Here is a 144,179-nt window from a genome sequence, read left to right as displayed (position 1 = left end):
GATGAGGGAGGGAGAGAGTGAGTGAGTGAGTCAGTCAGTCAGGTTTTATTTATTTTATTTATTTAATATATATATATATATATATATATATATATATATATATATATATATAGGAGAGCATTGTGCACATGTGAGGTTTGCATATAATAAAGTAAGTTTAAATAGACTTGGAAACCAATCATCGTCATCTGTAAATAGTGCTATCTTCTAATTATTCCATTTGCGATGTCTTCTAACAATGCTAAAACACATATGGTAGTTGAAACAGTTTGGCCATTCCGTGCACCATTAAATTTTTACAGAATGGTTAAGCAAAATGACACCTTGAAGAACGGGCCTGAGGTACCTCGAAAGCTTGCATGTTGTGCTCTTTTTAGTTAGCCAATCAAAGGTGTCATTTTGCTTAACCTCTCACTACATCCATAATACATAACACAGTTCAACACCCTAATACTACAGAATGGTTGCAATCAAGTGAATTATATTTTTAAATGATGTGCAGTTAATTTTGGTGTTTTTGATAAACCTCGCATCATGAATGTGAAGCTAAAAATGAAAGGGAAACGACATAGAAACAGTAGAACTGCTTTGATGCTGGGTGCCACCCATTAGCATAACCAAGCAGAAACTTGAGTACGCTTGGTGTAAGGCTGCCATGAAAATGTGCATGGCTTTACGGCAAGTTTAGTTTTTATACATCTTGAAGTGAGTATTTAAACAGGTGTGTGCAACAATTTTTTTTGTGTATGCACTGTATATACATGAGGCCCCAGGTCTAGATCTTAGCTTTGAGACCCTCCTTCCATGGCTGCTCCATAATACCTATACGATCTGCCTAATCCTTTGCCTGCGCAGTTTTAACAACTACCCTGCTTCACATGGCTCACCTTGGGTCAGTACAACTCGATCTGCCACACTTTCCACAAGTCCAGAGCAGTAAATAAATAAAAAAAAAAACTTCTAACGCAAGAGAGCACTGGCACTTTCAAACTGTCACAACATCCATCCATCCATTTTCTTCCGCTTATCTGAGGTCGGGTCGCGGGGGCAGCAGCTTGAGCAGAGATGCCCAGACTTCCCTCTCTCCGGCCACTTCTTCTAGCTCTTCCGGGAGAATCCCAAGGCGATCCCAAGCCAGCCAGGAGACATAGTCCCTCCAGCGTGTCCTGGGTCTTCCCCGGGGCCTCCTCCCGGTTGGACGTGCCCGGAACACCTCACCAGGGAGGCGTCCAGGAGGCATCCTAATCAGATGCCCGAGCCACCTCATCTGACTCCTCTCGATGCGGAGGAGTAGCGGCTCTACTCTGAGCCCCTCCCAGATGACTGAGCTTCTCAACTTATCTTTAAGGGAGAGCCCAGACACCCTGCGGAGGAAACTCATTTCAGCCGCTTGTATTCGCGATCTCGTTCTTTCGGTCACTACCCATAGCTCATGACCATAGGTGAGGGTAGGAACATAGATCGACTGGTAAATTGAGAGCTTTGCCTTACGGCTCAGCTCCTTTTTCACCACGACAGACCGATGCAGAGCCCGCATCACTGCGGACGCCGCACCGATCCGCCTGTCGATCTCACGCTCCATTCTTCCCTCACTCGTGAACAAGACCCCGAGATACTTGAACTCCTCCACTTGAGGCAGGATCTTGCTCCCAACCCTGAGAGGGCACTCCACCCTTTTCCGGCTGAGGACCATGGTCTCGGATTTGGAGGTGGTGATTCCCATCCCAGCTGCGAACCGATCCAGAGAGTGCTGAAGATCACGGCCTGATGAAGCAAACAGGACAAAATCATCTGCAAAAAGCAGTGACCCAATCCTAAGTCCACCAAAACGAACCCTCTCAACGCCCTGGCTGCGCCTAGAAATTCTGTCCATAAAAGTTATGAACAGAATCGGTGACAAAGGGCAGCCCTGGCGGAGTCCAACTCTCACTGAAAACGGGTTCGACTTACTACCGGCAATGCGGACCAAGCTCTGACACCGGTTGTACAGGGACCGAACAGCCTTTATCAGGGGGTCTGGTACCCCATACTCCTGGAGCACCCCCCACAGGATTCCCCGAGGGACACAGTCGAACGCCTTTTCCAAGTCCACAAAACACATGTAGACTGGTTGGGCGAACTCCCATGCACCCTCCAGGACTCTGCTAAGGGTGTAGAGCTGGTCCACTGTTCCGCGACCAGGACGAAAACCACACTGTTCCTCCTGAATCCGAGGTTCGACTATCCGACGGATCCTCCTGTCCAGGACCCCCGAATAGACTTTTCCAGGGAGGCTGAGGAGTGTGATACCTCTGTAGTTGGAACACACCCTCCGGTCCCCTTTCTTAAAGAGGGGGACCACCACCCCAGTCTGCCAATCCAGAGGCACTGTCCCTGATGTCCATGCGATGTTGCAGAGACGTGTCAACCAAGACAGCCCTACAACATCCAGAGCCTTGAGGAACTCCGGGCGTATCTCATTCACCCCCGGGGCCCTGCCACCAACGAGTTTTTTGACCACCTCGGTGACCTCAGTCCCAGAGATGGGGGAGCCCACCTCTGAGTCCCCAGGCTCTGCTTCCTCATTGGAAGGCATGTTAGTGGGATTGAGGAGGTCTTCGAAGTACTCCCCCCACCGACCCACAACATCCTGAGTCGAGGTCAGCAGCGCACCATCCCCACCATATACAGTGTTGACACTGCACTGCTTCCCCCTCCTGAGACGCCGGACGGTGGACCAGAATCTCCTCGAAGCCATCCGGAAGTTGTTCTCCATGGCCTCCCCAAACTCCTCCCATGCCCGAGTTTTTGCCTCCGCAACCACCGAAGCCACATTCCGCTTGGCCTGCCGGTACCTATTAGCTGCCTCCAGAGTCCCACAGGACAAATGGGACCGGTAGGACTCCTTCTTCAGCTTGACAGCATCCCTCACCGCCGGTGTCCTCCAACGGGTTCGGGGATTGCCGCCACGACAGGCACCGACCACCTTACGGCTACAGCTCCAGTCAGCTGCCTCAACATTAGAGGCACGGAACATGGCCCATTCGGACTCAATGTCCCCCACCTCCCTCGGGATGTGGTCGAAGTTCTGCCGGAGGTGGGAGTTGAAGCTACTTCTGACAGGGGGCTCTGCCAGACGTTCCCAGCAGACCCTCACAACACGTTTTGAGCCTACCAGGCCTGACCGGCATCCTCCCCCACCATCGAAGCCAACACACCACCAGGTGGTGATCAGTTGACAGCTCCGCCCCTTTCTTCACCCGAGTGTCCAAGACATGTGGCCGCAAGTCCGACGACACGACTACTAAGTCGATCATCGAACTGAGGCCTAGGGTGTCCTGGTGCCAAGTGCACATATGAACACCCTTATGCTTGAACATGGTGTTCGTTATGGACAGTCCGTGACGAGCACAGAAGTCCAATAACAAAACACCACTCGGGTTCAGATCGGGGGGGCCATTCCTCCCAATCACACCCGTCCAGGTCTCACTGTCATTGCCCACGTGAGCATTGAAGTCCCCCAGCAGTACGAGGGAGTCCCCAGAAGGTATGCCCTCTAGCACCCCCTCCAGGGACTCCAAAAAGGGTGGGTACTCCGAACTGCTGTTCGGTGCATACGCACAAACAACAGTTAGGACCTGTCCCCCCACCCGAAGGCGGACGGAGGCTACCCTCTCGTCCACCGGGGTAAACCCCAATGTACAGTCTCCAAGTCGGGGGGCAATAAGTATGCCCACACCTGCTCGGAGCCTCTCACCGGGGGCAACTCCAGAGTGGTAGAGAGTCCAGCCCCTCTCAAGGAGATTGGTTCCAGAGTCTAAGCTTTGCGTCGAGGTGAGCCCGACTATATCTAACCGGAACCTCTCAACCTCGTGCACTAGCTCAGGTTCCTTCCCCTTCAGAGAGGTGACATTCCACGTCCCAAGAGTCAGCTTCTGTAGCCGAGGATCGGACCGCCATGGTCCCTGCCTTCGGCCACCACCCAACTCACACTGCATCCGACCTCCTTGGCCCCTCCCATAGGTGGTAAGCCCATGGGAAGGGGGACCCACGTTGCCTCTTCGGGCTGTGCCCGGCCGAGCCCCATGGGTGCAAGCCCGGCCACCACGCGCTCTCCATCGAGCCCTACCTCCAGGCCTGGCTCCAGAGGGGGGGCCCCGGTGACCCGCGTCCGGGCGAGGGAAAACGCAGTCCAAATTTTTTGTTCATCATAGAAGGTCTTTTTGAACCGCACTTTGTCTCATCCCTCACCTAGGACCAGTTTGCCATGGGTGACCCTACCAGGGGCATAAAGCCCCGGACAACAGAGCTCCTAGGATCATTGGGACACGCAAACCCCTCCACCACGATAAGGTGGCGGTTCGAGGAGGGGGACTGACTGTCAGAACAGTCCTTCCCTAATGGTGTAACTGACATCTTAAACTGATATTACATTAATCGCATCAACTTTTAGTGTTAGCTATTATGAAATCTTGCATGGATGCTCATATTACCATTTTAATGTATTTGTAATCTATTAATCTTGAAATGGGTATGTGAATGCAGTGACTGCATTTCACTGGATTTTTAGAAGATGGAAATCGGTATTGCAGTGCTCATGGCACTCTTATAATGTAAAGCTGTTCATTCTTAATTATGCTGTAGTTATGTCACTATTAGTTAATAGTGACATATCCATATTACTAACCGAGAATGCTAAACCGGATGATGGACGCAGGCACATCCGGCCATGGGCCGTAGCTGCAAAAAGACGTACTGCGCAGGCGCAAAAAGAGTCCGCGAGAGGCGGATGAGGAGCCGCGAGAGGGGGACAAAAGAGGCCGCGAGAGGCGGATGAGGGGCCGCGAGAGACGGACAAGACCACAGAAAAAAGACAAAAAAGGAGAAATGACGCACAATGAGCACCGAAAAAAGGAAAAGGCACATAAAAAAGTAGTCAAATGCAGGCAAAGCACGAAACACATTGCACACGAAACTAGACCCAAAAAAAAAAAAAAAAAAAGAGGCTCGCGCACAACAGCAAGGCAACCCCCCCCCCCCCCCCCCCCCCCTACAGGCACCGGACGGGACACACACCAAGAGGGGGATTCAACAAGCCCATGGAACAAAAAAAAAAAGAACACAAAACCACCCCACAGACCCTACAAGCAAGGGACGGGACACACACAAAGAGGGGGATTCAACAAGACACAGGAACACAAAAAGAAAGAAGACGCTCGCGCAACAACAATCCTCACCCCCCCCCACACACACACACACATCCATAAGAAGTGACACCCAAAGCCACATATTCTAAAGTGAACGTCATACACGGTCACGGGTACAAAACGAAAAGGAAAGGATAACAGGAACAAACACACGAACACGAAAGAAACAACAAAATAGACGGCTATGCAGCATAGGTGGATCTCATTACAATAAGGCACTATTAACCGTTCAACCGCAGAAAAGGCTCCATATTAACAGTGAGTGCAATACTCCTTATTACTTATCCATATTTCGAAAAGAATAAATGTCTCGACTCCAAAAACGCAAAGCTCAACTAAAGCTTCTAACTAACGATGTACCTAAAAGTAAAAACTTTATGAACTGCATTAGATCCTAAAATAGTTCATTTGCACTGCATCGCATTGGAAAATTACAACCTGAAACAAATCAACAACGCAAATATGCACAAATCTACATCCTAGATCCACATGACGCAAGCTAGCAATCAAAGTGCTGCATCGCAACAGTCACGGATTCAAAACGAAACACCTCCCGTCTCAGACATACGTTAACGGCAAGGACAGCTACAACAGGCTTCTCACACAGCACAGACAAATCGATTACAGCTCCAAAACAACACGTCCCAAATACTACACATGCAACAACGCGCCTCTCAAACGGCACAAGCAAAACATACACAAGGAAAATTCATTCGGATTAATGAATGTCATTTGCAATTATTGTGATTCAGTTCACTTCCCTGAAGAAACAACTGGCAATACAAGTAATACATTTACACGTTGTTGTCAAAAGGGTCAAATTAGACTGCCTTCTTTACATTCATATACTGAATATCTACAAAAGCTTCTAACTAACGATGTACCTGAAAGTGAAATCTTTATCAACTGCATTAGATCCTACAAATCGGTATCCACTATGAACATTAACGGTGGCACTGCACGTGACATCCGTCTTGAAAAAATGTAAATTATTGATGAATGTACAATGGCATTAAGTCACTTACTCAACACCATTCATAAACTTCTACAAACGTTTATGAATAATAATATTCGATTTGGATGAAAGGTACTTTTATGAGGAGGAGATTTTAGACAGTGCTTAGCTATTCTTCCAGATGCCATGCACTCAGCTATTGTTCAGTGCACCTTAAAATACGCAGACAATTGGCATTGCTTTCAAAAGATACAGTTAGTAAAAAAGATACGATGTCCAGAACCAAATCATAACAATTACTTATTACAACTGAGAGATGGTACACTCACCAATACAGATGGACTTCAGCCACATATTATTACAATTCCTCAAGCCTTTATCTGCGACAACTTAGTTACAGAGAGATTTGGAACAGCAATCTCATTAGACCAAATGCCCCTTTTAACACAACACACTATATTAGGTCAACAAAAAATATTAATGTGCAAAACATAAATACCCAAGTCATTCCATTACTTCCTGGAGAGACACAACTCTTTCTAAGCTCTGACAAACTTGACTCTGATCACAACAATAACCATCTTCATTGACCTTACAAGTTCTGAGCTGGAATTACCTTTTACACTTAAACGACGTGTACAAAGAAATTTTAAAATAAACCTTTACACTGTGCCACACACTTTATTGTTTGCTTTCTATTTGCATCATCTACACCGTCACACTATTCTATATCTCATTCATACATCACGCTCTTCGTCATTCCCAACACCAGGGGTTGGCGAGCGAAGCGAGCAGGGGGCGGAGCCCCCTAGTTTGTATATATACGTTGATGGTTAGTGAATGCACAATCACACACTGGTTCCATACATATAGAACTGACAAGCAAAAATAATATCAAGTTAACAAAATGGAAATACTTTAACTCCTTTAGGGTGGATGTTGACTTTTGTCGATGGGAGGGGTTAAGGGCAATAATCAGTTGTAAACGGCGACAAAACTCATTGTTACTTTAAAGCTATTCCCTCTTTGCTTGGAGGAATGTTAGACTCATTTACTCGGCATCTAATCCCTTTGTGTGCGTGAGTTATGAAATGTATACAAAGGCAAGATGGCATCGACATCTCCTGAAGGAGCGTAGCAAGTGCAGAAAACAAAATACTCTGCAGACGATGTTTTGCACATTATCGCCGAGTCAGACTGAGTTTGTTGAGAGTGATGAGGAGATCAAGCAAGAGAGTGAGGAACTGGCATCAGCTAATCATGCCTCAGCTGATTCCACAATAGCTAATTGGCTGCCAGTTGAGCACATTTGCACAGCCGGTGCACTTACGGCAAGGTTCGCTTGTGAGGAATACCCAGACATCGATCTGTGGAAGCCAACCTAGCTACCGGACTACACAAGATGGCATGGCTTGCTGTTGGACATCACAGATTACCAGCCACTGTACTACTTCAGGCGGTTCTTTCCTGAGGCTGCATTTCAGCTACTGTCAGATGAGACAAACGGGTATGCTGAGTAATTTTTTGAATCGCAGAGTGCGCTTGCATTGCATTCTCGTTTTTCAACATGGAAACCCACAACAAAAGATGACATAAAGGGCTTTGTGGCATTACGAAATAGTGATGGAACAGGACTGGCGATTATAACTTCAGGGAGCATTGGTCCATACATGCTTTGTCCCCAGGTGGCTTTGGACAGGTTATGCCGTGTGATAGGTACGTTCTCCTGCAAAGTTTTATTCATTTCTTTGATAACTGGAAACAAATCCCAAGGGGTGAGCCAGGGTATAACCCCATGTGTAAAATTCAGCCCGTTCTTGACATTGTGGAACCAACATATAAACAATTTTTTCAGCCTGACTGTGATTGGTCTGTGGATGAATCTATGATAAAATACAAGGGACACCTTTTTTTCTGCCAATATATGCCAGACAAGCCCACAAAGTATGGTATAAAGGATTTTGTACTGGCAGAAGCAAACCCTGGTTTCTGCCTGAAAATAGTAACATTTACAGGAAAGTACTTCTGTAGAGAGAACTGTCCCTTGACAAGTTTGGGTTGTGCTGGAGCTACTTCAGGGATATGAACATTTGGGTCATGTATACATGGCCAATTTCTATACATCACCTGAATTGTTCATGGAGCTACAGAGCAGGGGAATTGGAGTGTGTGCTACAGTGAAGATGAACACAGTTGAAGCCAGACAGGATGAAAATGAAGAGTGGTGACAGTCCTGTTTTCATGCGGGTGGAAAACTTGGTGTCAGTGGCATGGCACAATGTCTAATGGGTGACTTGTCTCTCTCTACAGTACACACCAACAATACATGTGAGAAACTTAATTTGTCAAAAGGGAAACCCAGTTGCACTGGAGGAGTATAATTGTAAAATGGCTGGAGTTGATCAACTAGATCAGATGCTGGGGTCGTATGCTTACGGCCATAAGTCCAATAAGTGGTACCACACCGTGTGCCATCGCATGCGTGAGATTGCACTCACAAATGGGTATATAATGTTTAAGCAGGCAAACAGTGACAACATCATCATTGCAGCAGATTTCTGCAAGAAGGTGGCCAGTTTGCTGGCAGGATATGTTGCAGTGCCTTTTGCAAAACGAGGGAGGCCATCACAAAGAGCAGTGCCAGACAGGCTGACTGAGCTCCACTTTCCTGCAACATACGAGGACAAAAAGTACAACTAGGGAATCCATTCCCAGACAGGTTTATCCATTCCTGGGAATTCGGGAATTCTGCATTTCATTCCTGGGAATCCCGGGCTCCCGGGTATGACACAGTGCACGAGAATCTCACATGTGAACGGTTTTAGAATGACCGACACTTATTTTTAATAAAAATACTGAAATATGTTGACACAAATAAAAGACTAACCTTATCTACAAACAGTTCATGCTGTCATATAAGTACATGTATCTTTAGTTGCTGTAATGAAAGCGTAGAAAGCACAACGTGTCCAGCGTACGGTTGTCCAGGCAAGAGCGCACCTTCATGCAGAAGTACGCCAGCCACTGAGAAAGCACACTCTGCCTCCACTGAAGTAGGCGGCACAATCATCAGATACTGATACACTTGTTCTAAACAACGCCCGCGTTTGCCGTTGCTCTGAAACACGGACATTTCAGCTTTTACTGATGCATCCAGTTTCTTGTCATCATTCTGTGATGGCAGTTTTCTTGGCACAGATAATGCGGATGCAACAGACTGACGCATTGCAATTTCAAGTTGCTTTTCAAAGCTGTTGTCTGATGAAGTGCAAGCTGCAGCAATGGCGCCACCTTAATTATTTTCAACTATAACTCTTATTTCTTGATCGATTTTTACACTTTTACATTCTATATATGCGAGCTTGGCTGTTGCTGTTTTCCCGGGAATTACAGCATTTTCCGGGAATGGATTCCCTAAGTACAAACCTGACTGTTGTATGCAGCAACAGACAATGGAAAAGGAGGCATCAGTGCAACACATATTATAAGCAGTGTAATGTGGCAATTCATGCAATTGGCTGCTTTGAGCATTAACATACTTTGCAGGACTTTGCTTTGTAACATGTATGTGAAATCACATAGTATGCAGGCTCTTACAACATGCAAGAAACTAACATTTGTCAAAAATAAATATTTTTTTGTTGATTTGATGTATGAAAAATATTCAGCCCTGGGAGAAAAGAAACTAAAAAAAATCAGCTCTAAAAGAGTTAATTAAAATATCAAATGTTCCTGTAATGCTTACTAATGTTTATGTTAAGCTATTATGTATACTTATAGTCATGTGAAAAAGAAAGTACACTCTTGTGCAGTTCCCCAAAATTATGTATTAGAACATAATAAAAAACATTTGGTCCTTAACAAATTCCAAAAATATCCATATTGCTAACGGAGAATGGTAAACCGGATATGGACGCAGGGACCTGCCCGTGGACGCAGGAGACATAGTGTGCAGGCGCCACACAAAGCCCCCCTCCCCAGAGTGAAACGGGAGAGATTACGAACGTGCGCAGGCACCACACAAAGCCCCCCCACCCCAGAGCGAAACGGGAGAGACTACGAACCGTCTGACATGCCGCAAGCAGGATAAAGCGAGGTCAGAAATAAAAGACAGAGTAGGAAACAAAGTAAAACGTCATAAAGAGGTTAAAGAACGGGGCCAAACACATGGAGAGCAGGTTACAGATGATGAAAACTGGAATGCAACAGCTTCAAAAAAACCTAGGCACGAAACACATACACAGCGAGATACAGAATATAAAAGCAGAAAAAACGACAGTTAAACGTCCACACCACACAGCGGAGGCAGACCCGGAAGGTGCAGGCACCTACATCGCGCGTCGGAAGGCGCGGGAAAGTACGAAAGGCAAAGGCGCCTACACAGCATGGTAAAACCTGACATAATACGGAAGGCGCAGGCGTTGCCGCCATATTGTGAGTGGGACTACTGCGTAGTGAAGGTGCAGGCGTCACCGCCATATTGTGCATGGCACTACTGCGGAGTGAAGTTAGGAATAATGTGCTGCTTGGGATCGTACAAAACGCAGAACGCGACCCACCGTCTGAAACTGCGGAGGCAAAGCAGGCACGGGTTCAAACCGAACGAGCTCGACTGATGGATATACGCCTATAACGCACATCTCAAACCGCAGAAGCAGGGCAAGCACGGGTTCAAAACAACGCAAGCTCCTACAACGCACATCTGAAACTACGGCTGCCCAGCGGGCACGGGTTCACAACGCCGGGGGTAGGCGAGCGAAGCGAGCAGGGAGCGAAGCCCCCTTGTTTAAATCTAACCTCAGGTATAAAATAACACACAACAGATTCCACCATGTCATTATTTATTTAACAAAAATGAAGTCAAAATGAAGACGTCATGTGCATAAAACTAAGTATACCCTTTGATTCAATAGCTTGTAGAGCCACCTTTAGCAGCAGTAACTTGAAGTAATGATTTTCTTTGTCTTTATCAGTCTGTCATGTTGTTGTGGAGGAATTTTGAGCCTACCTTCTTTACAGTGTTGCTTCAGTTCATTTTAATCGGTTTGAGGTCTAGACAATTGCAACACCCTTGATTCTTTTCTTTTTCAGCCATTCTGTTGTAGATTTGCTGGTGTGCTTGTGATCATTGTCCTGTTTCATGACCCAATTTCAGCCAAGCTTTAGCTGTTTTACAGATGGCCTTACCTTTGACTATAGAATACTTCGTTATGAAGAGGAGTTCATGGTCGACTCAATGACTTCAAGGTGCCCAGGTCCTGTAGCTGCAAAAAAAGCCCAAATCATCATTCCTCCACCACCATGTTTGACAATTGGTATGAGGTATTTGTGCTGATATGCTGTGATTTTGTTTTCGACAAACTTGGTGCTGTGCATTATGGCCAAACATCAGTTGCCAACCTTCCCAGGAGAGGACATCCCAGTGAATTCACCCCAAGGAAAGACCATCTGAGATGTAGCTCTTAGGATTTTTGAAGTTTCTCTGAGCATTGCACGGTTTGACCTTGGGATGAATTTGCTGGAAGTCAACTCCTGGGAAGATTGAGAACCGTCTTAAATGTTTTTCACTTGTAAATAATCTTTCTCACTGCAAAATGATGGACTTCAGATTGTTTGGAAATGGCCTTATAACCCTTCCCAGATTGATGGGCCACAACAATTGCTTCTGTGAGATCATTCCTGATCTCTTTTGCTCCATGGCATTGTTAATACAGACCTGAATACTCCAGACCAGCAAAATGTTACGACTTCTGCTTTTACAGAGGTGGTCACACTTTCTAATGATCATTTACTCAAGATCATTTGATTAGCAGCACCTGACCGCTACTTACCCTCTTGAATCCTATGGAAACAGTAAGGGTGTACTTAATTTTTCACACACTGCTTCTGTATTTTGGTTTAGGTTTTTATTAAATAATGACACGGTAATATGTCATGTGTTGTTGTTCATCTGAGGTTGTATTTACCTTATTTTAAGACCTGCTAAGGACCATATACTTTTTTTATTATGTTCTGATATGTAAAACCTTAGAATTGAAAGAAGGTGAAATTTTCTTTTTCACATGACTATATATCTATAAATTTACGCAGATAAATTATACTTTGTACTGTTTTTAGCTAGCTCATACTACATGCACTGATGCAAACACAAATTTCAAATCATCCATCCATCCATTTTCCAACCCGCTGAATCCGAACACAGGGTCACGGGGGTCTGCTGGAGCCAATCCCAGCCAACACAGGTCACAAGCCAGGAACCAATCCCGGGTAGGGTGCCAACCCACCGCAGGACACACACAAACACACCCACACACCAAGCACACACTAGGGCCAATTTAAAATCTACAATCCACCTAACCTGCATGTCTTTGGACTGTGGGAGGAAACCGGAGCGCCCGGAGGAAACCAACGCACACACGGGGAGAACATGCAAACTCCACAGAGGGAGGACCCGGGAAGCGAACCCAGGTCCCCAGGTCTCCCAACTGCGAGGCAGCAGCGCTACCCACTGTGCCACCGTGCCGCCCAAATTTCAAATCACCACATGTTAAACAACCAGTCATAATATAGACACTAAGGGTGTGTTACAGAAGCAGCTTTACAAATTTTTGGAAGTGAAATTTTGGAAGTGACATCAGCCTTTATTTTCTTGGTGTTTGCTAATTCATGTGGCACTGATATAATCACATTTGGATTTTGATTTTGTTAAATTTGAATTAAGTGACATTAATAGTTACATGGGCAGCATCCCCAATCTTAAAATGTTTTTAGGCATTGGGTATATTTGAAACTGCGTCTGAATTTTCCCGAGCATTCCTCATCATGCCACTATGAAAAATATGACTCCTAAATAATTTATGTGGGGAAAAACCAGTCAGTTGTAACCCTAAGAATAAAAAATATTTCCTGTTGGCGTTCATTGGTTTTTTTTTGTTTTTTTTTTTTTTTAAACCACAGAAGACATTTTAGGCCAGGTTTATACTTCACGCGACACATGCTGCAAGCGTTTTACTGTTTATACTTATGCACATACTTAAATCTGGAGGAATCCACCACGTGGCAGTGCGAGATATCATCACGGTGAGAAAAGGTTTGGTTTTGCTGTGTTGTGAATTGCCTGGAACACCCATTAAATTCTGATGACATCTTACCGCAGTATTTCTGAAAATGATGTTTAATAATTAAGTTCATCAATCCAGGGATGTTTCCATTCTAGCAAGCATTGGGCACGAGGCAGAAACAATCCCTGGACAGGCATCAGCTCATCGCAAGGTGAATACAAGCACTCACATACATTAGCGTCATTTTAGTGTCACCAAATGTGCATATCTTTGGAAGGAAACCGGAGCACACTGTGGAAACCCAGCATGAAAACATGCAAACTCCAGGCAGAGAATATCAGCGACGTGACTCCTTGTGAGACAGCAGTGCTACCGTTCTGCCACCGTGTCACCCCCATGTGTGTAATTATTAACAGTGTTCAGTATTTCAAAGAAATTAATGATTTATCTGTAAAATGTAACATACATACTTTATTGCATTTCATCATGAAAATGATATCAAGTATAAATCTTAGGATTCTAAATGTGCAGAGAGTTGGAATATCATATATTTAATGTGTTCTGTGTGGCGATCAATTGCTGTTTGCCGCTGCTGTCAGGTCAAGAGGAAGCCCCAGAAAAAAAAGATGGCACAGAAGGCGGTATGTGAGACTTTTAAAATGTATCATTTCATTACGATCAGGAATATGCGACGCTTGAATATAAAAGCACCACGAATGAATTTGTATGTTGGCATTTTGCTTCACCACATCGAACCATTCATCAAACATCGAAGCGTGCACATCGATCTCATAGGATCTGCAAAGCGGCTTTCTGTCACATGTAGATAGTACCCAGAGACTCTGACATCGCATTCCAACTTTTAGTACACTGCGCAACCTCCCCCAACCCCCGACTTTTTGCTGGTACTGCAACTTGCGCACACGTCAGGTTGATTTCTGAGGACCTGATCAGAGGACGTGTCAAATGAATGCTGGGAATGCATGGCAGCCATGATGCGGGCGTGTACACATTCTGAGCGTGAAGTATAAACGAGCCCTAAAAGCTTTTCAAAATCAGTGAAGGCATTGAGAATTTTATTTATTTCAGTTAGAAGTCGAGACAAGCACCTCAACAGCAGGGACAATAAAGGTTTTGTTCTACACCTCTATATTTTGTTGCTACACAAGTTGAAGTAGTACTGTAGAACCAAATAGTCATGGTTTTCTTTTTTAAGGAAATGACTGAATGAGATACTGGGCCAACTTGAATAATACTTAACTAAAAGGCCTGATGGGCTGAATGATTAGATCTCAGTTGTAAAGTACATTTTTTGACAACTTGCTCTTCTGCTTGTTATCAGTAATTTGTTGTTTTCATATTAGAATTCCTGTTGTTTCATAGGCCCACGTTTCTATTGTTTCTTTCTAAGAGGTTTTGTATATCATTGTCTTTCTACAGAAATGACAGTGGTAGCAGTAGTAAGTAGAATGCAATTTAATGGTCTTGTGTATGGCTGAACTACATGCCCTCTCCAGACCAATGAGTCCATTAGACAATTACAGGAATCATTCTAACAATTGTGGTTCCTGATAATAACTTCCAGTAAAAATTCAAGTACCATTTTAGTTCACTTAAGACATGTTCCCGGGGATTCCACATAGCAATTAGAGAGGGGGAAAAAAGCTGCTGAGTTTGAGCTCCACTTCCTTTAGGGACATTGTAGTATTTAACATTTTTAGAATCTTTTCTGTCTTTTATCACTCTTTGTCATAACTTGGACTTTTGCCTTTTGCTTTTATATACCATATCCAAATGATACCTTACACATGAAGTAGCAAAACTATTTTAAGTTATATATTAGATTGCAGACAATGAGGTGTATGGACCACTGAACTCTAAACTGTGAGATTGCTAGTTCAGCTCTTGTCTTTGACTCACTATGTGCCCCTGAAGTACTCACTTAACCTGTCTGTGCACCACCTCAATACCTCTAAACATAATGGTATCAGATTTGCTTAGTCCTCTTCCAGGTCACTGAGGTAAAGTCTATCCCAGCAGCACTGGGTACAAGACAGGAAACCATTCTGCACCAGGTGCCAATCACTGAACCCACTCATTCACGTAACTATACTTGCATAGGGAATAATTTGGAGGTACAGTACCAGTTAACCTAATCTGAATTTTTTTTTTTGTATGCAAGGGAAATTCAGAGAACAAGAGAAAAAGCAACACAGGTATGAGGAGCCTGTGCAAAAACCATGTAGACAATTTCTTAGTGTAGTAGTTGAACCATGCATACTGGATCAGTTAAGTGGTAATGTTAAACAGCACTTGTATGTGCAAGACTATACTGAGGGGCAGTTTTTGCCTTAAATCTTGTATTTCATCTATAGTGTTGTGCACATTGTCTTCTGTTTGTATTATTGGCTTCTCATTGATCATTTGGTAAGAATCTTATTGGACTTCTCACATATGGCAATACATTTTGAACTTAAAAATACGAATAGTCTTTATATACTACCGGGCAAAAGTTTTAGAACACCTCGGTTTGTTCAGTTTTTATGAAATGCATACATTTTAATGTTTCATTAAATCATTAAATTTAAATCTTTCACAGTTAACTACTTACCTTATCACCATTATAGGTCATTCAATGCATTTTGACTGATTAAACTTCAAGAAAAACAAAAAACAGGTGTTCTAAAACTTTTGACTGGTAGTGTACATATATTTAATTGCTATGTGCAGCATGCACTTTGCAGAAAAAACAGGTAGGTCAAGGAAGGAGGAGTATGAAAAATGATGATTTAATGATGCAAAATTTCTTGCTTTGAGAGGATAAAGACACTTGTTTAGGTTGGAGGATTTGAAATTAACTTTTATTTTGGAGAGGTGGATTGATATGATATGATCAGCATTACCAGAATTGGTCATCATTTATTTTACTGTACAGCCCCATTCACATGTCTCACCTTTACTTTTTTCATTAACATAGTATGCAGACTAGAGCAGTTACAGTATCTGCATTTTTATTTTTATAGTTTTTTTTTATCAATTATGTTCAGTTGTCAGCAAAGTACAATATAATAATTACATAGAAAAATGAACAATTGTCTATTTACTAAAAATAACCAATTAAGAAAAACTATATAACAAGTAATTCCATTCGTTCATCCATCCATCCGTTTTCTTAACTCTTAAAGTAAAAACAGAACCTCAACATGGCACTAGTCTTTTGCCCTTTGAATGTGAACTACTTTTGTCAAATATATTAATTTGTCAATTAAAATGATTCTGAAATATTTAAACTGCACCAATACTTAATTCCATAGTATTGGTCCTATTCATATCTGTTGCCCTTTCCTGTTTACTCAATTTTCCTCTCACTACAAATCTACATTAGCAATGAAAACTGTCATTTTCATAAAAAATTGTCCCATGGAATTCAGTACCCCTGTTGATTTACTGCAGGCACTTTACGTTAAGGTCTGATTGTTCTATATCTGTTTGTGCTCATAATTTCTTTTTGTTTTAATGCATGTTCAGTCAGTAAAGTGTACACCATGCCACTCCCTCTGCTGTTTGCTCTCTAGTCTGCATTCTTGGTTTACAGGCGCATGATGTGTTACTTTCGTTTTAGCTGGGTCTGGTGCCTATAAAAAGTTTTCTTTCCTTGGAAGTTTTCACATTTTAATATTGTAAAATATTGAATCACAGTGGATTAAATGTGTACTAGTTGTTTTACAAATGTACATTTAAAATTATTAGAATTATTCCAAGTCAAAAGTCTAACCAAACTCAAGAGTACTCTGGGCTGGGTGGTATATCGAGTTTTTAAAAAAAGACATATTTTCATACGAGATATAGGATGAGACTATGTTGCATTAAAATTATTCTTGTTCAGCTGCCAGTTCGTCTTTCTATTCTTCCCGTTTGTCTCTCACACAACTTCACCCTGCCCCACCTCTTTCCTTCTCTGAACACAACTAATCACTCCCCCACTGCTTCACTTGGTAAGTCCTGCAGGCAGTGACAGAATAGAGATGGATAAAGACACAAAGGAAGCTATGGAAGAAGAGCTTGTTGGTAAAACGAAAAACAATGACTCAGTTATTTGGAGATGTTTCAGGTTCAAAGTGTCAGATGAGCAGCAGAATAATGTATTCTGTACAGAATGCAGAAAACAAGTTCCAACAAAAGCTACTAATCTTTTCCACCATTTACAACAGTGCCATAAAGTGCAGTACGAAGAGAATGTGAAAATGCATGCTGCAGCCCATACTGTGAAGCCTTCCCAGCCTCCTGCCCCAAAGCAAACCACGTTACAAAACTCATATACCCATGCTTTGCCTTATGAGAGAAAAAGTGAGAAGTGGGGCAACATTACTAAAGCAGCGGCTTATCGTATAGCTGATTCCAGCCCCCCCCCCCTTTTTGTCCCAGGGCTCAATATAAAAAAAAAAAAAAAAAAAAAAAACTTGGGGTTCTAAAAAGCAGACAAAGCAATAGTTTCTCACATAACTCAACATAAAACATTTGTTGCTGCATGCAGTGTGCTGTCGCTGTGTGTCAGAGATCTGGCAGCGGCTGGGCACATGAGCTGGGATTGATCAGCTGGGATTGATCAGCTGATGCCAGTACCTCACTTTCGTTTTATATCTCCATCAAGTTCACTTGCACCAAATAATAGTCCAACAAGTCAGAGTCCAATTCAAAATAGTACAATATACACAAAATGTCATCCACTAAGTATTTTGCTTTGCACATTCACTCTCTTGCCCGATGTCGATGCCATTCTAGACGTTGTTTACTCTATGCTACTCACAAACTTGCAGGGATTCGATGTGAAGTCAATGAGTCTAACAGTCCTCCAAGCAAAGAGGGTCTACCTATAACGTAATGGTGAGTTTTGTTGACATTAGTAGCTTTTTTTTCCCGCCCTCTGCCCACCCTAAAAGAGTTAAGTAAAAAGTTTTATATAACTACTTACAGAGCTGAATATGCCTATTGACCACAAGAGAATCTATTTGAAATGTTTATAAAATTATACAGCTACCACTAAATTTATGCAACAAAGTTTCAATTTCATATCAGCCTTATTGGAGTGTGTTTGTGTGTGTGTTAGACTAAGGATTGTGACACTGAATGAGAGCCCTAGCTGAGAAGAGACAGGAAAGGGAAGGGGAGCGTGTGCTGTGTACATTGCGTGGACGCACCCATCACACGTCGCGCAACAAGTGATGCCTCTGCACCACGCAACTCCATGTGGAGCTGCATGAAGGTTTTTACGGCGGCTGGAGTGCCAATTCTGCCACCAACCCCCAAGTTTTCCTTACAAGTTGGAGGGCTGCTTGCAGGGCTAGATGCAGGTTAAAGTCATACCCAGGACGAAGCAATTGCGGTTAAGGGTCTTGCTCAAGTACCCAACCTCCAGCAAATCCTTACCACCAGAGCCACCACTCCACTTAAGAAGAGATTGAAAAGATCTAAAAAATATACATCTGTTTCACTCATTTGCTTGTGATTTTACCAAAATGGTTTAACTAAAACAATTTGTAGGCTACACATTACAGATAGATAGATAGATAGATAGATAGATAGATAGATAGATACTTTATTAATCCCAATGGGAAATACACAACATAATTTACAAACATAGTTAAATCTTATACATCCCTACTAAACACAGATGGGTGATAATTTGCCTTTGAGTGATCTGCCTCTTTGCATAAAAATGAAAGTGATTTTAAAAGTTTTTATTTTGTGTGTATCAGGACATGGTATGGATGATGCCCACATCACCTGGGCCATTTCTCTGATTAAGAAAGTTGTCACTTGTTTTGTTTTGCCAGTTGTTACATGTTTTGTTATTTGCACAAAGTCATAGATGTTTGTACAGGACTACACACAGGAGGAAGCACTTTGGTAAAGAAAGAACTCTATACTTAAGTGGAAACCCACTTTTCAAAGAGCAAGTCGGCCTTTTGTTATGTTTGCTCTGTATCTTTTCAGTTTACATTTTCTTAATTGCACAGCTGTGAGTTTTTTGTTATGCAGGAAAAGAACATTAATTTTTTATACTAGGAACATTAATATATCAGAGTTAAAGATGCTAAGATTTGCTTTGGGTGTGACAAGGATGGACAGGATTAGAATTGAGTACATTAGAAGGTCGGCTCAGGTTGGACGGTTGGGAGACAGACAGAGAGGCGAGATTACGTTGGTTTGGACATGTGCAGAGGAGAGATACTGGGTATATTGGGAAAAGGATGTTAAAGCTAGAGCTGCCGGAAAAGAGGAAGGTCTAAGAGAAGGTGTATGGATATGGTGAGAGAGGACATGCAGGTGATGGGTGTGACAGAATAAGATGTAAAGGACAGGAAGATATGGAACAAGATGATCCACTGTAGCAACACCTAGCAACCAAAAGAAGAAGAAGATTATTTAATATATGCTGATAGTATATTTTTTGAGCCATTTCTCATGTACATCTACAGGTATATGTTAGCAGAAGTGCCTGTGTGACATTTTCAGACATTGGCTTTGACTCAGAACTGTCTTTTTGCTATTACTTTATGGGAAGAAAAAATATCGAGATACAGTGGGTACGGAAAGTATTCAGACCCCCTTCAATTTTTCACTCTGTCATATTGCAGCCATTTGCTAAAATCATTTAAATTAATTTTTTCCCTCATTGATGTACACACAGCACCCCATATTGACAGACAAAAAAAAGAATTTTTGAAATTGTTGCAGATTTATTAAAAAAGAAAAACTGAAATATCACATGGCCCTAAGTATTCAGACCCTTTGCTCAGTATTTAGTAGAAGCACCCTTTTGAGCTAATACAGCCATGAGTCTTCTTGGGAAAGATGCAACAAGTTTTTCACACCTGGATTTGGGGATCCTCTGCCATTCCTCCTTGCAGATCCTCTCCAGTTCTGTCAGGTTGGATGGTAAACGTTGGTGGACAGCCATTTTTAGGTCTCTCCAGAGATGCTCAATTGGGTTTAAGTCAGGGCTCTGGCTGGGCCATTCAAGAACAGTCACAGAGTTGTTGTGAAGCCACTCCTTCGTTATTTTAGCTGTGTGCTTAGGGTCATTGTCTTGTTTGAAGGTAAACCTTTCGGCCCAGTCTGAGGTCCTTAGCACTCTGGAGAAGGTTTTTGTCCAGGATATCCCTGTACTTGGCCGCATTCATCTTTCCCTCGATTGCAACCAGTCGTCCTGTCCCTGCAGCTGAAAAACACCCCCACAGCATGATGCTGCCACCGCCATGCTTCACTATGGGGACTGTATTGGACAAGTGATGAGCAGTGCCTGGTTGTCTCCACACACCCCGCTTAGAATTAAGGCCAAAAAGTTCTATCTTGGTCTCATCAGACCAGAGAATCTTATTTCTCACCATCTCAGAGTCCTTCAGATGTATTTTAGCAAACTCCATGCGGGCTGTCATGTGTCTTGCACTGAGGAGAGGCTTCCGACAGGCCACTCTGCCATAAAGCCCTGACTGGTGGAGGGCTGCAGTGATGGTTGACTTTCTACAACTTTCTCCCATCTCCTGACTGCATCTCTGGAGCTCAGCCAAAGTGATCTTTGGGTTCTTTTTTACCTCTCTCACCAAGGCTCTTCTCCCCCGGTAGCTCAGCTTGGCCAGACGGCCAGCTCTAGGAAGGGTTCTGGTCGTCCCAAACGTCTTCCATTTAAGGATTATGGAGGCCACTGTGCTCTTGGGAACCTTAAGTGCAGCAGAAATTTTTTTGTAACCTTGGCCAGTTCTGTGCCTTGCCACAATTCTGTCTCTGAGCTCTTCAGGCAGTTCCTTTGACCTCATGATTCTCATTTGCTCTGACATGCATTGTGAGCTGTAAGGTCTTATACAGACAGGTGTGTGGCTTTCCTAATCAAGTCCAATCAGTATAATCAAACATAGCTGGACTCAAATGAAGGTGATCTCAAGGATGATCAGAAGAAATGGAAAGCACCTGAGTTAAATATATGAGTGTCACAGCAAAGGGTCTGAATACTTAGGACCATGTGATATTTCAGTTTTTCTTTTTTAATAAATCTGCAACAATTTCAAAAATTCCTTTTTTTTGTCTGTCAATATGGGGTGCTGTGTGTACATTAATGAGGGAAAAAATTAATTTAAATGATTTTAGCAAATGGCTGCAATATGACAAAGAGTGAAAAATTGAAGGGGATCTGAATACTTTCCTTACCCACTGTATATATCATATGTCACCATTCAGCTAAAAAATATCAAGATATGATTTTTGGTCCATATCGCCTAGCCCCAGTGGGAAGAAATATCAAAATATATTAGTTTTTTTATGAGTATACAATAGGATGAATATAATATAAATGTATTCATGTTTCAAAAGAAAGGAGATTAAAAAGGCATATGAAGGTGGCAATTTAGAGAAGAGATGTATGATTTTAAAAGTTACTCTGTTCAGGGAAAGTCAATCTGACAATTTCTAAATTAAAGACCTGGTATAATTCCTAGGTGTTTTTCAGGTTTGTATATGTAAAATAACTGAGTTAAGCAAACAAAACGTCTGATGACAGATTAAAGCTGATGAACATTTGATTGATTTTGTTGAAGTTTGTTTTGTTAAGATGTGTATATTATTAGTTTATCATTATTGTTAAACTATTACAATTGTTGAACTATTGGTATTCTTAAACGATAAAGAAGTTCAGGCCACTACTCCCTAGTAAAAACAAGTTCTTGCCTGATGAGTCCTTTTAAAATGGTACTTTATTGATCTTCAGTGCTTCAGGAACAATGTTCTATAAACACAAGTATAAAACTTTTTTTTTTTTTTTTCTTAAATGGTCCGCCTCATGTTTGGAAAGAAGCTAAAGCAAAATGACAGTAAAACATATCAATAGTCCAGTAAGGTAGTTTTAATGTTTCGGGAATACTTTGCTGGATTAGTTTTTAAGTGAATTGGTGTTGTTAAATGAACTACCAATTCACCATATCATTTTTTTGCAGGTAGATCTTTGCAGTTTGGAGGCCCTTTAGATACATCTATAGTTGTTTTCATAATTGTAACTGTAGGAAGGTTTGTACCTTCTGACAATAGAGTGCACTCAGGAGTATGTGGGTTAATTGGTCCTGTAAATTAAATGGCATCTAATTTGTTCTTGGCTCAATATATTAGAAGATGGATAATAAAGTTACCTATCAATTTAATGGGAAATGAAGCCAGATTAATAGCTGAAAAGCCAGCATAATATTGTGTGAGTGTGTATCTGCTTAAGGAGGACACAGCCCCCCACAGTTGTTAGAAACAACTTTTCTTTTTTTTTTTTTTATTTAAACTTTGTCTCCCAACATATTTTTTTAGCCTGTAAGCAACTTTTACCTATTTTTCCTCAAAGTATTTTGAGTTAGAGGATTCAGCACTGATGGTGTTAGACTCTAAGGCAGGGCTATTCAATTACAAATTCAGTTGGATTAGATTTTCAAACCAAGAAATTTTGCTGGGCCAGACATTTTCAGTGGCCAGTAAGCAGCAGGTAATGACACATTTTAAATCAGCACAAATTAATGTATTTAAAAACAAGTCATGTTTATTCATGGTTTCCCTTTTAAACTTGGTCACATCTGACACAGGCTCGTCAAAAAATGTATTAAAATATATTAAAAAAACAAAAACTATAACTGAAGAGAATATGAGGTAGTAGTAATACTTTATTTTTTATTTCAAAAGTGGAAAAAAAAAAAACATTTTGCTCACATCTGACCCAGGAACATCTCAAAGTGTATAAAAATCAAACAAATTGCACAGTATTATTAATAACATTTGTTTCCCTTTTGAAATATGAGATCCTCCCCAATTTAAAGGGGTGGTCATAACAGGCAAGGGGTTCTTTTTTTTTTTTCATAGAACTTTAAACTAATTCATTTGCACGGTTTTAATCACTCGTATGACAGAGGGTAAATTTGAGTTCCACAACAATACCTGAGTAAATGTTTAAAAGCAAGGCTGCAATGTATGGTGTGAAAGCGGATTAGTATATTGTCTTCGTACAGAGTTCTTGGGTGTCAAGTAATGAATCATTAATTATAATTACTATTATTATTTTTACTAAATCATTCCCCATGTTTCTCTCGTCGAAGAATTTATTGGTAACAACATATAGCGTGCACGCCAAAACGATTGAAGTAACAACTAGTGAAGTGGCATTTTTCTATACCATTTTAACAAAGTTTACTGTCTGCCGTCAATCACAGAGTAGCCAAGTAAAGCGACAGTAATAGACCTACAACCTAATAACTCAGACTTCATCAATCGCTGTGTTTGGCAAAACAATGGCAGGCGACAGGCCAGCATTTTGTATGATGTATGCATAAAAACAAAAGAGAAATGGCATGCAAAGATATGCAAACACAAGGAGATCGGTGACAATTACACCTTAGTGTGTCTGCACAAAATCAAAAGGGATAACTGAATTCCACAGGGCACAGAGGAATTTCACATGTTTTGCATGCCAAACTTTTGTTTTGATGACTGGTTGCATCATATTCAGCCCTTTGTTCATTATTCAGGTGTAAGCGTAACCAGCATCATTAAAATTCACGGCCGTCCCTTCAGCAGCACCGTGTACTTGGAAATATTTGCCCGTGCATGTCTCCACCTCTGTCATTTTCACTGCGACTTCCTAGCACCCAGCATATTAACCAGCCTTTATGCGGCTCAGGGATATGCAAAGGGAGCTTTTACCAACACATGTCAACGACACATATGCTCAACAATAAAAAAAAAAATTGGCCTTTTGCATCTGTTATAATATAGTAGTTTAAAGGTTCAATGATTTCAATCGGCACTGCCAAACTAAGTAGAAATAATAATCGGCAAACCTGTTTTTAGTCGCATTTTGTTTGCCAGCGGTTTCGACATTAATGGCTGTGTTTTGTTATTTTGTGGGGACAGCAAATTTACAATGTTATACAAGCTGTACACTGACTACATTGTATGAAAGTGTCATATCTTCAGTGTTGTCTCATGAAAAGATATAATAAAATATTTACAAAAATGTTAGGGGTGTACTCACTTTTGTGAGATACTGTACATTGTTTACTGTTGCATTTAAATTTCAAATTAGTACATGAGTAACATTATATTAACACTGCACCCATTACTGACATGTACTTAAAGGGGGGATAAAAAAAGGTATAATGTGGTATTACTACCATAGAGAATTTCCAGATGTACTGTATAACCCCTAAATGTACAGGGAAAATTTTTTTTTAATACATGACAGAGGTGGGCGAGTTGGGTTGTTGCAATTACGATTTTTTAAAATTGTATTCTTTTAATTTACCCTCCATTGCTATACTCTTACGCACTTCATACTGCATAAGTGATCAGGACTAACCAGCATGTAAGAGTGCAACAGTAAAGAAGAGATCAATTTAAATATTTTCAATTTACTGCAGACTACACTGCAAAGAGTGGAATGGCTGACTGCAATGTTTGAGGGTCAAACGTTTACAGAGAAGTCCACAACATCTTCAAACTTTGTAATTTCAAGATTCATAAAGGCAGTTATGCTTGCTAAAGAACTGGCCCCAAATACTGTGATTGATATGTCATTGTTCCAGTTAATTTATCACTTCAGATGTGGATCCCGCTGCCTGTCTTGTTGGCTGCATGTCAGCTCCTACAACCTTCTTTGTGCTGCCCCTCTCTAACCATGATCAACACACTCCCGTGCCAATTCGAGTCACCCACTGTCCACATGAGGTGCAGGTGCAACACTTAATGCTTTCCAATCTTTATGAACTGCAGATCCAAGTGGGTATCTGTACCGCTGCCAAGCCAAACAGTGGGATGTTGCAGAGGAGAATATTGTAAGTGCTTTACCACATATAGTAAGTGATGTCCCATAAGCGCTATTCAGTAAGTCGTGAGCTCCGTCTGTGGCTTGCTGCGGTTAGATTTTTTTTTTTAAGAAGGGCTGAGACATTTTGCTACCTGAGTCACATGAATTACATAATTTTTAGATGGCTATGGCGTTAGAGGCTTAATGCAAACTAAGTAATTTGAGGGTGTGGACACCAGGGGGCACACAGCTCCTTAAACACCCAACACAAAAGATACCAGGGCGCAAGTTTAGCACAATGCATGCTTATTTAGCTGTGGGAAAAACTTTGGTCTCCTTTCCCATCTATGCAGCACAGTGACTACAAAGATTTTTCTTCCTTTCTCTCGTCCACCTCTACTCCTCCTCTCACAAGTTTTATCCTCTACCTCCCGACTCAGGCTTTCTGAATGGAGTGAGTCAGCCCCTTTTATAGAGCACCTGGAACTGCTCCAGGTGTTGAACAATCTCCTTCCGGCTGCACTTCTGGATGTGATGGCTGCCCTGCAGAGGAGAGCACAGCTGTTCTCCATGCAGCCCCTGGCATAACCCAGCAGGGTTGAGCTTCCATGCTACAAACCCGTGGCACCGTAGTAAGCCAGGGGGTTGCCCTGTATAGTCCCTGGAGAAGTACTGCCCCTTTCAAGCTCCTTCCCCCGGGACTTCCCTTGCAAAGGCATCCCTGCCGGGTAAGAGTCCCGGTCCTCCGTTACAAGTGTTAAGTTTGCTTTAACTTGTCTGCTGCATGCACGTGTTGTCAGGTTGCACTTAATGGCCCTTGTGCTGTTTCATTATAACATGGCAACTTTGATTTGTTTCATGGGATATGGGAAAATATTGCCTACTACAAACACACACTATACTGTACACCTTTGGCAGTGTTTAGCCTGTGTAATCTACAGCTGGCATATCACTACATTTTTGAAATTTTAGTTGTATTGTAGTGACATGCACAGGGCTTTTGGTGGTCAGTGGCTCAAAAGGGGAGAAGGAGCACTTTACGAGTCTGGATTTCTTACGTTTTAGTCCTGGACACAAATTAGTGCTGACTTTATGTCTCTGTTTTTAATATCACCGGAAATTTGTATGCAACGCCAGAGGCATTATAATATTCACAGCCTTGTAAATATGTCATTGCTGCTTATGTCAGATCGTCAGAACAGATACTTCACCCTCTCTATTGAATATATACTTTATTGTCTTATTAACTATATTACACTTCTTATCAAGATGATGGAACAACTACCAAACTTAACAGTAAGAGTTCATGTGTCCACATCCTAGTACTGTACTTCGCTTTATTGATCTTCAGTACATGGACATTTTATTTTATGACGACTTATTTTTGACTGAAATGCAGAATAATTGTGTATGATGTTGATGAACACCATCAATATTTGATTCTATACAGTGTAAGAAGACGCTATATAGCGCCTGACCTGACACAGTTTGGACACGGGAGGCACATGTAAAATAAAAGAAATACTTTTTATTTTCTTCGTCTGTGGGCTATGCCTTCCTCATACCCACAGACACGACACAGTCCCAAATAAGGCACACCACTAATCCACCGCACTTTCTCTTCTTTGGCACCCCCACCACTCTTCCCCAACAACCTTGTCTTCCTCCACCCAACTCTGGCCTCTGAGTGGTGGTTGCTGGCTCCTTTTATAGTTCATCTGGAAGTGCTCCAGGTGCTTGATCACCGAGTTCCAACTGCACTTCCAGGTATGATGAATCTGCTGCCCACATGGGCTCAGGAGTCCCAAACACAGCACCCCCTGGTGGTACCTGCGGGACCCAACAGGGCTGCACCCAACTCCAATTCCCAGGGAGCCCTGTGGGAAACGGAGGCACTGCTCCACCTCAGGGGGGGTGGCCATCTAGCATCCAGGGGGAGGTATTGCACTGTCCAGGGCTGCTCCCCCTGAATATAGTGTGCAGGGGCGTCCCGGCTGGGCATTGGCGCCTGCCACAACAGTTATAACTAGAGATGTAACGATTCACTCTGTTCACATATCAATTTGATTCACTTTACTGGGTTCACAATTTAATATCTCATGATTTTTAAAGAAAATTGGAATGGAAAAAAGCAATGACACGTCTCGACCAAGCAGTCAACTAACACTCATTATTGCCCAAGCCTGCCTGGATAGACAAATTCAGATTATGTCCAAAGCACCAGATATGAGGGTAAAATCCAGCCTCTCTGACTTCTATATCCATGTTAGTGCATTATCAGAAGCAACAGTGATGTTACGATTTGCCCTTTAAAGCTCCCACTCCAAAACAGCCAATTTCAGCACCTAAGCATGTAGCATCCAGAGTCGGTTTCAAAAAGATGCAGAGTTTGTAACATAAATTTCCCAGTTGATGGTGATAGCATGGGCTGTGATCGTGATATAACTTTGGTTCACCCTAGAAGTCCAGCTGTCTGTAGTTATTGCAATGGTCTCTGTGTCTTTTCATGGATTCCTTCACACTCCTTTTAGCCTCATTGTACAGGGCTGGCAATACAGTGCCAATAAAGTGCAATATGACAGAAAGCTTTAGGGATGCCTTTGAAAGGGAAGACTCGGGAAGGAGCTTGAACGGGGTAGTACCTCCCCATAACTATTACTACAGAGCCATGGGCTCACAGTACTTTGGCTCTAGCTTGTTAATGAGAAGCTGAAATCCCTTGAAAAACACTAATGCACCTTGTTATTTCTTTGACCTTTGCACTCAACTATGACAGCAGTGCCGCAAATAAATGTGTCAGAGATGTTTGGCCTTTAGGCAATTGTTTCTTTCAAGGTATGATTTGTATTTGTCACTGTGATGCTGTTGTACGTGGTTTAGCATTTTTTGTAGTGTTTGCTGTAACCTATGGAAAACCTCTCTTGAAATGCTTGTAAATGGTCTTTGTCTTATCAACTCTTTTCTTGATGTTTTCTTTTTTAACAGTAAGTCCAAAATGCTGCCAGAGAGCAGGCTTAAACTGCGATTCATCCTCAGTTTCAACTTCGTCTGACTCCAGTTTTATTTAACTTATTCCATGCTTAGCTACACACTCTAAAACTAAGGCCAGGCCTTGTTAATGTATGGTGCTGACTGTGCCCTCTGTTGTTAAAAAAGAGCATTTGTTAGCACTTAGAGAAACAGATTCCACAGTATGTATGCACAATGTATTTCATAATTTTTTTTTTAATCTCATAATTTCGTGGCATGAAATATTGTTACATTCCTAGCTATCACCATTTTCTCTCACCACACTTGCCTTGCACTTTACAGAATTTTGAACTGCATCATTTCAAAATATTACAGAATTATGCTTTAGCAAATGTGTCCGGGTATAGTGGGTTTGGATGAGGGATGGATACTCTGAAGTGACATAGCCTTTTTTTTTTATATATATTTTTATTTTATTAATTTTCATTGTAATCATTTTGTAATCGGCCTTTTAAAATTTATTTTCTTTAAATACTGTATATAGTAGACACTGCACTAATGGGGATACTGGATAATCAATTGTATTTATGCATTTTTATAGACGTGCTGACTTATGGCTTCATATGGCAGTTTGTGTGTTTCAAAGTGTACAGGTCATTGCAGTTGAGGCTCTGTGGGTCTCTGAGGACCAACTAGCAGCAATTACAAACCTCGTTGGCATGAGCGTGATCGGGGGCCCTCTTGGTGAAACGGGATAACCTATCACTCAGCACTACTGATAACTTGGACAAACCAATGAATACAGCCTGTGACCCACTGATAGAAACCTGAATTGTGACCCAGAGTTTGAGAAACACTGTTTTAGGTGACCCACTACAACCAACTCACGAACCAGATAAGACAACTCACAATGCACCGATTGTTCAATACATTGATTGAGAAACACTGCCTATAAGAACCCGGTGTGCACCTACCAAGATGCAAAGATTAGTTTGTGCTTCTCCATACTGGTAGTTAATATATGTGTAATGGTGACCTGTACAATTCATGACATTCATACAGCCAAATAACCATGCTAGATGCACCCATAAATCTGTGCATGACTGTACTAGGATTTGGACAGTGTGTGTGTAGAAAATATACATATACATGTCTGTATGGTGCTGCACTTCCAATCTTTAAGGTGCTTTGAAAACCTATAGAGAAGTATTGAGTATCACATTTGGGTCAAAATAATCAAAATATTTTAAGTCTACAAGGGTTTTTTTCCCCCTGCTCGCTTTGCTCGCACACCCCCTATGTAAACTTTGTGTTAAATCTTGTAATGTTTAGCATTGCATTTATACAGTAGCATCAGTCTATTTTACATTGTGAATTGTCTGTTGACTACTATTGACTATATTCATCTTTTTATAATTGTGAAGTTCCTTTCAAGCAGCATCATAAATATGCTTACAGGGCAGTCAATGGAATGTAATCATCTAACAATGTTAATTTTCAGTTCATGCAGACAGCAAATGTCAGTTTCTTTATTAATATGCTGAATTCCATCTTTAGAAAAACTGATTAATTAACTTAGAATTCTGTAACACAAAGACGAATCATGAGTAATGATAATGAAAAGGCTAGGAATACATCTTAGAGAAAATGCTTCAGTACAATTTTAAGCTGATACATAAGAAGAGGTCATTTTTAAACTAAGCTTAAGTGAAGTCTTCAAATCTGGAAGTTTTTAATGCAATCTGTTCTGCTGTATCCAGAAGTCTGGTGGTAATACACTAATAAAACGTACCAATAATTCATTCAAATAATGTTCAAATAAACTCACTTTTATCTTTAAACTTTTAAGGTTTAAGGCACAAGTATATTAATTTCCTTTTGCGTTTTGTGCTTGGTACAATTCTTGTTTTGGTGGGTATGGGGTACTGAGTTAATTTTTTCTATATCTCCATCTCCAAAAGCCTGTACTATTTGAAGAGCTTAATATACCTTCTGTTCAAATAAAGACATTTTAAATCATATTTGAATGCAGAATTTAAGGTATTAAATTAGAAAATTAATATACTTAAAATGAATGTTTATTATTCACATTCCCAGCATTAAGCTTTTTAAGGAAAATCTAATTCATCTGTATTTATGATGATTTTCTAAATATGTAAAGGTTCCCTTAAATCAAGTTAGTAATTTCATTTTTGAATTAAAGCTTATATTCCAAAATGTGATTGTTGATATAAAAAACCTCTGGAATTGCAGGGTCAGATGAAATAAAACAATTAATGATTTTAAACATTTAAAGAGTTTTGGGATGTTTGTTAGTCCAAATATTGTGATACCCTTCACTGTAACATTAAGTGGCTTTTATATGTAGTACACATTGTTGCTAGTGCATGATACTATCAGAGGACACAACAAATACTCTGTATTAAATAAAGCATTTGGTATGTATCAAACATTGCAATATTTGTGTGTAATTATGTTAAGGTTTAGTTAGGTATATGAAAACAAATAGAGCAAATATTACCAGTGCATAAACTATTAGATATTTTTCTGCATCTTTTTTTTTTTTTTTTTTTTTTTTTAAGAAATCCCCACAAAGGCCCTTTAAACTGTCCCCTTGACAGTTTAAGGGATTGATCTCAGAAGATTTATTTCATATTTCTGTAGCAGTGCAGTATTGTGTAGTGTTTGCATTTCATATATATCTCAAAATAAAAATTACTTGGCTGTTAATAAGTTTTTAACATTTAATTAAAGGACTTATTATAGTCTGCTAAAAGTATACTTAAACACTAATCTTAGGGCTCGTTTATACTTCACGCTCAGAACGCATACACATCATGGCTGCCACGTGTTCCCAGCGTTCATTTGATGTATCCTCTGAGCAGGTCCTCAGAAATTAACGCGACGCATGCGTGAGTTTCAGTACCAGCAAAACGTGGGGGGGCGCAGTGTGATAAAAGTTGGAACATGACATCAGAGTCTCAGTTTACTATCTACATGTGACAGAAAGCCTCTCTGCGGATCCTACGGGATCGATGTGCACGCTTCGATGTTTGATGAATGGTTCAATGTGGTGAAGCAAAATGCCAACATACAAATGCATTCATGGTGCTTTTATATTCAAGCATCGCATATTCCCGATCGTAATGACACGATACATTTTAAAAGTCTCACATACCATCTTTTGTGCTGTCTTTTTTTCTGGGGTTTCCTCCTGACCTGACAGGTGCAGCAAACAGCAATAGATCACCACACAGAACACATTAAATGTATGATTTTCCAACTCTCTGCACATTTAGAATCCTTAGATTTATGCTTGATGTCACTTTCATGATGAAATGCATTAAAGTATGTATGTTACATTTTACAGATAAATCGTTAATTTCATTTAAATAATGAACACTGTTAATAATTACACACATGGGGGTGACACGGTGGCATAGCGGTAGTGCTGCTGTCTCACAGGGAGTCACACCGCTGGTATTCCCTGCCTGGAGTTTATATGTTTTCCTTGTGAGTTTTCACAGTGTGCTCCGGTTTCCTTCCAAAGATTGCAGATTTGGTAACACTAAAATGACGCTAGTGTATGTGAGTGCTTGTATTCACCTTGTGATGAACTGATGCCTCCTCCAGGGATTGTTTCAGCCTCGTGCCCAATGCATGCTGGAATGGACGCATCCCTGAATTGATGGATTTAATCATTAAATATCCCTCCTTTTCAGAGATATTGCAGTAAGGTGTCATTGGAATTTAATGGGTGTTCCAGGCAATTCACAATACAGCGAAGCTGAACCTGTTCTCACCATGAGAATATCTCGCACTGCCACATAGTGGATTCCTCCAGATTTACGTAAAGTACGCGCGCAAGTATAAACAGTAAAACATTTGCTTAGCAGGAGTGTCCGCTGCAGCATGCATCACATGAAGTATAAACCCGGCCTTATACACCACGAGAAGCTTTCAGGGTTTATTTATCTTTTGCAGACCTCATACTTTTCTGTCAGATATTTTTGTTTTGGTTATACTGACAACAGTGAATTCTACGGCAGCGGAAATTAGAAAGGTAACATACATCTTCAGAAGACATTATTTAAATTTCAGTTGCGCAGTGTATTGGTCAGCTTTGTTACCACAGTGCTAGTGTTTGTTTTTGCTCTGCGTTGTTGTGTTGATAAACAATATTCACATAAATAAACAGAAGTCTGAAAGTTATAAACCAGGCACAGGAATAAATTGTATGATTGCTTCAGTCGTATACAATTTTATAATGAAAGATAAAAGAAGATGTGCATGTTACAAGGCAGGATTTATTTTGCAGTCCATTGTGCTTATGTAATGTAATTTCATAGAGTTTTACAAAATTGTTGGTGATACTATTTTTACTGCTTTAATGCATTGTTTTTCTCATGGGTTTTAATTTGAATGAAAGTTGTTGATGAACACTTAGATATTTTTTTTTTGTGTTCTTTATTTCGCCTTAAACGATTTCTCGTATTAGGAATTTGTTAGTTTTCGCATACCCCTTGGGGTCAGAGCGCAGGGTCAGCCATTGTACAGCGCCCCTGGAGCAATTACAGGTTAAGGGTCTTGCTCAAGGGCCCAGCAGAGTAGGATCTCTTATGGCAGTGACGGGGATTCGAACCGGCAACCTTTGGGATACCAGCGCAGATCCTTAGCCTCAGAGCCACTAATGACAATTTTTTGATTTAATAATCATACACAGTTAGAAGTAGCCACCTTACAGCTCAAAACTTTCAACATTTGGTAAATATTCTATGCTATGCATATCAAACAATCTAATCATATTGGTTTATGTAAACTTAAACATCTTAAGTTTTATTTATCTACTTTGCTCTCCTAAATGTCAACCTGTTCTTCCACAATGTACATCTTTGTTTTATATTCAGCCACACAGAAACCAATACAAGGCAAAACCATACCAGGCCATTAAAAAGAGAGTTCAAAGTGAATTTTCTTATTTACAATACCAGTAAATATCATTTTTATTCCTATAAATAGTACATCCATTTTCAGACTTATTTTGGTAACAACTTTTACCACTTTGTTTTTAAGTGAAAAAGATTTATATACCAAGTAAAGCATTTTTTACAACTCTGTCAGTTATACTGCTACAGGGTTATGGTAGGGCTGGAGAATATTGTGACAGCTTTTTGCACAAGGTAAAACACATCTTGGTTCATCACAAGGTACAGTGCACTAAACAAAAGTTCAATATCCACTGGGGGTAAGTCTGGGGTACCTGGAGAACAATTCTGGAAGACAAGTAGAAGAATGTACAAACTCTAAAACAAACATAACTAGGCCAGGATTCTCACCCACTCCCTGGAACTGTGTGGCAGCTGTCTTTTGAATCAATCTTGAAATGGTTACTGTCCTGGGTGTAAATGGCTAATAGATCTAATCAATTAAAAGTTTTTACTAAAAATTAGCATTATCAGGAAACAGTTGATAGAGCTAACCAGTGATGACTAAGCAGAGTACACATTTTTGTCAAAGAAAATTGTATATTTGTCTAAGTCTTCAGTGCAGAATAAATTCCCTTATGCATACGTTGATATATCCATACATATTATGCTGTTTACTAAGAGTAGCAAATTAACAAGTGTTAGTTTAGCTAAAATGTTTCAGTTTTTACATGTGTATTTTTAGAGTGCTACTTGTATGTGTTCCTTTTCTTTCCTGAATTTTCTTCTTGTGACAATTTCAAGTATTTGAAACTCTTCCTGTTATCTCACCTGAAAAAATGCTTTTGATGAATACACCCAGGACTGCTAATAATGAGATGAAACTGCTGATGAAGCAAGGTCGTTGCAAGTTTAATTGGAAGGGTGCTTCAGGACCATTCAAATTGCTCTTTTTAAAGGTCAAAGGTTACTTGGGTCTGATTGTGATGGGCAGTTAAAATACAGGCATTAAAAAAACAGCTTTGTATAATCCTCTAAAGGTATAGAAGAACAGTAGCAACATTTAAATACAAATTTGTGTCTGAATTTCAGAGTGCAGGTACAAATTTTCATTTTTGGTTATGTTTATTTTTACCTTGGGTCTTGCAGCCTACTTCAGTTTGAACTTCATCAGGGTTGGAAATTAAAATTGTGTTAATTATAAGCAACCTTTCTATTGTCCAGAATTGCTTATTGCGTTGAATGCTTGTATGAAGCTCAAACCTGTCTTTGCATTAATGGAAGTAAAGCAGGAACCATGGCTGGTTGAAATGTCATGGATGTTTGAGACTCAGTTTTGTTTCTCAGGGATGGGATCTCTAAAATATTTAGTAGATAAGTTCATCCACATATCACCTGAAGTTTGGCTGTCAAAACAGAACCCTGAATAGGCAGTGGCCATTGTCTTCAAACCTTTGGGATCAAGAGTAAAGAGGAGGATATGAACTGTGACACAAAGTGATCAGTTGTTGCAAAACCAAAAAGGAAAACTATGAATTAGAGACCATTGGTCTTTCAAGTATTTCAAATTGGACATCATCAGCTTTTGAGTTATTACAGGCTTCCACATTGATAATAATGACCCACCTTCTTTATTGAGTTTATGTGAAGAATATATAGCAATAGCATCATATGAATTACGTAAATTTTTTTTTCACACTTTTAACATTTCTAGTCATTCCATTAACATATTAGGCAGTGAAGTTAATGGTATAAGATTGTCCTTGGTGTAGAAACAGAAGAGCCTTGTCCAAGACCAACTGACATGTTTTGTAAAGGAGCTGGCTATCCCTTTTAAGTGTACTGTGATTTTTTTTTTTTTCAGATAATAGAGTACATCCCTGAAACATTAAGACTTTGGCACAAGTTTTTTTCAGCTAAGCAAGGTTACTGCATATAATCTAGCCCAGTAGTGCAAGCAGCTGCATTAGAAAATTTTCAGAATTATTACAGATCAGACAACAATCCTTAAAAAGAAGAATAAAAAGGTGCAGAGCTTTTGAATTGTAAAAATCTTTCACAACATAGTAAAACCAGATGCTTGAGCCTGAGTCGAGACTAAAGCCACAGTGTGTGGCAATTGGAGACCAGCTTGTATGTGATAAAACCTCAAGAACGTGGAACCTAATTCAGGGTTGATTTTAGAAAGACAGAGTTTAGAGTGGTGTGTATAGTGTATGCTTTAATATTGTGCTGGATCTGCATTAATAATTATTAAAGAGGAATCTATTTTTTGATAGGTTTTGTCCACTTATTGTTTTTTACCATGAACCTAGAACATACCAACATTTTAAGGTGTCAAAAGTATGGGTTGTATTTGTCTTTTTTTTGTAGATTTAAAGGGAACTTAAATTACATTGAACAAAGTCTCTAATCTGCAAGTATTGTGGGGAAGAATGACCGTTTTGTGCTTTTCATACAGATTTGTTTTGTTTGGAAAAAAAGTTATATTGTATGTGTTTTTATATGGGAATGTGTGTATATACAGGCATATGAAAGAGTTTGGGAACCCCTCTTAATTCTTTTAATTTTTGTTTATCATTGGCTGAGCTTTCAAAGTAGCAACTTCCTTTTAATATTTTATGACATGCCTTATAGAAACAGTAGTATTTCAGCAGTGACATTAAGTTTATTGGATTAACAGAAAATATGCAATATGCATCATAACAGAATTAGACAGGTGCATAAATTTGGGCACCCCGACAGAGATGTTACATCAATACTTAGTTGAGCCTCCCTTTGCAAATATAACAGCCTCTAGACGCCTCCTATACAAAATCTGTCCAGTTCAGTTAAATTTGATGGCTGCCGAGCATGGACAGCCTGCTTCAAATCATCCCATAGATTTTCGATGATATTCAAGTCAGGGGACTGTGACGGCCATTCCAGAACATTGTACTTCTCCCGCTGCATGAATGCCTATGTACATTTCGAACTGTGCTTTGGGTCATTGTCTTGTTGGAATGTCCAACCCCTGCGTAACTTCAACTTTGTGGCTGATGCTTGAACATTATCCTGAACAATTTGGTGATATTGGGATGAATTCATCCAACCCTCGACTTTAACAAGGGCCCCAGTCCCTGAACTAGCCACACAGCCCCACAGCATGATGGAACCCCCAGCAAATTTGACAGTAGGTAGCAGGTGTTTTTCTTGGAATGCAGTGGTGTTCTTCCGCCATGCAAAGCGCTTTTTGTTATGACCAAATAACTCAATTTTTGTCTCATCAGTCCAAAGCACTTTGTTCCAAAATGAATCTGGCTTATCTAAATGAGCATTTGCATACATCAAGTGACTCTGTTTGTGGCGTGAGTGCAGAAAGGGCTTCTTTCTCATCACCCTGCCATACAGATGTTCTTTGTGCAAGTTGTGCTGAATTGTAGAACGATGTACAGATACACCATCTACATCAAGATGTTCTTGCAGGTCTTTGGAGGTGATCTGTGAGTTGTCTGTAACCATTCTCACAATCCTGCGCATATGCCGCTCCTGTATTTTTCTTGGCCTGCCAGACCTGGGTTTAACAGCAACTGTGCCTGTGGCCTTCCATTTTCAAATTACATTCCTTACAGTTGAAACTGACAGTTTAAACCTCTTGAGATAGCTTTTTGTAGCTTTCCCCTAAACCATGATACTGAACAATCTTTGTTTTCAGATCTTTTGAGAGTTGCTTTGAGGATCCCATGCTGTCACTGTTCAGAGGAGAGTTAAAGGGAAGCAAAACTTGCAATTGACCACCTTAAATACCTTTTCTCATGATTGGACACACCTGTCTGTGAAGTTCAAGGCTTAACAAGCTAATCCAACCAATTTGGTGTTGCAAGTAATCCGTATTGAGCAGTTACATGCATTCAAATCAGCAAAATTACAAGGGGACACAAATTTTTGCACAGCCAGTTTTTCACATTTGATTTAATTTCATACAACTAAATACTTCCGTACTCAGATGTTCCTAGGAAATGAAAGACATACCACTGTTGTCTTTTTTTGTTGAAAGTAGAGTAAATTATTATGCAGGCTGAGAGGGGTTTGCAAACTTTTTCATATGACTGTATATTTGTATATGCATATTCAGACATATACAGTATATACAAGTTTAATGTCTCACATACTGGCTACTTTAGACACTTCTATCCATGACTGTAGAATACCATTTGCCCCAAGAATAGTTTAAATTCTTCAGAGCATCAAGGAACTGGGAATGCACCTTGAAGATCTGTCTCTAAGTTTAGTTAATAGCACCTCTCAGTTTCTACAGATTTTTTGGAGACACAGTAATGGTCTGTATCTCATCTTTTTCTTGATCCCAAAATTGCTCTGTTATATAAGAACTGGTGCATGTGTAGCTATAGTGAAATGATGTGTTATCCTTCTGGGATTATCTATTTGATCTACATGATTAGATGCCCAGTTGATATTAGGAGGTCTCATGTGTGGAAAGGCACAATTACAGTAGAACTACCTGCCTGTACCATGGACGAAAGGCAGACTGTTTTTATCTGTTCATTATGAAGTACAAGTAAGCCCGCGATTCACTAGCAAATCGGAAATCCAAGAATGGCAATCAGTTTCTGTTCCGTCAGATATTTGGATGGATGACATATCACGGAGGGTGGGCGCGTCTGGAGAAATGTCATTTAATTGAATAAGCATATCCATACTAAAGCAGTTTCATTTTGTGGAGACGTGATTCTGTTGCCTTTGCTGACACCGACTGCTGGCAGAGTGGAGCACAGTAAGTTTAGTTTACAGGTTGTGGTGTTCGTGTGCCAGCCACTGAGTCGGGGAAGCCGCTGGGTTTGAGTCTGTGACCGTTATGTGATCTATATTATTGGCACAGTGGATTAGAGCAGGTGTAGTGAACAGGTTGTGTTGTTTGGGCTCCACCTATTGACTCTGGGAAGCTGCTGCGTTTGACTCTGGGGCGTGCGCCTCGGTGGGAAGCCGCTGCGTGATGAAATATCATGGAGGGTATATGCGGTGGTGTGGGCAGTCGCGTCCGGGTGGCTGTACAACCTGGCGTGCACGCTTTACCCCAAGTGTAGTTCACAGGTCGTAGGCATGGTAAAGTTTCCAATTAATTCAATAACCCTATTTGAAGTAAAGCAGTTTCTTTGTGTGGGCACCTTCGTTCATTGTTTGTACCCATGACTGTACAGGTTGTGTTGTTTGGGCGCCAACTACTGACTCTGGGAAGCTGCTGCGTTTTGGGAAGCCGCTGCGTTTGACTCTGGACTCTGGGGCGGGTGCCAAGGCCGCAGTGCGCATGCGTGCGTTTGACTCTGGACTCTGGGGCGGGCGCCAAGGCCGCAGTGCATAAATTAAGTGTGGTTTAGTAAGATAGATATGTTTTATTAAAATGTGTGGAAAGAACTGGTGAAGAATGTGATGAACTTAGGAGTGTGCAATATGTATTGTCTACGATAATATCTTAATTGTTGATTTAATGATGTGCAAGCTGAAATTCTTGAGCATGTCACTTAGCAAAATCAATCAAAAACGCACCTCTTTGTCGGTGGTATATTATTACGTCATCAGTGTGAGCCTCTCCCAGTGTTCATTGTTTTAACTGTAAGAGGAGGAATTGTACCGGCAGAGTTTGAGCACTCAGATGTTTTCTGTTTTAAAATTTCAGCCTGTTAATAATAAACATATGGAATCAATGTATGAAGTATTTTAAGATAGAGAAGCTTTTCCACCTTTTCCCACCCTCTCAAAAGTACACAGTTTTTAATATCTGGAAAACATTTGGGATTAAATCACTTAGAGATCTGTACATAGACAATGTCTTTGCATCCTACAAACAATTACACTCCAAATTTAACTTAACAACACATTTCTTTCACTACCTTCAAATTCGAAACTTTGTTAAACAGAACCTGCCAATTTTCCTCACCTCCCACCTACCTCTATGCTGGCAAAAATATTGCTCAGTCTCAAGGACTCGGACAGCATTTCTATAATATATAAAAATATTTTACTGTCCCTCCCTTTCAAAGATGCAAGAGAACAGTGGGAAAAGGATCTCTTACTCAATATTTCCAAAAAGTAGTGGAAAGTAGCAATGCACAGAATTCACTCGAGCTCCATATGCGCAAAGCATAGAATTCCATCCATCCATCCATTTTCCAACCCGCTGAATCCGAACACAGGGTCACGGGGGTCTGCCGGAGCCAATCCCAGCCAACACAGGGCACAAGGCAGGAACCAATCTTGGGCAGGGTGCCAACCCACCGCAGGACACACACAAACACACCAAGCACACACTAGGGCCAATTTAGAATCGCCAATCCACCTAACCTGCATGTCTTTGGACTGTGGGAGGAAACCCACGCAGACACGGGGAGAATATGCAAACTCCACGCAGGGACGACCTGGGAAGCGAACCCGGGTCTCCTAACTGCGAGGCAGCAGCGCTACCCACTGCACCACCGTGCTGCCCGCCAAGCATTGAATTATTCAACTTAAAATTATATCGAGCACATCTCTTCGTTTAAAATTGTCCAACATGTTTCCAGGGCAAGATCCAGCCTGCGAACGCTGCAATCAAGCTCCAGCCTCACTGGGTCACATGTTTTGGGCCTGCACCAAATTAACATCATTTTAGACCAAAATCTTTAAATGCCTTTCAGACAGCTTGGATGTCACAATCACTCCTAATCCACTAACAGCTGTGTTTGGTGTACTTCCAGATGGGCTTAAAGTGGAGAAGGACAAACAAACTGTGATTGCCTTTACTACACTATTGGCACGTAGATTTATCTTGCTCAATTGGAAGAATCCTAACTCACCTATTCGAAGTCAGTGGGTAACTGATGTTATATAGTATTTGAAACTAGAAAAAATCAAATTCACACTTAGAGGATGTGTACAAAACTTTTTCAAAACCTGGCAGGATCTAATCAGTAACATTTTAGAATAAGCATTTAAATTGGGGAAGCAGGTTCTCTCCTCTCTTTTACTCCATTTATCTTTATACATTTATTATTTTATCTATTCATTTGTCTTTACTAGCGGAAATTTTTACACTGCCAGCCTAGTTCTCTTTCTCAGGGGTGGGGGTTGATTTGTTTCGAACCTTTATTTATTTATTTTTTAAACTTGAGTTATGTGTATGGAATGTTATTTGATTTTAATAAATTCAATAAAATTAAAAATAAAATGCAATTTAAGTGAAATTGATCTAGTACAGCGCCCCGTAGGTGTCTGGCAAAACAAAAAAAAATGAGTTCAAAGAAATTATTAATCGGTTCTTATTTTATATAATGTTTAATGGACAGTTCATTATTGTGTTTTGAATGTTAAAATCTTCATATGGCTTATTTTATACCAATACAGTCTCTGTTCATCTTCTCATTGACAGTAGGATCAATGCCACTGTAAGACTTGCCAGCATGCAGGAAACAGTCTTCCTTTGGCCTTTACTACAACTTAGTCTTGTATGGCCACACCGTAATAATTCTAAACTCCCATGATCCATTTGCATATTTCCTAATGTCATAGCAGAATGTAATTTATGGTTAATACAAAATTGTTTTGTAAGTATTAAATTATAACTTGCTACATTTCTCATATTTACTGTTTAATATCTGTGTGAAAAATATGTTGATGTAGCAGATTTGTATATGTTGATAGTGTTTTCATAGCGGTCATCAGCTTGCTGTTTATACAGTGTTGAATTGTGGAATTTGAAAAGAAATATAAGGGGGCATCCTATTTTAAGTGTAGTTTGTTAGTTTTTCATGAATTGTCCTTAAATAGTCTAATTATGTTAAAATCATTTTTGGTTTTTTTGGAAGGTTGAGTTGCACAATGACAGTGCAGCCTAATGTATTGTGCCTGCTTAAAGTCAATCTACTGTTTATCTTGGCATGCTCTCTACATCCTTTTGTCATTGTATTAGTCATGTTGACAGATAGGGGTGTGTGGTATGACCAAACATTTATATCACAATGTAATTAAATTGACGATGGTTATGGTATATATCATGGTATAATCAATGTGCATGTACTTTTCAGACTGAATCCAGTTTAGGTACTTCTGTTGACCCAGCTTTATAGGTTAATAGTGGGTAGTTGTGATACTGTTATGTTTCTTTTCCTAAGGGCAATTTTAATCATCTAAAGTAATAATAATACATTTTATTTGTATAGCATCTTTCCCATACTCAAAGTGATTCAAAGAATTTCAGAATTAGAAACAGGGTTATAGCAGAAAAGATCAAATGCATAACATTAGATATGGGTACAAAATATCCGCATACACCACTAAATAAAGATAACTACAGGAACCATGAAGCTTTGAATTAGAATAACAGACAATAAACCACAATTCAGTAATCCCTCCTCCATCGCGGGGATTGCGTTCCAGAGCCACCCGCGAAATAAGAAAATCCGCGAAGTAGAAACCATATGTTTATATGGTTATTTTTACATTGTCATGCTTGGGTCACAGATTTGCGCAGAAACACAGGAGGTTGTAGAGAGACAGGAACGTTACTCAAACACTGCAAACAAACATTTGTCTCTTTTTCAAAAGTTTAAACTGTGCTCCATGACAAGACAGAGATGACAGTTCTGTGTCACAATTAAAAGAATGCAAACATATCTTCCTCTTCAAAGGAGTGCGTGTCAGGAGCACAGGCTGTCAGAGAGAGAGAGAAAAAACGGGCTGTTTGGCTGTTAAGTATGCGAAGCACCGTGGCACAAAGCTGTTGAAGGCGGCAGTTCACACCCCCTCCGTCAGGAGCAGAGAGAGAGAGAGAAACAAAGATCAATACGTGCCCTTCGAGCTTTTAAGTATGCGAAGCACTGTGCAGCATGTTCTTTCAGGAAGCAGCTGCACAAAAGATAGCAACGTGAACATAATCTTTCAGCATTTTTAGACGAGCGTCCGTATCGTCTAGGTGTGCGAACAGCCCCCCTGCTCAATCCCCCTACGTCAGGATCAGAGAAAGTCAGCGCAAGAGAAAGAGAAATGTAAGCTGGGTAGCTTCTCAGCCATCTGCCAATAGCGTCCCTTGTATGAAATCAACTGGGCAAACCAACTGAGGAAGCATGTACCACAAATTAAAAGACCCATTGTCCGCAGAAACCCGCGAAGCAGCGAAAAATCCGCGATATATATTTAAATATGCTTACATATAAAATCCGCAATGGAGTGAAGCCGCGAAAGGTGAAGCGCGATATAGCGAGGGATTACTGTACAATACAAATACAACACAACAACCCTAAACAAATAGAATTTGTGCTACAAATGAAAATCATTCCAAGGACCTGGAAATAGAGAGTAAACTGAAAGAAGAATCAGAATGACAGGGACAATTAAACACCTTCCAGAAAAAACTGTGTTTTAAGTTATTTTTTTAAAATGTGTCGGTTCTATCTTTAACTCTTTTAGGGCTAATTTTTTTTTTGTTTCTTTTCTCCCAGGGCTGAATATTTTTCCAAAAACTAACATTTTTTAAAAAAGAACACAAAGCAATTGTTTAACATATCAAATCAACAAAAAATATTTCCTTTTGACAAATGTTACTGTCTTGCATGTTGTATGAGCCTGCATACTCTATGATTTCACATACATATCACATACATTTTACACAGCAAAGTCTGATCTCGCTCAAAGCAGCCAATTTCAGTCATTGCCACATTGCACTCCTTACAATACGTGTTGCTTTGATGCCTATTTTTCAATTGTCTGTTGCTGCACTTTCTAACATATATTGTTAGTGTGTACTGTAGAGAGACAAGTCACCCATTTGCCATCATGCCATGCCACTGCCACCAAGTTTTCTGCCAGCATGAAAACCGTATTGTCACCTCTTTTCATCTTCTGAAACTTTATGAACTTTATGTATGGCATTATAGCCTGGCTCACCCCATGGAATTTGCTTCTGTTTATTACAGAAGTGAATAAAACTTTGCAGCAGCACGTACCTAAGCCACCAGGGGACAAAACACGTTTGGACCAATGCTCCCTGAAGTTATATCACCAATTCTGTCTCATCTCTATTTGTAATGCCACAGCGCGCTTCATCTCGTCTTTCGTTGTGGGTTTCCACTTTGAAAAACGAGAATGCGATGCAAACGCAGCCCGCGATTCAAAAAAAATCTCTGCCTACCTGTTTGTCTCGTCTGACAGTAGCTGAAAAGCAGCATCAGGAGAGAGCAGCCTGAAGTACAGCAGCTGGTGATCTGTCGTGTCCAACAGCAAGCCATGCCGTCTTGTAAACTCCGGTAGCCAGATCAGCTCTCAACGGATCAATGTCTGTGTATTTATCCCATGCGAACCTTGCCGTAGATGCATCGGCTGCGCGAAGGCACGCAACTGGCAGCAGATCCACTGGCGCGGCATCGGCTGGTGTCTGATCAGCTGATGCCTGCTTCTAACTCTCTTGCTCGATCTCCTGATCACTGCCAATAAAGTCCGATTCTGAAAAATCAAGAGTCCGACTCCGCGATAATGCGCATAATGCAAGTGTTTTCTTTTCTGCACTTGCTTCGCTGCCTTTTCACATGTCGGTGCCATCTTGCCCGTTTACATTTCGCAACTCACGCACACGCAATGTTTATTTGCCGAGTCAACGAGTCTAGCATTCCTCCAAGCACAGAGGGAATGCCTGTGACGTGACAGTGAGATTTGTCGCCATTAACAGCTGATTGTCGCCCTCTATCCAAAAGTCGACATCCGCCTTCAACCCCTCCTGTCGACAAAAGTCGACATCCGCCCTAAAAGAGTTAATGTGCAAAATAAAAAAAAATTAAGCAATAAATATATATTGCACATAAAATTAAAGACACTGAATCTTTGAGAATATGAACTGTATAGACTATACAGTAAAAAAATTACTTTGACAATAAAACAAATATTCACACAACTATTTTTTCCCATTCCTTTGCTTTCCCATTGAACATAAGCAAGCAGACCTAACCAGACTTTAATATTAATATTTAATATTAAAAACTCTTTAGAAACATGAGCAAAAATTTTATATAGACAAACCAAAGAAACCGTCCATCTCCATGGACTGAATACTCCCATAGTAGACGCTATGAGACCACATTGTTTACAAAAGTATCCACTTCTATACTGAAACGCCCCAAACTGTATATGATGTAGACCTTTGGGTGGATAATCCTTGAAGTGACTGTGTAGTGAAATATTCAAAGTTCTGTGAAAATCAGATTCCTTTATGTTTCAGGAACTTCCAAGGGTATTGGCACATGCAGGCCTCGGAGAGAGTGTTTGTAGCATATAGAAAAAGATAGAAATTTTTAAAAGAGCCTCTGCAAATTGCCTCTGTGTCATGCCAATGAATTGATTACAGTTGAAAGTAGCAGTCTTCAGAATTGGCAACAGATGTTTTGTCATTTAATAAACCCACTGCAAATGTTAAAGCTGCACTTTATTTAAAAAAAAAAAAAATCACCTCTGTATTCATTTCCATTTCCAAGAGGATTGATTATAAGTAGTTCACAGAAATTGGTGCTGCAGAAAGCACACCTCCTCAAGGAACAGATTAAATAATAAAGATTGATAAGAGGCTGTAAACACAATTATTTACAATCTGATTTTTATGGATCTCTGAACTTTTCACAACAACACCAACAACCACAGAATTTGTTGCAAAACTGAAGTGACCTTTCAATTATTTGTCTTTTGTGCATGTAATCAGCATTCAAACTGAACAAAACACAGTTAGATGCATGCAGGCAAGCAGCACCATTGAAAGCCACTCATCTGTGCTCACCATCTATCTATATATATAATTCACTAAGCCGACAGAACAAGCAATACAACCATGGGATACGCACGACATAGCCACGCCCACCAACGCTAAGACCATGGGATACAACGACAACTCAGAGCCACGCCCAGCAACTCTAAGAATTCACTAAGTCCATGGCAAGCAAGACGCACGCAAGACAGCCACGCCCGCCAACTCACAGAGCCCCTCCCACCAACAATTCACTAAGCAGCCGACCATGGCACACACACGACAGAGCCACGCCCGCCAACAATTCGAGCGAAAGCATTTGCCAAGAATGTTGTCATTAATCAGGAATGAAAGTCGGAGGTTCGAAGACGGTCACATACCGTCGTAGTTCCGACCATAAACGATGCAGACTGACGATCCGCTGGCGTCATTCCCATGACCCGCCGGGCAGCCAACCAGGTAACCAAAGTCTTTGTGTTCCGGGGGGAGTATGGTTGCAAAGCTGAAACTTAAAGGAATTGACGGAAGGGCACCACTAGGTGTGGAGCCTTTCGCTTAATTTGACTCAACACGGGAAACCTCACCCGGCCCGGACACGGGGAAGATTAACAGATTGATAGCTCTTTCTCGATTCTGTGGGTGGTGGTGCATGGCCGCTCTTAGTTGGTGGAGCGATTTGTCTGGTTAATTCCGAAAATGAACGAGAATCCCGCCTGCTAAATAGTTACGTGACCCAAGAGCGGTCGGCGTCCAACTTCTTAGAGGGACAAGTTGCTTTCAGCTACGTGAGATTGAGCATTAACAGGTCTGTGATGCCCTTGGATGTCCGGTACTGCACGTGCGCTACACTGAATGGATCAATGTGTGTTGTTGATTTGTGACAGAGATCGGGGCTTGCAATTGTTCCCCATGAACGAGAAATTCCCAGTAAGTGCAGGTCATATGCTCGCACTGTTTACGTCCCTGCCCTTTGTACACCCCCAACCCCCGCCCCCCCCACGCTACTACCATGGTCGGGTGACTTGGTGGATTATATATAGAAAAGCAGCTGGAACCGCAAAGAACAGTGAAAAGTCATCGTGGCTCAGAGATGCATGTGGACTGTAGCAGGGACAAAAGCGACTGAGGCAGTGTTTGGAAAATGAACAGTCAGCGTGACTCACAGGTGCATGTGGACTGTACACAGACGAAAGCGACTCAGGTGAGGAGTTGGGGGCGGGCACATGAGCAGGCAGTGTGTACTGAACGATGACTAAGAAATCAGCAGACTAGAATGGCGGGGGGGCCGTAGACGGATGGGGCGGAATGGGCGTCCTTCTCCTCTCCCCCAGTTCCGCCCTCCGCGCCCGAGCACTGTCCAGCCCCGTCCCTCGTCACTTATACTAAAATTCTAAAATGCAGAATTCATGACCTTAAGAATTAGTACTGAATTAGTATTGTTTCACAGGACTGGGAGATTGGGTTTACATATTAGTGTGGTCAATTTTTGTGTGTAGTTTACATATTCTTCACATGCCTTCATGTGAAGTCAAGCCAGTCATGTATGCATTAGGTTAATTAGTAACTCCAAATTAGCCCACTATAGGACTTGCATCTAATCTAGATTTGGTCTCTGCTGTGCACTCAGTACTATCATGTTCTGCTTTTGCTTCCCACAGTGATGAATGGGAATATGAGAGTTAAGAAAATAAATGAATGGAGAAACATGTCACTGTGCACTAGCCTTTGGCTGTTAAGCATCCTTGCATATCAGTTATTTTGCTTTGGCTTACTGCTTTTTGTTCTTTATTTCGCCTTGTACAATTTCTTGCATTAGGAATTTATTAGTTTTCGCATACCCCTTGGGGTCAAAGCACAGGGTCAGCCTTTGTACAACACGTCTTTAGCAATAGCAGGTTAAGGGCCTTGCTCAAGGGCCCAGCAGAGTAGGATCTCTTTTGGCAGTAACGGGGATATTCGAACTGGCAATCTTCCGGATCCCAGCACAATCCTTAGCCTTAGAGACAGCACTCCGCCCAAATTATGTACCACTGTGCCTCAAATAACAATAGATGACGAAGCAAGGAATACCACAAACGAAATACAACAAAAGACCACACAGTAGCAACAAATACATAAAATATACAGTAGATCATTGTGCTCACAGAGTTCCACTGTTGGGAAACTGATTGGCTGTGCCACAGAGCAGCACCATGGGACTGTCTTGTTTAATTGTTTGACACAGCCTCAGTAACAGCTAGAAGGTCTGTTTTGTTTCTAATTCATCTGTGCAGATACCTTATTCAAGAAATAATAAACATCTTGTAAATAATAGTAAATCTTCTGGTAGTTTATTATTTCACAGTGTGTCTGGTGGTTTCTGATGAGGGGGAAGGCTCCTTTAAGCCTTGTTTTGGGGTGGTAGCTGGACACACGGCTAATTTGCATGCATAATTAACCATCCAGTGCTGCATCATACAGGGGTCAGTATTATGTATCTGGTGGCAATGTACCCCTCAAATGAAAATGTTGCAAGTTTTTTTTTTTTGGGTTTTTTTTTTTTTTTTTGATGATGACCCCTTATACAACAATAGAATATCAGGTTGGGTTGAAACAACCACCAGTGGAAGAAAGGCATTTCCAGTGCATTTACAGACTGAGGAAATGTCAAATGTGATGCAGCAATGATCTTACAGACACATGCATGAAAGTTCTGTGCATAGCTGCTACAGTTCTGTGATGTCACACTGGCCTCACAAATTATCTTAGGACACTAGGAAAGAAAATGTTTGTCTAAGTCAAACATGGCAAATTCCCTGGAAAATAGTTGATGAACAACATCACTGGCAAATAACATCATCACTGTGGAAATGCTTTGCCAACTTTGCAAATAAATACTTTTCCTTCTGTGTTATTACTAAATAGAAATAAAATATTAGAAAAATCAATTTAACTCTGATCAAACTAAAAGAAAAACTATTTAAATAAGAGGAAAATTAAGTAAAAACTAAGTAAATTAGATACTGTATGTTTTGAGCTGCTGTTTAAAAATGGCAATAAAGTCTGATTCTCTATTTTTAGGAATGCTGTTCTATGATGGTGCATAAAAACATTTAACAGACTTTTAATGATTCATATTTATTATGGTGATGTTTTAAAATCTTGTTATGATAGCTTTGGTAAATGGCAATCCATGGTAAGTAGTAGACGATGGTAGAAGTTTGTGTAACATGTCCCACAACTACATAGTCATGATTGTTAAAAATTGTTTGAGTAAAAACACACCTTCACCAAACAGCAGTATTTTTACATTTCTGACAGCCTGTGACAGACCTGAATTATCTGGAAAGTTTGAAGAGCATATCCCAAAATGCATGGAGGGAACTAGTGAAGATGGCTATATTTGGATTATGCACTTTTAACTAATGTTGTATTTCGATACCCAAAAAATGGTATTTAAGTTAATCTTAAGTATAAGTTAAGTTACATATATCCTTTAAAAGAAAAAAGGAAAATATTTAAAATTTTCTAAAGGCTGCTTCTGAAATTGGGCTTCTGCAATAGCAGTCTGCTTATTAATTGCTCCTTTCCTCATAATGATACAACTACATTGTTTTCCTGTCTCCATCAGGTTACTGCTATTTAATATTAGCTTTGTATGTTTTGTGAATTTGTGATGTTCTTGGTTTCTGCTCAAATTTTTTCAGTTACAAAGCCATTTTAAATTTGTGCATTTTTTTCTTTTTCTTGAAGGGTCTACTGAATGTATTTACAGTCAAATGTTGCTCTGTCAGCTTTTAGAATCAACCCCAGGGCAGTAGTGAAATTAGGAACAGGAATTGAAATTTTGATATTTTGAAAGGGGAATGATGCTTGACTATGCCACAGAGCTGCCAAAACATTGTTAGACAAGCATTACAGTAATGCTGGTTGTAGAGGGAGTCTCCAAAATGCATGGAAACAGTGCCAGCTAAGATTTTGAAGAATGCTGCTGGTTTTGTCCTTGTATTATACTTGGTACAGTTCATTTTATCTGTCATGTTTACTTCAGGGATGTACTTTGGCACTATGTTTACATTATAAAATAAATGCATTTCATAGAAAAATTCAAAGTACACACTGCTCCTAAAACCCATCTACTAGAAATCTAGCTTTAAATTCCATGCTGCATAACTCACACAGAGCTTAGTCTTTGTGACAATATCAGTAATTGTGATTTTTTTTTTTCATTTTTGTTTTAATAAATTGGATTTCTCTATCTGGCACTTGTTTCTTTGTTTTTTTAATCGGTGGTCTATGGTAGACATAACCGTGTGAGTTTACAATGTACTTAAATAAAACATACATTTTCAGCTATTTTACACCCAGCAGTGCAGCTTATGTTGTTAGAGATGTTGTGAAGGTTTCACTTCTATCCCTTAGATTAATATTTTATAATTGCCTTTAATGTATGCAGTTCATCTGTAATTGTAGTAATTTATGTTCATACTGCTTATTCTTCACATATCCTAGGTTTTACTTACACAATGATCTTGTAAGCACAATGTAAAATGAAGAAAGGAGAAATGAATCCATTAAAGCACTCAATATCAAATCTTATTAGAATGGACATAATCAAATCAGAAGGATGTGGCCAATTGCAGTGGATGTAATTTCATTTATAAGTGTACTGGACTGGAAAAGCCTTTATCTGAAACCATGTCCTAGCATTACTTTAATTTTTTCTCTGCAAGTGATTGGTGAATTAACTGAAGAAACTTGGTCAACTTTATCATATTCTTATCAGTGAAACATTTTGAGACAATGTAAACAGAGGCCATTCTTTTTAGCAGATTGTTTTGTTGATGCAGCAACATTTTAGTAGTTTTCACGTTATACCAATTTATTATCTGCAAAACTAACTTTAAATATCATTAATTGTGCAGATTTGCTTCTAACTTTAAGCATTCTTGTTGAAGAATGAGATTGCTTTTTTAATTTTAGTTCTTTGAAATTCCTGATTTTTCATAGTTATAGAACAATATTGTCTGTTATATATCACTGTTTTTATTTTCAGTAAATGTATAAACAAGGCAGATTACTTGTGGTCCAGTTACAAAGATCATGGGTTTAACTGAATGATGTTTCTAATTCTGTTTACTCAGATTTTTTATGTTTTCTTTGCAGCTCTGATCGTCTCATAGATGACACAATAAGGTAAGACATGCATAATAGAAAACTATAGATCTCTTTGTACAGGAGTCCAATATTTTAAGTAATTTTACAAAGAAACTTATTCCGTACTAATATCTTAAAAATCTTAATAAAAAATGTCAATCCAGTCATTGTGTCAGCAAGCATATTTCTTCCAAAGCATAGACCAGTGGTTCTCAAACTTTTTATAGTGTGATCCCAAAAATGATGACGCCATTTTAAAAAACTCGTAATTTTCTACTGGTTCCCAGTATGAGTTTCTTCGATTCCATAATGCTGTCCATAAATCTTAAGAATATTCATAATCACATGTCAGTCTTGCACAGAAAATAGCATGAACCCTTTCTGATTACAATTTAAGTTTTTATACATTAACAATAGAATGAAAGGTCAGACTTGATAGTGAAAATGTAACCTTACCTTCTTTCTCTGCAGGATCTAAATAATGTCAGTTGAAAAGAACAAAAGTAAAGATAAGGGAATGTAGTTACAATAAATACAAATATAAAAAAACACTTCATTCATGAGTAACATCAAAGAAACATTATAATCCCCTTGTCACAGTTTATACAATATAAAATACTCAAAAAGATAATTTCACCGTGTTCAGAGTACCTGTCCCTTTTGAAATCTGAATAGGAAATTCAAATGATACACCTTATGAAAACGTTCAGGCACATGACCCCCTCTGCACTATCCATCACGTGTTTTATCATCAGTTTGATGTCACTTTGATGGCTTTGTCTTTTAGTAGTAGTTATGATAGTAGTATTGCTATATGTACTTTAAAGTACTTAAACATATAAAATGTACTTTATTGGCCTGAAATTGCTTTCACACTCGCAATGACTCGGAATGGGTGCCACTAAGAACTTTCACATGCTTTCACTGGCACTGCGTCATTTGGTGACACCAAGTTTGAGAACCACTGGCATAGTCTAACCTTGGGTTAGTTAAATGTTACATCATCTCATAGTGTGTTTTGTTCCTGCAGTATTGCCATGGCAACAAAAGAGAATATGACTTCCCAACGAGGAATGCTGAAGTCGATTCAAAGTCGTGTCAACACTCTTGCCAGTATCCTTTTGTACAAGGCCAGACTTGGCAGCAGTGGGTAGTTGAAACTGTTGTCTTGTATATATTCATTGCAATGTTAATGGTGAGTTGTATTGTAATTGAAAAATGATAAAAGTATATGGAATTGTCCATTTTTTGCTGCCTTTGCCAAACTGGTATAGCAAAAAATGCATAACATTTTATGAAGGTGCACCATGCATTGGACTTGATTTGAGAAAGAAAGAGGTGTTAATAACCCTTTTGCTTAAAGAGTAAACCTTCTGAATTTTAGTTTATTTGTGCACTAGTGTATCAAAACTTGGAGCACACTATTTGGTTTCCAGTTGAATACATTTGTTTGCATATGTTTTAAACTTTTATTATAGTAGCAGTGTCTCATTTAAACAGCAATCTTGTTTGTTGGTATTTTAAAACAAACCTTTTTCAAAATTTCAAGGTGAGCAGTGCAGCCACAGGCTGTATATTAAAAATACACTTTCCAGTAATGCTGGGTTTCATGAATATTTTGAATAGCCCTTGTTAAAAACAACTGTTCACTCTGCAATAAAAGTAATTCAGATTTGTTTTTCCACAGCTTAGCATCTCATGAAATGAATAGAGACTAACTAACCACTTCTGTGAAAAATTGGTATTAGACTGCCTTAAGAAGTCATTTATTGTTTTAGAAAAAATGTCATTTTCCTTATGACTATTTCAAGATCGGTTTCCTGCTATTAACAGTCTAATTCAGAGGATAAACTTGAGGAAGAGGAGAGATTCTTTAATCCTTGGAGGAGTCATTGGGATCTGTACCATTCTGCTGCTGCTGTATGCTTTCCATTGATGAACAGTTCACCTGTCAGTAGGGCTGGAAAAATAGGTTGTAAACTGGCAGTGCCCATGTTGCTGACATTTAACCTGTGGCCATTTGAAAACTTTTCCCGGTTTCAGAGCTCTGCTGCAGTTAGATGTTCTCAGTAGCACATTAAATTATATGTGAATTATTTCATATAAATTTAAGGAAACAGATTGTAGAGATGCTGAAATGTGTATGTGTGTGTGTGTGTGTGTGTGTGTATATATATATATATATATATATATATATATATATATATATATATATATATATATATATATATATATATATATATATGTGTGGGTGAGCTGTTCAGGTGGCATTTGTTTCATGCTTTAATTAAGCAAATCACAATAGTTAATTCTTACAGGAACATATAGAACTGCAGTTGGGATGACTTTTTTAGGCAGGATGTACAAAGAGTGAGGCTGGAATAACATTTCTCTTTTTAGTTGTCCTTTTTCCTTTTTTTATGACTCATCCTTGTTCTTTTGGATGTTCAGGATTTTCCTAATGCATATCTGTAAATAAATGTGAATTTAACTTTGGTGTCTATTGAAACGTTGAAGATCAGTTTAAAAACTTGCTTTCATTTAACAGAAAGTTGCATTTCCCTTCTGTGAAGTGTTTAGTTATACATCAGATTTGGGTGTATAGGTGAAAAACTCCAACGTATAAGTTGATGATCTAATTTTAAAAAATATGTTCCTTTATTAATTTGGTTCAATATATGTTACTAGTGCACCCAGACTACAGTTACCATGATTTATAACATAACTACATCCAAGTAAATATATATTTCATTTAGTTTTCAGCAGGGTTGCTGCAGGGTGACCTGAAATTATACAAAATGTGTGCTGCAGGACTGTATGTGCTGAAGTAAACCCTGGGGTGAATCAGGCAGTTACCTTTAAATATTTTGCATGAATTACCTGACAGTTTCTTCTGTCCATTGGTTTCCGGTTGAACATTATAAAAACCCAGTTTTTCCATATTACATTCCTGATTTTGACCTTTGTAATATGTAACTTCTAAGTGTTGGGTTTAGAAATGTCATGTGAGTCTTAAGGACCGTACAAAAGTGAAATTCATATTACCGTCTGTGTTTTGATTATGTCCAGAGGTGTTTCTACATTATAAATTATTTTCAGCTACTTTCAGTCCTAAATCTTCAATTATTAAATGAAAATAACATTCACTTGTTTTAACATTTAACAGCACAACTTAAGGATAGGTATTTGATGGACACCTTCAAGAGATTCTAGAAATATTTGATTCATTTTCTTTTTATTTTTAGATCAAATAATACAGATTAACACCAAGTGACATTGGATTGAAGGTTTCCTAACTCTTTAGATATATCTGTATGTCCTGCATTTTTATAGTTGTTCTCCAATATTTTTAATGTTTTGGTCAAGCTTTCTTTTTCTGCTTTGACGTTCTCAAAAATCTAAAGTTTTTTATTTATAGTGCAAGATGGGTTTTTATGGCAATTAAGACCCAACATCTCAAGACAAACCATAAAACAAATTTCCTACTTTATTAATTGTGAGACAACAACATTCTAATTATATGTCTCATCAACTCTTATTAGGCTTATATGGCTGCCCTATAAGAGTTAATAGTTCTGTCAGTCAAAATAACACCACAGTGGAATTTTACTAACCTTTGTGCATTTTACATACATTGTTTCATTGCTCAGATATACTGAAGTATTATTTAAATTTGGAGCTTTTGGATGACCCATATCTATTCCCAGTGAGACTGCTAAATTCAACAAAAAGAAGACCAAAGCTCTTTGGTTTTAATTTAAACAGTTTTATGAAATCATGTATGTAATGTTAGATTTTTTTTTTCTTTTCCAGTTCTTTTATTGGTAAAGTAATGAGCGCAACAGTTTCATATAACTTATATGGGTAGGATATGATTTTGAAGTATTTGCAAGGATTTAGCAGAACTGTGAAGGTTACCTGAAATTCATTCTGAAAATGCTGGAAGAAAAGGTTTTTTTTTTTTTTGTTTGTTTTTTACGGTGTACGTTTCTCCAGCATTTTTGTAAACTCCAGTGCCGGGGTAGTGACAATTAAGTTCACCTAGATAAGCCCATGTCCTTGCTGTTATTGGTTATTTTGTGTGTGTGTGTTTTAAATTAATTTCTTTTGTCTACTTTGATTGCCCAGTGGGTTAACTTCTGATCTTCTACAAAATCAGCTCTTACTAGGTTTCATCAGAATTGAGTCTTACATGTCTGAATTTGGGGGAAAAAGAATATTCTACCTTTCAAATACTTGTTAAATGTATTGCATTTATTTCACTTTTGTAAATAGCATTATTATTATTATTATTAATTTTTGACATTAAAGTTACAATCTCACAGAAAATTGTCTGTTTTTTCAATAATATATCTGTTTTATTATAAGAAAGCAATTGAAAGGCTAGACCACTGGTTTCAAAGTACTGTTTTCTTTCTTAATGTATAGCCTAGCAAGTGACAGTTTGTCAGTGAAGTAGGTTTTCAAAATTATATTAGAGCTACCTCATCTATATTACTAACCGAGAATGGTAAACCAGATGGCATGGACGCAGGTTTACTAACTAAACCGGATGGCATGGATGCAGGTACACGGCGATGGGACCATGAGACGTACTGCGCTGGCGCGTACAACGCACGTCTCATAAACTGCAATCGAAGTCGTATCCACCGCGAACGAAGGACTCACGGCCCAAAAACGAAACAGCTCAACGGACGTGAATGAGAAATGAAGCAACAAGGTGCCCATAGCCAACGACTACCAACACAGCCACACCAAAAAGAGGATTCTGCACTGCAGCCCGGATTCAAACGGAAGAGGCTACGGCGGCCCCACAGGTCCATAAAGATGGTACAAAAGGCGCAGGCGTCACCGCCATATTGTGAGTGGCACTACTGCGGAAGGCGCAGGCGTCACCGCCATGTTGTGCGTGGCACTACTGCGGAGTGAAGTGAGGAGTAATGTGCTGCTTGGGATTGTACAAACCGCTGAACGCTTTACACCGAATTCAAACACAATACAGCTCAACGATACAAACACAAGCTCACCTGGATAAGATCAATGAACGCAGGCGCCTACAACGCGCGTCTGAAACTGCGGAAGCACAGCAGACACGGGTTCAAAATGAACAAGCTCGACTGATGGATATACAAACACGAGCCCGGCTGGATAAAATCAATGTACACAGGCACCTACAGCGCGCGTCTGAAATGCCGCAAGCAAACCGGGCACGGCTCCAAGACGAACGAGCTCATTATATAAGAGCTCACCCATCAAAAAACACTCAGTCATGTGGTACACACAGATCATGTGCTCTCAGCACATATAAAGCGTATAAGGACAATACGGAGAATAGAGACCCAAAGGCGTTGCAGAGAAAAAAAAAGGCAGATAAGATATTATGAAAGCAGTGGAATTTGAAAGGCTCCAACAAACGATGGCGCGATACACATGCAGAGAAAGGTACAGAATATGAAAGCAGTTAAATCCACAAGAATTGTAGCATCCCAGCCAGGTTTAGGGCTTTTTGGTTTTAAGTGACTGTTAGGTCCGATTGAGGGAGGACAGAGTTCAGCACAGAAGACTGATAGCGGGGTATTGATTGATGAGGTAAGGGGGGTCGTTGGAGAGGGTGCTAGAAAGTTGTGTTTGGAGTTAAGAAGTCTGTGATTGTTCAAGTAAAACTTTTGTGACATTTTATCATATCAGTCGCTACAGTATCAAAGAACAGATAGAAAAGATCGCATTACCGCAAACAAAAGGTGATTAATCATCAGAGACAGGGGTAATTGAAAAAATAGCAGGACAAATCGAGGTCCGAAATAAAAGGCAAAGAGTAAACAAAGTCTTTTCGCATTTGCATCATTCAAAGCACAAAACGTGGATTTACACAATAATGGACCATATACGCTATGAGAATCTGTAGTCCCGGAACAGTTAAAACAACAAGTTAAATTTCAAAGAATACACAGTTCGGTCAGGTGTATATTGATGATCACGGAGAAGCGATGCAAATTTTACCCAACGCCGGGAGTAGGCGAGCGAAGCCCCCTTGTGTTAAGTAATATGCTGTACATGTACACCACTGATACTATTACAAATTGGGCCAGGCCTCTGCCCAAAGTTTAGGATACATGACAAATATTCACATGTATTTTTATGCATTTAGACCCAAGTTGGGTTAAGTGTCTTGGTCAGGATCATATAGTTCATCAAGGATGGGGGGACTGAACCATCAGCGTTGCAATTAAATGTCCATAGACTTGAGTTACTACACCATTCTCTAAGATAATGAAAAGAAAGTATCCTGTAATTTCAGATGGCTTTCATAAACTTATTTTATTCAAATGTCAAAAAACATTTTTTAAACATTATCTAGTTTTAAGACTGGATAACAAGTAAAACCCACACAATGTCAAGCATTTACACCTGTTTTGCATGCTATGTAATCAAAACACTTGCATTCATCTATACCAATGTACCTGAACATGTCCTAACAAAACAAAATTGAATCAGTGTTATAGAAAAGCACCAAAAGATTTAGAAGCAAACATTTCCAGGAATATCTAAAGGCATGATGTTAGGCTGAAGCACCTAGGGCAAGCAATGTTTTATATTTAACAGGCTGTTTGACTATGCGTTGTTAATGGATGGGGAAAGTGCCATGTCATTACCAAGCATTTTAAGTTCTGCATTCTGTCAGAAACAATATAATTGAAACCTCCTCTTTGTGCTTTAAAGAACAAAGGATACAAGGGAAGAAAAATTTAAAGCATCCTCAATCTTAAACATTTGCATAGGTCTGAATTGTCAAATGAAAATATAAGACAACAAATGGAATGGATGAGTTCAAGATAGCCAGGGCATTAAGCAGAGGTTTTCAAGGATAAATTAGTAAGTAGCATGTCTGCTAAATGGAAAGATCATTGTGGCATATAACAATCCTGATGAAGAAACTTCTAATCTGAAAACATATGCCCTTAATCAGGTTATCGCTAGTGTACAATGAACAAAATGCAATTCTCTGTATGCAAGAAGCCAGTTCAAAAATAATTTTTCATTTGTATTTGTTTTAAGATTTATAAATCTCATTGGAATCTCCTCTTAAATGTTTCAGATGAATGAAACTCAGTAGTAGCTCAGCATGACTTCCATACTGTCTTCTAACCAAATTTTTATGGGGAGAGAGAAACAGTTCATTGTGTTGCAGAAAGATACAAACATAATTATCAGCCTTCTGTTGATGAGTAAATGTAGGACTGTGCCTTTGATGTTATTCCATATGTCAAGGTTTAAAGATACATATTTAAAATATTTTGTTGCATTACTTTCAGTCATTTTTATAGCATTATAAAAATCAAAGCCTCAAGCCAACTTTTGCAACTAGTTACTTGAATTTTGTGAATCTGGATTTCCAGTGTTTCTACAACTGCTCACCATATGAATTTAGAAAGAATTTATACTTTTTATACTAAGCCTATTACTGTTTCCTATTTTTATTTTAACGTCATGTTTAAGATCAAACATTTTACTTAAATGAAGCTGCAAATTTGTCAGATTGTGATTTTTTTTTTCCTTCTTTTGGCCCCTCTTTGTAATGCATTATTGTAGCCTTCCATCCTGTACCTATTTTGTTGTATATGTCTTTTTAAGAGCTAGTTCATGTTCATTCTAAAAAACTGATTTCCAATGTTTGTTTATTTTAGAACTCCTGATTCCATCAACTTTATATAAACTAAAAAATACTTTTCTGTCTTTTATTCAGTAGCAAGTGCCTCTATTCAGATAGGATGTTTTTGTGAGTCTCTTTCTTTGACAATCATGACCTGAATGACAATCACCACAGGTATCATCAAGCTGAAACTACCATATTACATGAATTTTACCAGAATAAGCTAAATAATTATAGTGTGGGACACCTCTTAATATGAATAGTCTTAAAACTTTAACATGTTTAGTTTTATTTTCAGTTCATTTTTCTTCCTACTCTCTGCTTAGGGACTTTTCTAAGTTATTACAAATATTAAAACATGCCAATATTGTAAATTTAAAGACTGCTTAATTTTTATCTAATGTCAAAGTTTTGAGGAATGAAAAAGACATAAGCTTGTAGAAGACCACTACTAATAAGACCACTTTGTGGGCAGCCTTGTTCACTGTAGGTATGATTTATAAATTAGTAATGTACATATCTGGAAATCAATAGTACTATTGAAAAAAGAGGAGCAGAACTCTAACCTGTAAAAGAAAAGAGTACATCAACTGATTGTGTGCCCAACAACAACTCTTATCTAAACTAAATGATCAAGGAAATCTGAATGCAAAGCAGAGTTCATTCAAATGGGTAAGCTGCAGCTACCCCCACAACCCTGCTCTGGATAAGAATTTTTCAAAGATAGATGGATGGTCCAAGTGAGTAAAAGATAACACAAGAACTAGTAAAACATATTCTTTTTTTTGTCTAGCATTATCACAAGTGCATAATCTGTCAACTACAGATGCATGCACCATTCTCTGTTAATATTTTCTGTTAATTGATGATTTCTTTTAGAATTGAACTTTTCTGTTTAATGGCATGTTATTGGCTCCAGTGTTCTTACTCAATTTTTCCTTCACTAGACTGTCCCCCCAACCCCCCCCCCCCCCCCCCCCCCCCCAAATATTTACTATGCTGCCTATGTTTAACTTAGTAAAAGAGATCTCTCTCTGGAATAATCTAGTTTTTGAGTTTAAGCAATGCATAATAAATCTTTATATCTCTTAATGTGGAAAATGTATGGCTCTAGGAAGTAACTGGTCTTTACAGAATAATGAGAGAACCTGTTTCCTGATTGGCTAACATTATTCATTTTTAGAAAAATAAAATCACCTGAGCATTTACACTTCTTGTTTTGTCTCACAATCCAGCATAGAAAGTAATCATATACTGTACAATTTTAGATGCTCAGTTTTCAAATATCGACCATACTCTCTTCTGTACTGAGATATTGTTTTAATTACTTACATAATAATGGAACAGATTTCATATTGCAGGCAGTGATTTTTTTCATACATTAGTGCCTTCATCTGGCACTGTTGTAGATTTTTCACTGTACCTTAAGGTATTTGAAAAAAATACTAGAAATGTGTTTCAGCAGTAAATCCTTATGACGTGTCAGGGTTAAACTTGACAGCTCCTCTAAGGCATTCTTAACAGTTCCCATTCTTAAAATGTTATTAGTAATCATCGTCGAATGGGTGTCCATTATGTCAGAAGCTTAATGGGTCAATAAAAGTCAGTTATTTCAGAGCAGGCGTCCTCACATGCATTTTATCTAATCACCTGAAGAATGAGGACATGCAGCAAGGTTGAAGTGTGTTTAGGAAGGCATGCAGAAACTCCTTTTTTTTTTTCTTCTTTATCCAAAACTGTATAAAAAGAGGAAAGCCTGCCCTAGTGGTTGAACCACTAGTAAAGTGCATTCTTTTTGGGCTGTGCACTCTCCAGTCCCTTTGCTACATCTTCAAGCTCTACATACAGACTTGGCAGTCTTTTCATCCATGGAGCAATTAGAGTGGGGAGCCAATGAGAGAGGAGCATGTTCATGTTGCTACCATGCTGTCTGATCTTGCTTTGCTGAATTTACTGTCCCCAGCTGATCTCGCCCTTGGGGATTTTCATCATTTGCTTTTAGCCACTCTGAGCATGAGGAGCAGTCTTCAGTAATTGTGTTTTCTAGTTACATATTGTCTTGTGTGTTTTTAATTTTCCAAGCACATAATGCATGCATATCTTCATTTTTAAATTCTGATTCCTGTTTAATTGAAGTTCCAGTACCGCTTCTCATTTAGTACCATCAATGCCCAACTACCACCCACCTTTCTATACCAATCTTGCATGATTTCAGTGAGGCAAGGGTTTGGTTCATATTTTTTTTCTTTACATAGGAGAAAGACTGTATTCGTTCCAATGCTTCCGACCTTTTCTCTGGATTTACTTGTACACTGAAAGAGAAAAAAAAAGAATTACTGTAGTGTTGGCAGAGTGCTGAGATGCTGTGTGGTTTTAATATAAAGTAATTAAATTTGTCACTGCTGCGCTTCAGCTGATAACTGCCTGCGAATAGCCAAGAACTAGAATGTCTGATGTCCAAGTTGCTGTTATGTTTCTTTCCACCCTCAAAACCTAAGCATTTTAATCTGTCTTAAGAAATCTACAGAGGTCATCTAAAACACTTGTTCAGTAAACTGGAATTCCAAATGCCTCTCTGGAGGCACCCTCAGAAGACGCATATGAGACTGTCACTTCTGCAGCTATGTGGAGTCCCTTCACAGTTAGAAGATACATTTAAAAAGTATGACAGGCCTAATGAAACAAGCACTATACTTAGCCTGATATATAACTGAAATGAAGGTAGAGTTTATTAGCAACTCTGCACTAGCCAGTTGTGAGTGAGTGTGCCCTGTGATTGAATGGTAACCCATGCAGAGAATTTCTGCCTTGTGTCCAAAGCTGCCAGGATTTTTATTGACTTGTCCTTCAGTACTGGACTGCATAAATAGGGTGGAGGATAAAAAGGCACAAAATGTGTTCTGTAGGCATGGAAGATTACAGTTTTTATGGTTTAATTTTTCCATATGCTTTCAAGAACCTTTATAAGCCATAGTGCCATCTTTATAAACTCAATGCAGCTGTTCTTTTGTCAGATTTTATCATTTGCAATTGCTAAAGAAATGTATAACTTACATAGGTACTTCTGAATATATATGTTACTGTTTTATTATACTTGCTGTGTGATTGGAAAAAAAAAAAAAAAAAACTTTAATCCTCTTGCTTCCCTTTGCGCCTACATTAACTTTCAGTAAGAATACCATAGACTTGGTAAACTACGAAAGAAAGTCTTTTATGTAATATTACCTTTTCAATCTTGCATCTCACACTGACATACCAGAAAATACGACAGCGGCATGCCCTTGTGTGGAAGGAGTTTAGTGAATGCAGGGAGAGGAACAAGATTCTGGTAAACAGTGGCCTAAAGTGATGTAGGCAAGACCCCAGTCCAAATGTTTGTAACAAGGGTGGTAGAAGCAAGATAGTCTCAACTTTCAAATGTGGCACTAGAGAGTTTTTGCCATTTACTAAGTGGTAACACTCCTCAGCTTCTCTTGGAAACACGATGTTAGAGCTCTAAGAATGGACATAAAGCTGATTATTTAATTTCACATCATGTTCTGAGTGTGAAACAATGGACCTGCTCTTTGTCGTATTATGGAAATTTATAGAGTTGTGAGAGATTCCCAGTCCCATGTACATGGGTTTTATGGAATTAATGAAGTACCATGGTGGTGTACCCATGGTGATCTTGTACAGTAGATGGTTCAGCAGAGTATAAGGGAGAATTCTGTGCAATTTGGCATTTGTGAAGTAGAAGGTATGTCCATATTTCCAACTCTTGATTATGACTTGGATGATCAACACACAATTGGAGAGTATCCAATTTCTGGATCAATGTCATATCTGCTATTCACAGTAATGTTTTGCAGACATTATTAAAGGAGTCAGGGTAAGAATCTCCAAATCCAAGGTCATGGTTCTCTCTAGGAAAACAGATGGAGGAATCTCACATAAGTAGAAGAGTTTAAGTACGGTAGTTTGGGGTTGTATTCACAAGTTGAGGGAAGATACAATCGTGAGGCTTGTCTATTATTCTGGTACAGCAGAGGCAGGTGAAGTGACAGACAACTCCTAAAAAGAAGCTCTTGCTTTACTGATTCAGTGCAAGTCCCTTCTTCACTTGTTACCCAAAGCTTTGAGAGTGACTGAAAAGTATAAAGGTACAGTGGTGCAAAAAAGTATTTAGTCAGCCACCAATCGTGCAAGTTCTCCCACTTAAAAAGATGAGAGAGGCCTGGAATTTTCATCATAGGTATACCTCAACTATGAGAGACAAAATGAGAAAAAAAAATCCAGAAAAAGAATTTATTTGCAAAGTATGGTGAAAAAAAAGTATTTGGTCAATAACAAAAGTTCATCTCAATACTTTTGTTATATACCCTTTGTTGGCAATGACAGAGGTCAAACTTTTTCTGTAAGTCTTCACAAGGTTTTCACACACTGTTGCTGGTATTTTGGCCCATTCCTCCATGCAGATCTCCTCTAGAGCAGTGATGTTTTGGGGCTGTTGCTGGGCAACATGGACTTTCAACTCCCTCCAAAGATTTTCTATGGGGTGGAGAGCTGGAGACTGGCTAGGCCACTCCAGGACCTTGAAAAGCCACTCCTTCGTTACCCGGGCGGTGTGTTTGGGATCATTGTCATGCTGAAAGACCCAGCCACGTTTCATCTTCAATGCCCTTGCTGATGGATGGAGATTTTCACTCAAAATCTGACGATACACGGCCCCATTCATTCTTTCCTGTACACAGATCAGTTGTCCTGGTCCCTTTGCAGAAAAACAGCCCCAAAGCATGATGTTTCCACCCCCATGCTTTACAGTAGGTATGGTGTTCTTTGGATGCAACTCAGCATTCTTTCTCCTCCAAACATGACGAGTAGAGTTTTTTTCATCTGACCACATAACATTCTCCCAGTCCTCTTCTGGATCATCCAACTGCTCTCTAGCAAGCTTCAGACGGGCCTGCACATGTACTGGCTTAAGCAGGGGGACACGTCTGGCACTGCAGGATTTGAGTCCCTGGCGGTGTAGTGTGTTACTGATGGTAGCCTTTGTTACTTTGGTCCCAGCTCTCTGCAGGTCATTCACTAGGTCCCCCCGTGTGGTTCTGGGATTTTTGCTCACCGTTCTTGTGATCATTTTGACCCCACAGGGTGAGATCTTGCGTGGAGCCCCAGATCGAGGGAGATTATCAGTGGTCTTGTATGTCTTCCATTTTCTAATAATTGCTCCGACAGTTGATTTTTTCACACCAAGCTGCTTACCTACTGCAGATTCAGTCTTCCCAGCCTGGTGCAGGTCTACAATTTTGTTTCTGGTGTCCTTTGACAGCTCTTTGGTCTTGGCCATAGTGGAGTTTGGAGTGTGACTGTTTGAGGTTGTGGACAGGTGTCTTTTATATTGATAACGAGTTCAAACAGGTGCCATTAATACAGGCAACTAGTGGAGGACAGAGGAGCCCCTTACAGAAGAAGTTTCAGGTCTGTGAGAGCCAGAAATCTTGCTTGTTTGTAGGTGACCAAATACTTATTTTCCACCATAATTTGCAAATAAATTCTTTAAAATCAGACAATGTGATTTTCTGGATTTTTTTTTCTCATTTAGTCTCTCATAGTTGAGGTATACCTATGATGAAAATTACAGGCATCTCTCATCTTTTTAAGTGGGAGAACTTGCACAATTGGTGGCTGACTAAATACTTTTTTGCCCCACTGTACATGCATAATTGGCCAAAATTTGTATTTCATGCATGTCATTTGAGTAAGGTTGCACATCTAAGCCTAGATGCTCCCAAGTGGGAAGTGTATCGTATGAAAGACGAATCCTGGCAAATGGGATGTGCTAGAAGGATTACATCTACACTAGAACAAGGTAATAGTGGTTTATAGATAGATCTGGCTTTTTATAGAAGCTTGTTTTTTCTTTTATTTGGAAGATTTAGAAAATTGGCTCGTATTTCCATCTAATCGCCTCAGTGGGGTGAGTATTTTTTTTATATAAAGAAAGGACTACATCCTTGTATTTATTACATAGAGTGAAACAAGGGAGAACAAGCCAGAAGGGATCCTACTCTCTTGGGCCCTTGAGCAGGGTCCTTAACCTGAAAGTTGCGCTGGAGTGCTGTGCAGTGGTTGACACTGCACTCTGGCCTCCAAAGGTCATGTGGAAAAACAATTTCCCCTGGAAGATTAATAAAGTACAGTATGTATGTGTATATAACTGATCAAAAAAATTAAAGGAACATTTTACAAACACATCAGATCTCAATAGGAAAAAAAAATGCTGCAGGATAGCTCTACTGATATGGATTGGGTAAATGTTAGGAACGAAAGGAAGCCACATCGTTTGATGGAAATGAAAATTATCAGGGCTGAATTCAAAGACACCCAAAAATCAAAGTGAAAAAAATGATGCGGTAGGCTAGTCCATTTTGCAGAAATTTCATTGAATAATGTTAACAGGACGGAGTGGTGGCTCTGAGGCTAAGGATATGCACTGGCCATCGGAAGGTTGCTGGTTCGAATCCCGTAAATGCCAAAAGGGACTATTCTGTTGGGCCCTTCAGCAAGGCCCTTAACCTGCAATTGCTGAGTGCTTTGAGTAGTGAGAAAAGCACTATATAAATGCAAAGAATTATTTTTATTATTATTACACAGATGGGGTGACACAGTGGCGGAGTGTTAGCGCTGCTGTCTTGCAGGGAGTCACGTTGCTGATATTCCCTGCCTGGAGTTTACACGTTTTCCTGCTGGGTTTCCTCAGTGTGCTCCAGTTTCCTTCCAAAGATATGCAGATTTGGGGATTTGGTGCCGCTAATATGACGCTAGTGTATGTGTGTGCTTGTATTCACCTTGCGATAAGCTGAGGCATCTTCCAAGGATTGTTTCTCACTCGTGCCCAATGCTTGCTGGAATGGACACATCCCTGGATTTAATCAATAAACATCCTTTTCAGAGATATGGCGGTAAGGTGTCATCGGAATTTAATGGGTGTTCTAGGCAATTCACAACACAGAGAAGCCGAACATGTTCTCACCGTGATAATATCTCGCACTGCCACCTGGCGGATTCCTCTAGATTTACATAAAGTACGTGCGCAAGTATAAACACTTCAACGCTTGCGTAGCAGGAGCATCCGCTGCAGCATGCGTCACGTGGCGTGAAGTATAACTCCAGCCTAAGACGACAGATGGTGTCCTAGGGGATCTCCTCCCATATCTGGACCAGGCCATCACTGAGCTCCTGGACAGTCTGAGGTGCAACCTGGTGGTGTCGGATGGACCAAAACATAATGTCCCAGAAGTGTTCTGTTGAATTTATGTCAGGCGCACATGGGGGCCAGTCAATAGTATCAATTCCTTCATTCGCCAGGAACTGCCTGCATCCTCTAGCCTCATGAGGCCGGGCATTGTTGTGCACCAGGAGGAACCCAGGACCTATCGCACCAGCATAGGGTCTGACAAAGGGTCCAAGAATTTCATCCCGATACCTAATTGTAGTCAAGGTGCTGTTGTCTAGCCTGTAGAGGTCTGTGAGTCCCTCCATGGATATATCTACCCAGACCATCGATGACCCACCACCAAACTGGTCTTGCTGAACAATGTTACAGGCAGCATAATGTTCTCCACGGCTTCTCCAGATCCTTTCACATCTGTCAAATGGGCTCAGGGTGAACCTGCTCTCATCTGTGAAAAGCACAGGGTACCAGTGGTGGATCTGCCAATTCTGGTATTCTATGGCAAATGCCAGATAAGCTCCACCGTGCCAGACAGGGCCCACTAGAGGACGTCAGGCCCTCAGGCCACCCTCGTGAACTCTGTTTCTGATCGTTTGGTCAGAGACATTCATGCCTGCTGAAGGTCATTTTGTAGGGCTCTGGCAGTGCTCATCCTGTTCCTCTTTATAGAAAGGAGCAGATATCTGTCCTGCTGATGGGTTAAGGACCTTCTACGAGCCAGCAGGGCCACAGGTCGTGAGCATGTAAGCTCAACCCTGTTGGAACCCTGTGCCATACCTGGAAGTGTGGCTGGAAGAAGCTCGTTGGGCACCTGGAGTCCTTCCAGGAGCCCTATAAAAAAGAGCTGCCTCACTTCATTGGGAGGCATGGAGGAAGGATCGGACAATGCCTGAGGAAGATTGGAGGCGGATGGACTGGCAGCAAGAAGGGACTGAGTATTGGTGTGGTGCGGTGTTAGTAAAATATATATGTTTGTGTGTGTATATGTATATATAAATAATATCAAAGAATAATTATCCAATCATCTCGCAGGTGACTTAAGGGTTTTGCAAATTATTATGGGCAGTTTTAAAAATGTCAGTGCCCCCCATTATGTCATTAATAAAAAAAGATGAGAAGAAATTTTCCTCAACCTCCAAAGCGTAAGTGTCATTTGATCCAAATATGTCACTACAATATATCCCTGAATTTGATGTCCCCTGTATAGGGGTTGGGCACAATACCTTCTAAGGAATTTCTATGAATGATACAAAGATACATCCTTGTCCATTGTTTAAAAAAATAAATGCTGCAGAACTGAAGGATGGCATTAGTAGCCACACATTGTTGTCAATTAAACTTGCCCTAGTGGAGTGGAGACAGTATTTAGAGGGTGCCAAATACCCTATTAAGGTTTATGACAGTCAACAAAAACTTTATTTTGGCACTGTTAAGTAACTGAATGCCAGATAATCCAGATTGGCTTTGTCTTTTAGTCATTTTGATTTCACTATAAATTAATAGGGTAGGAAATAAAAATGGAGAAGTGGACGCCCTTTTCAGACTATATGATCCAGATGCAACTTCTGCAGTGCCATAAAACATAATATCTCCCGACTAAATATTAGGTGCCAGTCACTGACTGTCCGGAAAATTTTGCGAGTGAGGTTTTAGCTGCTCAGCCACAAATTCCTGAATCAAATAACGTACCCAAGGGGAAATGCTATGTGCTGTCCAAATTAAGGACTTCAATGTTAAAATGGGCACATTATTCCAATGGGTTTGGTCATCCTGGTGTCTTTTAATCATTAGAATAGTTCAGATATTTTTGATCAGAGAGGATGGGCCAATAATACATAATTTTATTTTAGCTTGTGAAATGTGTAAAAGGTCCTCTCAAGTTACTTCAGCCAATTTGACCCCTTCATACCCTTGGGAGGCAATATCAATTGCTTTCATGAATGATCTGCCTAATTCTCATGCCAGTGCAACAGTTTTGGGGGCTGTCTGAATCTCTAAGCGTGCCCATTCCCAATTTAATCTCCCATCAGCACTAAAGGAAAAATTCCACATAAATTCATTAGGGGTGCAGTCAAATTACAGTACATGGTTTCCCCTTCTCATTCATTTCTGATCAAGGTCCTCAGTGTTTGTCTTGCTTTTGGGGTTTCTTTTTTGAGAAAATAGGTTGTGAAGTGAATCTTAATTTCAGGTTATCAACTGAAGGCTAGTGGCTAAATGGAAAGGATTAATTAGGATTTGGAAAAGCTCCTTCCATCCCCTATTGATTCATGACAGCCTAATTAAATTGACCTTTTGCCTACTATAGAATTTGCAAGGAATGTACTTTACAATACAGCAATTAAAATGTCCCTCTTTCATTGTCGTTATGCGCACCGGTTCCGTTTGTTCAACTTCCCTACCTTTGCTTCTTTGGTTCCTAATGTGTCAAAATTCCTGCAAAGACTGTCAGTTTTAAATGCGAGTTTGAGAGAACTTAATGAAGGTAGAGACCTCTGTCAAACGGTTTGTGAACTGTAAATGCAGGGAGGCCCCAGAATTTAGGGGTAAGGCAGATGATGTGGCCCTCTATGACAGCCGCCTAAGAGTTCAGTCCCTCAAATTAGCTCCCAGGTTTATGGGCCCTTACACGATTTTGAAGAGAGCGAGTCTGGTTACTTACTGTTTAGCCATTCCTACACATTTTAGAATTCTTCATACTATATATATTTCTTGACCAAAGTCAGTTCATTGTAGTCCAAATCAGAATTGATACACATTTAATCAATTTGACGTGTAACCAATCGACAATTTTCGCGCTGATTTGTTTGACTTCATCATTTCTTGGTGCTAGGAGTGGCTGTGTACTCATTTCTTCTGTTGATATCCCTTCGGGATGAAATTCATCAATAAGATTTGGACATGATAAGTCTTCTTTAATTGGGAACTTAAAGTGAGGAAAACGTAAAAATTTGAAGAGATGAGAGAGCAGGAAATGTGTCTGTAAAAAGCATTCACACGAATGAGATGTGTGTGGACCGTGTACATGTTTGAATATGGTTGAGAGGAGTGCGTGACTTGAAACAATCTCATGTCAAAAGTCTCATCTCGCGGGACTTGAAAAAATCTCTTCAAAAAAGTCTCATCTCGTCGCAGGATTTTTTATATAATAGAGAGATATCTTCCTGTGGCACATTTGTTTTTATTATGGGTGCTGCCCATAAGATGTAGGGGTGCCAAGCTGCCATTAGGCACAACAACCGGGAGTGATTATCCCAAATCTATAAAGAACAAAATTGTCCTCTTCCTGGTGGTCCAAGTTAATGGGTTTGCCAAATGAATTACACTTAGGATTACGAGTGCTTCTGTTAAGACTTCTGGCTACTAATTGCTTTCTGTTTCCTGACTACTAAATATGTCATTCAATTTTGCCCCATGACTCTTGCTGTTTTCTTTGATCTCATATCCTAAACTTTCCTTTTTAGACAGCTGACTTCCCAGTTATGATTCTTGCTTTATTTTGCTTACAATTCCATCTCCTGATTCTGCTGTTCATCCCTGTGACCTCCTAGTGCAGTCATTACATGTTCTGTCTGCTCTTACCTCCTTCAGTTTGTAATCATTAGCTATCATCAACCAGCCAAGAGGTCTTGTGGCCTCTTGCTTCTTGGCCTCACTTTCTAGTTGGACAGAGGATCAGACATTCCAGGCATCTCTTAAATTTCTCCCTGTAGATGTCCCAGTATTTCCACAATGGCATGTGCAGGACGTTTCCCAAGGTCGGTCCAGCTCTCTCTACTCTGGAGGTCTCCTGTGATTCCTCATTGTACGCTATCCTTGCTGCCTTCATGGCGCCCCTGTTCTTGGCAAGCTCTTGCCAGTCATGCAACAACATTTCTTTAAATAGCACATTTTCATACAAGCAATGTAGCTCAAAGTGCTTTGCAAAATGTCGGTCCTTGCCACACTATACAGTAGTTTACCATATATTGTGGCGGACGGATCCAGGGGAGAAGCCATGGGATGCACATTACGTCCCCCGGAACACTTGGTGGCAGCCCCCCTGGGTTGCATCGGGGCCACAATTATGTTACACCAGAGCTCATCCCTATTGGGCTCCGTGGCCACCAGCAGGGGGAGCTGCATGGCTTATAGCCCAAGCTCCGGAGACAGCGAGGCTGACCTGGACCTTTTCTTCGATCCCAGACATCAGTCGGAGGATGAGAGCCCAGATGATCTCCCCGGCGTGGTTTTTCCTGCGGAGCAGTGTGGTGTTATGGGTCCACAGCTCTTGTAGCAAAGGCCGTTTTTATTTTAAATAAATAATCGCCGCGCTCGCAGCTTAGGAAGGGGCTTGGTGGTTGTAGCAAGCCGCAGGGCGATCTGCGGTGTGGGCGGTTCTCACCTAAGTGCACTGGTGAGAGACTGCCCACATCCGTGATAGCAGCTGTAGCATATTAGCCACAGGAGCAATGTCCCTCGGTATAAAGGGAAGCGCGAGCTGGTTAAGGGGGAAAAAAAATTGAGAGAAGAAGGAAAGGTGAACAAGGTAAATGAGAGACGGAGGTTATGGGAGGAAGCGAGAGAGAGCGTGCGCCGGTGCAGGAAAATGAGCGAGTAAAGGCTCACAGCAGCTGGGATGGTAGCATGGGTGTTAGGCCGACACCTCGTGCGTAGTAGTTGCTGTCGCTCCCGCAGAGTTTTGTTTGAAGGACGGGAGTAACAGGAAGGCGGAAGATTCTCCGCGGATGGCAGCGGGAGTCTTGACATGGGATAGGGTGTCCTCCACGTGAGAGCCTTGGCCGTGGGAGGGAGTCCCATGTCGTTGTCTGAAGGAGCCGACCGGAGCCGAGGATCGGTGAGGCAAGTCAGACAACTGTGGCAGGAGTAGGCAGAAGGCCAGCTGCAAAAAGGCGTCTCGTCTGTTGAGTAGCCCAGACGGGTGTAGCAGGGGAGTCGCCAGTCTAAAGTGAAGAAACACCGGGTTTATCGTTTGTTTTTAAGACTGCTTCCAGTGACATTTTACCTCGTTGTTTTAAAGGATTGTTTTGTTTGGATTTTAACCTCCACTTTTCTTTTATTGGATTATTTATTTGAATTGTTGAATCAACTGCACAGCACTTTATTTGAACACTTGTTTTGTTTTAATAAAAGCACTTTGCACTTTATAACCATCCTCTTGCTCAATTGTTTATTGCCCCACTGTCTAGCTCATCGGTGACATTACCGACGGTGTTGGGTTCAAGGGCTCCCAAACAGAAGATGGGAGCATGGAGCATGGAGCTGAACCCACATCGTCACAAGCAGCAGGGAAGCCATCCCAGTGGCAGGTAAGGGGGTGGAGGGTGTGTGCCGGCTCCCCACCGATAAAAGAATACAGGTGGGGGTGACGAACCTCCACCCAGATCCCGAGAAACACCAGAGGGGGCCTGCAGAGAAGGTCCACCACAGACACTGACATGCTTTTGGCTGTACGGGAGCTGGAGGATGTCCTCTGACCCATACAGTCCTTATTCCAGGTTTTGGGAATGCTCCAGGAGAGGCTGGAGAAGAAGGTCACCATAGTAGGATGACTGAGACGACACGACGCTGGATTCTCCAGCCTGTGTGATGTGGCGGTACTAAAAAAGGGAGGGCTGAACAAAGGGGTTGTGGTACTGGTTAGTTCTGTGTGCCAAGTAGCCACACATCCAACACATGACGCCATGGTGATGACCGTTTGCGCTGCAGGGGCAGGCTGACAGAAGCGAGTGCTGGCGCCCAGCTAGTAAGTGTTGGCTGTCAAACTGACTTGGCCCGCATACTGGCATCAGTCTCGCGGGTGTCTAAAGGGGCACAGACGGCATGGGGTCCCTCTTCTTCCCATAAGGGGACTCAGACCATCGGTGCACCCAGAGTAAGAGGAGGACCCAGAAAAGAAACACGGGGACTCCGAACAGTGTGCAGCGTGAGCCCATCCATTCAGAGGCAGTGGAGGGCTGCGCTGCAAAGGGGCGGAACCCCCGGCCACCCTCAGCTGGGCGGACATTAGGGCAGGAGTTCCCATCCTGCTTCCGGTCCCGCAGGGATCGCACCAGAGAGAAGTAGCGTTGCTATGACTGCAACCACTGTGGCCATGGCTGGAGGTGTTGTCCATGGAGGACGCCCTCAGGGCAACACCTCCAGGTCTTTTGATCTTTTCGTTTCAGGACGAGCCGTTGTGCCCCACAGAACTCAGCTGAGGGAGGGGCATTGTGGCAGACGGCTGCTCCCCCGGATCCAGTCTCTTTGGCACTGGATCCGGGGGAGCAGCCATGGGATGCACATTACGTCCCCCAGAACACTTGGTGACAGCCCCCCTGGTTTGCATTGGGGCCGCAATTATGTTGCACTGGAGCTCATCCCTGTTGGGCTCCATGGCCACCTCTAGGAGGAGCTGCATGGCTTAACGAGCCCGTGTGGGCTGAAAAGCAGCCACACCTGGAAGTGCAGCCTGAATTAGGTTAATTATCACCTGAAGCACTTCTGGGTGGGCTATGTAAGAAGCTAGCAGCCACCACTCCAGAAGCCAGAGTCTGGAGGAGTGGTGGTCCAGAAGAAGAAGAGTAGTGTGTCTTGTTTTGGTGCTTTGCTTTATTTTGTTTGGTGTGCTTTTGGGACAGTGTACTGCCTGTGGGACACAGGGAAGACGTGTCCCACAGGTGAAGAAAAATAAATCTTTTTGTTTAGTTTTCATGTGCCTCTGTTGTCAGTCTGTGTCGGGTCGGACGCTATATATAGTGCCTTTCACAATACTGTATACTCGCGGTATAAGTCAGGACTTGATTTTACAGTATAATTTCTGGTATTTTATAATGTCAGTCGTATAAGTTGAATGCGGAAAACTCATGTTATTGGTACAAAGGATTATGATATGCTAACACCCACCTGAGAGAGTAACCACCGAGCACACTGCCTTTTTTTTCAATGTGGATGCAGCAATGCGCTGTATCAGCGTGTGCCCCTAACCTCTCTCTCTCTCTATTGAGCCTACGTGATCACACAGTAATATCCAAACTATTCTGAAGCGACATTTGCACCGTTTTGTGTTTTTTGTATTTCACACCCTCATACACTTTTATAGTAAGAGCATCCCTTATCTATGATGGAGCGTTCGATCTGAAGAAAATATGAAGCTGGTTTTAAATTAAACGTCATTGAAGTAGCAAAAAATATCAGTAACTGTGCTGCTGCAACAAAATTTGATGTATCTGAGAAACTGGTGTAAGATTGGAGGAAGCAAGAAAATGTAAAAAAAAATAAAATAAGTGTCGCATTTTTGAACGGGTGTATAAGTCGGGGTCTGATTTTATGATCGATTTTTCGGGTTTCAAGACCCGAGTTATACGTGAGTATATACAGTAATCTCTTGATTGATTGGTAACACTGGATTAATAAACACCTTGACAGATATGTAAGACATTTACCAAGCAAGTTCAAAATTCTCCATTTACACTGACAATTTACTATGTAAGCTATACATTTGCCATATATGCCTTATTTTTACTACTACTATTTGCCACAATAGTGTGATATTTGCCAATTTGTACAGAAACAACAATTGAATACTTTTTTTTTAATATTTAACTTCAAATAAATATAGCAAAAGAAATAACACAACAAAAAGTGTTCTGTTTTTCAAATGGCACCTGACATGTTTTACACTTGTGAAGCAAACCTAGTTGTGGCACAGAGGTTGACGATAACCCTGTTCACAGTTCACTTTGGTTACCTTTTGATTTTTGAGATGAAGCTGAATGTGGCTGTATGTAACTACTGTACATCAGACTAACGTCCTACCCTGCTGATTTCTGCCTAATGCCTGACGCTACTGGAATCGGCTTCACCCCAACGACTCTGCATTCAGTAAGTGGTTTTACAAGATTAAATGTATTTATTGCTTGTATTCTAATCATCACTGATGGGGGTGTTAAATAGAAAATCAATTTGTTGGATAATGTTTTCCATATTTTTTTAGATTATGATTATTCGTTAATCGACACTTACCTGTGAAATTAAGGACGATGTAAAGAGTAATGATGATGATTCCAAGCACTATGGAAACGATGCTCAGAAGTCTGGCGAGCAGTCCCAGCCTCCGTGCACCATCCACATCACCCTGCTGCAAGCTGTACCTGGACTAGAGGAAGACAAGGAGTCACTGGGTGTGTGCATAGAAACTCAATGTTTTTACCATACAATATATACATGAATGTTCATTAAATTATACTCTATAGTACCCTCAAGAGGGGCGAGATGGCATTTCAGGGGTTGCAGCAAAGAGGAAGACTGTATGGCGATTCAATATGTACTGACCGGAGCCACAGCACCATATGTCACCACAGGTCTACGCCAGTAGTTTCAGGGCGGAAGTGACATCCTCACAAACTGGACCCGCAGCTTAGTAATAAACGTGTTTATGTTGTCACAAATCAAACTGATTGACACGCTAACTGCACCAAACCATAACCTTAACAAAAATAACCCCTAATATTAACTATTTCTCTTACACGTTAATCATACTAACCCCTAACCTTAACTTCGGTCCTGTAACTGCTGGCGTAGACCTGCAGTGACTTACTGTATGCTGCTCTGGCTCTGCTGTTGGATTTTAATGGGCATGAGGGGGTTTCACCAAAACTGAGTGGAGTGAAGTGCAGTGCGTTATCCGACTTCATCATGGTGTAATCAGTGTCTTGCAGTGTCACCTCATTTGTAAGTCCTTTATTAATTACTGCTCTTGTTCTGTCATATGAAAAGAATCAAGCATTATATGCACAATTGTTACCTGTGAATGAGTCCTGGAAATGCGCGTTCTCGTGGGTTCTTTGCAGAGGTTTGTAAAGGTGAATAACTTTAAATGGAATTTAGTCTGGTGTTGATTTCTGTGCAAGCCCTGATCGTGAAACGTCGGTGATTTTGAGGTTTTACTGACATTTTTGCCAGGACACAAGGGGGACTGAAATGGATGCAACACCTGCTGCTTCCACTCTGCCTGTCTCTCCTGTTGGCGGTCCTGGCAGTAGTGCTCAATTTTATGAGGCACATCTGATTATGGGTTCTTTATAAGTTAATTTTTATATATTATTTCTTTAGTTTTATATTTGTACCAGTAACGGCGAACTGCACGGAATACACTTGACTTGAGCATTCATAGTTTTCATCCTCTTTCACTGCAAGTTTAGCATTCGTTTGCTCAGAGGTTGATGCTCTTGCTGCTTCCTGATCAGCTCTTCTTTTCTCCACCCTAGTGGCCCGCTTCTTCTCTTGTTTCGTCGGCATCTTTTCGCGTTAAAACTGATTAAGTCCGTGATTGTGTTGCAATTACTTAGTGCGTTTCCTTTAATTTTTCACTTAAGCTGGCACTTAAGTCTTCAATCTGCCTCAAAAATAATTTAAGATATGAAGAGATAGGGAATGAGAACAGCAAAGGTGGTAGGGATGAGAATAGCACCCATACACATGCGCCACACGGCCACCCTGCTGGCCACTGCCGAGGGTTGATTCTACAATAAAATAAGAAGAGGAATAACCTTGGAAGTCAGTTATCACCCCGAAAGCGGACAGCAGATGTCATGTAGTACACGTGTACCAAATTTCAGGTCCATAGGTCAAACGGTTTACGAGCTACAGGTGATTTAAAATCCTGGACGGACAAACAAACAGCCACGGTAGCATATCTATATATATAAAATCCCTATGTGCGTCCAGGTGTCCGTGTGTGGGTGTCTTCTGATGAAGTGCGCATGCGCGGCGCACGGTGTGATGCACGATATTAATGTCAGAGAAAGTTAGAGGCGTTTTACGGAAATACAAACCAGTATTACTGCGAGAGGAAATTAAAGGTACACAATACAGTGACGCATATTACAGCCAGATACAAGCCAGTATTACTGTCAGAGGAGATTAAAGGCATATTACCGACGCGCACACCTGTATTACCGCCATAGAAAATTAAAGGTATATTACGGACGTACAAGCCAGCGGACGTACAAGACCTTCAATAAGGGTGTGCACAAAAAGGCGAGCCTCAAAAGGGCGACCTCAATTGGGCGCAGCGAATAAAGGCGCGTGTAAATAAAGATCTGCACCTTTGTTGCTTTTCACATATTCCAGAGCCATTTGAACTAAATTATCTATGAACGCCTTTATTTGCCGCGCTCAATTGAGGTCGCCCTTTTGAAGCTCGCCTTTTTGTGCACGCCCTTATTGAATAGAGCCGTACAAGACAGTATTACTGTTACAGAAAATTAAAGACACACAATACACGGCGGCAGCCCACGAAGAACGGTCAGCTCAGCAAGTAAACATCAACAAAAGAAAGGCTGAAAGAAAGAAAAATACGACCAACAAGAATGAGGTCAAAGTCCCTTGCCATTTATTATAGACTGTACCTACTGTTTATGCACTACTGTTCTAGCGCCCGTTATTGTAACGGGCTAAATGACTAGTATATATAAAGATAATGCGTATATATATATATATATATATACGTATATATATGTATTTTTTAAACTTTTTGTTTTTTCACTCTTGTAACTCTTCTTTTATATTGTGTAAACCCCTTTTAGATACATTCTGTGTATGAAAATGTGCTGTAGAAATAAATGATGTTGTTGTGTCTGTTTTTGAACTGTTGTGCAGGTGTTACTGGGAGACAAAGCTCGCCAACTGTGTTTCATTGCTTAGCAGAGTGCTGGCACCCATTGTTACACGGGGGTCTCCAGTCCCCCTAAATGCCTCGATTGTTGATCGCGTGTCCTTTCCTCGTGGTGCTTGATGCTTCTCAGGATACTCCAGCCCCTGGATTGTCAGTCGAGTATCTAAACTTCACGGGGTGACTCGTGTACAAGATTACTGAGATTTATAAAGGTAACTCGTTCAATTTATAGCTAAATTTTATGCACGGAGTTTAATTTTTTTTAGTTTAATTTGTTCCCCCGCAGTACTGTATGTGGTTCAAAAATCTGACTTCTTCATCTTGTCACTTTTGTAGTGGGTCCGGTGAAAGGAAAACTTTGTTCTAAAGCAAAGCTGTAAAATAATCCATCTATTGGCCTAAATGTTTTCAGAATTCAAAGTGAGCCCTCAAAAGAAAGCACAGAAACAGTAAAAGATGGCTTCTCTTTTCACTAACGGTATGGATGTGGAAATTTACACCTTGGGTGCGAGCAAGACCCGAGAGTATCTTTGGCATTGTCTGATGTAAACGATGTGAAAAACATCCATGGGACTTAAAAAAAAAAGAAGAACATCCGGTGTTACTCGTGTTGCACAATCCACATGTCAGTTAGCCAGTTGTATGCTTAAACTGTCCATGCTTTTGTAAAACCTTGTTGGTTACTTCTGGAAAAATCCTAAGTGGGAAACACAAGTCACATGACCCTGCGCTTTTGAACTTGAAGAGGCGAGAGTCTCGTTTACCGTTGTACAGCATTGGTCACCATTGGCTTCTATTGGATCATAAACATTTCTATTTGTTTTGCATGAAGACCTGCGATTATTTTTTTTTCTTGGTCAACAGTACAAATAATATGGGGGTAAGTAACACAAAAATATTTTTCTTTGCGTGTCAGGGGCATCAATAACCCCCATCACATTCATGAAAACATACATTTTAATATCACTTGTATTGAATTAAAAAAAAAAAAGGTTAGCGAGGCCTGTGTGCGTTAGGCTAACCGTGGGTGAGGGTGCAGGTCGGCTTGCACAGCAGCTGTGAAGGGGGCCTTGTGCTCACTGATGGCACCAGCTCTTTGGGACCCTGAACTGGATGAGCAGGTTAGAAAATGGATGAATGGATAGTTTTTTCAGTAACGTGAATAGCTGTTTGTTGTTTTTTTTTTAATTCGTGGTCTTATTTTTTTCAGTCAAAACATAAGTAGATAGACTATTTTATGAAGGTGGCTACAATTTAAAAAGCATAACATCTGGTAGTGAGCCTACATGCTTTGTGATAAGGATTGTTTTTAACCACCCCAGAGTTCAACTTGCACGATTTTCCATCAGTACACTGCTTTGTCCATAATCAAATATTATTTAAGGCATACATATAAAAAACAAAGATAAAATGATAATGTAGCCAGTCACGCTTTAGTCAGATGAACTCGTTTGTTAGGAGGTAGGCGGTTGAAATATTTAGACTAAGGGAAGTGTGAAAGAGCCTAACGCAATGTTCAAAAGCAGATGGGAAGAAATGAGGCGAGTGAACGGTGGAGGAGAGTCGTGCCTAAAGAATAATATTTCATAAGCGCAATAAAAATAATAACAGAGGCGGCATGGCGGTTCGCTTTAAAGTCTCAGTCCGGTCTGTGTGGGTTTTCCTCCCACATCCCAAAGATGCACAGGTTTGGAAAACCGGAGACTGTAATGTAAGCTGGTATGTGCATGGATGTGTCCTACAAGTTTCAGATGGATGAGTGAGTGAATGCATGAAATTATTGATTCAATAAAGGAATATTTGTGCTGTTAACTATTAGATAAAGGTATGATGGATGAACAGATATGTGAGTAAGTGAATGAAATTATTGATTCAATGAAGGAATATTTGTGCTGTTAGCCATTAGATAAAGGTATGATGGATGAATAGATGTGTGAGTGAGTGAATGAATTATTGATTCAATAAAGGAATATTTGTGCTGTTAACTATTACTTAAAGGTATGATGGATGAATAGATGTATGAGTGAGTGAATGAATTATTGATTTAATAAATGAATATTTGTGCTGTTAACTATCAGTTTTCCAAACGACTCGGTTGATGTTAACTGGGTTGGTTCTGGTGGTCAGTGTGGGGTTTCTTCCAGGTGGCACACCCTGCCATCGGGCTGAAGAGAGGGGTGTAGTTTGTCGTTTGTGGCCTGTTCATATCTTAATGGCATTTTGTGTGCACACATTTAGGCCACAGGTGGAGACTGAACAGACAGCGAGCGCAGCATTAGCGTCAGTTTGCTCTTCTAGCCTCCGTTCATGGCTTTCCTGTCCTGTCTGATTCCCTGGTGACCAATTAGTGGAGAACCATTCAGAAAACCTGAGAATTTTTTTTGTAAGCAATTAAGTTTTTTAGAATACAGGCAAAGAATGACCACCCCCTCCCAAAGGTTTATAGTCAACTCTTAGTTGAGCCCATGTGAGTACAGATCTACGCAGATGAAGGCCCTGCAATGGACTAGTGCTCTGGATTCGGATGCTTCCGGCCTTGCACCCAGTTTTTCCAAGTTAGGCTCCAGTTTCTTGTGACCCTAAATTGGATGACACAGGTCTGAGAATGCTATACTATGAATAAAAAAAAAATTGGATTGATGTTATATTTGTAAAATGGCGCACAAGAAGATGACCATATTGGAAATGCAAAGTCGTTCTCTGCTCTCCATTTTAACAGTTACTATTTCATTTATCTATAAGTAGCCTCAATCTGAAGTTTAGTTTGTTTGCTCATTTCTTCCTTCCATTAAATTACCTAACTACATGATTTAAGGGTTCGCCTATCCCAGAAGCATTAGGTGCAAGACGGGACCAACATTGGGTGGGAGATACCAGGATCATGCCATGGCAAAGTCAGTCGCACTGGGCCTATGTGACTTGGCCAATCAATCAACTGTAAGACGCACGTTGTCAGAAAACGAATATAACTCAACTCTACAATGAGCAAGACAGAGCCAAGCAAACCAAACCGGAGGAGTTGTACAGTGGAAAAGAGACGGCTGGCCGCACTCTGTGAGATAATATGGACGAAGGTGGCTGATGAGAAGTCACCCACGACTAATGTGAATTTTACAAAATTATATTAGGATCGTATCACTCTAGCGTCAGACCCTGATAATGGTTGGACGAATTGTATTATTCTGCTGTCCGCGCATGCCCCAAAGTTCTGATTTGTGTAGTGATTTTTCTAACCCATTTAATCCAGACGAGGGTCACCCTGAGGGCTTTCCTAGCCAGCATAGGATGCCAGTCCTTCATAGGACGAACACACACGGGCCAATTTAGTGTCATAACTCCACCTAACTTACATGACTTTGGACAGTGGAGTTGGGTTAACCCTCACAGACACAGGGGAGAACGTGCAAACTCCACACAGGGAGTAGCTGAAACACAAACTTGTCTCCTTACTGCAAGGAAGCAGCTCAAAGAATAATAATAGCAGTAATAAATTATCACATTTATATAGTGCTTTCACATAGATGGGGGGGGGGGGCACCTCAACCAACACCAATGTGTAGCACCCACCTGGATGATGTTACAGCAGCCATTATTGCGCCAGTATGCTCACCACACATTAGCTGTTAGGTGGTGAGAGACAGAATGCTAAGTGGGATAAGGGAGCCAGAATGGACACGGCCATGGTGAGCACTTTTTAGCTAGGAGAAGCCCAGGGATCTTTTATGACCACACAGAGTCAGAGCCTCGGTTTTATGTCTCATCCAAAGGACGGCGCCATTTTTACAGCATGGTCTCCCCTTCACTGCACCGGGGCATGGGATCCACATACAGACTACAGGGTAAGCGCCCCCTGCTGGCATCGCCAACACCTCTTCCAGCAGCAACCCAAGCTTTTTCTTAGATGGTCTCCCATCCAAGTACTGGTTAGGCCCGAACACACTTAGCTTCAGGTGGGTTACCTGTTCTGAAGTGCATGTGGTATGGCTGTGCTCTACCACTGTGCCACCCACAATAAAAAGTGCTGTATAAAAATTAAATTGACTTTCTTCTTGAAAGTCTAGGAAAGAACAGGGGTGATGGAAAATGACGTTCAGTCTAATCTACCACCACCAGTACTGACAAGCCAGGCCACGTTTAGGAGTATCTATGCCATTACTCCCAGTCGCTGCTTGCTTTACGGTATGCAATGCTGCTTTCCATCCCGACAGGTTTAGTTAAATAAAGAAAAGCGCCTTCTCCTTGGAGTGAACACATTTCTTTCAATGCTGGTCCCTTTAGGTCTCACCATTTGTGTAACGGCACTCAGCTCATCATGCCAGTAAGGCAGATGGACGGAACACAAATGCCTCTTCCCCCCGCGTTCTGCACCAAAATGCCTGCTGCACAATAATCACATCCATTAGCGTGGGCCCCACCCTCGGCCAACCATTACAGCTTACATTAAGAAATCAATAATAGGAAACTCAAGCCGCAGTGAAGCACGTGTACTAGCAAAGTCCAGGAAGCAGCCTGTCATGCAGCTCTGGAGCTCTCAGTTTCAACCCCTTCGCTTTTAGATGCCTCTCCAGTAAGGGAAAGGCACAACTTGGGATGTCCATTTAGGAACATTTGTGTGAATCCATCCTAAGTACTTACACAATCCAGTGTTTTCCGTCCACACCAAATGAAGCTCAGAGTCTTGACTAGTGACCCAAGGGCTCTGAACACATGGCCACCTAAATAACCTCAGCAAAGAAGCTGAACTGTTCCAAGTCATCTGCCTTGTAATCACAGAACTTTAAAAAGTCTGACTGGTGCAGATCCTCTCATGATTCTGCTCATTCGAACAGGTACCCCTACAGCTCTGGAGTAATAGGCTGGGGCCATTAAAGTGCTAAAGTCTGGTCAGGAATACCCTGCAACTGTCATGCAGTTCTTACCAGTGACCACAGAGTAGCAGTCTTGAAGGTCTGACCATGACTAGCATGCAGTGGTCTTTGAGATTTGACCAGAATCTTCATTCTGGAGGTCTGATGTCATGGAGGTTTAATCAGTGGCCTTCCCAGTTCTGGAAGACTCACCATGCAAATCAAAGGTCCATCTCTCAGCAGCAATATAGATCTACTCAATGCCTTCCATAATTCTAGACGTTTAAATATAAGCATGTGAGAGTTACATTGGACGTCTTTAGTGCCACCAGCTTGGACAGCTTTGAGGTTCTTGAGGTTTACTGATGAACTGGGTTTGATTCTCGTGGAGGTCTGGCCTTGAGTACTACACAATTTTCTTTGGGGTACCACCAGACTCTTCACTCCAGAGGTGTAGAAGCAAACTTAATGCAAATGTCATGTTTGGTGGCCCTCACAGAAGTTAACATACAAGCAAGGAACGATAATATTTGAGGTCTAACTGGCAAAAGAAATGCGAACATCAGTGACTGCTTCATGCTACTATAAATCTGATGAAGAGCAACATGTGATCATCATAGAGGGATAACTGTAAGCAGGACGTGGATGGTGGTGGTCAACTGTCTTAAAAGTCAGATCATTATTAGCAGTGTATCGGCCTTGAGGTTCTGACCAGGGCCTTCACATTTCTGAAGGTCAGGCCACAAGTAGCATTCAATGGTCTTTGAGGTATGACTATGAGGAGCATGGAAATGTGCTAAATGTTTGGTCTGTGACCTCACAGTTCTGGATCTTCAACATGCAACTGAGATGGAGATCTAACCTGAGCCTTCATATTTACTTATATGCAGGACTTATAGTGAGTATGTAACTGCACTGGAGGTCAGACCATGAGCCTTTATGCGTCACATGTAAGAGGCCTGACCATCCCCACTAGTGTTACTGCCTTGGAGGTCTGAGCTGCCCCCCTCCCACTCTGAAGGTCTACGGTACCTGACAACGGTAGATTTCCTTCCCATACCCCTCACAGGTTTGGAGCTTATCAGCTAAACCCAAACAAACTGATCATTTCCTTCTGACTATTACACAAATTCTCTAGTAAACTACAGGCCAAGACCACTGGCGGGTTGACTTTATGATGTGCCATTTGGTGCAGCCAGTGATGCAAACTATTTTTTTTCATTTTTTAAACTAAACAAAACCTGGAGCTGGACTGAAGATTGTCACTGTGAAATAATCAAAAATTTAAATTTGCAGCAATCAAAATATCCCGCTATATGTCATAACAAAACCGGGTTTTGGTGGTCTCCAGGTTAGACCCAACAGTCCTTGGAGGATGTGAGGCACTTTGTATTCTTGCCTTGTTATTTTGATGTTTTCAATTTATTGCTGTCTAGTGAGTCTGCTGTTTTTAAAAGAAAAAAGTAAATATTTGTCATCTGCACAAAGAGCTTTCACTTCTGTAAATACAAAGCTGGACTTGAATTGGTAGGATCAGATAGCGGGCAGAGCGTGATAAAGCGGTGCAGGAAGGCTGACTTTGAGCAGGTGTATGGGGTGCCACACGCAATGGGAGACCTGAGCTTAAACAGCACAGCTGTCAACACAAGGGGAGCTGGTCCACCTGGATGTCCAGGCGACCACTACAGTATCACACGGGATGGCTGAGTCAAAGTCAGAGCCTCAGACAGGAAGACCATCAGGCTCTGACAAAGGAAGGGTGGGTCACCATTGCGGTGCCACATCGATTATCTGCATCACACTTAAGACCTTGCACATGGACATAGGTGGGGTTATGCATAAGAGTCCTACTTATGAGGATCAAATGCCAAAACACTCACATAGAGCAGCGAGATCCAAGAGAAAGGCCCAGGTCATGCTGTCGTTGACCCTCCGTGATTTCTGTTAGGGTCTCAGTCAGTAAGGTTACATTACTATAAAAGATTATCACAAGGTCGCTGCATGTGTCCCAAGTCAGACTGACTGCCACCATGAGGGTTTCACTCAGCAGTAGCCGTGCTACAGCAATTTTTCAATCATGTAATGCAAGAGCACCAAAAAACAAAAACCATATACTCGTAACACCACAAGGGTCCTGCAAGGCAGAGCAGGGTCACTAAAACAGGCCCTCTCACAATGTTAGGATCCCCGCAATGGTCAAGTTACTGCTGCCGTCTTACCCAGCAGCCTGTCATTCCCTTATCAAACAGCTGGACAGCTACAATACCCCACTGTAAGAAGGTGGTGTCAGCACAGCAGTCCACCAGAGGATCAGATGGCTGCTAAAGGTATTTTTAAGAGGACGCCGCCTTCTGGAGAGACCTATGCAGGCGATCGGTAAAACTTCAAGTGTGTCATACAAGACTGCGGGATGACTACTGGACTCCTAGTGATGAAGACCATCAGTGCACGTGACACCTGTGCAGTGTGAGAGACTCCGTACACACGGGTGTGGTCACCAAAGATGTCCAAGCAGGAATGACACTATTGAGCTACAACGGACTGGATTTCGGACTGGTAAGGCTCTGGCTTGAGGTGGGTTAGGTCACATTAACTTTAAATAAGCAAAGAACATGGACGCAGCAACCACTGGGCAATCTGCGTAACACTAGGCAGCAGGCGGTTATTGCAAATATATTTGAACACTGGCTCATCATTTGGTAAATAGGAGGGCAAAGTTTATCAGGGCAACTTAAAGGTTTTTCTGAACCCCTCTATCACTATATCCACATATCACTATCTCCTTTCTCAGTCTGGATACAAACTAAGCATGCCAGAAATAAGTAACTGTAAAACAAAAAACAGCTGGCCAAAAAATAAGTCCAAAGATGGACACTAACTGGGCCAATCCAGCTGCCATCCAGCATGGCTTCATTCGACTGGGCATGCAGTGTGAACGGTCCCAAACAAATGTGCTGGGTCACCATGAGAGATCTACAGTACAACAAGACTATATTGCTAAATCTGTTGCATGGCAGAGGACAACTTGGAAAGGCGAGGATGCTGCATCAATCCATGCCAGAAAAGCCAAATTTGTAATCATAATGGAGGGATGTTCATTATTACAGCAGGCCCAGGACATTAACACAGTTCAATACAGGAAGGTGGGCTCACTTGAATAACATGGAGATTAAAACACGCCCAGTCTTTTAGAGATGGATCAGTTTAACATTCCCATGTTAAAAGCTGGGTTACCTTAACAGCCATTTATTGGACACTTAGTCACTATAACACTATAACAGTGTCTTAGGGATGGATCATTATAATGGCCTCTTATATACTGTGAAGACCAGTTCTTAATAACAATCAAATATAATAAGGCCGAGTAACCATAACCATCCAGTGAAGGACGACTGACCTTTAGAACGCCAGGTCACTTATTAGCAATAAAATTTCAGAAAGCCTGGTTCATCATAAAACACCAGTACTGGAGGGCTCGGACATTCTAACAGTCCAGCAGTCAACAGTCAACACAGGAGAGTTGGGTCACCATTGATAAGGGCTGAGTCACTGCATCAGTATAAAACCAAAAAACATGATTCACGAACGTTGCACCATTTTAAGATGATACCTCAGCTATTGTAATTTCATTAAAGAAGAGTTAAGTTACAGTAAATACCCAGTACAAGACAACTGGGATTAGGTCACTTTAACAGTCCCAATACAGGATAGATGGCTCACCAAAATCACCCAGTACAGAAGGTCTGGATTATTATAAAAGTCTCTAGATGCCCGCAATATTATAGCTCTCTTATTCAGGCAGGTTGAGTCCTTATGACAGTCCAGTACTGGATGGATGGGTCACTACAGTAAACTGCCACACGGCACTGCACCCATCCAATACTGGCGGTCTGGGCTACTCTGACTACTACAGTGCCTCTTCAGCTCCCATTACTTCCAGTCACTTAGTCCTTCCTTAAACAGCTAAGTGACATCTCTTAACAACTCAAATCAAATGCAGAGGTGGTCACCAAAATTGTGTGCTTTATCTGGGCTCTGGATTAGCTATTCCAATTAATGTTACTGTGGGAACCACTGCGCCCCGACCCCCCAGTGATCCAAAAAATACTTGATCCTTGTATTTTAACAGCCTAAGCAGGTTGGCAGCTGCATGAATCAAAGCTTTCTGGCATTTCCAGAATTCATGCCAGGAGACGAGCCTATTGTTTGAATGATACAAAATTAAAGATTTTATCTTTACTTAAATAAACTTGACTATAGCAAACATATTTAGCAAATGCATACTTTTAGGAAAACTTTACAGTTTCCACTTGTATTGACCGGATTTGTGCCGTCCTTTAACGCACAGTCTGCTTTGGAGCCTGGAGCTGGTGGTGGATGCGGAGGAGTTCGACTCTCCCCAAGTTCTCAGGATCCGCACTTCGATTTTCAGTGCTTGGCCTGCCTTTCGCTCTTAGCCAGACTGGTCAACTGCTTCAGGCAATAAACGGATGTGCTGATTGGCTGCTGGCCACAGTGCGGACCGCTGCGCACAGAAACCCCCAAAAGCGCACAACTCACCATAATGGAGTAGACGAGCCCAACGATGTTGACAGGCCAAATCGGACAGAAGCACGATAGGATGGCCAGAATCAGGTAGTCCCTGGGTCTTTGATTTTCCTGCGCCGTGTTCCCGCTGGACGATGCCCGCGCCAAGCTCCCTCTGGAAGGAGACAGCGGGGGGTCCCCGAGCTGCCCCGAAGAGCTGGACCTGAACTGCATGCCGTGTCCATTCTGGTCCGGCTCTTGCATGCTGACCGAATACGAGTCGGGCGACTTGAGACCGTTTTCGCCTTTCGGCTCAGAAGCAGCGTTTAAAAGTTTGTCCGTTTCCTGAGAGTCGGCGGGAAGGCTCGAGCCACCGCCCCCCAGACTTTCTTTCTCAAAATGCGCGTCCGTGTTGATGGCCATTGTCAGACGAACTCCGTGGTGAACCACCGCTGGGCTCGGCGACTACTAAAAGCAAACGAGACCCTGGAGAAGGAGGGATGTGCGCGCCGCAGAGCTGCTCCCGGACTTACGTAACGTGCCTCATAGTGCTTGAGGGTCCCCTGAGCCGCCCAACCACTCCGGGGGGTGTTTGCGTGACAGCCTGGGTCCCGCGGCGTGCGTGCGTGCAGGGGAATCCCTCTGGAAGGCGGTTGGAGCGGGGGAGTAGCGGAGCCGAGGGATGCTGCCCTGCCGTACACTCCGGGGCGCCCTGAACCCTCTTCGGGCAGGTGGTGATGCCGGGACGAGTCAGCGAAATGAATCTGGAGAGACGGCCAGAGAGGGAGGGAGAGATGGTGGAGGAGGGGGGAGAGCGCCGAGAGTGAGGACAGAACAGGGAGAGCCACGGAATATACAAGGAGGGCCCACCCCGCCCATCACACCACTGAAGCCCCCCCCCCCCCCCTCCATGGGTGATGATTCTGTGGTGATTAATTAGCCCCCCCCCCCCCCCCCAACACACACGCTTATAGAGTCTACCCGGCCTGCTCCTGCCAGAGGTGGCCGTCCATCTTCCTGCTGCTACCTCCTGACATCTCCCCCAAAGCTCCAAGTGGCTGACTTAGCCGTCTAAACGCAGTGCCCAGCATCATTATTCGTTGACGTTTTCCATTGTTGGTGGTGAGGCACTACATACCATCCCATGGGTGGCTTTCCTGTCAAGCTGGGGTGCAGGGCATTTGGATAGGAGGCGGGGGCAACTAAATACCAATATAGGCTAAAATTTTATTTACACTGATTCTTCATTGGGTGGACAGATAACCATTTTGAGTGGGCACTACCCAGCCCCCAACCACCTGTAACCAGACCCCTACCTACCAGCTAGTTTTCTCGCAGTCGCCTTCCTACTTATGACATGATGTGTAAATGTGCCAACCCTCTGCTTCTAGAAGGTACGTCTTTTGTTGGGAGGGTGCATTTAACTGTCACACCGCCTTGGTACCTGTTGGTGTCCAATTGGAAAGACAAAACAGAAATGTAACCAGTTGTGTCTAAAATGCCACAAAGTCGCTTTGGCTAGATGTGTAAGGTAATCATAATCACAATACAGGGTGTCCCAAAAAGAATATCGGAGTTTCAAAGAGCTATATTTATTGAATTAGACAAGCATATATAAAAACCGTTATATGCACGTGTTTCCCACATTGTCTATAAATGTTCAATGTGCCCCCCCACGAGTAACTGTAACAATATCGAGGCGGTATTCAAATTCCTGCCAAACTCTCTCTAACATATCGGGACTGACGCTCTGAATGGCAGCTGTTATCTTCAACTTCTTGATAGTTTAATACATGTCACTCCTCTACTCCTGGTTACTTTAATACCCCATTAATACCCCCATCTTGATCTTTCAGTGTTAAAACTTTGAATGGGTGGATGTGCTGTGTCATCCCACCGCTCCCAATCCTAATGCTCCCACGTCATCTGATGGATGTGTTTATTAACCAGCGCCATTCCTTCACACTTAATACCCTGTGTGGCTCCCCTTCAGGCTAATAATGGATCTGAGTGTCTCACTGTGCTTCCTCTCCATTTGTAGTGTTGCTCCTGCACCAGCCTTAGCACTTGCATTGGGCGGGTGTATTTAATTGTGCCATCTCATACTTAATATTTTGAATGGTTGATATATAGTATTTAAATGACTAAAGCATGGTAAATCCTGAGGTGGGTTGCGAAGGAGCTGGAGCCGACCCCAGCATGCACAGAGAGTGCAAGGCAGGAACAACCCCAGGACATGACGCCTGTTCATCTGAGGGTGAGCACACACATACACACACATGGGGCCAGTTAGCGACTCCCATCCACCTAACCTGAGGAAACTGCAGACACGAGGAGAACATGCAGACTCCACACAGTGAGGACCTGGGATGTGAACCCCGTCTCCTTAAGGCAGCAGCACTGCCACTGCGTCTCTGGACTACCTACCTCCAGTCTTAATAGTTCTCCTGCACCACCTTAGTCCTCCAAAGTCTAATGGGTGGATATATTTAAGTGCGGAATTCCCTCACACTCGGCACTCCTTTGCACCCCCTTCATGCTGATTAGGGATCGCTGGACTATATTTACGTGTAGAACATTTTAAATGCACCGCCTTAATACTTATCAGGCCTCAGCCTATTTTTTTTCTTTTCAGCAGGTGAATTATACTCTGCCACGTTACATTCACAGAGTTTCTCACACTCCAGCTTGATGTTTCTAAGGAGTGGGCGCATGCATTTAAATGTTCTACCCTGAATGCTTCTCACGCGCCCCTTTATACTACTAACTGCGTCATCTCCCATTTCGTCTTCTACTTGCGCTGCCCCGACGCTTTGGTCTTGATCCTGTTTAAATGTGGCCCCTGTCGCCATCACACTTCTCATGCGCCACACCACTAGAGTTCTACTACTTCTTGTTCACCATCTCCATATTTTAACAACGCTTTTCGTTTTAATAATGGGTGGGTATGTTTAAATTCGCCTCCCTGTTAATACCTCTCAGTCCCGGCTATAATAAGAGATGCTACAGATTTTTAAGCCCCTCAAAGACCGTCATGTTTTACTGGCCATGATGTTTACCAAAAGAGTTATACACGGAGGGTGAGAAGCTGTCCCCAGGTCCGAGCTCCTTGATCCGACCGCCCTGTCGCTGCTGGGGGGTACAATTCTTCGCTTTGCTTCGTGCAGCTCGAACAATGAAAGATTTGAGATGAAGCCAACTGAGAACATCACAATGGATCACTCGCTCCAGTACCGGCGCTCGCCTCAGGGCACTGCAGAGTGCGACTTCAGCCCGAGTGCCCTCATTCGACTTGCTGGCAGTCGCGTCCGCAAAGCTCAGCGGCTTTCCGTTTGAAGGCTGAATGTCAACTAAACCCGTCGGTGCCGCAGGGGGGCGTTTTATTGCGGGGCATTCCGGTTTAGATTTTTTGGGGGGCGGGCGGTGGATAGGGGGATCACAGCGCCGCAGCTTTCTTCTTGACGCATGAAATGACGCATGTGGACAAATATGCCGATAGTTTTTTTTCTTTACTCTACTTAGTGCAGATTCTCCAAAACAAGTTTGTTTTTTGGACGTTTTACTGCTTTTTATCTGTGCAACAAGAGAGAAAAGGAGCGTTAAATCTGGGAGAGCTGCTTGATATGTATACCAGCCCCCATTACAGCCCACTCCGGCCATCCCATCATTCCCTGAACTTTAGGCCACTTATTATAAGGAAAAGCAGCAGTGCAGACTAATTGCCTGAGGTCCATTAGGGCCAAATGACTGATAAGACAAGCAGGGGTGGCCATTGGGACTATATTCCTCTTTGTTTTTTCTCTTTTCCTTTCCCTTTTTTCTGTCCCACTACTCTGTATCTCATTATTCCCCCTTTCTTCTCCTTCTAATATAGTATATCACTTTTGAATTATATATTAATTTAGTCTGCCCTATAAACAGAAAAGTGCTCTAGGGGTCCACATTTGTGCTTCTTTTCTGCCCCAGTGCTTACATGTGATGAAACATCATGCAGGCTCCAATCTCAGCAGAAATTAAGGAATGTTAGCCTTTCCTATCAGGGAGGACCCTATTATCCACCCACCCCCCTCACCAAAACGGCGCCACTGCCAGGATGGGTGAATGGGCTGCGGAAGCAGAGCCTCCATACAAATGTCAGCCTCAGAAATGTGCGCCTTTCTTCATTTAATTGTAATACTTTGTCCAGTTATTCAGTTCACATGATTCAATTAAATGAGACAATACACTTATGTAGGGAGAACTTTTCAGAGGCGGCGAACAATTACGTGGGCAAGGAAATTATACATTTGAGATGATGCCATCATTCAGGATGGGCGATGTTCTTATCCGCTAATGGAGATGTTCTTGTCCAAGGTGGGGGGATGAAGAGCACAGGGAATAACATTTTACTGGAAGAGTGGCAATGGGTATCCAGTCCCAGAGTGCAGTCTACACTGGGCTATGCCAATGTCAAGTAGGAGACTCCATGCTTCAGATTTAGAAAGGATGAGAAAAGTGCTGCTGTGCAGGGCAAGATGTCACAGTCCACAGCTAAAGTCTGCTTTTACATTGAGTGCCTTATGAGCACAGATCAATTTCTGACTCCAAGTCACCTGGTGCTGGAGCCATTCCAGCAGCACTTGCTGCAAGGCAGGAAACAGCCCTGGATGTGACAAGTCACATTCAAATACACTAACTTCCCACACTTCCGTGGTCTCTTTATAATAATAATATTTTTTTATAATTATATAACGCTTTTCAAGACACTCAAATTGCTTTACATAGAGACGGGGAGCCACTTCAACCACCACTAATGTGCAGCACCCACCTGGATGATGTGTCGGCAGCCATTTTTGCTCCAGTATGCTCAGCACACATTAGCTGTTAGGTGGTGAAGTGGTGAAAGAGATAGATAGCCAATTAGAGTCAGGGGATGATCAGGGGGCCAGAACGACCAGGCCATGGTAGGCAATTTAGCCTGGACATCGGGATAACACCCTGCTTTTTCCGAAGGATGCTCAGGGATCTTCTTTGACCACAGAGAGTCAGGGCCTCCATTTGTACAGCACAGTGTCCCCATCAGTGCATTGGGGTAAGCATTTCCTGCTGACCTTACCAACGCCTCTTCAAGCAGCAACCCAAACCTTTCCTGGTTGGTTTCTCATCCAAGTACTGGCTGGGCCTGAACATGCTTAACTTCAGGTGGATGACCTGTTCTGAAGTGCGGGTGGTATGGCTGCTGGCTCACCTTGTCCCACTTCCACTTGGCAGAAGGTACTGAAGCATCCAAACCAGTTCTATCAGGTTCTGCAAAAGCTTCCAGCCCAAGGCTGTCCGGTCACTGAGCGCTGTGCTTCCCCTCTGCCCTCAGATCTACTCCTGGTAGTCTATCTATTGTATAGTCAGCACACATGTTACTGCTGCTGTCTTTGTTATTAATTGTTATTATTAATTGATTAATTACTATCTATTCATTTACTTGTAATTTATGTCTACTTGAATGTACCTGTCTGGTGTTTACGGGCCTTGGGAAGCCCCAGGCATAAGTAAAGTGAATGAGTGCGTACAGCTTCACAGCCACCAGGGGGCCCCCATCTGTAACAGAAAATGGCAAAGATGGGGAATGATAACTAGGCTCTGGAGGTGGTGGGCATGCTAACAGACCCCCACCTCACCCTTCCTGCCGCTCTTTGATCATAATCAACAAGGGGGATAAATGTGCTCTCTCATCACATTCAGCACTACAAAAGGCACACCTCTCTCTTCTTAACAAGGGGCCTCCAAGCTTTATTTAAATCGAGCCTCAAAAAGTAGAAAACCAACAGTGGTTCTGGGGAATGTGAGTTTATCACCAAATGACCTCACCTACGGGAAGTAGGAGGAAAAGGGGCACAGATCAAGAATCAAGGACTGACAGCCTTGATATTTAAAATCCAAACTTGTTACTGTATTTAGGCCAGGGCTCCTCCCCTGCTGGAGCTCATATCCTTGTTTTATGCATTTTGTGTTCACTTTTGGGTTATTTTTTTAATGTTACTTACATTCATTATGTGCTTTGCTCTTTATGCCTGTGCTATATTCCACGTGTTTTGTGGGCGGTTCCCCAAGGGGAGGAGCTACCTGCCAATCACTGCTAGGAGTTGTCCTCTGCCCTATAAATCTGAAGGGTCTCCCACAGTTCATGGCGGTCCCTTCCAGTTGTGATCGGAGATGGTGAGTTACTGTGATTTTCTGTGCTTAGCATGATTTGGATTTCTTTTACTTCATTTTCTGTTTTTTGACTTCACGATTGGATAGTTTGTTTGGGACTTTGTTCTCTTTGAACTGCCTCACTGTTTAGGCAACTCCTTTATGACTTTGCACTCAATGAAGCTTCTTGTTATGTTAGATTTTTTCACTAAGAATAAACTTTTTTATTTCATAAAGATTCTACAGTAATAGGCCCGTTTTGCGTCTAGCTGGGGTGTTTGACAGGATCTCCCCCTTAGTGGGCATTTTTGGAAATACAGTTTGGGACTTTCATGCTTTGGGACTCCCAGGTCATCATAAAAGCCTTAAGTGCTAAGCTACACTTTGTGTAGTAAGGATGTGACAGCGTTTATTATCGGTCACAGTCCAGATCCAAAGGACTCCCAGCACATTCAATGTGCAGATCTGGAAGTGAAGGCCTGTGACAGACCACCATAGGCTACACTTTTCCATGATTAGATCAAAACATCCCCTTGAATTTCAATCTTTCTTCCTCCCTCTTCTCTTCCATTCTCATGCAAAGCAGCTGCAGGTCATTCCTGACAGTTTTAGCCATGGTGGGGTCCAGCTCAAGAACTTTCTGGAAATCTTGCTTAGCTTCGGCTTCATTCCACACCTCCATATGCGCCTTGGCTCGCAGGTAGTAGGCTTTAAGGACACCTGTTATACAATTCAAGAGTGGATCAGTCATGCAGATGTCTAAATAAATAGCAAGAAGCTCACAGATTAAGCATGTTCTATTAGAAATCATGGCAATTTAAGAGGGAATGGGATACAATCCGTAATAGGAATGACAAAATTAAGATGGGATAGTTTGGGATACTAGGCTTGCTAAATTCTGCAGACTGTTTTGGCAGGTAGACACGGTTCGAGATGAAATGTCATTTAAAGACTCACCAGGGTGGTGGGTGATAATGTCAGTGGTGTGCTCCAAGACCTCGTAATATTGGCCCAACCTCAAAAGACACTGGCAGTAGTTCAGAGTCAGTGTGTGGAACATCTTCTCCAGTTTCAGCCAGGGGGCCTCCCAGGCTTTCTCCTAGAAAGAAAGGCATTGCTTGGCAGATATTATGTTTCAGCCAGGGTGTGCTCCATGGCTTATGTCTGTTTTATTTCTTTTGTCCTTTTTGTTGCTTCTGTTGTGTTATTTTTATGTATTTTCATTAATAATGTACATTTTGTTGATGGTCTATTTATTTATTATTTAGTTTCAATGTATTGTGTGTTGTTTTCCTGTGTTCTCTCTGCTGTGTGCGTAGAACTGCTGGTGTAGTGGTTAAGGCTTTGGATTAAAAACTCTGGTGGTGTGGGTTCAAATCCCACTACTGACACTGTGTCATGAGCAAGTCTCTTCACCTGCCTGTGCTCCAAATGGAAGACCTAAAAACTATAAATTCATGCTCTAATACTCATCTATATCTATGACTGAATACATGCTCTAATACTCATGTATACCTACGAATAAATGCGGACATAAATGTGTCAGCTAATTGACAATCACACTATTTCTCATGTACCTTTCTTTATAGTTTAACTTAATGCATCATTTGGGAGGTTGCACTTAACTGCCACTTCTCTACTCCTGATATAAAGGTGTCAGCCAAATAAGTAAATGTAAATTTCAAGAGGTGGGGCCACCCTGATGTTACATTTGAAGGACCGCCCACAGCATATATATTTGAGGGTGGGGAGCAGTTCCTTCAGTGGTCCACTGACATTTGGAGAGTGCACTTCTATCATGGGGCGGCACAGTGACGCAGTGGTAGCGCTGCTGCCTCGCAGTAAGGAGACCTGGGTTTGCTTCCCGGGTCCTCCCTGCATGGAGTTTGCATGTTCTCCCCGTGTCCGCTTGGGTTTCCTCCCACAGTCCAAAGACATGCAGGTTAGGTGCATTGGCGATCCTAAATTATCACTAGTGTGTGCTGGGTGTGTGTGTGCCCTGCTGTGGGTTGGCACCCTGCCCGGGGTTTGTTCCTGCCTTACACCCTGTGCTGGCTGGGATTGGCTCCAGTGGACCCCCATGACCCTGTATTAGGATATTGCGGGTTGGAGAATGACTGACTGACTTCTATCATGAGTATTGTTTTTCTGGATCCTTAATATTTTGCTTGGTTTTTTTTTTCTTCTTGAGTATTGGATTTTGCATTGGGCTGTGTTTGCTCTGTGTAGCCTTTTAGGCAAATCCTTCTTTTGATTTTTAAAAAAATTTTTTTTTGTTTATTGTAAATAAATAACTTTCCTTGGGACTGCTGTTTCAAGTGCACCACTCAAGTTGTAACAACAGAAGTGCAATGATTTCAGTTAAAACACAAAGTCCTGAAGCAATTGTGGGGAATAAAGGAAAGGCCCTCACTGTTCAAGGTTGCTTAAATGCCTGCTTTTGTAAATAAAAGTGCATGTTTTCTTTTCGATGCTGATGAGAATAAGTAGTGATCTAATAGTTGGGTGATGCTAATGACCTGTAGGTCTAAAGAGCCTGCCATGACTATCTGGAGTGTCATACATCATTGAACATCGCCATCCATGCCTTTTCTGAATTCCTTCATTCTACAAAGCAATTTTGGAGTAGTGGCTGGATGTTTGTCCCCTTGGATTTTTAGAAGAAGGAACATGTCTTTAGCTTATTTTAGTAACAAAACATGGCAATTTGAATTCGTAATGCAAATGAATTTTGCGTCTAAAAATGATTTAATGTGTTTTCGACTCTGTGTGTGCCAGCAGCTGAGCCACCAATCTCAGGATACCCAAATTTAAACTACCGCTCGTGACCATCATTTAGGTTGAAATTCTGAGGAGGAGCGTTGACATTTAGGCTACATTGCCAAATGAAACTTTATGTTCACTTTTGGACCCAATAATAAGTGAAGTAACAATTAATACTCACTACAAGCCCGGGTAAATGGAGAGAGTTGGTGTCAGGGAAGGCAGCTAACCGTAAAAATTACGCCAAAACCTCTAATAGAAAAGTCTAGTCAAAAACATTCTGACACCATATAAAAATTGGAAGATGACGACTAAAATTGGATATGATAAAATCAGATTATTTATCTCTATTATAAAAAAATATCCCGGGAGGGAGATGAGACGTGATCTTCTTGGAAGACAATTTGACGTCCCGTGAGAGACATTTTAACATCACGCAAGACAAGGCAATAAGACAACATTTAAAACTAGTTCACAGACATCTAACCTAGCAGTTGTTGGAATGCGTTTGGCAGACACACTTCATGTGCTCCCAGCTCTTAAAACAACGACAAGCGACAAGCAGAACATGCAGCTTGCCAGCAGCAGCAGCAGGAAGCCAGCAGATGATCCGACCGCTTCTCCTTAGTGTGCGTTCAGCACCCAACCCCTTCACAACACAAGCAGCAGAGACACGAAGTGGCAAAAGGGCAACTGCTGTAAAGGCTTTGAAATGATCGACGCAAAGCGCGACAAGCAGAAAAAGCAGCTCGCCAGCAGCAACAAGCCAGCAGATTATCTGACTGCAACTCCTTAGCGTGCGTTCAGTCTCCCCTTCACAACGCGAGTGTCAGAGGCAAAAGGACAGCTGCTGTACAGGCTTTTAAATGATCGACGTGCAGCGCGACAAACAGAACACGTAGCTCGCCAGCAGCAGCAGCAGAAATACAGCAGATGATCCAACTGCTTCTCCTTAGTGCGTGTTCAGCAGCCTCCCGTTCACAACATGGGCAGCGTTATATGTCCTGCGAGAAAGATTTAACCATGCCCGGGGCCGGTAATAAAGGACAAGCAAATTGTATATCCGGTAAACCAAACCCGGGGGTGGGCAAGCGAAGCGAGCAGGGGGCTGAGAGCCCTAGTTTATTAAATGGATATCTCATTATGTTATTAATTAATTCTGCTAGAGAAAAACCTAATAAGGTTATATCTTTGACTTTCTCCAACATGAGTCTACTTTAACAGATTCATCAATCCGCAGGATAAGGTACTTACAAGTGTTAGTGAAAGATCAACAAACTATACATGCACAGCTACTTCAGTTAGAAAGCTCAATTCATTTGCTAAACACATAACTACAAATAAAAATAAAATCACCAGTAGTGCACTCTACCGCAGAACTAATATACGAATGTTGAAAAATTGCCACAAAAGACTCCTGTTTTAGGATTTAGCTTGTGGTGTTTCAAAACAGAATGGGGTCGGAGTGAACTGAATGGATGAGTGTTTACACTGCACTGGTTAGGACCACCTATCAATGTAGTTATCTGACCACTGACAAAGTACAACCATTTTTTCAGGGTGTACGTTAAAAGGACAAAAAAGTGTTCAAAAAATACTTTTGTCCAAAATTGAGGGGCCAGGACAACACCCCTCCTTTGCCTGTTTTATGGCGCAGTGCCAGGTTCCTACACACAATCAAATCTTTATCCAATGGCCTTAATAATTGTGCAAGAGTTCATTCTTTTTTAAATTTGAATATCTGTATAAAGTCAATTTACCATTTCCACCTTCACACACTGAAAGTGGAGCTCTATGGAGATTCTGAACTGATTAGGGTCCTGATTCTCACTGCTTATCTTTTTAGTGAATTGATCTGTTAATTTCTTTCTGATCACTTCTGTTGAGCCAAACAGTAAATTACTACAACAACTGATCATGGGCGCCAGAGGCTAACCCACCTAGCTTGAAGACCACAGCATTGAGCACTACGTCAGCTCACTCATGGCAGGACAATCTGAGTTGCCAGTCACCCAGACGCAGATGTTTTTGGGAATCTGAAAGAACCTGAAGTAACCAAGGAAACAAAATGCAGGAGTGCAGCAGTCATTAAGGTCTCAGATGATTTTGCATCATCCTGGTTGCTATTTGTACTACCTTCGGGTTAGTTGGAGAAATTGTACGAAAAACCTGGCAACTAGGAATGACAACTTTCACATACTTTAAGAGATAAGTGGGATGGAAGACCCTCAGTGTGAAATTTTATGGTGCATTTATCAGTAGAAGAATACGGAGATTACTTTTTCTGGGATTTCTAGGTCACTCTATGGAGCTTATATGTTTTCCCCACATCCATGTGGATTTTTTCATACAGGACATGCACTTCTACATTGGGCCATTGAGAATGTCTACTTAGGTGAGCGCTGTGAAGAACTTCCATCTCCTCCAGGGTCGTTACCTGCCACATGCAAGGTGCTGCTGTGCTAAGCTGGTACAAAACCAATAATGAAAGTTAAAAGTGCTGCCTAAAGAAACATCAGCTCTCTGCTTGCTCATTTCAGGACAATGTTTGCCAGAAATGATGCATTTCATCTTCCTAGTAAAGGTAAATGAATACACCATTTAGAAATGTCCATTTGGAGGTGTTTGGGATGCTCCTCAAGAACACAAGATTCATTTTAATAGAGTTGTCATTGGTCACGAAAACTGGCCACTTTATACAGCCCATCTCTAGAAAATATAATTTCATAAAGGGTCAAACATCTGAACATAAAATCTGTTAAACTGTCATAAGCAAATGAAATGGAGACTATTCAGCTTTTTTCGCACCTGGCCTTTTTACTTAATGGCTGTCTGACAGGTTGATGCTTGGTAGATGTACTGGGCTAGCTAAAGCCTCAGGGGTTGTACTTTTGAATTGTTAACCTGATGCAGACACAAAAAAAAAAACAGGCAGCTTGGTTGGTCTGTATGCCTGCACTGAAGTACAAAGTCATGAAATAGTTGACTGCTGTTCTTTGCCAGGAGTTATTTTATCACAATGAATTCTTCTATCAACTGGAGTCAAACTAACAATAATTCAGTGGACTTATATTAAGCCTTTCTAATCATGCCAAGTGGTGTTTGTGTGCCATGTGCTGAGATAGAGAGATACCATACCAGTGTGTTACCAACAGAGGGACATGACTCTAAAGAAGTGGAAAAGGCAGGGAACCACTGATGAGGACCTCCCTAACCCAAGTCTATGTTTCACATACCAAGAATACCCAGTGAAAAATGAACACAGGCCACATAGCCATCCTTACCTTGGTCTGCACGTTCTTCAGGCAGATAATGGCTTCTCTGTATTTATTGGTGGCCTCCTCATACCGGCCTAGTTTGAAGAGTTTATTTCCCTGACCGTGAAGAATGGGCACAGCTTTCATCCTCTCCTCATCACTCAGAGCCCAAGACTCCCGTGTGTACTCACTGGGCTGGTCAACCTGATCTCACCAGGAAAGGGAACATTAGAAACATTTTGATTAGAACAGGCCATTAAACCCAGTCCTATTCACCTAACTATTCCCAAATCACATCACGTTGGGTCTTGAAAGTCCCAAATGTTCTACTCTCCACCATACTACTTGGCAATTTATTCCATGTGTCTATTGGTATCTGCATGAAGAAAAACTTTAGAAGACTTGTGCAAAGTTTACCCTTAACAAGATTCTGTCTGTGAAGTCCGTGTAGAAGAACTTAATTTTATGTAATAGCTAAGGTCTGGGTGAAAGGAGCATCACAAATCCTGTATGCAAAAAGGTAGTGGGAGGCCTGCTTAGGCAGAACATGTCAAGCTGTTGTCTCACACTATCAGCACCAGCACTGGCACTCTGGTGGTCCTATAAGGAGCTTATTAATATAAATGGAATATCAAGTTTGAGATCATAAAAAGTGTTGAACAAGTTGCTGTACCAGTTAGATGGCTGTAGCTCAGCTGTGAAGGTAGCCCTTTTGGAGTTACCAACAGATAAAGTAATAAGAGAGGAGGAAACAGTGCCCCCACCTTGAGCAACTCAAGGACGAAAATAAGTGGCTGAGGCTCCTTCTGTAGCTCATCTAAATCAGGATACCCCAAGCTGTGATAGGCAAACATGTTGGCGATACCACAGGTGTGAACGTGCCAGTCAACAGGGTCCTTCCCATCAGCAATACGTCGAAGACTCTTGGCCACAATGGGGTACAATCCAGTGTGCTGAAGTGAAAGAGATAAAAACACATAAAAAATCATGTCATCAAGAGGCTTCAAGAAGACCTACTTACAGTAAGACCTCAGAGACTCTATATTTCATTTCCTGGCTACAGCTCTTTGTTCTTCATCCAGAACAAAGCCACAGCCACTGCCACTTGAACTGGCACTCACTGTTATGTCACACCAAAATTGGGCAACCTCTCCAATTCTCATGGAGGTCAATAGAATCTCCCAAATCTCCAGCTTGAACATGTTCCCAATGAGCAGTTCCATGGGTACACCAACTTTCCTGCTGTCATCCACCACCGTCTGCTCTGTGTCACACAGGAGGGTCCGGAAATGGAAGGTCACCTATGAGCATACAAGGAAGAGGCATCAGGTAAGTTTTCTTCAGTGTTGAGTACATGTTTGATGGAATGTCATAATTTTTATAAATTAGAGTGTGTCTGGGTCTGCTAAAAATTGATAGAGGTTCACCAGCTCTTTTATGGACCTGCCAATAATGATGGATAAATACATGGAACTGGTCTTAGCCTCCTACATTAAGTATAGTAGGAAGGATCAGCAGCACAACATGGCCTTCATCATTAATTTTTTACATTTAGAGTCTTTTACAGCCCTTATTGTCACAAAACGTTTTACATGCCTGTTGTCATGGCCACATTTCAAAGGATTCAAACAACACATAAGTCTAAGTGAGTAAGTAACCTTCAGGTGTAACTAAGTGATAGATCATGTGGAACCTACAGAAAGCGGTATAAAGAATAGTCAGGCTGTCCAAGAAATGTTCAACAGACTCACGTGAGGGACCAACTGCTCAGAGCATTTAATTACACCGTTTGCTTTCTCACGTAACATTCACTGTAAGAACAAAAGACGTCCCCTTGTCTTGTTGGCTGTAACTCACATTGCTAAGGCATAGTGTCATGTCAGATGATATTTTCCTCACTCCATCTGTGTTCCAAACTACTTAAGCAGTTTTTGGTCCCTGGAAGTGGGGCTTTATCCCAGCAATAAGGGGTGCAAAGAAGAGACTAACCCTGTATATGATAAGTGCCAGTCATTCACAGGCTTCCATGCCCACTCATGGCCAAATTACAGTTGTCAGTTAACTTAAAGCTGTACACCACCAGGACAAGGGAGGTATCCAGTGAAACACCCTAGGACGCTCAGTGAGAAGGTGAAAATTCCATGTAAGCAGTGACCAAGCCAGGGTTTGAATCCAACACTCTGGAGCTGTACTAACTCCTGTGCCCCCTGTTTGTGTACCGGCTTATTCATTTCAGTTTTAAAAATTAACGCAAACAGCACTTAAGGACAATATCCTCACTTTTTTACAAATTAAAAAATGTCTGTTGATTATTTTAGACCTGTGTAGACAGCCTTGATCAACTCTGTATAAGTTTAGATTGGTAAACAGAACTTTATTTGTCCCTATGGAAAAATGTGGCTTTTTAGAGAAGTTCAATAGATAGATAGATAGATAGATAAATAGACTATGAGCTAAACACACACCAGATTGACTATAAATAAAGAAAATGAAAAAGAAACTTCTGACATGACAGTCCCAGTAAGGCATTATGCAGATGTATGGTCGTTGGTATAAAGGAGCCCCCACTAGCGTTTCTTGGCACACTTCTGCTGAATAATTCGCTGGCTGAAAGTTCTCAGTCTTAGTGTGTTAAAGAGAGGATGTGCAGCATTGCTCATAATGGCACTCAGTTTTGTCTTCATTCTCTCTTTAACTTCTACTTCCAGGGGTCGAGAGTTTGTCCTATAACTGAACCTGCCGTTTAAATGAGCTTGTTGATATGCTGGGCCTCTCTTGATGTGATTTTACCAGTCAAGCACAGCACAGCATAGAAAATCGCACTGGCTATGACAGAGTTGTAGTAGATGTGAAGGATGTTACTTTCCACATTAAAGGAACGTAGTCTCCTAAGAAAACAAGAGCCAGCTCTGCCCTTTATTATTTAGTTGTTCTGTGTTTGTGCAACAAGACCAGTCAAAACTGTCATTTATTTGGACCCCCAAGTACGTGTAGCAGTGCACCCCTCTACATCCAGTCCTTGAATAATGACCAGACATAGAGGCTCTTTGCTGCAGTGAAAGTCAATAACCAGTCTCTTGGTTTTGCTTTGCACCAAGAAACAAATCAGATATCAGATTCCTATAGTCAGCCTCAACCCCTTTATTAATACACCCGTAAATGCAGAGTCATTAGAGAATTTCTACAAGTTACATCTCAGAACAGTCATTTGCTCTAAAATAAGAGTGATGAACAATAGGACAAAACCCAGTGTCATACTGAGAACCCAGAGCTAGCCTTCCCTGTGCCCTGTGACATCCTGGCTATTTCTTGGCCTCTTATCTCTGTTCTCCTGCAACCTTTACTAATATTTTAGACTGAACTGTACTGAAATAACAAAAATGTTATAATGAGGTAAAAGCTATAAAAATGCTGAGTTTTTTAAGTAGTAGAAGACTAAAAGGGGGTTGTTAGTGTCACTCATATCACTGAGAAAGACCCTGCCAAACCTCCCGGAAGGCTTAGCAGACACCTTCTGGTGCATTCCTAAGGGACCAATAACATTCATTCAATGGACTAAGAGCAAACAGATGGACTGTGACTAAACTGTTCACATGTGGCCATCTTATCTGCCTTCAGAAACTGTAAAGTGGAGATAATGTCATCTGTGCTTCATGGAAGTGATGTGAAATTGATGATATTAATGACGTCTATTTCGTAAAAGTGGTCTGAAATCCATGGTAGTGATGATGCATCTGTTTCAGGCCACCACACCACTCACCAGCCCCACTCAGCTCCCTGAGCGAGTGTAGCTGATTGATTTGATCGATAGCTTTACTGCCCTTACGGGAAATACAGCAGAGTGTCCTCATACAGACACATAAGCACCACAGGGTAGCACATTCACATCAGCAGCACAACATATTAGTGCTTCTTCTAACCGACGGCAGATCAGCAGAAAGCAACGACACTTTCTTGGAGCTGGCTGCCTTCCTGTTATTAAAAGAGCCCAATGCGCTTTGAAAGGAAGGAGTTCACTGCCCTCTCTGAAACCATCTAGTGCGCAGAATACCACCGGTCAGAAGAAAGTGGTCCGTAATTATTGTACAGGGGATGTCCCCTTCTCTTAAGTACCTCAGCTCTGACCAGCGATATGCTTTTGAAAAATCCATTACACCCTTTGCCATCTGATTTTTTTTTTCCTGCTTTCCCCCCTTATTTGCAGCTCTCTTATCATCTGCCAGCTTGGAGAAATGGAAAATTGTGTTCCTTCTACCAGAATATAAGTCACGTGACAAAAATCCGCCCAAAAGTCACCTGTTTGTTGGCAAATGGCTTAAGTGATTAAAAAGATCAGTGTTTCCATTTTAAGAAATGTTCAAGGAAACATTCATACAGGAATCAATATGTGATGGATGTTCATTGGAGTCAAGATGAATAATTCATTCATTTGTTTCTCCGACCCACTTATTCCAATAAGGGGTTGTTGGAGGCAATGCAGAAACGCCCATTTATTTCAGGACACCCTCACACACACACCTGGACTAATGAAGAAACACCGATCAGGCAACATACATGTCTTTGTGGTGCTGGTGGGACCCTGAAGAAGTCTAAATCAGGATACCCCAACGCACAGACAGGCTAACTGAGGCTGCAAATCAGTAGCACTAATCACTGCACCAGCATGGCGTCTGGAACAATTCAGTCCATAATGCATATGGTGTCATCTGACTACAGGCTGTTGCGCATACCTGCCAGAGGATCGCCTTCCATGCTCACCTAAGGTATGTGGAACCTCCCCAGGACAAGAGGGGGCACTGTCTTTAAGAGTCTTGTTAAATTTTTCCTAGAGATACTGCCCTTTGAGGGCAACAGAGTTAAAGAAGCTCCACCCTTCTGGTCCATCGGGTATAAAAGATGGCGTCTCATTTGAACTTGATCTCACCAGAGAGAGAATCATTGTAGACATCAAGTGGCCAGTTTAAAGTGCCATTTAAATGATGCCATTGAGTGCATATTTTCAGTTGAAGCTTTCCTTTTTTGTTTGAATTAAATGGGGCATTGCCCAGTTGGCAACCCAATTATTTTGGATTTGCCTTGCCTGATCATTCATCCCTCTATAAGACATAGAGAATTTACACAGATTTACACAAAGAAGGCAACACAGAAAGAATGCAAAGGCATGCAACACCCATATAGACTAATTTAAATGGACAGAAAAACAGTAATAAAAACTCCAACTACACTAGTCTGCGTCCACTGATCCTAGATGAGGGGTTTAAAAAGAATTAATCCAGAAAATGTAGGACTATAACATAAATCAAGTTAACAGAAGACACTGCCATTTGCAAAAATACAGTAAGTTAAATAATAAAGTAGTTGTGTTTATTTTCTAATACTTGTGCAGACTGGAAACATATTAACTTTCATTTAGAGGCTGAGACACCAAGCTGTATTTATCAATACTGCTGATTAACTGAAAATGAATGCAGAGATCATACCCTTTAATTCTACATAAGGTCAAGTTATTTGTTATACATAAAATATTCTTATATACAGTACAGTGCCTAAAAATGAATCCATCCCTTTGGAAGTGTACATGTTTCATTGTTATACAATATCCACTCACAGTGGGTTTCATTTTTTTGACAGTGGTCGACAGAAAAAGGCTCTTTAATGTCAAAGTGAAAATGGTCTAAATTAAGTACAAATATAAAACTAAATATAAAAGTCACCATTTAGCAGATGTACCTTTGTCAGCTATGACAGCCTTGAGTCTGCATGCACAGGTTTCTATCAGCTTTGAACATCTGGATACTGCACTTTTCTCCATTCTTCTTTGTAAAACTGCTCAAGATCTACCAGGCCACATAAGGACCATGAGTGTGCGATTGTGCTCAAGTCCAGCCACAAATTCTCAGTTGGACTGAGGTCTGGTCTCGGACTCAGCCCCTCCAAGACATTAACATTTTAAGCCAGCCTTGGGCAGCTGTGGATTTAATCTTGTGCTTGTTGTCTTGCTAGAAAACAAATCTTCTTCCAACATCCAGATTTCTTGCAGACTTAATCAGGTTTTCCATGTTTTTCTGCATTTATCTCCCCCTCTGCCCTCACAAGCCTTCCATGGCCTGCTGCAGACAAGTATTCCCACAGCCATGCGTCACAGAAAGGATGGTGTGTTTTTGATAATGTGCAGTGTGTGGCTTACACCAACATGGGGTTTAGTCTAATGAGCAAAAAGTTCAATTTTCATTGTATTTTTCACTTGTCTTCTTGCAGCATCAGTCAGTTGTTATGGACAGCCTGCTGTAGCAGATTCACAGCAGTGCCACACCATTTCCTTTTCTTAATGATTGATTTCACCAGATACAGTATTTATCCATCCATCCATCCATTGTCTCCCGCTTATCCGAGGTCGGGTCGCGGGGGCAGCAGCTTGAGCAGAGATGCCCAGACTTCCCTCTCCCCGGCCACTTCTTCTAGCTCTTCCGGGAGAATCCCAAGGCGTTCCCAGGCCAGTCGAGAGACATAGTCCCTCCAGCGTGTCCTGGGTCTTCCCCGGGGCCTCCTCCCGGTTGGACGTGCCCGGAACACCTCACCAGGGAGGCGTCCAGGAGGCATCCTGATCAAATGCCCGAGCCACCTCATCTGACTCCTCTCGATGCGGAGGAGCAGCGGCTCTACTCTGAGCCCCTCCCGGATGACTGAGCTTCTCACCCTATCTTTAAGGGAAAGCCCAGACACCCTGCGGAGGAAACTCATTTCAGCTGCTTGTATTCGCGATCTCGTTCTTTCGGTCACTACCCATAGCTCATGACCATAGGTGAGGGTAGGAACATAGATCGACTGGTAAATTGAGAGCTTCGCCTTGCGGCTCAGCTCCTTTTTCACCACGACAGACCGATGCAACGCCCGCATTACTGCGGATGCCGCACCGATCCGCCTGTCGATCTCACGCTCCATTCTTCCCTCACTCGTGAACAAGACCCCGAGATACTTGAACTCCTCCACTTGGGGCAGGATCTCGCTACCAACCCTGAGAGGGCACTCCACCCTTTTCCGGTTGAGGACCATGGTCTCGGATTTGGAGGTGCTGATTCTCATCCCAGCCGCTTCACACTCGGCTGCGAACCGATCCAGAGAGAGCTGAAGATCACGGCCTGATGAAGCAAACAGGACAACATCATCTGCAAAAAGCAGTGACCCAATCCTGAGCCCACCAAACCGGACCCCCTCAACACCCTGGCTGCGCCTAGAAATTCTGTCCATAAAAGTTATGAACAGAATCGGTGACAAAGGGCAGCCCTGGCGGAGTCCAACTCTCACTGGAAACGGGTTCGACTTACTGCCGGCAATGCGGACCAAGCTCTGGCACTGATCGTACAGGGACTGAACAGCCCTTATCAGGGGGGCCGGTACCCCATACTCTCGGAGTACCCCACACAGGATTCCCCGAGGGACACGGTCGAATGCCTTTTCTAAGTCCACAAAACACATGTAGACTGGTTGGGCAAACTCCCATGCACCCTCCAGGACCCTGCTAAGGGTGTAGAGCTGGTCCACTGTTCCGCGACCAGGACGAAAACCACACTGTTCCTCCTGAATCCGAGGCTCGACTATCCGATGGACCCTCCTCTCCAGGACCCCTGAATAGACTTTTCCAGGGAGGCTGAGGAGTGTGATCCCTCTGTAGTTGGAACACACCCTCCGATCCCCCTTCTTAAAGAGGGGGACCACCACCTCGGTCTGCCATCCAGAGGCACTGTCCCTGATGTCCATGCGATGTTGCAGAGGCGTGTCAGCCAAGACAGTCCTACAACATCCAGAGCCTTGAGGAACTCCGGGCGTATCTCATCCACCCCCGGGGCCCTGCCACCAAGGAGTTTTTTGACCACCTCGGTGACCTCAGTCCCAGAGATGGGGGAGCCCACCTCTGAGTCCCCAGGCTCTGCTTCCTCATTGGAGGGCATGTTAATGGGATTGAGGAGGTCTTCGAAGTATTCCCCCCACCGACCCACAACGTCCCGAGTCGAGGTCAGCAGCGCACCATCCCCACCATATACAGTGTTGACACTGCACTGCTTCCCCTTCCTGAGACGCCGGATGGTGGACCAGAATCTCCTCGAAGCCGTCCGAAAGTCATTCTCCATGGCCTCCCCAAACTCCTCCCACGCCCGAGTTTTTGCCTCAGCAACCACCAAAGCCACATTCCGCTTGGCCTGCCGGTACCTATCAGCTGCCTCCGGGGTCCCACAGGACAAAAGGGTCCTGTAGGACTCCTTCTTCAGCTTGACGGCATCCTTCACCGCCGGTGTCCACCAGCGGGTTCGGGGATTGCCGCCACGACAGGCACCGACCACCTTACGGCCACAGCTCCGGTCAGCTGCCTCAACAATAGAGGCACGGAACATGGCCCATTCGGACTCAATGTCCCCCACCTCCCTCGGGATGTGGTCGAAGTTCTGCCGGAGGTGGGAGTTGAAGCTACTTCTGACAGGGGGCTCTGCCAGACGTTCCCAGCAAACCCTCACAACACGTTTGGGCCTACCACGCCTGACCGGCATCCTCCCCCCACCATCGAAGCCAACTCACCACCAGGTGGTGATCAGTTGACAGCTCCGCCCCTCTCTTCACCCGAGTGTCCAAGACATGTGGCCGCAAGTCCGACGACACGACCACAAAGTCGATCATCGAACTGAGGCCTAGGGTGTCCTGGTGCCAAGTGCACATATGAACACCCCTATGTTTGAACATGGTGTTCGTTATGGACAATCCGTGACGAGCACAGAAGTCCAATAACAAAACACCGCTCGGGTTCAGATCAGGGGGGCCATTCCTCCCAATCACGCCCTTCCAGGTCTCACTGTCATTGCCCACGTGAGCATTGAAGTCTCCCAGCAGAACGAGGGAGTCCCCAGAAGGTTTGCCCTCTAGCACCCCCTCCAGGGACTCCAAAAAGGGTGGGTACTCCGAACTGCTGTTCGGTGCCTACGCACAAACAACAGTTAGGACCCGTCCCCCCACCCGAAGGCGAAGGGAGGCTACCCTCTCGTCCACCGGGGTAAACCCCAATGTACAGGCTCCAAGTTGGGGGGCAATAAGTATACCCACACCTGCTCGGCGCCTCTCACCGGGGGCAACTCCAGAGTGGTAGAGAGTCCAGCCCCTCTCAAGGAGATTGGTTCCAGAGTCCAAGCTGTGCGTCGAGGTGAGCCCGACTATATCTAGCCGGAACCTCTCAACTTCGCGCACTAGCTCAGGCTCCTTCCCCTTCAGAGAGGTGACATTCCACGTCCCAAGAGCCAGTTTCTGTAGCCGAGGATCGGACCGCCAAGGTCCCCGCCTTCGGCCACCACCCAACTCACACTGCACCCAACCTCCTTGGCCCCTCCCATAGGTGGTGAGCCCATGGGAAGGGGGACCCACGTTGCCTCTTCGGGCTGTGCCCGGCCGAGCCCCATGGGTGCAGGCCCGGCCACCAGGCGCTCGCCATAGAGCCCCACCTCCAGGCCTGGCTCCAGAGTGGGGCCCCAGTGACCCGCGTCCGGGCAAGGGAATACGCCGTCCAAAATGGTTTTTCTTCATAGGAGGTTTGTTTAACCGCTCTTTGTCTCATCCCTCACCTAGGACCAGTTTGCCTTGGGTGGCCCTACCAGGGGCATAAAGCCCCGGACAACAGAGCTCCTAGGATCATTGGGACACGCAAACCCCTCCACCACGATAAGGTGACGGTTAAAGGAGGGGGATACAGTATTTAGCATCTTGGATATTTTTTTTTCATTCCCTGACTTGTGCTTTTCAATCACATCTTCACACAGTTTGTTGGAGTGTTCTTTTAGTCATCATTGTGAAGGTTTGGCCACCATGCTGACTCATTGGAGATCAGTCAGGTGATCTCCAATGAACTAATCATGTGATATCTTAAACCAATCAGCTGCCCACTCATTATTTAAGAGTGTCAAAGGAGTGTGGACACTTGTGTGATCAGTTAAGTTGTATTTTATATTTGTAATTAATTTACACCACTTTGACATTTAAGAGTCATTTTCTGTGCATCAGTATTAAAAAATGCCACGTTTATTTCAATATATTTAAATATGATATGAAAATAAAAAGTGAAAACTTCTAAAGGGGTGAATACTTATAACTACTGCACGTTATAATTTACTCATTACATTCACACTGCCTGCCGGCAATCTTTACATAACAGGTAACTATGATAACGCATTAATAAAGAGTATCAAACTTTATACACATCAAAAGTTAAAACGATGAATCATATATCAGATTTCTGAAATGTAGACACAGAGTTGCTAATTTTTCCACTATTGTAGCTCAGGGGGTTTTAAACTGGAGACCACTATGCTGCGCATGTGGGGAGGAGGTCCACGGCCTGTCGAGTTTTACGTTCTTAAAAAAAAACGAATTGTCTTCAAATTGTCTCATTTAGTTTTTAATAAAAATAATAATATACATTTTATTTATATAGCCTGCGGTGGGTTGGCACCCTGCCTGGGATTGGTTCCCTGCCTTGTGCCCTGTGTTGGCTGGGATTGGCTCCAGCAGACCCCCGTGACCCTGTGTTTGGATTCAGCGGGTTGGAAAATGGATGGATGGATGGATTATTTATATAGCGCCTTTCCCATGCTCAAGGCGCTTTTTAAATAAGTATAACTCAAAATGCTCTTCAGTTGTTGGTTCAAAGTAGTCACATGCCAATGGAGTTGTTGACTAAAGCTGCGGGTCCTCAGCCTGTGTGATAACAGGCAGCTCTCAGGACATACGTGAAAGAACACGAAAAAACAGGATAAAGTGTTCCTTAAAAGCCATAGCGGCTAAACCCATCCATCCATCCATTTTCCAACCCGCTGAATCCAAACACAGGGTCACGGGGGTCTGCTGGAGCCAACCCCAGCCAACACAGGGCACAAGGCAGGAAACAATCCTGGGCAGGGTGCCAACCCACCGCAGGACACACACAAACACACCCACACCATACCAGGGCCAATTTAGAATCGCCAATCCACCTAACCTGCATGTCTTTGGACTGTGGGAGGAAACCGGAGCGCCCGGAGGAAACCCACGCAGACACGGGGAGAACATGCAAACTCCACGCAGGGAGGACCCGGGAATCGAACCCAGGACCCCAGATCTCCCAACTGCGAGGCAGCAGCGCTACCCACTGCGCCACCGTGCCGCCCCGGCTAAACCCAGTTCGCATCAATCCCATCGCTCAGCTGTCTGTCACGGTGCTCCTCTCGTGAGATTTCACCCCCGTCTCGTTCTCCGCCCGCGTCAATTCAAAGCCTCACACAGCTTACTTGAGGACTGACGTAACTTGACCCGAAAGTTGTGGGTCAAACAATGCTAGAATCGAGACCGTGCGTCACCGGTTTACCGATATGAGTGACACTTAAATAACCGTCTATACCAGAGGCGTCGAACTCCGATCCTCCAATAATTGCAGGTTTTCATTCTAACCCTTTTCCTAATCAGTGACTAGTTTTCACTGCTAATTAGCTTCTTTTCCTCTCATTTTAATAACCCTAATTTTAAGGACTCATTCCTTTGAATATCACCTAATGAAAGGTAGGTCCTTGCTTTACATTTACCAATTTGGCTGACAGCTTTATCGAAGGCAACTTACAACATTTATGATACAACTGGTTACATTTCCTTTGGTTTACCAAATTGGAACACAGGCAGATCAAGTGACTTGCTCAGGGTCACACAGTGTCTGTAACAGGATTTGAACCCACAAGTTTAGCGTTTGAAGTCCAAAAGCCTTAACCACTACACCACATTGATTCTTTTCTTCATTAAATGGCAGCCAAACAAATGAGTTGTGAAGCAAGCCAACAGATGACCAGCTAAATTGAAGCTTCAAACTCCAACCAATTTCACTTCATCCAATTACTTAATGAAAAGCGTATTCTTGCTGTTAACAAAACCTGTTATTTAGTTCCATGACTTGTTGGTTTTCTGTTTTTTTTTTCTAAGAACACTGTCAAAGTGTTTTGGTGACCTGAGCAGATCAGCCTTACTGGGACTTTCACCTTTCTTTATTTTCAGATATTATGTGATGGACGCAGGTTAGCTGGTTGTGTGTCTGCTCTTTTTGTGTCTTATTATTGTTTGGCTGCTAATTAAGGAAAAATGAGAGAACAATCTGAATCGAATCTATTATAATTAAGGCAAAAGAAGTTCATTAACAGCAACAACTGGTCACTAATTAATAAGATGGTTAGAATGAAAACCTGTAGCCCTCCAGGACTGGAATTGGACACCCCCAGTCTATACAATTTTTTTTTGCAATGTTTTCCAGGTGAAATCACTAAGGTGGACCCTTGATGAAACAAATGATTGAGAGTATAAGCACTGGATTAAATGGCAAGGTTTCCACGTGCTGCTTTGTTTAAAGTGCCATCAGCTCTCTGTGAAGGAGCTCTGTTTATCAAGAGGCTTTTTGATTACTGCACTGGTGACACCAACCCTGATGATGCCATCACATCCTTCCTTAAAAAATAAATACAGCAACAGGGAGACCCTAAAGGGTGGCCTGTGTAGCCAAGAAGCAGAACCAGCCTGCATAGTTTTTGATTATTTTTTTTTTGGCCTGAATTTTTATGTAACCTATTTATAAATCAAATGTATGGAAATTTTATGATACTCTTCTTACATTAAAGTATTAACTAATTAGAAATCATTTGTCTTTCAAAAGAAAAATGAAGACTCGCAAAAAAGTCTTAGTAATTAAAATCTCAAAATATAATATTAGGGATAGGGATTGAAGAACCATTACCTTTAGTTGTTCATGCCTAATAAGAGTTCAGTACTTAACAATTTATGTCTGAACAAATTGTGGTATTTTGAAACATTCAGTTCCTTGTCAGGTTGAGAACCCCTGGCCTCAGGAGCAGATCCAACATCAGGGCAATCTGATTGCACACCCAGGGAATCACGATGGCATGTGTCTTTGTCACCACACATTAAATTGAGTATCCATGAGTCAGACTGACCAAGGGGGAGGCCGCTGTTCACCACCCCAAGACTGCTGCATTGTTAAAAGTACGGTCAACTCTATATGTTAAGGCAGGGGTCCTCAGTCACAGTCCTGGAGGGCCGCAGTGACTGCAGGTTTTTGTTCTAACCCTGTTGCTTAATTAGAAAATAATCCTTGCCAATAATTTAATTTCATGGCTTGTTAGTGCTTTAACTCTGCTATGTCAGGTAATTCTCATATCCTGGATTTTGTTCCCCTTTCTAAGGAATTCATCCAAATGATTTGAAGGCTAAAATGGAGGAGTAATTCTCAGCCCTTCACTTTTTTCTCTTCACTTTCCTTCCAAGTATTTAATTAAACCTAATAGTGCATGATAAATAGACGAAGGTGTAAATGGTAACAAGCTAAATGGAGAAATGCTGGTCTGTCTTGTCATTTGCATGTTATTTCTAATTAGGAGCCATTAAAAATCAAGAATACGGCTGTTTAAGACTAAAATAAGCAATAAGGGTTCAAAATCTTAAAATGAAGCAGAAGTGTTACTTGAGCAATAAGTGCTTCTTATTAAGCAATTGGGTTGGAGCAAAAACCTGCAGCCCTCCAGGACTGTGATTGAGGACCCCTGAGTTAAGGAGTTAAGTCACTCAGGCTCTGTGGGGTCTTAATCCAGCCTTAGCCTGGCCTAGTGGTATCGCTCCACATTTGATCACATACTCTATATGTCAATAGTCTGTCGTAGTTAAGTACTTTGATTAATACATCTACTATTAGCAGTGACCCGGATTCCAAGATCATGCTCTTCTTTGCAGCATTGGGTTTATATTAGTGAGCGACCAGCCAGGCAGCACAATGTTTTGGGAGGCCTTGGCTTAAAAACGTTTGGGGACCCCTGGAATAGCTGCATTTAGGGAGACAGCCCTTGTCTTACAACTTGTCCTGGCAATGGCACTGCCATTTTCATTGTGTCTGCATGGGTTTTCCTCAACTTTTTGCCAAAACCTATGCTGCTTATATTACTTGGTGATTCCAAACTGAGACCCTGTGTGAGTACGCATTTGTGATAAACAGGCAGCTTTCCTGCCTTGTGCATAGTGTTGTGTGGACAGACTTCAGCGCCCAGGGACCCTGAATTGGATTAACCAGGTCTGAGATTATTATGATATTTTATTGCATCTCTGTCAGTTCAGTTTCCTGCATTTCCCAGATTTCTCAGGGTGAAAACAATTAATAGAACACACACATGCAGAGTCCCTAATCATGGCGCCTAACAGTTACATGTTGATTAGCACAACCCAGTCTGAATTTCACTGTACGGTGTACATGTGACAATAAAGACCCCACAACCCCCTTCTAATACAATAGACCAAGCATGTTTAGTGATGAAGGTGTCTGAGTGTAAACCATGAGGGTGCCTGTATAGTACAGCAAATCACTTCACTTCACTGGGTTTACTTGTGAAACATCCCGCTTGTTGAAAGATCCTTGCATAAACCCTGAAATGTTCCCTATATAATTAATTGTTTTTTCTGGTTCCCCACGATCTGCCTGTGTCTGGGTGTTCCTCCCACATACCCAAAGACGTGTGTGTCAGGTTAGTCGTCCCTGTCCGGTGTGAATGAGCTGAGTGGGCCTGCTGATGAACTGGCTCTTTCCTGCCTTATAAAAAATGCTGCATAAAAAGGCTCCAGCCCCTTGGGCTCTGACTCGCACTAAGCAGGTTTGAGAATGTTATGTTATATTTGCATGTATTCTTCAAAGTCTTTGAACTTCTTTGTGATTTTCTCGTAGTCGGCCTCCTTATAATTTTCTACCTTGCATCATCTGCTGGTTTTTTCTGTTAGGGCCGTGTGACAACGCTTGTCGTGAGCCATGGCATATTAAGTCAAGATTACAATGGACAGAGTTGGCTTCTGCTTTGCATCTTATACTATCCTGACACACTACAGCTCTTCTGTGGTTGAAGTAAGTGGATTCTAATAACGAATGGCTGAAGGACTCACCTTTGTGCCTGTGACAAACTTGGGAAGATCTCCTGTTCCCCCATGTAGGATGGTCTTCTTCACACCTTCCACACCTCTAAGCAGTGCTCTCTCCATAATGGTCACTTTATCAAAAAGGGACTGAGCAGTTGTCCTCTAGGAGTCAAGCAGGGATTTAACTGTACAAGGATAATAAGATTAGCGTTAATACGCAAAGCAGGTGGACATGGCATGTTATTGACGTTTTCACCACCACATGGACATATCACTTGTGTCAAAAGCTGGTTCTTACTGAGAGTTCAAAGGGTATTCAGATATAAAGTCTGATATTATGCCAGTTATATCATAATGTTCTTAAACTCAGTTAATTCATTTCAGGGTCACATGGGCTGGTGTCTACTGTATCTCAGCAGTCTTGGGCTCAAATCAAGAAACAGTACTGGACCGGGCACCCTTCACATTCACCCCCATATAGGGGCCAATCTGGAATCGCAGATGAACCTTAAACCTACAACTTTAGGGACATCAGAAGAAAACCCACACGGAGAGAACATGCACACTCCACACAGACATCAACTGACAGTTAAACCAATGGGGCAGCAGGACTGACCACTGCACTCTACACTACTTGTAGTTGTTTCGTGTTTTCAGTTTTTAAATTCTTCATGCTGGTGTTTTCTGTGCAGTCTGCACTTCTTCTCTATGGTTGTACAATCTGAATTGGGGTACTTTGTAAATGTATGAGTGGCCTGCAATGGGCTTCTGAACTGTGCACAGTTGGTTCCTGTCATGTGTCCAGTGTTGTTTGAACTGGCAAAGGTTCAGGTAAAGATGGACAGATTTTTAAAATGGTGCTTCACAGAGCTTAGTATGGCTCATAGCTCAGAGTATGTGGGTTCAGCTCCTACCCTGGTCACTGCCCATGAGTATGATTTGCAGGCATATTTCTCCCTCCCAGAAATACATGTGGGGTTAAATGGGGCTGGATAAAGGCGTGCATTTTCACCTGCTTCTGCTCTTCAAAAACCTAGAATGGAAAAATGTTTACTCCTTCCACAATGTGAAAAGGATGTCATATATCACTTAAAATTAGAAACAAAATAAATTCATTTTATGAGGAATGGTCCAAAGGTTCTTTAAATCTGAAAGGCATATATTAATGCAATTAAAGGTGCCTCCAATGTTGTGAGGATTTCAAACTGTTCCTTTCTTTTTGGATGCTTCAATGTCTTTGAGACATAACTTCAGGTTTTCATTCTCTTCTCTCTGAGGTAAGGGCTATTTACCTGTTTTGAATATCATGTTCAACTGTTTAACGTGTCTTTATATTGCAGTATTTAAATACAATACAAATGATAAATAAGTTTCAGTTCAGAATACTTGAATCGCGACTCTTTATTGCCCCCTTGTGGCTTCTTCATTTTTTACATCAATAATATCTAGAATGAAGTACAAGACAAGAAAATGAACCAAAGAAGTGGCCAGAAGAATCATTTTTGTGTTTTCTTTCCAGGAAAATGAATTGCCTCTTTTTGTGCATACACAACTTTCAAAGTGAATGTTGGAATTTATAAAGAAAAAAAAACAAAACTGAGGATTTGGGCCAAGTGTATTTCATTAGTAGTACTTAGTAGTAGTAGTAGCAGCACTTTAGTATTTTTGAATATTTGGAATTTGACTTTTTGTTCTAGTCTTTTTATTTCTGTTTTTATATTTTTGGAATTTTATCTCATTTTTTCTTGAATTTTGTTTCCCTGTATTTGTTAAACCCTTACTTAATGTAATTTATACATTAAATAATTAAAAATTTAATTTGTGCAACCAGGTTTTTCAATGTTGTTGCCTATCTAATTCTGACAATCATGACTGGATAGGCCACACAAACCAATGCCTAAAAACCAGATTACTGAAAGGCTTAGGGGGGCATGGCTAAAAGAAAAGCCGCACAGGTCAATGAGCACATGATCACTCCTCACTCGTAGCCCTTCACCTTCTTGTCACCTCTTGGTTTCTCTTCAAGTCCTTCTCTCCACCTCTTTGTTCCACGCATATGCAGTCAGATGTCTCCTTCCCTGAACTCTGTGCTTTTCCTTTACTGCTGTCTGTCTCTGGGATTCATCCCTGTCTTTAACTTTGTGACCACTCTTAGGCACATTTGAAACTGGTGAAGTGTCTCTCCCCATGTCTCAGTGAGTTCTTCTCTAGGTACTTCAGCTTTCTTCCTAGATCTTAAGGACCTGAATTTTAGATTAAGTTGTGATTATAAATTGGCCTAACATGACTGAGTGGGTGTGGGTGTATCTGTGAGTGTGCTCACTGATGGACTGGTACCTTATCCAGGGATGGTTCCCGTGTGGTGCTCGATGCTATGGCCATAATCTCCACACATCCACCCTGATTTGTGAAAGGGCAGGTCTCATAATGGAAACATGGATGTTTTACAGTGTGTCTGGAGTTTGCATATTTTCTCAATTTCCATGTGTGTTCCCATTTTCCCCTCTCATTTTAGAGATGTATTAAATATTTTTATATACATTTCTTGTTGGTTTTATAAAAAATGAATTTGTCTTTTGTTTATAATGCTATTGTGCCACCATTTTGAGTTTGAGTAATGATTGCTACCATTTTGTATTATTTTCCAAAGGCTTCAGCTGCTTTTGTCACATGTTTACCATACGTAATGAGGTATGATATCCATTAACAGAGACTATATAAGGACAGCAGTGGCGATCATTCTGTGTCCAAGTTTCAAGAACAATCATGAAAGTGAAAGACCAGCGAGGTAGAGAATGGATGATAGATAGTCAGTGTCTTTTAGTGTCATTTCTTTGACTTTTATAGTCAGCTCTCCATGCGGTGTTCTTGACTTCCTGAATTTGACTTTGGTCCGTTTATCTCAGTACCCTTGGTTTTTCCGTAACTTTGTTTTTTTTAGTCTACCATAACTTCTAACATTTTAATCAATCTAAATTCTAATCTTTAGTGCTACTTTATGCTTATTCATTTTGGCTTGTTACCTCAGCTTCCTCACCATTTTGTCAATGGGTTTGAATCCCATATTTGGTGGCTGTCTGTGTGGACTTTGCATGTTCTCCCTGTGTCTTTGTAGGGTTTCCTCTGTGTACTCCGGTCTCCCACCACTGTACAAACAAACCCCCCCCACACTCCCCTGCATGCTCAAAGTTGTCCATGTTACGTGAATTTGTGACTCTAATTTGGCCCTTTGTGTATGTGGCTGTGTGCACGAGTGGGTCAGCATCCCATCCAGGGTTGTTTCTTTCCAGAATATATAGAGTTAGATATTGGATTTAATGGATTTGAGATGTTATGTCCTGCGGTGGGTTGACGCCCTGCCTGGGATTGGTTCCTGCCTTGCGCCCTGTGTTGGCTGGGATTGGCTCCAGCAGACCCCCGTGACCCTGTGTTCGGGTTCAGCGGGTTGGAAAATGGACAGATGGATGGAGATGTTATATCATGTTAAAAATTATATTGCCAGTTAAGGAGAATTGTTTAGTTTTTTTACTTCAAATTTTTATTGAAGGTTTAGTCAGACTCTTTGGAGTATTTCCGGGTCATATCTATATGTCAATGCCACTTTTCAGCAAGCAGCATCTTTTGTTGTTAGGTGGCAATTCATTGATTTTTATGCTCCCTACACAAATTTGGCTATTTGTTCAAGTATTCAGTGTTATAGTTGGGCTGAAATCAACAGAAAAGCAGTTCTGGCGTACATCCTGGCCCCCACCTTGATAACTACTCTGTATAACTGCACTAAGTTGTCAGTAAACTGCTCTCTCCTGGCACAGTGATAGTAAATGTTGAATTGGAGCAACGAGAAAAATGGGACTAAAACAGCGAGTTTTGAAAAACATCCCATCTTTTGTTCTTTTGTGGTATAAGTGCAAGAGATGATATAAGTCTGTATAAGTCCTACAGGTCACACAGGACATCATTTTAGTGATGCATGTTAGCACTGCATGATGGTAATATCTTTAGAAAGCAGGCACAAACTTAAATAAATCATTATTAAATCAGACATTAAACATAATTAAAGTATTCATAGATCTCTACATCAGAGGGTTGGGCAATCAGAATAGTTAAAACCTGTAACCAGTCAGGGTGCCAGGACTTGTCTTCAGACTCCGTCTTTACATCTCACAGGACAGCATGTCAGACAGGCACAGCGTGAGAGCAAGCACTTGGAATTTGAAAGCAAAGACTGTCTTTTTATTTCACTGGGGGGCTTTGCCCTTTGCTCGGTTTGCTCGCCAAAAAGGCCTGTGCTACGTGCCAGCCACTTCACGTCTCTGCCACTCGCGTTGTGAAAAGGGGGGCTGAATGCACCCCAAGGAGACACGGTTGCTCCTCCAAAACCCCCCTTTTAAACGGTGATACCATGGGAAACACATACAGTTTTTTCTTTTTACCTCCTGTTTGCTCGATCAGCTGCTGGATTGCTGCTGCTGCGCCGTGTGCTCTGCAACTCGCACAGCGCTTCGAACATATAAAAACCTGTACAGCAGCTGTCCTTTTGTCTTGCTGCCTTGTTTCTCTTCTCCCCCAGACATCCTCTGCTGCTGTTGGGGGTCCCGCTCCCGAGGTGTACCCCTATGAAGAAGATGATTTTCTGTTCTTTTAATTGAGAGACAGAGCTGTCCCCTCCGACTACACACGGAGCTCAATTCTCTCCTAAAAGAGACTTATGTTTGTTTGAAGTGTTTGAATAACGTTTCGGTCTCTAAAATCTCCTGTGTATCTGTGCAACTCTGTGACCCAAGAGTGACAGCGTATGTGGATTTCACTTTCACCAAACAACAAATCTTTTAATTCTCGTTGATTCGCCTCTTCATTGGGAAGAAGCACTACTTTTCCCTGATGGCAACATGAATTAGATGATCTACAAGTCTCCAACTTAAAGTTTAAATCTGAACAATATATTTGATCTCCTTTCACTGTTCCGTTACTTCACCGAGTAATAATTTCCATTTGCTTTCACTAATACGACCTTTATTATCATTTTTTGAAGACTTTTGAATTTTCATACTTTCATTATATCTAACCTGCTCTGCATGTGTATTGCACCAGCGTTTTTGAATTCTTTACGATGTTCTACTTTGTCATCTACTCTTTTACTTTTATTTCTGGCCCCAGGCGTGGTTAAATCTCTTGGCACAAAGTCTCGTCTCATGGGATGTGAAAGTGTCTCTCTGAGAAAGTCAGGTCTCATCTGTCTGAAAAAGTCTCATCTCATCCCGAGATTTTTTGATATAATAGAGAGATATAAAAAACTGCACTCTTCCTCGGGTATAAAAAATGTACATTTTTCATTGAATCAGCCAGAGGTTGCCTGCATATGCTGGAATGATCTTTTGTAGGTTGCGTTATGGCTAATGAAAGCCATCCAAATACTAGAGGTATTAACATTTTTGCCATTGAAAAATGAGACTGGGAATTCAACCGACTAAACCTATGATCTGCTGTGTGTTACAGCAAGCCCAACGTACCGTCTCCATCGCTTGCGTCTTTGGGCATTTTGCCACGTCTAAAATATGGGACTATTAAGTATTTTTAAGAGTAACTCAAAATGCCTAAATTTGGGTTCAGAAGGAAATGCATTGTCACACTATATATAGAAGAGTTGTATTGTCTTCATAATTTATAAAAAGTAGTCTTTCATTGTAAGCCAGTCATATTGTTTCAGTTCATAACATCATTACATGGTAATTGTTGCACCTAAGGTGAGTTCCCCCAAATATGTTTTGCCTTCTAAATCAATAGTTTTGGCAGTAATATGGGATATCTCATACTAATAAAACACCATGTAAAATAAGAGGTAAGTGAAATTAAAGAATTGTGAGGAGAAACACAAATAGGCGATCTCCTGTGTGAGATTCAAAAGAGACAACCTGCACCTAGAAACATATGAGCCGTATGAATATTGTTTTTATTTTACTTTTGGGATTTTTCATTGAGTAGACTTTTTGAGAACCTGGAGACTATTCTGCAGACATTGAAATCATCACCCACAAGTTTATATTTTAATTTTAAGCCTTTTTAATTTCAGTCCTAAAAGAAGAAAAGAAATGTCATCGGGGCCCTACAGCATGGTCATTTAGTAAAAGAGGGTGACAGTTTTAGAGCAGGGCACTTGAGGTATTAACTGTGGTTAGTGGCCAAACAAATTCCAGTTGGTACCTACCAGAGCAAAGCTCTCCAGGAATTCTTACAGCCGGTTGACTCTAATTTGCCTGTTTGCTCCATCGTTTTATAGATGATTTGATTCTGAATTCTCATACAGTCCAATACTCAAACATAGGCTGCTTTGTATTTTGTTTTACTTTATGAAGGAGGCTTCCTATAAAAGGTTTTACACAAAATAAAAAAAATGCTCCTTAAATTAGTTTTGTACATCTGCAAAAGAATCATCATTACTGTGACACAGTGTTTATATAGAATAGGGTCTGGAACTCAGAGTTAAAAACAAAACTATCAGACAAGAAGCCTTTGGTCACTAAAAAGCTTCTCTTATGTCTCTGGCCCTCGATAATCTCTTTGGATCTTGTTTATTAACGTACCAAATTCACATCAGAATGTTCTCCAACAGCCAGTCATCCCCTTCTAATCTCTTTTCCTTTTTATCCTGCCTGTGATCTGATACAACATCGAGCTGAATCCTGCACTGGGTGCAGCTGAGGCTTCACACTGTTATCTTTTACCCAGTAGACCATGCAGCCTCCAGTGAGGGGAGCGAAATAAGGTAACTTGGCGCCAACACATACTAGAAATCGAAGACTATGTTAGGAAAGTAAGTGGGAGCCTGCTAGTTTGGTGTCCATCAGAAGCTTCTCCGAAATCAAATACCTGTGAGAAAAATGAAGATCTTCTCTTTATTTCAAAGCTGCTGGCAGCAGACTATCGTTCAGCTTAGTGACCCCTACTCTCCGTAGCATTGGCTTCCAGCGTCTCTCGTTGAAGTTTCTTCAGTCAAATGGATGCTCATATTTTGCAGGCTTATTTTTATATGCTTACTTTATGCTACCTGTGCTAGATGCGTTGAAATTTATGTAACCGACGTAGACCTCCACATTAACATTTGCAGTGCACTGTCTATTGGGATGTTTTTTGTAATACATGTAGTAATAAATGGCATTGCATTTGTCATTCCAACAGATGACTCAATTCATTAAAATGCATAAAATGCATTACTACAAATGTTTGTGATGCACCATCTGTTGGAATGACAAATGCAATACATACAGTATATCTCTACTATGTGCCATTTAGTGTGGGATTCGTTAAAGCACTGTGTTGCTGTTTGTGAAGAGGCCTATATAGAAATGACAAAGACATAGAAACTGGACGGATTCACAGTCACTTGTCCTTTTTAATGGTGGCTATTTTATGGTTGCTTACGGGAATTAGTGTACTGGGGGATTTTGTTAACAGTTCAGAACTAATAACATCCTAGTCTTTACAAGTTCTTTTTAATTTTCCTTGTTCTAGTTTGTTTTCTACCTACAACTCAGATCAGTGCTCAGAACTTGCAGGGTTTTTCTAACTGCCCCGCTACCAAACCACTCATTACTCTCTCCAAGAAGAAAAACTCTCTCTACCCTGAACTTTTTACTTTTTACAAAGCATCTTACAAAACTCAGCCCTTGATTTCTTTTTGATCCAGAGACCTTTCTCCTGTTTCTTCATCCCTCTCATGAGAAACAATTTTCTCTGATGTAAGGTTTTGCTCTACAAATCTGAACTATCAGCGCACACAATTCAGAATTCTACCCAGACTTTATTCAACTCCCCATAAGTGTTATCTGATGGTCCTCTTTGCTGGTCTTCTTAGTCAGTTATCTCTCCTTGGTTTACGGGGCACTTTTCTCCACATATTCTCGCACTGACACACCTGTATCACCTTCTGTTGTCTTTTCTTTCTTTCAGTATTCCTCTGTTGCCTCAAATTGTTCTTCTTTCAGACCTTATTATGCTTCTGCTTAAACCTCCAGAATGTAAGTTATTTTGCATCGGTACCCTGGCAGCCAGATTAATTCTTGCCTCTCACTGGAAGGCACCAGAGTGTGTTACAGTAGACAACTGGCAGTCCTCCTTCTACAATGTAAAACATCTTGAGTTGTCTGCAGCCTCCAGCAATGTAATTCAAACTTGGTCTACTGCTGCTCAGTTGTGTAAATTCTAATTTGCCTTGACTTAACTCCACTCTTGTCTTCTGTGGCAACTGGATTCTTCCAGAATATGTTACTCCTTGGCTCAGGCTTTCAGGTTCTTTTCTAATGTTTGATTAATTACTGTATGTCTCCTTTCATTTTGTCTTTATTTAATAAACAACTGATCACAAAAAATATACATATTTTGGGTGCTATATCGTTTTTTAGTCTATTTGCATTTTAGTCTGTGATGCAATTCTGAAAGAGGTAGAACACAAGAGGGTTAAGTGAGCTGTGCGGGGGGATAACAGCTCAGTCTGTAGCCAGTTCAGTATTTTTTTGTCTTTGATACTTCTTGTAACCGTTTGTAAAGCATTTGCAAAGATGCTATGTAGGGCTTACTGACTAATTAATTGGCTATAGTCACCATTACATATACAACATTGCTGCCGCTCGGCACCAGAATCCTGAATTCAAATCCTCTCCCAGACACAGACTGTGTGGAGTTTGCATGTTCTCCCCGTATCTACATGGGATTTCCTCAGCTATCTCTAAAATGTGGCTGGTAGGTTAATTGGGTGGGAGTGCTCCCTGGGATGGACTGGCATCCAGTGCTACTAGGTGGACCTGACTTGAACAAGCAGGTGGAAAATGGGTGAATGTTGTTCTTGCTAAACACTTTGAGGTATAGCCCTCAAAAACAATGTCATTATATAATAATAGATTGACTTAAAATACACCAGTAATAAACATAAAATTCACTTCAGTGTGTCAGCAATGCACTTTCTAATTCTGGATTGCATCCATCTCCAACTCGCATGCCCTCTGTCACATACCTCCACAAATAACCGTCAGTACAAAAGTGCAGTGTGCAAGGTTATTATAGTTTTGCCTTTTTATATTAGTTTTTATTTCTATATTTTTTCTGACCTTACTTGGAAATTCAGTTTAGTTTTAGTTTTCCTTCATCGTGTATTTTTAGTTTTAGTTTAGTTTTTATTTCACCAAGACATTTCTATTTTATTTTTATATATATTAGTTTCAGTTTTAGTTTTAGTAATTATGGCATGGAGTGCTTATGGAGTTAGTTTTGTGTCACTATCAGACAGAACTGTACCCTTAACAGATTTGGATACGAGTTTAATGTTCATGGAAGCTTACTTCACTGCCTGGTTTACTATCTTGTTTTGTTTTTGTCTGATAACAACAAGCATGATCAAAACTAGACACTGAATATGAATAATTTTACACAATTTTATAATTTTTAAAATATTTTCTCATGAAAATCACAGGGGCTTAGGAAGAACAGGGCTCTTAGACTTGAATGAGTGTGCAGACCCCACCTGGCTGTATTGAGGGAAACAAAGAACAACAAGCATGTCGTGTGAAGGTTAGGGGCAATGAGTCTTGAATAGCCCACCATAAGGACAGTAAACCCATAATGAGCAGAGCAAGAGCAGGTCATAGGAATACGGACAGGCACAAAACAACAGAGACTGCATCTGAGTTTAAGAACAACATACACAGCATTATCTAAACCTGTTTATCCAGAGCAGGATCACAGGAAATCTGGAGCCTACCGCAGCAGGTTTGGATATAAGGCAGGAAAACTCCCTGGTATGCAATATGTATGATATGGCTGACGTAAAGAACAAAAAGAATACGATACTTCAACTATCTGATTTGAGAGAGAGAGAGAAAAACATTGAAAAAAGGGAGGCAAATATTTTAAAATATAATTCTTCTAATGGATTACTTTCATAATATTGGGTATTCTGAGTTGTGAATATGAACTAAAAAAAATAAATTAATAAATATAGAATAAATACAAACACCCGTTAGTATGTTTAGTTTTTTATCACTTGTCAGACTCTTTACCTTTGTTTGTATCGCTTCATTGTTAAACAATGTTTGTAAAGCAAAAGTGATTGGTCAGCAACAATATGCTGATCTTGTATGATGACCTAGTTAGTCTCTCGATCAGCGGCATTTTATTTTCAAAAATCGTGAGTGCTCTCCTCGACTTTCTTATATACTCAGATATGTGGATGCATATTTGAGGAGTAAACCGCAAGACAATGATTATATTTTTATATTATGCATATTAAGGAACAATCACCAACAAATCAAATTAATAATACAATGAACAATTATTATAAAAGTAATGTTGAATAAGTCGGACTCTGCAGCTGCATAAATAAAAAAAAAAAATTGTATGTGTTCAGGTAAAGTACCACTTCCGGGTGATGGGTTTGGCCCAAAAGTTAATACAGACCTACAATTGTGGTGTAACAACCACATGCCGAATTTCATCCATCTATCTAGTTGCGTTTTTGAGTTATCGTGTTTACACACAGACACACACACATACACGTGCGCACACACACACACAATTCCAAAAAACAGTATTTTTGGACTCTGGGAGTTCTATAACGTCAAGATTTTTTTCATCAAGAATTTTTTCATGATTACTATACTTTCTCTATACTTCGTATATGAGAAAGTAAAAACGATTTCTCCTGTGTGAAGTGGCAGGTGAATTGCTGTCAACCAAAAGCAGACACCTGAGAAATAAACTGAAATGTTACTCACTCATGATTTTTCTGTCCATACAGTAAAGTTTTTGTTGACTAGCACATTCTGATTCCAGCCGTTTGAATACATTTTGATATACAACAAGTGCAAAGAATGGTGGCACGTAAATCACTTTCTATTTCTCACGCTTTATGCACCCGCATTCAGCTTGCTCTGTCACTGCAAATGCTGTGTGAACAGCCTCCCTCCATCACCAGCCACTGTTCACTGGATGAATATGAGCGGGGACGGCTCGAGGTGGATGACTTTCAGTTTTAGAGTTAAAACTTACAAAGGGTTAAAGACTAACGGCAAGAATATTCATTCAAAAACGAAAACTAAAAATATTTTAGTAAATTATTATTTTATTTCAGTTAGTCTTTCCAGTTACTTTAATAGTTTCGTTTAGTTTTAGTTATTCATTTCGGTTTTGTTAATTATTTTATTTCAGTTTACGAAAATGTTTTTTTAATAATAGTTTCAGTTTTGATTTTAGTTTTCGTTAACTATAATAACCTTGGCAGTGTGACACAGGGACACCACTGGCCCCGGAAGCAGGGTCAAAGGTCAGCCTCTGCACATCAGTTCACTCAGAAGTGCCTGTCTGCCCTTTGTGCAGTCTGAGCTATGTTGTATTTGTTACAGAACAAGAAAATTAAAATCATTATTCAAAAAGCTTCTTTAGACTTTCATCCTGGAATACTAGGGACTGTTTATTCTACTGACTTATAAAAAACGTTTTTAGCAAAACCCCAGTCTTCATCTTATAAGGTGCACTTCTCCATCTGTCCATTTTTAGCCACTTCTCAGTCCAATTGTCTTGCATGGAGTACCTGAAACAAATTAGGGCGCATTATGTGCATGACAGGTAGCCACTCACTCTGAAACAATTGATGAGACATCAGCATGGCAAAGGGAGCATGAGAGCCAAGAAGATGACATTACAGCAATCTCACGTATAGGCTGTAAATTGAGCTTTGAATCCAAAGTTTGTGACTTCAGCAGGTTTAAATGTCCTTCCATTTTATCACTGTGACAACATGTCAGAGTGAATGTCCCAGACTGATTAAGGTTACATATTGCCTTATCACCCTCATATCTGCCCTTCTTGTTAAATTTAAATGGACAGAGCAAACCACAAACCTGAATAATCCATGGACGTTTATGTTCATAAGAGTTTCTTATGAACGCTTTAAAAACACATTAGTTTTCATTTGTGTTGTCAGGCACCTACTAACTCTCACCAGTAGGTGAAAACCTCCACAAATATTGTTCAGCTCATCTTGATATCTAGTTACACAAGACATCAGTTTTTTGGGGGTTCCCCACTATTTTTTGTCTGCTAGACCCAAAAACCCTTAATTTTTTTGTCCATTTCTGGACTACTGTATATTTTAAACAGGAAATTACACCCTTATGATAAAGAAAACAAATAGCAAAAAAATGATCACAAGAACTTATTAAAGTTGTCCTTGCCACATCAAATGACCCCAGGGATTCACCCCTTAATGGGATACGAGGGGTCAGAGTTACTTCTTTTCACAAAAAACAGGGATTAGTAATATAGGCATGTTTAGTGTCGTTTTATACATTTTAGAGGTTGCTGATCATGAATAGAATCATATTTTGATATTTGATTCTTTATCTGTGGTCCTAGCCCTCTAAGAGCCTCTTGCAGAAGGTTAAATGTGACAAATTGCAATCATAAGCATGTAGAATATCATTTTAAACTATTTCAAGGTTAGTGATTATTTTTGATCCTTTACTAGGGATCTAGCCCTCTATGGAGCTCTATCAGAGAGTGAAAAATGACAAATTTCTATTACAATCAAGAATATGTATTTAAATTGAAGCACACATTTTACATCCATCCATTATCCAACCCGCTATATCCTAACCACAGGGTCACGGGGGTCTGCTGGAGCCAATCCCACCCAACACAGGGTACAAGGCAGGAACAAACCCTGGGCAGGGCGCCAGCCCACCGCAGGGCACACACACACACCCACACACCAAGCACACACTAGGGACAATTTAGGATCGCCAATGCACCTAACCTGCATGTCTTTGGACTGTGGGGAGAACATGCAAACTCCACGCAGGGAGGACCCGGGAAGTGAACCTGGGTCTCCTAACTGCGAGGCAGCAGCGCTACCCACTGTGCCACCATGCCGCCCAGCACACGTTTTAATTTTTCAAATATTTTACACAGCAATTCTTGTTTTTGTATGTAATTCTACCTCATTAAATAAATTGTTACATTTCTTATGAACGGGCGGCACGGTGGCGCAGTGGTAGCACTGCTGCCTCGCAGTTAGGAGACCCGGGTTCGCTTCCGGGGTCCTCCCTGCGTGGAGTTTGCATGTTCTCCCCGTGTCTGCATGGGTTTCCTCCCACAGTCCAAAGACATGCAGGTTAGGTGGATTGGTGATTCTAAATTGGCCCTAGTGTGTGCTTGGTGTGTGGGTGGGTGTGTGTGTGTCCTGCGGTGGGTTGGCACCCTGCCCAGGATTGGTTCCCTGCCTTGTGCCCTGTGTTGGCTGGGATTGGCTCCAGCAGACCCCCGTGACCCTGTGTTCGGATTCAGCGGGTTGGACAATGGATGGATGGATTTCTTATGAACACCCTGAATGAATTACAGTGGCTTACACTAATTCACACTTTTTACAACACAATATACAGCAGTAGTGAATAAACACATGTCTTTAGATGTGAAGTTGATCTCGAGGCCAGCTAGGTCAGCAGTCATGGACAATATGTGTCACTATTAACCTCTGCTCTCAGTGCTGGGTGAGGTCCTTGCTAGGGTCGTCCTCAATAGGATCCGTGATCACTTACTCACCTACCAGTGACCACAGCAGTCTGGTTTTACGCCTAAGAAGTCTACTATTGACTGCATTCTGGCTTTGAGGGTTCTCATGGGGCACAAACACTAATATTGGCACAGTTTTCTTTGCAGCCTTTGTCGATTTTCGTAAAGCATTTGACTCAGTTGATCAAGCTGCCCTGTGGGACATCCTGAGATTTCGCAGGATCCCCTCAAGGTTGCTGGATATCATGGCCGGCCTGTGCATTTGTACTGTGAGTGCTGTGCAGAGTGGAGGCAGAACCTCTGTGTTCTTCCCAGTCAACTCTGGGGTTCATCAGGGGTGTGTTGTTGCTCCGACTCTGTTCAATGCTTGCATGGACTAGGTGTTGGGCAAGGCCGTGGGGTCCCGCAGCTGTGGGGCATCTGTTTGTGAAGAAAGATTCACTGGTGTTGATTTTGCTGACGATCCTGTGATCTTCCCAGAGTCAATGGAGGCTCTGATTGGGGTTCTCAAGAGACAGCGAGGAGTCTGAGTACCTGAGCTTTGCCAGTGTCCTGGATAAAAACCAAGATCCAAGTCTATAATGAGCTCTTAGGCACATCCATCAGCAGTGTGTCTGTCTGCGGAGAGAGTGTTGACCTTGTCAAGAAGTTTACTTAATGACATTCAGGTCTCTGGCGACTCTTCCTATGAAGTCAGTAGATGGAATGGGAGAGCATGGGGGTCATGGGGTCGCTGCAAAGGGGTGTGTGGCACTCCCGATATCTATGCAAAAGGACGAAAGTCCAAGTCTTTAGAGTCCTGGTGCTTCCTGTCTTGCCAACGGTACCCAAGGATTTTCTGGAGTTGCCATGGTTGCGAAACATGGACGCTATCCAGTTACCTGAGACGAAGATTAGACTCCTTTGGTATTGTGTCTCTCCGGAAAATCCTTGGGTACCGTTGGTTTGACTTTATGTTGAGTGAGTGGTTGCCCACAGAGTCCCGAATGAGGCACAGTACCTGCATTGTGATATAGCATCAGTTATGGCACTACGGCCATGTGGTGTGATTCCCAGAGGGTGATTCGGCTCACGGGATCTTCATTGTTAAGGACCTGAGCGTTTGGACTAGGCCAAGGGGATGCTCACATAACATTTGGCTGTGGCAGATGGATGGTCATTTCCGGAGGGTAGGACTGGACCGCATGTCTGCCTGGGGGGCTCCGGAGCTGTTTTATCATGTGTTGAGTGCGACAACCTGCTGGACCAGTGTAAGCTCCCCAACTTGACCTGAACTGACCTAGCACTCATATCATAAACTCTGCAGCCACCAGTGCATGGTCCTAGTATTCTCCATAGCAAGGCTGTCTTGTCAGTGGCCTGTGGACAGACATCTTGCATGGGAAAGTGATTAATGGGAGTGATTAAAGTGCATGAAAGAGCTGATTAATCAAAAATCTGTTGTGTTGTATACACATTTTTATCACCTTGAACAAGGCATATAAAGTAAGAGCAAAGAATGAAGATGCAAGATTGCAGATTTATGTACAAAAGATGCTGGGTTTGCCTTATGTATTAATAAATTTTCACAAGATGAACACTGGCTCACTTGAAAGGAGTGAGGTTTATCTAACCATTGGCTATCATTGTGTATTGGAAAGAATAATTTCAAAACAAACACCCATTCTGGGTGAGATGTAAGGTCATCACATAACAGTTCTCCCCAGCCTCCTTACAGTCGCCCATTTCCCTAACTAACAGAGGAAGCACACACAAGCACAGAAAGAAATGGGTGATTACCATATAGAACGTTAAACAGTCCACTCTTTCCATTTCCCACACTATGAATCATTGTCACCTTTTCGTTAATGTCTACAATGTGAATTTCCCCTTGGGATTAATAAAGTATCTATCTATCTATCTATCTATCTATCTATCTATCTATCTATCTATCTATCTATCTATCTATCTATCTATCTATCTATCTAAATAGCAACCTGACCCAATGACCCCAATCCCAGCCCAAGGATCAATGAGAATTTCAAATGTTGTGAACTGCAGCAGCCTCAATATGTGACCAGTTGGCTCCCTTGACACAGAACAGCATTAACCACCAGGCCAGGTGGGCACAAATTTACAATTTTAGAACATTAGAAAAATTGTAACGAAAACAGGCCGTTCAGCCCAACAAGCTCTTCCATCTTATTCATCTAGGTTATCCAAAATGACATCAAGTTGAGATTTTAGACTGAAGGTCCCTAAAGTCCTGCTCTCCACCACAGTACTTGGTAATTTATTTCATGTCTGTGTGGTTCTTTGTGTGAAGAAAAACTTTTGCGCAAAATCTGTCTCTAATCTTGCTCTCCTACTAATCACAGTTGCAGCCCTCATACTTGTCACCCACTTGAATCCACTGCAGTTTCATTACAAGGCTTAATAAAACCCTAAGGGCAAACGTACAAACCCTGAACAGCCAGCATTCCAGTGATGTGACAACAAGCTGGACAAATTTACAGGCCCCAGGGTTTAAATTAAAAGACTCAAGAGGAGAAGCAAAACAGAATCAGATCCCTTATTTCAAATTCTGTTGAGTTGATTTATTTGCATACAAGAGTAGCCTTGTCTTTTTGTTCAACCAGCCCCAGATTTTGAACTCAAATCATGCTGTCAGCCAGTGCATCCAATGCTGGTTTATGGTTTTCATCTTGATCAAAGTCTTAGTCAGATGTCAGCCTGCTTTTAACTGATCTTCTCATTTCCTGAGATGGTCTGGTGTCAGAAATGCACAGGAGACTGTTTTTTTTTTTTGTAATGTCTTTGCCCTTCAACCATTTTCTGATATGACTTTTTTGTGAAAGAATTGCAGGAAGGATTGGATACAAGACATGGACCAACCCGGGGCGAGATGCCAGAGTACATGCACTCCTACATCAGGCCAGTTGCTGCAGTCTGCTGCTCCTTGGAATGTGAGAGGAAACCAAAATAACCTGGAGAGAAAGACAAAACATGGACAAAAGGAGACTGTGAAGCTCCTCACACTTAGTGACCAGGAGAGCATTCAAACCTTCACTTGTAAGGTAGCACTGCTAACTTCTGTGTCACCTGGCTGCACAAATAGTCCATATACTGAAACAAATATTAAAACATGTCTAATCAAATTTAGCCATGTGGTTGAAGGAATTGCCTGCAGAGCTTAGAGACAGGATTGTACTGAGGCACAGATCTGGGGAAAGTTTACATAAAGATTTCTGCAGTATTGACAGTTCTTAAGGGCACTGTGGCCTCTAAAATTCTTAAATGAGAGCTGACCATCCAGCCAAACTGAAAAATTGGGGGAGAGGGGTCTTGGTAAGATAGGTGACCAGGAACCCAGTGGTAAAGATGGGAGAAACGTTCTAAAGACCAAACATCGTTACAATACTCCACTGATTGGGCTTTATGTTAAAGTGGCCAGATGGATCTCCTCAGTGAAAAACACATGAAAGTCCACTTGGTGTTTGCAAAACGGTGCCATAAGGACTCCAAGGCTGTGAGAAAAAAGATTCTGTGGTCTGACAAAACCAAGATTAGTTCCATTTCTGGTGGAAACCAGGCGCTGCTCATCACCAGTACAGTACCATTCCAACGGTGAAGACTGATGGCAGTAGCAGACTGTTTTTTTCAGCGGCAGGGACTGGGAGACTAGTCAGGGTTGAGGGAAAGCTGAATGGAGCAAAGTATACAGATAGCTCAATGAACAAAATGCCCAGAGCACTCTGGGCCAAAAGTTCAACTTGCAACAGGACAATGACCCCAAGTACAAAGAAAGGACAACACAGGAGTGACTTTGGGGCAGCTCTGGGAATGTCCTTGAGTGGCCCATCATAGCCCAGACTTGAATTCAATTGAACATCTTGGGAGAGGCCTGAAAATAGCTGCCCCACTAAATGATCTCCGTCTAACTAGTTAGAGCCTGAGAGGTTCTACAGTAAAGGAGGGCAGAAAATCTCCAAGTCTGGACGTGTGAAGCTTGTCATGTCATACCCAAGAACACTCCAGCTGTAATCGCTGCCAAAGGTGCTTCAATGATGTATTGAGTAAACTCTGAATCCTTGTGTCCTTGTGAGATTTCAGTTTATTATCTTTAATAAATTTGCAAGAGTTTCTAAAATCCTGTTTCTTGGCTTTGTAATTCTGGGGTATTTGGTGTTGCTTGATGTGGGGAAAAATTAATTGAATAGGTTTTAGGACAAGGCTACAACATAAAAAATGTGTAAAAAGTGAAGGGATCTGAATATAAACAAAATCCAAGAATCATAATAAGAGTTCCCTAAAATCAGTTGATGACTAAGAGAAGCTGCAAAATTTCCATTAGTCAGTAAAATAATCAGCAGTATTTTCATTATTGAAAAGAACATATCAACCAGAGAAGCTGAGAATGCTGGAGACTGAGATACTGGTCCTCCACTAAAATCAGCACTTGTGGTCTACATGGAAGTGCTGTGAAATAGTCCAGATCCTGACTGAATGCTCCCCATGAGTTTATCTTTATATATAATACACTACGTGGCTGTCCGTTTGCTTTCCAGGATTTTAAATCACCTGTAGCTCGCAAACCGTTTGACCCATTGACCTGAAATTTGGTACATATAGACTAAGTGACGTCTGCTATCCGCTTTTGGAGTGATGATTGACCTCCAAGGTTATTCCTCTTTTTATTTTTATTTTATTGTAGAATCAACTGTCTACAGCGGACAGCAGGGCGGCTGTGCGGTGCATGCATGTGGGCACCGTTCTCATCCCTACCACCTTCGCCGTCACTTCCCCTACCTCTTCATATCTTAAATCATTCTTTTTTTTTGTATTGATTTTATTGTAATCATTCCATACAAATAGATCAATTTTTACAAAAATAGGATTGAAAACAAATCAACCCCCACCCCTGAGAAAGAGAGCATGGCCAACAGAGTAAAACTTAAAGCTAGTAAAAATACGTTAATTGATAAGTTTAATAAGTGGATAAAAATAAATGGAGAAAAATAAATGGGAAGAGAATCTGCTTCCTCGGTGCTTTAAGAGCTTCAGCTAAAATGTTATTAATTAGATCCTGCCAGGTTTTGAAAAGGTTCTGCACAGATCCTCTAAGTGAGAATTTGATTTTTTCCAATTTCAAATAATATAACACATCAGTTACCCACTGACTTAAAAAAGGAGAGTTAGGATTCTTCCAGTTGAGCAAGATAAGTCTGCGTGCCAATAGTGTAGTGAAGGCGATCACAGGTTGTTTGTCCTTCTCCACTTTAAGCCCATCTGGGAGTCACCAAACACAGCTGTTAGTGGATTAGGAGGGATTGTGACACCAAGGCTGTCTGAAAGGCACTTAAACTTTTTTGTCCTGAATGATGTCAATTTGGTGCAGGCCCAAAACATGTGACCCAGTGAGGCTGGAGCTTGATTGCAGCGTTCGCAGGTTGGATCTTGCCCTGGAAACATTTTGGACAATTTTAAGCGAGACAGATGTGCTCGATATATAATTTTGAGTTGAATAATTGTATGTTTTGCGCATATGGAGCTCGAGTGAATTCTGTGCATTGCTACCTTCCACTCCGTTTCTGATATGTTGAGCAAGAGATCCTTTTCCCATTGTCCTCTTGGATCTTTGAAAGGGAGGGACTGTAAAATGGTTTTATATATTGCAGAAATGCTGTCTGAGTCCTCGAAACTGAGCAATAAATTTGTGAATTTCCCCTTGGGATTAATAAAGTATCTATCTATCTATCTATCTATCTATCTATCTATCTATCTATCTATCTATCTATCTATCTATCTATCTATCTATATTTTTTCCAGCATAGAGGAAGGTGGGAGATGAGGAAAATCGGGCAGGTTCTGTTTAACAAAGTTTCCAATTTAAAGATAGTGAAGGAAAGGTGTTGCTGGAAAGTTAAATTTGGAATGTAATTGTTTGTAGGATGCAAATACGTTGTCTATGTAAAGATCTCTAAGTGATTTAATCCCAGATGTTTTCCAGATATTGAAAACTGCATATGTTTGCGAGGGTTGAAAAAGGTGTTTCTCATGCAGAGGTGCCACAGATAAAAGATTCTCCATCTTAAAATCCGTTCTACATTGGTTCCATATTCTGAGTCAGTGAAGCACAATTGGGATATTAGTATATTGGCGATAACTTGCATTTATTGGGGCACAAAGCAGGGAATATAGAGAAGTACTGCAGGATTTTATTTCTATTGCTGACCAAGCCTGTGTGTGTTCATCTATTTGTGTCCAGGTTTTTATGGCTTGTATGTTTGCTGCCCGGTAATAAAACTGAAAGTTAGGTAGAGCCATGCCACCTTCTGCCTTAGGTCTTTGTAGGGTCGCTCTTCGGATACGTGGATGTTTGAAGTTCCAAATAAATGAGGTTACGGTTGAATCTAATTGCTTAAAAAATGTTTTATTGATGTACTGTATATTGGAATGTTTTGAAATAAAAAGAGAAGCTTAAGAAGGATATTTATGTTAACAACGTTAATTCTTCCAGCTAGAGTGAGATGAAGGGTTGACCATCTATGCAAGTCTTGCTTAATTTTTTCCATACAGTCTGTGAAATTTTGTTGATAAAGAGCTTTATGTGTACTTGTCATATTTACCCCTAGGTATTTAAACTGATCTGCAATGATAAAAGGGAAGGTGTCCAATCTAATATTGTGTGCTTGAGAATTCACTGGGAAGAGTACACTTTTATTCAGATTAATTCTGAGACCAGAGATCTTTAGAAATTCTGTAAATGCTGTTAAGACTGCAGGCACAGAATTTTGTGGGTCTGATATATACAGTACCATATCATCTGCATATAGAGAAATTTTCTGTTCCAGTCCTTCTCTGATAATCCCCTTTATCTGATAAACATTTCGACAGTGAACTGCCAGTGGTTCAATGGCGATTGCAAATAGTAGTGGTGACAACGGGCTTCCTTGTCTGGTACCACATTCTAGTTTAAAGTAGTCTGAACAAATGTTAATACAAACTGAAGCTTCTGGATTGGTATACAGTAGTTTGATCCATGCACAAATGTTCAGGCCAAACCCAAATTTCTCTAATGTATTTCCCCTACCTCTTCATATCTTAAATCATTCTTGAGGCAGCTTGAAGACTTAAGTGCCAGATTAGATGAAAAATTAAAGAAAATGCACTAAGTAATTGCAACACAATCATGGACTTAATCAGTTTTAACACAAAAAGATTAGGGTTAGGGTTAGGGTAGAGAAAAGAAGAGCTGCTCAGGAAACAGCAAGCGCATCAACCTCTGAGCAAACGAATGGTAAACGTACAGAGAAAGAGGATGAAAACTAGCAATGCTCAAATCAAGTGTATTCACTGCATGTTATCGTGCAGTGTGCCGTTACTAGTTTTAGATATGGTCTGAAGCTCTGCCTGGTTCTTGTAGGAAATAGAGTGAGACACAATGGCAATTCTTGGCTGTCCATGTCCCTTTATCGGTTTCTGAATGATTTGCAAATGATGAATAATAAAATGCAAGAACGTGTCTCAACCTTAAGTCTTTGAGCAGATGGTCCATGCACCACTCAAGCAGTTGACATCGATTCACGGAGGAGCTGTGACATCCTTTGCAGCTTTTCTCTTAATTAAATGCCAATTTATGAGCCTGAAGAAATGTGTTCCTTAATTAGGCCTCCAGTAAGGAGCTTCTTGTTTGGTTAGATTTTCTTAATTAACTTGTTAAGCTGTCTCTTAATAAAAAGTAATAAGCTTGTTTAGGTATTAGTGAAAAAGCTAGTGATTTAATTAGATTCATTCCCTAATGAGCTCTTATTAGACACTGATCAGTAAGCTGAATTTATCTCTTCTAATTTGTAGTTTGAACTTACTGAAGTTTAATAAGAGTTGCTGTCATTATTCCTCGTTTAATTAGACCTCTTGTAATTGATTCATTGCCCAAATATGTCTTGAGTTTGCAGTTTTTAACCAGACTTTCAAAAAGCCAGACAAGAGTTTTTTGATGACCTTCTTATTTAATTTGAAGTCTTTGAATGTGCTGATAGTTTAACTACATTAATAAGTTGTTCAGTTAGACAATGATGAGGACTCCAAGTTTCATTCGAATTCCCTTGTCAATGCAGTTTAATTCGGTTGTTTCTCCTAACGTACTGTTTAGACCAGAGGGTTCAGTCCTGGGGTACCACTGTGGCTGTGGGTTTTCAAATCCAATCAGTTTCACAAATAAAAGGTTCAGTGTTACTTATAAATGATCAAATTGTTTAATTATTTTTTTATTCTCTTATTTTGCCTTCAGAAATATGTGCTTGTATATTAACATTTTTGCCATATCTTTAAATATTGACTTCTGCTTACTGTATTCTTTTTAATTCAACCTTTCCTGTTGAGTTTACTCAAATACTGACAATGAGTGCAAATTGAGCTGATTACTAAAGGGAAGCGGCTACTTCAGTATCAGATTAACTTGTGAACTAGTTAATAAGAAAGGGCTTAAATGAGTGGAACAGTAAAAAGAGCAAAAACTTAAAAAGACAGAAAAAGAATAATAATTAATGTCACACACATGCTACATTCCCCTAAAAACTTAGCAAACGCATTCTTTAATATTCAGGATTGACACAAAAAAAAGGCAGAAACTGGGAAATGACAGCTTGTTTTATAAAGACATATTATATTATATAATATTATATATTATATATACAGTATTATAAGGAGTCCAGTTAAAAGCAGAAGGTGGTTGAAATGAACACCTGGATTGAACTTAAGGACCACTTATTTAAGCCTTTTATTACTAACTAGCTGTGATACAGATCTAAGACAGGTACAATACAATACAGTTTATTTTTGTATAGCCCAAAATCACACAAGAAGTGCCGCAATGGGCTTTAACAGGCCCTGCCTCTTGACAGCCCCCCAGCCTTGACTCTCTAAGAAGACAAGGAAAAACTCCCCAAAAAAAAACCTTGTAGGGAAAAAATGGAAGAAACCTTGGGAAAGGCAGTTCAAAGAGAGACCCCTTTCCAGGTAGGTTGGGCGTGCAGTGGGTGTCAAAAGAAGGGGGTCAATACAATACAATGCAGTACAGAACAGAACAATTTCTCAATATAGTAAGAAAATAAAAAATATAAATTTTAGAAGTACAGAGCAGAATTTAACAGTAGATGATATATCCCATGATAAGATTTGGATTTGTGTAGAGTCCTGGAGACCTCATCCTTCAAGCTGCCTCCCCTATTTGGCCATTCCATGGCTGAAACTGTGCTGGGCCAGCCAATCCGATGAAAGGACCCCTCTTTCCCACGATTCCTGCAATCCTACCTCAGGGATGACTTTTCCTTAGGCAGGCAAAACAACTTGGCAGGTGGGCCATGGCACCAAGTGCCACATTTGAGTACCGAGAAGAGAAACAGAATAGGTGAGGGTTAGTATCCAATTCTAACTATCATGTTACTTATGTTTTAGTGCTAATGACTAACAACAGAGATGCAGTCTGTACAGTTAATCAGCAGCTCTAGTCAGGATATGCTAAACTGAAGTAGTGAGTCTTCAGCCGGGATTTAAAAGCTGAGACCGAAGGGGCATCTCTTATAGTAGCAGTAATCAACATAGACCTCAATGTTAGTACAGGGTGTCCCTAAAGTCACTTTTAATAAATTCCGAAAAATTACACAAGAAACTCGAGTTTATTAATATTTCTAGCATCAACAGAGTCGTTGCAGTTTTACTTGCTAGGCTTGCCATCACGTTCCAACACCTTGTATACCTCCACATGAGCGCCTCCATTTTCGGCAACTTCGGACACAAGCCTCTTTGACGTTTTGCAGCATCTCTTCCCCGACCTCGCTGCAGGCCGTGCGGATTCTTTCCTCAATCTGTGACAGGTTATGGGGCTTAGTGGCATACACCTCGCTTTTGATATAACCCCACAAAAAAAAGTCACAAGGTATAAGGTCAGGGGAGTGCGGAGCCCATTCGAGGGGACCCCTTTGATCGAAGGGCAACCTGGCAAAGGGGGGGGGGGGCGGCTCCGTCTTGTTGAAAAAAGACATTAGCAAGGTCACTCCTCGTCTGAAGTTGTGGCACAGCAAACTCCTGCAGCATCTCCAGGTAATATTCCCCTGTAACGGAAGTGTATAGTGACTTTTGGGACACCCTGTATTTGCAGGGCACCATCTATCGGAATGTATTTTGTAATGTACATAGTAAGTAAATGTATTGCATTTGTCATTCCAAGACATGGTGCACCACAAACATTACTAGTAATGGTCTGTGTGCCATCCGTTGGAATTATAAATGCAGTGCATACGTCTCTGTTATATGCCATTTGGTATGGGATTTGTAAAAGCAGTGTTAATGTTTGTGATGCACCATTTATTGGAATGACAAATGCAATGCATTTTATTACCACAAATGTTTGTGATGTAATATTTATTGGATTGACAGAGACATAGCAACTGGACAGACACACGGCCACTTGTCCTTTTAATAAGGTGGATATTTTATGGGTGCTTACACAAATTAGTGTGCTGGGGGATTTGCTTAATAGTTCAGAACTTATAACATTCTAATCTTTTACTAAAAATATTTGTGGTGCACCACAGAAAGATAGCAACTGGATGGACACACAAACACTTGTCCTTTTATTAGGTGCATTAGCACACACATGAATGTAACACTGAATTAGCGGCTTAACTTTAACATTCGGTGTCATTTGCACCCGTGTCTGTACTGTCGGTATGTGGATATAATTTAAGGAGCAAACTTCACAGAAACAGGGTGAAATGAAAAACAAACAGTAAAAGAGAGTTGAGTATTTAAAACTATGAGAAAGGAAATATTTCTGAACTTCTTCTAACTGGCAAATCTCATACTAAAACACTTTTCTGAATGCAGATAAGAAATGAAAAAGGGTCTGCCACTGAATTAATCTAACGAGACCTGAGGAGGACTCTCTGGTTTCTGAAACTGGTTGGAATAAAAGCCTGCAGCAACAGTGGTACACCAAAAATGAACTTGGGAGCCCCTGGTTTAGACTGATCTTAAAGAGCTTATTAGACTTTTTAAGCAATTAAATGCTCAGGCTGTTCTATCGAGTCCCTGCTTTAATTTGTGTATATATGTATGAAAATGGCTTAATGTTCACAGTTAATATATTATAGTTAGATACAATATGTGTAAAGGCTTTGGGCCTGTACTTGGCGAAGAACATGAAACAACCATAAATTGAATTGGACCGTTTAATGACTTATGTTGAGGATACTTAATACTTTTTATTGATTAGATCAGGGGTACCCAGTCATGGCCCTGAAGGTCTGCAGCGGCTGCAGGTTTTTGCTTTAACCAGTTTCTTAATTAGAATCCATCCATCCATCCATTATCCAATACGCTATATCCTAACACAGGGTCTTGGGGGTCTGCTGGAGCCAATCCCAGCCAACACAGGGCGCAAGACAGGAAACAAACCCCGGGCAGGGCGCCAGCCCACCGCAGGGTGCACACACACACACACACAATTTAGGATCGCCAATGCACCTAACCTGCATGTCTTTGGACTGTGAGAGGAAACCCACGCAGACACGGGGAGAACATGCAAACTCCACGCAAGGAGGACCCAGAAAGCGAACCCGGGTCTCCTAACCGCGAGGCAGCTACCCACTGCGCCACCGTGCCGCCCAATTAGAATCCATTTATTCACAAATGTTTTTGGGGGCTTAGTTTAAGTCAACTTGCTTGATACAATTCAGAACCCTAAATTGCCTATTTTAGTTTTATACCGCAGCATTTAGGTTTTGTTTTCTTAACAGCCACAAGTTAATAATGAGTTGTAAAGAACTAAGGACCCACCACTTCTAAATCCAACATGCTACTACTTAAACCTGTATATGCATCATGAAATATTTGCAGTGTTTGGAAATAAATAAGAGTGAAGGCAAAGACCACAAAACATATGAATGAAGTCCTCCGAAAATAAAAAATGACCAGTTTTTGTCCTGGAAGAATGACAGCTCTAACAAGCCATATGATTAAATATCAAGTTTCATGATCTGACAGGCCTGCCTTCTAATTATGAAATGAAAACCTGCAGCCACTGCAGACCTCCAGGATCCCAGGTGAGGACCATTGCTTTTTAGAGTGTTGTACAGATTCATAGCATTCAATGTGGGCTCCTGCCTCACACCTAAGGGTGCAGTGATGGGCTCCAGCCCTTGTGACCCTAAACCGTATTAACTAAGTTTGCATGTGGATGGATAATAAGATTCCTCTATTCAATTGAATTAAACTTCTTTTCCAGAAGGCCTGCTCCTGCAGTTTATAATTAGACCTTTCTTTGAACAACACTCTTCTCCTGCAGAATTAGTCGTCTCTTAGTGAAGTGATGTTTTAAGTTTATTAATTAGTCATCTTGTCTTCAACTGTTTAATTTGGCTTATTTCAATAATATGCAGTGGTGGCTGCTGTTTCAGTGTGTGCTCCTAACCTCCCTCTCTCTCTCTCCTAAATTTCTCGTCTTAAGGGTAGTTTTCCCATTTTTGAGCTCAGACCAATGCTTCCACTATGTTAGCGCAGCTCGTCTTTTACCTGAAGTCATAAACAGAACCCTACATTCAAGAACTATACTATAGCATCAGGAGCACTAAACTACTACGTGGAGACGTGTAAGCAGCAAACCCCACAGAAGAGCTACTCATTTTTAGGCAGTTTCACCCGAGTCTGTCCTGTGCAAACTGACTGCAATTCACAAAACACCCCAAACCACAACAGGCCAGCCAGCAGACGCACTCATGTGGACAACACAACCAAATTGTGAAATGATGTAAGAAGAACACAAGGGATCAGTCAAAGCAGCAAAGTCAGTTAATAACTGCACTCGCTGTCCAGCCTTAAACCATCACAGCTGTTTGGTTCATGAAGCTAACCGTTGACTTCACTTCTGTCTCCGCTCATATTCGTCTTACATGCATACCTGAGCTGTCACCCACTTCATTATTGTTCATTATTCAAGGGCTTCATGTCCTAGGCTTGTCGTCTTCTTCAGCTGCCGCCCCTACTTTGTGTGTTTAAAAGGGCCAAAGCGTTCTGTTGACAAGCACCTTTTAAAATAATTCGTATAATGCCTTGTGGGGGGCTTCACAGCTGCTCTTCATTCCACCTGAGCTCATAATTGGCTTAACTGTTGGACTACAGCAATGCAGTCAACACCTCGACTCGTCCTTCATCAGATTAACTTTAACCAATAAACTGCATTCAGACGAGTCAGGACAGGTCAAACTACAAAGCTTAGATAGCATGGGCCCGGACGGGCAGAGGTGCCAATTCTCAGGGTCTTCACATTCTTTCACCTAGCTCTGGTATGAAGAAGTAAAAATTTTGATGGCAAAGAGACCAAACGATTCAAGCCCAATTGTGGCCCCAAGACGCATACAGCACATCACTTGCTGGTCCTTGCAATATCCCGATTTCCCCAGGGTGGCCAGAAATCCCCAGAGTAAAACTGAAAACAGTAAGAGGTGGCAGCCCCCCCGCTTGCTTCTAAGACTATTTCTGTGTGCAGCCCTGTTAAGCATTGCTAGAAGTGTTCAGGGAGCTGCTGCTGCTGCTTCATTTTCTCTTCTGTTCGGGTCAGCAGCAGCCGCATTCGTCAGCACACCATAGCGTTGGATTTAAAATAACAGCTCAGACAAGCACGCGTCACACCGGCATTCCTCTGACATTACGATACAGATGGAGCTGGCTGCTTTCCAGGCTGCATGATTCGGGTGGCGAACAGCCGCGGCAGCACAATGGAGAGATCAGGAGCTGCAGGCAAGCAGAACACACCTGCCCAGATGACAGTTGCATGCTTTGTTTTTGCCTTCCTCCTTTGCTCAGATGTGCTGACTAATATCCCATGAGACAGCATTCTTTCAAAATACCCCAAGTAAATCTGCAAAAAGGGACAAATCACACATGCCACATGCAAATTCTGCCCTCAGTGCCCCATCAACGTTATAGCAGTTGTGTCCCACCTGGCACACAACCCAAGGTCAGACCAGTCGGCTGGGGATTATTTGCCCTGCACTTTACTAATCAAGTTCATGCTTTTGGCTTTCCAAAAATGAAAAAAATGTAGCCACTGCTCAATGCTGTCCTATTGTGCCAGCATTGGAGGGCACTTTTGATCAGGGTTTTAGTTTTCCTTTCACCATCCAAGGCATGTGGACAGAAAATTCCCTCCACTGCCCTGCAGCGTGGCACCAAAAGGTCAATGAAGCACCTCATTAGTGTCAAGTGCTGCTGCGAGAGTGCACTCGGGCGCCTGGTTCACCTCGCCGTAGTGTGCGAGTGACAGCTCTCTGCAAGGCAACGCGACTCAAAACGCTTCCTGTGAAGCTTGCACAGCGAGGGCTAAAGCTGTGTGTGGTTAAGTGTAACAGAAGACGCCAATTTATATGCACCATTTCCCCTCTGGAAAAATTCACTAAATACAGAAAGGTAATTGGATGGAAAAAGAAACGAAACTCTTGTCAGCTTCAGCTCACTCGGAATAAAAACAGCCAGAAGTTAGAGCGGGTTGTAGCCACCGTGAGTTTCCTTTATTTAAATCACCTTGTTGAGAGCATCAAGAAGAATTTCAAAAGGATATCCCTTCTCCAAAAGATTAAAAGCCTGGTTACTCGACTCCTGCTGTGGACGGCGTCATTATAGCCAATTTAATTCATGTTATTGTAGTATTGTCTTATTGGGCTTCATGATTCCCAGTTTCTGAGGTGAGCTTTTCAACAAAGATCTGACCAAGAATGGTACTTCACACAACTGTACAACACCTCTTTAAGTACCAGTTACACTTGGTTTACAGTCTCCAGTGAGCCAACTGCCTACGTAAGGAACCCTTCAGAAAGGGACTCCCAAAGAAGTTTTCAGGTTTGCTGTGGATTACGTTTCTGATTAGAAAGAAACACCTGCACCCACAACACACAATGAGGGGGCTTCCAGAATTCTTAGTCCAAGTTCCGTCTAGTCAAGCAGGTTAACTCGATTAAAGAGATGCGAAGAATATTTAATCATCTGCTGCTTATCGCACATTGTTTATAACAATGGCCAATAACTTTTAATGTCATGGAAAAAATCAAGGGATTTGAATGGACTTCTCTTGTATGCAAAAATATTTTCCATCTGTGATTTACTCTACAATACTTTGTTCAAAATGCACACAACACTCCCTCTGAGAAATAATAATCTTTAAAAAAATTTTACAAAAAAATATTACAGCAGAACCACTGGCAGTACTGTTTGTTGAAAGTCCAATTTCTCTTCATGTATGACTTTTACCTGATGTATTAGTCGATGAAGCGGTGGTCCCCCTTGAAGATACATGTTAACTTGTGTATTACCTAGCATCTATGAACAGGGAGGACAACCCCCCTTGAAGGTAGGGGCATACTGATAATTGCATTAGATGGATTCGCAGAATGGAGGTCCCCCTCAAAAGGTATTAGTGCACTGCTAATATCAAGCATCCAAGAGCAGGGTTACGCCCTTGAAGCTAGCAGTGCATTACTTTTCATGTTGTATGGCATCTCAGAGCAGGGATGCCCCCTTGAAGATAGCAGCACGTTTTTAACTAGTGTTATATGGCATCTAAGAGTGGGTCCCACTTAGAGATGGGAGTGCATTCCCATCAATATGAAATCGAAAAGTTTGGTTGCATTTTAACTGAAGTGGCACACTGGGGTTCACAGTCGCCTCCCTCAAGTCATGGTGCTAAAAGCTGGCACTGCACATTTGAGATGTTGTGGGCATACGGCTCTGACAGACAGATTATGTAACACAATTTTTTTTTTTTTTAAAGACACGTTTTATATTTTCTGTTTAATAGAAGCACTACACACTCCCATTGTATCAAGAACTTTGTGATCTGTTCTCAATTTGGGGGGGGGGGGGGTTTGTATCTCCCATTGCTACAAACAATAGGAGGTGCAGCTAACCGATACAAAATTTTAATTTGAAATGAAGCATTCCTTTAAGCATCTGGTTAAATTGAAAACCTGCACCCCTATCCACGAACGAGATGGAGGAGTCAGGCAGTACAAGGGGTGGGTTACATTTACTGACCCCCCCCCCTTCTGATATTCACTACTTGTTTTACTGAGAGTCCAGTTCATAAAATTTGCAGTTCAAGCAAAGGCATCTCTTTCTAAAGACCAGCCATACTCCGCCTCACCGGACAGACCCATCACTCACAGGCCTCATTTGCCTTTGGTTTTAAGGCATAAAGTCCATCAAAGCCAGCAGGTTTGTTCTTGCTGTTCCAGATAAGCCAATTTACGCACACAACACTAAGGACACCCTTGAAAAAACAGACAATGCCTTTCCGGCACTGATATTTTTCAAGGTTATCAAAGCATAGCAGAAGCAGTGAAGAAATATTGTTGCAGCGCTAACACATTTTCACAGGGACAGACCCTCAAAACAACGGGGCAAACCGATCAAATGCCACGATTGAGCTTTTTCCCTTCTAAGAATCAAGTGATGGTGAGGTAGTTGTAAAAGGACTGCTACACAGCAGAGCAATTGCTACCTCAATGTTCTTCTAGGTACATCTCACACTTCAGCAAACTTGCTCTCAAAGCACAACAAGTTAAAATGTAGAGGAACAGGCCAACGTCAATGCCACTGTCAGGTGTACTCTGCTGTGGCCGCATGGGACACATCTGTGCCCACAAACTTTGCATTTTCCAATCACTCAGATGGTTTGTTTTCAAATCCGCTTGTAGAAAGACTTGTACTAAGATTAAAAATTAAATATAGCTCAAGCAAATTTCTAGTATCAAACACCACCACATACTGTTTGCCTGACGTTTACTTACACTGGCTGGCTGTGGCACCAGCCCAAACACATTCCAGTCTCCCCATAAAAGCCAGGTTGAGCAGCAACACAAACCATCTAATGTCTCCAAAAAGCACATCTTCAACTGCAATACATAGTCTTTTTATTTGGACAGAAACACAGTTATCAGCCTTGAGCTCACTGGGATCCGACTCTTTAGGAGGTCCAGAGAGCAGGCAGGTAGTAAGAATGCTTAACTGATCACCATCTTTACCTGGTTATGTACCGGACCTCTCCATTTTTCTTCTGTAGTTAACATTTTAATTTCCTACATTCTTGTTCTTTTATATCATCATGCTAGCTCATCCACAGTTGTTTAGAGTTTCCACAATTGCATGTCCAGCTCAAAGAATCCACTAACTATAAGACAATTCAAATGACACATGAAGGCTTAATGGAGAGAGCATGCAAAGTTCATAGAGAGATCTTCAGTCAACAATGCAAAGTGGTTACATGGACTGAGAGTTAAAGGGCTGCACTGGCCTTTACCACACAATATATCGGGTGAAACGTAGGGATCAGCAGTGGCCTCCACAATTAGTTCAACAAACAAACAATATTGTGAAGAAATTTGGGGAAGAGCATTAAGGGTGACCTCTAGAAACTAGCATTCAATTAATTTCCATATAAAACAGCTTTGAATTATGGTTAAGTATACTGATTGCTAGTTTAAATAAAATTACATTTGGCATTTTTCAAACTATCATTCCCCCCCTAGGGGGGGTGGGGGAATACAAAAAAAAAAAAAAAAATTGCCCTGTAAGTAGTGGGCACTTGTTGCCTTTTTACTTGCTGAACTTGATAATTTAATACTAGTGTATGAAGGGAACCAGGGTGGTGCCATAGCCTAAGGTCCAGCATTTGGCATCGTCTGTGAAGAGTCTGCACATTTTTCCCCCCTCTTTGCTTTTTCTCCCATACTCTAAGCTCTGAAGATTAGGTTGACTGGAGATGCCAAAATTGTTCCCAGTGTGAAGGTGCCTTGTAACGGAGGAGTGCTTTGCCCAGGGTGGTATTTTGTCCTGTAGTTGGAGTGAAAGAGACGGGCACTAGCTCTCTGTGACTGACTTCAATTAGGCAGATTTCAGAATACATGTATCTATGGCCTAGTGAAGAAGCAGGGGGAGAGCAATTAATCAAATTTATACCAAAACTACACTGCATCTCTTATGAGCTCCAGCCCTAGACTGAAACCCCAGGTTAAATTAATGGTCTGCATCAGGATAGGCCCCAGCAAACTGCAACATTATAGCAAAAAATTCTCATATGAAGAGGATGACAGAGATGGTTCTCCCAACTGATTAAAGTAGAGGTATTTTCAGACACTGGAGAAAGGCATAGCAATAACTGAACTCTTACCAAAATACAATTAAAATAACTAAATAAGGAAAAAAGGGACGGACAAGACTCTCCATTTGTTTCACCACTTGCTTCGTCCATTTCTTGATATTCTGCATGTTTTTCTCCACTGTAGCAGTCAGGAGTTGATAGTGGAAACGGCCAACCACAACAGTTCTTCAACTGGCAGCTTTAGCGGAAGAAGTGGGACATAAAGCTTGCCAGTGAAGAACTGCTGCAGATCAGCCAAGGAAATGATTGAAGAGTCAAGGAGATACCTGGAGAGCGAGAAAGAGAAATAAATTCATGAGAAGGAGCAAAGACACATTGCTAGAAAGCAGACATAACACACCGTGAACAAACCGTTGCAAAAGATGCAGTAGGCCATGGCAGCCTTCAAGGACTAGAAAACCAAGAATGGTTGCGCAATTCACGAACAGAATGTACTCTTCATAAAACATCTTAACAGTTAGTTGAATTCTGACTTATGAAAGCACATCATCAAAAAAATTTTAAAAGCAAATAAAAGCAAATTGAAAGAAAAAAGCAAGCAAAGTCTTCCAACTGTGGGATTGTCATTCCAGT

At 41.6% G+C, this 144,179-nt stretch overlaps 3 protein-coding genes across 3 annotated transcripts in view; 1 reads left to right on the top strand and 2 right to left on the bottom strand.

Annotated features, from left to right (window-relative positions):
- Nucleotides 1-54,141, top strand: part of gosr1 (golgi SNAP receptor complex member 1) — an 82,221-nt gene extending 28,080 nt beyond the window's left edge. The window contains exons 7-9 of the mRNA XM_028806903.2: nt 49,822-49,851; nt 50,843-50,925; nt 51,624-54,141. Coding sequence (XP_028662736.2) covers nt 49,822-49,851; nt 50,843-50,925; nt 51,624-51,748 — 238 coding nt within the window. The 3' untranslated portion in view covers nt 51,749-54,141. The remainder of the gene's footprint in view (nt 1-49,821; nt 49,852-50,842; nt 50,926-51,623) is intronic.
- Nucleotides 54,142-58,442: 4,301 nt separating this feature from the next.
- trarg1a (trafficking regulator of GLUT4 (SLC2A4) 1a) lies at nt 58,443-85,518 on the bottom strand. The gene is made up of 3 exons (XM_028808324.2): nt 84,747-85,518; nt 72,687-72,819; nt 58,443-59,775 (listed from the first exon to the last, which is right to left on the bottom strand). The coding sequence occupies exons 1-3, from the start codon at nt 85,134-85,136 to the stop codon at nt 59,765-59,767; spliced, it is 534 nt and encodes a 177-aa protein (XP_028664157.2). The 5' UTR covers nt 85,137-85,518; the 3' UTR covers nt 58,443-59,764.
- Nucleotides 85,519-90,604: 5,086 nt separating this feature from the next.
- aipl1 (aryl hydrocarbon receptor interacting protein-like 1) lies at nt 90,605-112,018 on the bottom strand. Its single transcript, XM_028808323.2, has 6 exons — nt 111,884-112,018; nt 98,023-98,202; nt 97,666-97,854; nt 96,929-97,105; nt 91,839-91,980; nt 90,605-91,601 (listed from the first exon to the last, which is right to left on the bottom strand). The coding sequence occupies exons 1-6, from the start codon at nt 111,977-111,979 to the stop codon at nt 91,402-91,404; spliced, it is 984 nt and encodes a 327-aa protein (XP_028664156.2). The 5' UTR covers nt 111,980-112,018; the 3' UTR covers nt 90,605-91,401.
- Nucleotides 112,019-144,179: the final 32,161 nt, after the last annotated feature.

This window comes from Erpetoichthys calabaricus, chromosome 8 (assembly GCF_900747795.2).
Source record: "Erpetoichthys calabaricus chromosome 8, fErpCal1.3, whole genome shotgun sequence".
NCBI classification, from domain to species: Eukaryota; Metazoa; Chordata; class Cladistia; order Polypteriformes; family Polypteridae; genus Erpetoichthys; species Erpetoichthys calabaricus.
This window is presented reverse-complemented; position numbering and strand designations above follow the sequence as displayed.

Coding starts and splice junctions, on each gene's coding strand:
- aipl1 (XM_028808323.2), bottom strand. CDS start 111,979: ATGGAGAGAGCACTGCTTAGAGGTGTGGAAGGTGTGAAGAAGACCATC. Junction 97,106..97,665: donor TCGTCCTTGAGTTGCTCAAG/GTGGGGGCACTG, acceptor TGGTGAGATCAG/GTTGACCAGCCCAGTGAGTA. Junction 91,602..91,838: donor CATTATCACCCACCACCCTG/GTGAGTCTTTAA, acceptor ATTGTATAACAG/GTGTCCTTAAAGCCTACTAC.
- trarg1a (XM_028808324.2), bottom strand. CDS start 85,136: ATGGCCATCAACACGGACGCGCATTTTGAGAAAGAAAGTCTGGGGGGC. Junction 72,820..84,746: donor GGCTCGTCTACTCCATTATG/GTGAGTTGTGCG, acceptor GTCTTCCTCTAG/TCCAGGTACAGCTTGCAGCA.